The sequence below is a fragment of the Euphorbia lathyris genome, chromosome 8 (genome assembly GCF_963576675.1).
Source record: "Euphorbia lathyris chromosome 8, ddEupLath1.1, whole genome shotgun sequence".
Classification (NCBI taxonomy): Eukaryota; Viridiplantae; Streptophyta; class Magnoliopsida; order Malpighiales; family Euphorbiaceae; genus Euphorbia; species Euphorbia lathyris.
This window is the reverse complement of record NC_088917.1, coordinates 47,803,104-47,920,598: the sequence shown is the minus strand read 5'-3', so window position 1 is coordinate 47,920,598 and position 117,495 is coordinate 47,803,104. Positions and strand designations below refer to the sequence as shown.

At 36.6% G+C, this 117,495-nt stretch overlaps 1 protein-coding gene, 1 long non-coding RNA gene and 2 other non-coding genes across 8 annotated transcripts; 1 reads left to right on the top strand and 3 right to left on the bottom strand.

Annotated features, from left to right (window-relative positions):
• Positions 1–26,481: 26,481 nt before the first annotated feature.
• LOC136204951 (small nucleolar RNA R71) lies at positions 26,482–26,588 on the bottom strand. Its single transcript, XR_010675761.1, has one exon. It is a non-coding gene; the product is annotated as a small nucleolar RNA R71 (small nucleolar RNA).
• Positions 26,589–28,220: 1,632 nt separating this feature from the next.
• Positions 28,221–43,563, bottom strand: LOC136202683 (uncharacterized). 3 transcript variants are annotated; one of them, XR_010674532.1, is made up of 3 exons: positions 43,181–43,563; positions 29,220–32,186; positions 28,221–28,912 (listed from the first exon to the last, which is right to left on the bottom strand). It is a non-coding gene; the product is annotated as an uncharacterized lncRNA (long non-coding RNA). The 3 variants fall into 3 exon arrangements; XR_010674530.1 differs by having other exon boundaries at positions 29,265–32,186; XR_010674531.1 differs by having other exon boundaries at positions 28,221–28,899; positions 29,265–32,186.
• Positions 43,564–60,039: 16,476 nt separating this feature from the next.
• LOC136204404 (small nucleolar RNA R71) lies at positions 60,040–60,146 on the top strand. The gene has a single exon (XR_010675246.1). It is a non-coding gene; the product is annotated as a small nucleolar RNA R71 (small nucleolar RNA).
• A 20,210-nt stretch (positions 60,147–80,356) lies between these two features.
• Positions 80,357–92,407, bottom strand: LOC136202763 (uncharacterized). Of its 3 annotated transcripts, XM_065993617.1 has the most exons (14): positions 91,838–92,407; positions 91,688–91,731; positions 90,288–90,569; positions 90,040–90,113; positions 89,725–89,884; positions 89,590–89,614; positions 89,369–89,458; positions 81,943–82,114; positions 81,784–81,857; positions 81,633–81,702; positions 81,380–81,451; positions 81,169–81,302; positions 80,908–80,981; positions 80,357–80,822 (listed from the first exon to the last, which is right to left on the bottom strand). In XM_065993617.1, exons 3-14 carry the CDS (start codon positions 90,478–90,480, stop codon positions 80,761–80,763), a joined length of 1,200 nt encoding a protein of 399 aa, XP_065849689.1. In that variant the 5' UTR covers positions 90,481–90,569; positions 91,688–91,731; positions 91,838–92,407; the 3' UTR covers positions 80,357–80,760. The 3 variants fall into 3 exon arrangements, with proteins under 3 accessions (XP_065849689.1, XP_065849687.1, XP_065849688.1); XM_065993615.1 differs by lacking the exon at positions 91,688–91,731 and having other exon boundaries at positions 91,838–92,406; XM_065993616.1 differs by lacking the exons at positions 91,688–91,731; positions 91,838–92,407 and adding an exon at positions 90,664–91,044.
• Positions 92,408–117,495: the final 25,088 nt, after the last annotated feature.

The following is a 117,495-nucleotide window of genomic DNA, read 5'->3' as shown; positions in this document are numbered from 1 at the left end:
GGGGTTTTGATTATACCTTTATTGTCCCCCAACGTAGTTGACGTTCTCCACTCCATCTCCGGTGAAGGGGTTGCCGGCTTGGCAATCTTTACAATGGTGGTCACTGCCATAGTGCACACATAAGGGACGTGGTGTAGGCTGACTTAGCTTAGCCATCAGGACGTCCATCTTCTTGCTCAACTCCGCCACAACAGGAAAAGTATAAATTTTAGAACGAAGACAAATATACCTTTTACAACTTTAAAGTGGTTAGATCTGGGGTAGGCAATCCCCTTGGTCTTGCTGAAGAAGCATGTGTACCCTCCTCTCAGATAACACTCATCATCTCTGGATAATAAGCGTCAATGCATTTGGCGTTAGTTTGCTCTTTGGTGGTTAATGACCTTTGTTGAAACACAATTTCCACACTGATTTTGATTATGACAAAAGTATTATATGATAATTAATATTCCATAATAAGAAAAACATTATAAGTTAAATATTGTTTTTAATTGGACTAATTGTTTGTTAAGTGTACGTTTGATTAAAATAAAAGAAAGAAAGGTGAATAAATAAAGGCTTTGAAATTGGATCAAAGGCCCAAAGGCACATTTTAGCCCAAGTACTAGAAGGATCCAGAAGCAAGGCCCATGCCAAAACATGATTACTTACTACAGAAGATGAAGATCAAATCATAGCTGGCAATATCAACGTTGACTCTGGACCACTGACATTGAACCACTATATAAGGAAAGAAGTACAAGGAGCAGACAGCTTGTCCCCTAGTCAACTTGGAATCTTTACCTCATTTGTGCAAACCGTCAGACTACCTCTGTTGAGCACTCAAAAGCATGTTGTCTCCTGGACATAATGGAAAAGAGAAGATCAACGATTGGCTTTGTACACTGAATGCTGAAGATGAAAAGGACAGGAGGAGCCTTTCCCTCCAATGGTTATTTCGAACTTCGAAATGACCCAGCTTCAAGTGTCACTATAAAATCCCTATCATTTGCTCATTTTGGACTTGATCATCAACGTTGAAATCTAGAGAGAATCATCCTTGAAGTTCCAAAAGCAAAGCAAAAAGCTTATACACATTTACTGTTTTCATTCGTGTAATAGCTTGTAGTTTTTTCATTGTGTTCTGAGTAAGAACAAACTTATCAGTAGCTTAATCAGAAGCTCTTCTGTTCACTTTGGTCAAAAGTGAATTGCAAGAGAGGTAGATAGATAGCTGAGTGTGGAGAAAGGATGGTATTTTACAGAGCATCTATATCTATTGTAAGGGTTTGTGCTCTACCTGTTGAAAGGGTTCACTAGTGGATTAAAACCCAAAAAAGGGTATTCTAGGGACTGGATGTAGGCAAGAGGCTGAACTAGTATAAATCGCTGAGTGACTATTTCTCTAACCCTTTCCTTTGATATATATCTTGCTTGATTTTGTGTTCAAATCTATAACTTGTGCTTTTGACTATTGTGCTTAATAGTCTGTCTAATTAAGTCACACATAGGCTCTTCCAGTTAAGTGGCCTTATGTATAAAACGTTTAGAAGAAAAATCAAGCTTTGTTCCTACCTAAAGCAGCAAATAAAGTTTGCCTCTGATTCTGAGCTTGCCTTGTCTTGTGTTATTGAACTAAAGTTGTGAGAAATTTATTAAAGACTTAAATTTACCCAATAGTTCCATTCACCCCCCTTTGGAACTAGATTCTATCTCACAATGGACCAACAAGTGGTATCAGAGCTTAAGCTCTATTTATTAAGATAAAACTATCTTGAGCCAGATCCCTAATGGCAGCCAATATAGCACATGTTTCCTTCCGCAAAATGAGACAACTCAAATCCTCCTAGAAGGATTGTCAATAATCAGACCTCCTATGTTCTTTGGATCGAACTATACATTCTTGAAAAACAAAATGAAGAACTTCATCCAAGCACAAAACATGAGCGCCTGGTTGGCAATAGTGAAAGGCCCTTATGAACCATATGAAACAGTTAGCTCATCAAAATTGAAGATAAGTGGTCAGAGGATGACTTAAAGAAGCTCCAAAATAATGCCTCCGATATCAATATGCTTCATTATGCTCTAGATGCTGTAGAGTACAATAAGATTTCAGGATGCGAATCAGTACAAGAGATATGGAACAAGCTGGAAGTCATCTATGATGGAACCAGCAAGGTTAAAGAGTCAAAGATCAATCAGAATATGAGACTCTATGAACTCTTTGAGATGAAGGAAGGTGAAGGCATCTCTGACATGAATGCTAGATTCACCAACATCATAAATGAGTTCAAGAGACTTGGAAAAGTCTTCTCAGAGGAGGAGTAAGTAAAGAAGATTCTCAAAAGCCTTTCGAAAGGTTGGCAGGCAAAGAAGACATCTATTGAAGAAGCTCAAGACTTAACGAAGTATAAGTATGATGAGCTAATTGGATCCCATCTGTCTCACAAAGTATCAATGAAGAATTTCAAAGCTAAAGAAAAGTCAGAAGATAAGAAACATGAGTCAATAGTGCTAAAAGTTGATTGCTCAGAAGAAAACACTACTAATGACGAAGAGATGGCAATGTTTGTTTAAACACAATTTTCCAACAGTTTTTTTATTCTGACAAAAATAATTTAATCAGAACCCCAAAATAAATTAATCATGAAATCCAAAGTCTAAATTTGTGTTATTAACCACTAACATTTTCATTGAGTGATTTAATACAATTAAGTGCAATCAAAAGAAATGGGCTTGATAAAAAGAAAGACCCAAAAGCATTATCCAGAGGCCCTGCTATTTCCAGAAGCCCACAAACAAAACAAACGGATAGCTGTCACTATATTTATGGACTACATGTGTTCCCAAAGCCTGACAAGAAGTACAACGCTACAGAGGCCATGTCCCCTCAATGTACCTCTGTCACAACTCAAGATAGAAGAGCCTCTAGACCTGCAATAGAATTTTGCACTTAAATGACAAAAGACGTCAAAAGCTGGTGCGACAGGCTCCGTTTACTTAGAACGGCTAATTCAAATTGAAATGGATCTCTTGCCAGCCCCTCCTATAAATACCATGCCATAAGCTCCATTTGATGTTGACAAAATTCACAAGCTATCAAGAGAGATCAAAATCTTCAAACGAGCTAAAGCAAAATTCAAATACACAAGTCATTGTTTACATTTGTGTTCGTCCGAAAATATTGTTTAGATCTTTATTGTGTTCTTTAAAAGAACTTCTTTTGTTTATAATATTATTCTAGAAGCTCTGTTGTTCGGTCAATCATAAGCAAGCAATAGAAGTATAGATAGTTGAGAGTTGATAGAGGAAGGTACTTTACAAAGGCTCTATCTATTTGTATAAAGGTTTGTGCTCTACCTGTGAAAGAGTGCTTTAGTAGATTAAAGCTCAGAAGAAGGTATTCTGGGGACTAGACGTAGGCTAGAGGCCGAACCAGTATAAATCTGCTGAGTAACTATTTCCTAAACCCTGACCTATTGCTTCTGATTATTTATGCTCTATATCTAATCCCATATAATTGCATAATCTGTTGTAATACTGTTCATTAAGCATCACATATCTTAGAGAAGCTCGGTCTAACTGAACGACAAACTTAAAGACAATAATTAAGATCAGAATTGCTCTCTTAAACAACTCCCTTTGTTTAGTTGAACTAGCCTATGATATTAATTATTTTTCCTCTGTGCTTAAAAAAGTTATGCACACCAGGTGAGAAAATTAATAAAAATACTCAAATAGTTCCATTCACCCCCTTTGGAACTAATATTACCTCACAAAGGACCAACAAGTGGTATCAGAGCCTAACAAGCTCTATTGAAAAGATAACACTATCTTAAGCTTACGATCCCTAATGGCTGCAAACAGCATAAGAAACCTCCCTGGTAATGAGACTACTCAAATCCTTTCGAAGGGTCTATCCATTACCAGACCCCCTTTGTTCTTTGGATCAAATTATACATTCTAGAAGAACATAATGAAGAATTTCCTCTAAGCTTAGAGCATGAGTGCCTGGTTAGTACTAACCAAAGGCCCTTATGTTCCTACTGAAATAGTAGGTGGGACTCAAGTAATCATGAGTGATGATAAGTGGTCTAAAGATGACCTTAAAAAGCTAAAAACTAATGCCTCTCCCATAAACATGATTCACCGTGCTTTAGATGCTGCAGAATATAATAAAATCTCAGGTTGCGAGACTGCCAAAGAGATATAGGACAATCTGGAGGTGACCTATGAAGGAACCAGCAAGGTCAATGAGTCCAAAGTGAACCAAAACATACGACTCTATGAGCTGTTTGAAATGAAGGATGAAGAGGGCATTTCTCATATGAATGCTAGATTCACCAATATCATAAACGAGCTCAAATGATCGGGAAAAGTCTTCTCAGAAAGGAGCAAGTCAAAAAGATCATCAGAAGCCTTCCAAAAGGTTGGCAGACCAAGAAGATGGTTATTGAGAAAGCTCAAAATCTAAGCACATACAAATATCACGAGCTGATTGGGTCTCTTTTGACACATGAAATTTCGATAAAGAACTTTGAAACCAATGAGAAGTCAAAAGACAAGAAGCAGAAGTCAATAGAGCAGAAAGCTGGTTTGTTTGAGGAAAGCACTACTAATGATGAAGAAATGGCAATGTTCACCCGTAAAATGAAGCAGATGTTGAGAAAGAGTGATCAATACAAAAGGCCATTCAAGAGGTCTAATAGATCTAGAAGAGAGCAATGTGATAGCAAATTCAGAAAGGAATCCTCAAAGCCTATCGCATGCTTTGAATGCCATCAGATATGGCACATTAAATCCAACTGCCCAACACTCAAAAAGGAAAAGAAATATAACAAGAAGGCCATGGTTGCAACATGGAGTGATAGTGATGATTCTTCATCCTCCGAAAAAGAAGTTGTTGAAATAGCAAACATCTGTTTCATGGCTGATGAAACAGACGTCTGATCAGCTGTTGAAGAAGCTGAGGCCTCTAATGCCTCTAAAAATGAACATCAGAATACCGAGGCATCCGACATCTTCTACATGACAATACTAGGCAGGATGAAATTTTAAAAATCATGCATAAGTTTGTCATAGAGGTCCCGAAGGAATCCACAATCCTTTGAAAGGATGTCACATCAATTCCGAGCCATCTGTCTCTGAAGAATCATAACCATCACCATCAGTACTCTAGAGGTAACTCCTTCAGCAGGAAAGGATGGAATCCATGAAAAAGAGTCTAGTGTGACTTATGTGGAAAGTTTGGCCATACCACTAAGGATTGTTGGCACAAAATGGTTATTTTGAAGAAGAATATGTTAAACTTGTTAAAGCTAACCCCAGAGGACCCAAAAAGACTTGGGTACCTAAAAACTACTGATTATCTTACTAGTAGGCATGAGATGTGCTCAGAAGTAAAAAAAAAATGGCGTATATTAACAATGCATGCTCAAGGCATATGACAGGTGATGAAACTCAATTCATCATATTAGAACATGAAAGTGGTGGAACCGTAAGTTTCGGAGATGACATGAAAGGAAGAATAGTAGGCTCTGGATCCATCAGAAGCAACCCTACTATTGAAAAATTATCCCTAGTCAAAGGTCTAAAGTACAATCTACTGAGAGTGGCTCAGCTCCGCGACAAAGGCTGAAGGGTAACTTTCGACACCTCTGGATGTCAAATAATAGACAGTAAGACCAACTCTCTTATACTTACTGCTACTGGAGTAGAAAACATCTTCATGCTAAATCTTGAAAACAAGTTTTCAAAAGATATATGCTTAGAGACAAAGGAAGAAAATTCCTGGCTATGGCACAAAAGACTTAGTCATGTAAGCATGAACCTTCTGGCCAAATTAGCAAGAAAGCAACTTGTTGAAGGTTTGCCAACACTTAAATTTGAAAAAGATCATTTATGCAATGTTGTCAATCAGGAAAACAAACTAGAAAGTCTTTCAAAAGTAAAAATCCAATTTCAACCAAACATCCTCTTGAACTACTACATTTGGATCTCTTCGGACCAGTTCAACCTCTGAGCCTAGGAGGAAGAAGATTTTCATTAGTAGTAGTAGATGATTTTTCTTGATATGCTCAGGTCATCCTGCTCAGTAGCAAAGATGAAACCTTTGAGTTATTTTCAGGACTCTGTAAGAAAATCGAGAATGAAAAGGACATAAAGATTGCTCATATCAGAAGTGATAATGGTGGAGAATTATGAAATCAACAGTTGAGGAATTCTGTGAAACCAGAGACATTGATCATAAATTCTCTGCTCTTAGAACTCCCCAACAAAATGGGGTAGTTGAAAGGAAGAACATAACTATGGTTGAAATGGCCAGAACAATGCTGAGTGAAAATAAGCTTCCGAAGTACTTCTAGAGAGAAGTTGTTAACACATCATGTTATATTCTCAATAGGGCTCTATTCAGACATATTCTGAAGAAAACTCCCTATGAACTATGGAAAGGGCGAAAACCCAAGATAGGGTACTTCGGAGCTTTTGGTTGCAAAGGTTTCATACTAAACACTAAAGACAATCTTGCTAAATTTGATTCCAAGGCTGATGAAGCCATTTTTCTTGGCTACTCAACAAACAGCAAAGCATATAGAATTTTTAATAAAAGAAATGTATTAGAAGAATCTGTACATGTGGAATTCGAAGAAATTAACCCTGTAGAGAAGTCTAGCAACGATCCAGAAGAGGAATCAATCTCAGCACCTACTGAGAACCATCAGACCACCGAGTTAAATCAAGTTGGAACCTCTCAAGCTAAAACTGAACCTGAAATTATCTTTGTTGATGATCCTCTCCTTGTAGATATTGTTGAAACACATCAAACTAAGAACAATCCTCTTCCGAGAGAAGTGAGGATCCCCATAGGTCACTATGAAGGAAATATAATAGACTCTATCTAGAACACTATAAAGACCAGAAGCCAGCTAAGGTAGCTTCTGAGTAATGTTGCATTTGTCTCAATGCTCGAACCTAAAACGTTCCCTGAATTAGGAAAATGATGAGTATTGGATGATAGCTATGCAAGAAGAATTGGATCAGTTCAGAATGAATGATGTATGGGACTTGGTCTCTTATCCAAAAAAAGACAGTCGGAACCAGATGGATCTTCCGAAACAAACTAGATGAAGAAGGCAACGTAGTTAGAAACAAAGCAAGGCTTGTAGTCCAAGGGTACAGTCAACAAAAAGGTATTGACTATGGAGAAACATTTGCTCCAGTAGCAAGGTTAGAGGTTATACGTATTCTTTGTGCATATGCTAGTTATATGAACTTTATACTGTTTCAAATGGATGTAAAAAGTGCATTTCTAAATGGAATAAATAAACGAGGAGGTGTACGTAAATCAACCCCCTCTATTTGAAGACTCTGAGTTTCCAAATTATGTTTACAAATTAAAGAAGGCTCTGTATTGTTTAAAACAAGCACCACGTGCTTGGTATGAATGTCTTAACAAACTTCCTTCTCACAAGGAATTATGTTAGAGGCAAATCGGATACGACCTTATTCATTTAGAGAAAGGGCAAAAATATCCTCTTAGCTCAGGTATATGTTGATGATATTATTTTCGGTGCTACTGATCAATCCTTATGCATAGAATTTAGTAAACAGATGCATGATGAGTTCGAGATGTCTATGATGGGAGAACTCGGTTTCTTCCTTGGACTTCAAATTAAACAAGGTAAGAATGGAATATTGATCAGCTAAGCTAAATATGCTAAGGAGATATTGAAGAAATATGACATGGAACAACGTAAATCGATTTCCACTCCTATAAGACCTGATACAGTACTCTCAATAGATGAGACTGGTAAGCCAATAGACAACAAGCTATACAGAGGTATGATTGGCTCTCTACTCCATCTTACTACTAGCAGACTTGACATACAATTTTCAGTATGCTATTGTGCTAGATATCAGTCTAACTCTAAAGAATCTCATCACATAGTTGTGAAAATAATTCTTAGATACTTGCAAGGTTCCATGAATGCAGGGCTCTGGTATCCCAGTACCTCTGACTATAGATGACATAAGCTGGAATGAAAAAGTACCTCTAGTGGATGTCACTTTCTCGGAAGCAACCTTGTCTCAAGGTTCAGTAAGAAGCAATCCTCAGTAGCTCTGTCCACCACAAAAGCCGAATACATTGCTGTTGGAAGCTGCATTGTTAAAGTCCTCTGGATAAAGCAGCATCTAAAAGATTTTGGAGTTAGAACCAAGACTATTAATGTCATGTGTGACAAAAAAAAGTGCAATAGACCTCTCCAAAAATCCAATCTTGCATAGCAAGATGAAGCATGTCAATATAAGACACCATTTCATTAGAGATCACGTTCTTAAAGGAGAAATAAAGTTGATCTATGTATCTTCACCAAGCCTCTAGCAAGAGAGCAATTCTGTGTTCTAAGAGAATCCATAGGTATGTTCAATCCTCTTCGGTGGCTCTAAACTGTATAGATATTCTAAAATTTAATATGTTAGACCTCTGAAATACACAGGCATGCTTTACTCATCAGAACCTCTAAACTATACATGCTAGCATGTTTATATCAGACCCCTGAATACTATAATCACGTGCCAACCATGCTTGTGTGGCACGTACCTAAAGAAAGATCATGCGTATCCTCCTAGAGGGCAGATAAAACGACTAGGAACTCTGATCTAGGAACATCTATATAAGCTAGGTCATTATTACCCATTAGCGATAAATGCGTCGTTTGACACATCTACACAAGTTCCAACAATCATCATTACCCTGATAAACGCTTCAACTTCTAATCTTGCCTATAAATTGAGGCAATTATAGGCCATAATTCTTACGCTTAGATTATCTTCAAAAGCAAAAAGAAATCTCTCATTTCTCTCATTCTCTCACTATCTTCTCTCACTCAAAGTTTCATACTCCATATTAATGGTGAAAGAACAACAACAACAACAACAGTCGAGTGAGGAAGAAATTAGCCATGTGGCTGTATATGAGACTTCTATGATCAAGTCCTTCGAACCCTTACCATCCCACAAATCCAGATTCATTGATTATGGATATGTGAGCAAGACCAAACCCTTTTCTACCTGGATTAAGAAGAACAAATGGGAAAAATTCTTCAACATTCCAAGTGTAATCTACCCTAAGCTTGTTGTGGAGTTCTATCAGAACCTCCATGTCAATCCACAGAATCAAGACCAATTCGTAACTTCCGTTCATAAGTAAACTTCTACGTCTCTGCTCAAATGCTGGCTGATCTACTAGAGGTGGATCTTGATGGAGCAGAACTCCGAAGGTCTGGATATGAACAAAAAACTGCCTTCCCCACTAAATATTTAACTCCTCTAGACCTCTATGGAAAACTCATTGCCACATCTTTCCCACCCGCACCTCGATATGCCCACTATCTTCTGGTGAACTATATTCTGCCTAAGAAGGGCTCTACCAATTCCATCTCTAAGTTCGAACTCTGCCTAATGTGGCATATCTTGGAAGGAAATCCTCTGAACCTCCAAGTGCTTTTAATTGGAGCTATGAAGAAGTGCAACATCCAATTGACCTTCAGATCTCTCATAACACTCCTTCTGATTGAGAACAACGTCCACATTCCAGAAGATATGGAACTAACCTCTGGAACCATCATCAATGAGAAAATCATCAGTACTTTGGAGCACACCAAAGCGTACAAGTCTGCCGGTGCCGATGTTGCACCTAAGAAAAATGTCAAGAGAAAAGCCTCTGAAGTGCAGGCCAAGCCTCTGAAGATCAAGCTGAAGAAAGCTAAGACTATTCAAACCCAGCCTCCGACCTCTGATATCGCTCCAGCAACCGCTAAACTTGTTGCTCAAAGGAACTTTGGTGTTCCTGAGCTAACTGAGGCTGAAAAAGAATACAACAGAGTTGAGAACCTGCGACTGGTAGGATTCCCAAATGAGAAGAAGAAATTCTTGGCTGTCCAAAAGGGGAAAGGTAAGGCTTATAAAGCCAAAGAATTAGAGACAAAGGTCTCTGAACTAGAAGCTGATGATATCCAAAAGACATTAAACCTAAGCAAAGCTAGTCTTCAAGACAACTATCTCGGAAGTGGCTCCGGAAAGTCACCTACCAAGCAGCCTATGCCACCACCTCAATCCATTCCACCTTTTCCAAAGCCACAGAGCACTGAACCCAAAACAACAAGGTTCAAGAAGGTTCCTGGTCGGAAGCCTCTAAAAGAATTCATTGAGCAAGTTGAAACCAACTCTAGACTTGCCAATATTCCTAAGGTAAACAAGAAACTCGAACTTTACAAGCAACTCTACTTTGCTATCTTTCAAATGGAAGACATTTCAATGCCTTTATCCATTATTCCTCCCCAGGAAAATGAAGCCTTTGATCTTTCGGAGCAAGATCACGCCTCTCCTGTGTTCCACAATAAAGAACAGCCCTCGGCACACTCCCCAGAAAAAATTCAACATGAGGAAGAAACCTTGGATAAGGATGACCATCCAGCTGCTCAGACTTCTGTTAACCCAAATGAGTCGATCATTAAGGATGATCTCTCCTCCTCTGACTCTGAGCTAAATATTCCTCCAGCAACCAAACAGACCAAGTTTGTTGATCTTTCAACTCCCACTCACTCACCATCAAACATTCAATCTCCAAGAGCACAAACTCCAATCAGAGGTACTGAAGCCTATAAGTCTCCTGTTCAGTTTCATGCTCTTAACACTGAAACAAATGACACTGAGTCTGTCCTCTCTGATCCTCCAGCACAGACAGAAGGTGATGCTTAATGCGCCCCCGAGTTGCCACTCGAAAGCACACTAAGGGATAAGTGTACCCTGTTGTTATCAAGTAAGAAAATCTGGACAAGTCCAAGTATCGAATCCACAAGATTTATACCTCAAGTACCAAACTACTAGGCTTCTGATGTTATCTAAGTTATGGGGGGGTGGGGTGGGGTGGTTTAGATTGAGTTTTATCTAAGTTAAACCTACTCCTAAGTGATCTTAAACAAGGTAATTGAACCTGGAAGTGGATGGAATGATACGATAATACTATTTTCAACCTAATTTAACACTTAATTGCTAATCTAATCTTAGTTGCTTAGGCCTAAGGCGATTAAACGTACTTATCCTTCTAGGGTCCCTAGTCCGTTATTCCATTGTCATGTCGAAACTAGCTCTTTGGTTTAGCAATTTGGGTCTCCCCAACTATGAGGTTGTTAATCTCATAGGCTCTTCGATTAGAGTTGATCAAATTCGACTCACAATATGAACCTAGACGATATTTGGATTATTGAATGATTTAAACCAATTAGGTAAAGCATAAACAAAAGGAAAATAAGGATGAACAACCTTGACAAATCCCTGGAGCTCGGAGTTCTTCAGTGGCAGACGGAGCCTCCCCCATCAAGTGTAGATGTGCTAGCTGCTTTTAGCCCTAGAAGACCAATCAACCTAAGGTGTCTCTGATTCTCTTCAATCCGTTGCGCTATGGTACGCTTCTGCTTTAGATCTTAATGGGTTTACGTGAGTTTATGATCTTGTGGTTTGTGGATCTAATTCCAATAAGTAATTCCAATAATAGGTAGATTATTTTGCAAAAGCGAAAGATAAAATAAATACATGAGAAAATTTCTTATTTATAGATACAATTAACCCAAAAACCTAATTCAAAGTATTTCTAATGCAGGTAGGGAGTCCGAGAGAGAGAAGACACTTCGTGGGGCCAGAAATCAAGCTCGCAGAGTTGTGAGAGCCATCTCACCGAGCTGGCCGATAAAGGCCAACTCGGCGGGTTGGTTTTGCCCAGCTCGCCGAACTACTTCCGGGGCTCCCCAAGATGCAATTTTTTACCGTATTTGTCCTCGTTTAACCTGCACACACACAACAAACTCCAAAAATCATTAGCCCAAAGGCTAAATTGATCCACCAGTCTTCAGATTTGAGTAAAAACTCCTTTTAGTGTGACTTTTGGTCGATCAATTAGCCAAAATAAATAAAGTGAAGTTCAAGTGTGTGCTATTTTGGCGATATTTTGCCTAGAAACACTTAAAAATGTCTAATAACTACAAAAGGTAATAAAATAAGTGCAAAACTAAACAACAGATAGAAATGCATAAAAGTGCGAGAAACACTCGCTTATTTGCCAAAAACTAATTAAAACTACCTTAAAAACCGTACCTAAAGATAGGGGGTTTGGACCCCTATCAAACCTCCTCACACTTAAAACTTTACTTGTCCCCAAGTAAACTAAAAACTAAACCCGCAATCAACTGGCCAAGCTAGAAAACCTCATGGTGTGCCTAACACAATTTCAAACAGCTGTAATTACATGAATTCAGAAGAGCAAAATAGAGACACAATGTCCAAAAGCCATAGTTCAATTAGCATAGGTCATATTTTTTAGAAAAGGACACATGTTCAATTAAACGATCTTAAGGGATAGCTAAGTAAACACCTCACCATTGGTAGTTCACTCAATTCACATAGTATTTAGGTGGCTTAAGTGTTTACTCTCGGCTTGTATTCCTACTCAAAATTATGATGAGTTTGCACGTTCATTCGAGTACCTCTACTTTGCTACTTGACTCCAACAGTATCAAAAACAGCCTCAAAATTGGGTTGTAATGTGGTTAGAAAGGGTACATGTAAGTTAAAATGGTTAAGAAATTTAGCACTAGAAAAATAAGGTGTAAATGGCTTTTAGCAAACATAAAGGGAATGAGCTTCTTATTTATTTTTCTGTTTTGTTTTGTTTTCCTTTTTCTCTTTTATTTTTTTCGAGACTTTAATTCAAAACCAGAGGAATAATGTTTCCCCTTTCATTTGTCTCCTTTCCTTTCTTTCTTTCTTTTTTCTTTTTGGTGTGGACCGTTTGATTGGTCCTTTATTTAAGCAAATGTGCTCGTTCAGCTTTTAGCCTTTTAGCCTTTTGGCTTGCTTTTTTAAAATGCTATAAACTCTATTTCAATGGCAAAAACATGGGTGAAGAAACAAACTTAGTGACAGTTTACAAAAAATATAGGCTAGGAAAGAAGGAAAAACTATAAACTATAAAAATTAAGGCTCAAAGAGGCTTCCTAGAGTTGATGAAAAAGACAAAAAAAAGTAAGGTAAAGAGAAAGATTAATTCTATGGTGGCTTGTTTCATCATTTACTGTCTCATATCAGTGCGTGTAGACTTAACTCAGTATTTAGTGCAAAATCTGTAATTTCTCACAAGTCAAAGTATACACACAAAAATGTCAAGAAAAAGATCTTTTTGATGTTCGCTCTTATTCAAATACAGCTCATAATTCGTTGGGTTTGAATTTTGTGTTATAGTGCTCCCAAGCTCAAAGTTTAATATCACATGCCTTCAAATCTTAATTTAGCTACCTAAGTAACGATTTAAGCATTTCATTCAAAGTAGGGTCTAGATGTGATCTTAGCTCATGCTTTTACAGATACAATGATTGTGTCCTACACCTAAACTAGTTAGCATGCAATATTAGATTCAATTCTCAATTCCTAGGGACAAGTAACGAAGTTTAACTTCGAAGGAAGTGGGTTTTTAGGCCCTAAAAACCCACAAAAATAACTCAAAACACCATAAAACTAAACTAGACACGACACAAAAAAAATTGAAAAAAAAATATACAGATTTTTGTAAGTTTGTCTACCCCTCCTCACACTTAAAATTTGCAATAAGTTCCAACATTGCAATTTTGATCATGAAAGTGCAAAAATGTAAAGAGTTAGGGTGGAGAAGACAACTTATTGATTGGCCGGGGGCCAGGGCCATTCTAGTTTGTGGCGGTTGCTATAATCCTTTGCCACATGCTCGAGTCTTGCTATACGTTGGTCCAAGTGTTGGACCATGTTATAAGTTTGAAGATTAAGATCTCTCATCTCAAGCATCATAGTGTTCATTGATTGCAACTGGTCCTGGACCGTTGGCCCTTGTTCGCCCTCCTAGTACTCTTCCTCAGCTCTCTCAGGTTTTTCCTCCTCGACATCTTCAATTCTTTGTTGTGGTGGTTTTCTTGCCCTTTTTGTGGGTTGCTACTTTCTCCTACTTTTGAGTCCTAGAATTTCTTCAAAACTGTTTGGAAGGTGGACCTGCCAAGAAAGTTTTTGCCAATAATAGTAGGTGGGTGTGGGCCAATCTCCTCAAAGAATGTGTTTTTCCAACAATCTTTGACGAGGTTGGTCACTAAATACCCCAACCCAATATATGAACGCTTATGACTGACCATTTCATGAAAACAGGTAAAGATAGCTTCCACACTGTTAGTAGGTTTTTCATTAAACACACACCACAACATAAACACCTCAATGCTAGAGACTTACTTGCTCTCCTTTTTCCCAAGCAAGTTATGGGTAATGAACTGAAGGAAAATAAGCAAACGTTTGGCAGCGGAAATATAAAATTTTTAACCTATTTCCTTTAACCAAGATCCGTTAATCGTTATTTCATATAAAGAGGGATAGAAGGAAATACCTTTCGATGATCTATCTACTGTTGCAAGCGAAGTGCCCTCAACTCTTACTCCGAGTTAACGAGCACAAAACAAAATACAATTCAAACGAAGTTAGAATTCAACCGTATAATAGCAATCAAAGTAGATTGCCTCTAATTAATCAACACAAGGTCAGGGAATAAAAGAAAGAGATGAAAATCAATTGATCGGAAGCAAGCAGTGAAGAATTGATCCACTACGGTAGGGGTCGATTTTTCTCTCTCTCGGGGTTGCTTGTGTTAGCCGAAATTCTCAGCTAAGGGGGGTTTATATAGCCTCTTCCATCTAAACCCTAGTCAAATAGAATTAGGTTACTGAATAAGAATTTAATTCGGAATAAAACTCTTATTGTTATTATCTATAATTATATCTAAATATAAAGATAATAATAACTTATTAATAGGATAATAATTAGAAGCAATTTAATCTCATTAAACTTCCTGACTTATTTATCCTTTAATTAATTTAATCCATAATCATAATCTAATTATAATTGTTAAAATTAAATTAATTTCTTATGTGTCACAATACATAGAAATCGCCCCCCTTCTTACTGGGCCTTAGTGGACTCAGTTGGGCTTCCATCAATTAATTAACATTTGTTTCTCTTTTGGGTTCCAAGTCTTATGTGTGACCCATTAGGTTCTTATTGCTTCTAGCCGTATACAACTATTAAATTAATTTCTTAAAATTATATTCAATCTTTGTATAACGGAATGAGTACGTGAACTGTGATTGGCAGATCCGAAACATTCCCCCAGAGCTATAAGAAGACAGGTTGATTCTGTCGTTGACCTTTCCGTATTAGTTACAGTATAATTCGATCCTTCATCAACTACATCCTTGAATAGAATCTTATGACTATGGATAATGTCAAGTCATATATAGCGAGACATTCATTTTACTTGTACAGGCCGAGTTAACTCCAATTAGATAGGTTAAATGAAATCTGCATTTCAAAGCTATCACCTTGCAAGGATTTAGAGTTAAGTCTTCCACAAGCGATCATTGGACGTATCTCCCATTTATCAGGAGTGACAAATGCTCAATCCAATGTATAACTATCCTGCAATTACTTCATGTGATACCCAACATCTGCCGTACACACCCTAGATTCATCCCTGTTATGGATCGTGTTACAACAGGATCAAAGCATCACATTCCATAATCCAGAATCACTAATTAACATTCCTTTGAGTCTTAGGATTACTTATACCTATTAATACCAATGAGATGAACATGTGACAAGGATAAATCTACCCATCCTGTTATCTCAAGTTGGGTCCCCAATCCTAATGAACCCCTTTCATTGGATCCATGTAATTGTCCATATATCTGCATATCTGAAGCTTGTGAGATCAGCTCTCTGTCTCGACAGAAAACATTGTTACATGCAAGTCTCAACAGTGTTATGTCAATCCCTATTCAAAACATATCACTTGACTTGGGGTGGTTTTAAGTTTATTAGTTTATTATAATGTTTCGTCTCACTTTATGCTTGTATGAACACTTTATAATCACTTTAAATAAACTTAGGGATTTCCTTTTATTAGACTTATTTAGTTCTTTAAAAGAGGTTGCCTTTGTACAGTTATGAAACCATATCTTATTAAAACAAATAACATAAAGAACAATTCATTTACATTAGATTTATATCCTGAAATAATTGTCCATAGGACACTAAACCCCAACATGAACAACATACTCAGTTTGATTGTTAGTGCATTCAAAATCAAGGTTAAAAGACAAAGCAGTTTTAACATCTGCTCCTGCAGCTCTTTCTGTGTTGGATCCATCGAACTTGAGAGTCCAAGGGACTCTACTTACTCCATAGATTGGAGATATATTTCTTCCTCCTTCTCCATGCTTGAGGGATGTTCGGCTAGAAAATCTGCTAAGGCCAGTCCCTTCACGGCGTTTGAGGAATTTGTACCAGCATAAACTCCGCCAGGGCTAAAGCCCATTTTCCGATCCTTCCCATGATCAAAGGTTGGGATAGCATGAATTTTAGTAAGTTTGTAGGAGAGATCACAAACACTCTAGACTGGATCAAGTAGTGTTTTAGTTTGGAGCAGGCAAAGTACAGGGCCAAGCACTGTCTTTCTACGGCTGTATATCTTCTCTCAGTGTTCGTCAAACATCTACTTAAATAATAAATCGCTTGTCCGTGGCATGCTCGATTATTTCGGGCCAACAGATCTTTCTATTATGGATAGATACAGCTTTAATGGCACTTCCTTCAATGGTGGCACCAACACCAATGGGTGTGTCAAGTATTCCCTGATCTTGTCGAATGCCTCATGATGTTTTCTCTCCTATTTGAATTTGGTCTCCCCCTTCAAAGTTAATAAGTCAGAGAAAACGTGTGATTTACCTGCCAGATTGGTAATAAACCTCCTCAAATAATTGACCAACCCCAAGAACCTCTGTAACTCCCTTTTATTACTGGGTGGCCTTGCTGCAATAACTGCCTTTGCATTGTTCTTGTCCACTTCTACTCCTCTTCGGTGAACTAAGAATCCCAGGAAGTTCCCAACTCTAACTCCGAAGGCACATTTCAGCCGGTTCATTTTGAGCTTATGCTCCCTCATTCGTATAAACCCCTTCCTGAGATGCTCCACATGGTCGCCATCTCTTTTGGATTTCACCATGATGTCATCAATGTATGCTTCCATGAACTTTCCCAACATATCATCAAATTTAGCATTCATATCCATTTGATAGGTTGCTCCGGCATTTTTCAAGCCAAACGGCATGACCAACCATTCAAAGTCCCTAAAGCTCCTGGACATCTGAAGGTGGTCTTTGCTATATCTGCTATCACAATCAAGATCTGATTGTAGCCAGAAAAACCATCTAAGAAATATAAAATGTCATTCCTAGAAATAGCATAGATCAACATATCAGCAATAGGCATGACGTATACATCTTTGGGAGATGCATTGTTTAGATCTCTGAAATCAATGCACACCCTGAGCTTGCCATTCTCTTTTACCACATGTACTATGTTTGACAACCATTGAGCATATCTAGTGGGTCGGATGAATTCTGCACTCAACAATCTCCCGAGCTCCTCCTTAATCTTCAACTCTACTTCCCTCGACATCCTCCTAGGAGGCTGGCGGTGGGGCTCAAACTCAGGTTTAATTGGAATCCTGTGTTCTACTAAGCTCCTATTGGGCCACGCATGTCTTTATAGTTCCAAGCAAAGCAATCTTTAAACTCATGTAAGAGATCAATAATTTTCTTCTTTAGCTCTGATTCCAATAAACCACTGATGAACGTGAATTTAGGCTCTTCTTTTGCTCCCAAATTCACCTCATCCAAAGGATCTTCCACTTACCGAGGATTATCCTCCAATTTCTGTGATGCAGCCTTGAGCTCATGCAATTGGATCTCTTCCTCCCCTTCTTCGAGCTCTTTCTCCTCCTCCCAAATTACTTCAGTTCCGGCACATTCATGTTGTTCACTACGTAGCATTTTCTTTAATAGTTCATGTATACGAACTTTTATCTTAGCGGCTGCAGATACCGCCTTTTGTTCTTGGGAAGGCTTAATCATCATCGACTTCTTCGATGATTGGTGCATAATCTAGTGGCCTACTGGTACTTGGCCCAACTAGAGCTCTTCCTTGCCTGAAAACTCCCTTGTCCTTGGTTAGAACCATGGAAATTATCTTTGGCATCCCAACTTGCTCTGTGCAACAAACCTGACTGGACTGATCTCCCTTCCATAAAACTTAGCATCAATGGCATCTGACGCTGCTATGAATGGCTTGTCGTCTGCCCAAACCACCTCTACTTGATTCCCTTTCCAAAATAACAAGAACTGATGCAAAGAGGATGGTACACGCCAATTTGAATGTATCCAATTCCTTCCCAACAGGACTTGGTAATTGGCTGAGGAATTCACCACGAAAAAGGCAGACAGATCTGACTTGGTCCCTACTTTCACCTCTAAGGGCAAAATACCCAAGGATTTAGTGACTTCCCCATTAAATGCTGACACCATGACTTCAGTATTAGTAAGATTCGCCTTGCTTTTTTCCAATGCATGCACCATCTTCCATGGCATAATATTCACGACCAACCCATTGTCTATCAACACCCGGGAAGTAGGTCTTCCGTTGAGATGGGCTTTGATATACAAGGGTTTAATATGTTGACTCATCTAGACAGAAGGTTTTTCGAAAACAAGCTTCTTGGGACCACCATTTGATGGGGCTTGGGTTGTGATCCCACTGCTGAACTTAGCCACTTCCTTGGGGATCTCCCAAGCTTCAAACTTTGCTGTCACTTCTTGCACTTCTGGCTCCTGCACCGTGTACTCCCTTCTTCTACTTTCTCCTTGGAAATTTGCAGGTAAGGTGAGTGATATTGTATTGATTGGGATTACAATATCACCTATCCTTATCTCTATTGGTTCTAGAAATTTCACAACTTGCGCTTTAGGCTTCCACACCTTCACTTCTTTCTTTGCCTCATACTTCTCAGCTAGTTTCTTTCTCTGCAATATGCGCTTTTGAGTTCTAGCGACTGGGTTAGGGAACTTTCTATGCTTCACCACCTGCCACTCCTTGCTAACTTTTGCTGGAGAAGGAACCACAAACCTAGGCTGCTTCCTAATAAATTTAGGTTGTGGCTCTTTCCCTATAGAGCTTGCATTTTCCCTTCGGGTACTGCAATCTCTCATAAACGCTGACCCTTCTTCTTAGCATCCAGAGCTTACTTTGGGTTGTCTGGGGTCTGATTGGCCTTTGTGTTGCCCGACTTCCTTTGCTATTCAGAACGTATCTAAGATCAAAAGAAGCCATGTTAACTGAAGTCGCGGGTGGGAACGGATCTTCGTCTATGATCATGGGCTCTTTTTTCTCTGGGAATTTCGATATTCCTTTATCAATACGATCTTGTATGAGGTTTCAAAAAGTCCAACAAGCTCCCGTGGAATGAGTCCACAGATTATGATATTTGCAGTAGGTCTTTCCCTTCAGCTCATCTCTCCCTGGCATTTTGTAATTTGGTGGAAAGACAATAAACCTTTCTTTGACCAAATACTCGAAGATCTCTTCAGTTTTATCCACATCAAAAGTATATTAAATGACATTCTTCTTGGGGTCTACCTCCTTGATTGGTCGGAAATGATCTAGACACACCTTTGCCCCCTTGTTCAACAACTCCGCCACAGCTACTTCTGGCTTGTTGGCCTCCTGACAATAAGATCACATTGAGGTCTTCTTTCGATAGTCATCTTCCCTTAGTAAATCTTCATACTCCGACACCTTCTGAGCTAGTTCGTAGAAATCTCTAAACTCCATTCCTTGGAACTTTTTTCGGAGTTTATGTCTAACACCCTCTGAGCCATTTTGACAAACTCGTGTTTTGGTAGGAAGACACTACAATGACTTCTGGGGCGTTTGAATCGTGCAATATAATTGCCAGTCATTTCTCCACTCCTTTGGGACATCTTGGAAAGTTCTGCTACATACACATCTGGTTCTACATGATAGAACTGGATGTGGAACTGCCTTTCCATGTCCTGCCAGGTAAATATAGAATTCCGCAGGAGTGAGGAAAACCAAGTGCAAGCCAACCCAGTGAGGAATTGTGAAACAATCTTAACTTGAAGTAGTCAAAGTTAAAAAGGTTAGCTAATTCCCCACATTGGATAGGGGATCTAGCCACATGCTCCAGCATAGATTGCCCTTCCTCTGTAGAAAAATAGTAAAGTCAGGAATTCGATATCCTCGTGGATAAGGATTCTCTTGATCTATTGCCACGGGGTATGGCTTGTGAAATTCTGGCCTCCTTACTTGTCTGAGTCCAGGGCCATAAAGTTTTGGAACCATGTCTCTTACTATCTCCATGTTCATAGTAGTATAACCTCCTTCGTTCTGATGTGCACTGAATTGGGGACCGAAGGAAGCTCCACACGGGCTGCTTCCACCTCCTCAAAACCTACCCCCTGAGTCTTGAGGCATGTCGTCATCTTGGTTGTAAAACTGAGGCCCAGTTTGCGCATTGGTGTGTGCTTGGAAATGAACAACTGGTGTGACAGGTTGAGTAACTTTGGCTCCAACATGATCTTTTCCTCCACTAGTTGCACCTTTCTAGCCACAATCTTCCTTCAGTGGTGGTATTTGATAATTCTCCGGTTGCCCCCTTGCTTCCTCTAAGATGATCACATCTTCTTTTCCTTTGGCTGGTGAGGGAACATTGTTTGTCTCTGCTTGGATCTTCCTGGCACCTACTAGGGTTTCTGCCACATGTTTTTGTGCAAAACCCTCTGCCATCATTTTGATCATGAGGTCTATGGACTTCTGCAAAATTTTCAAAGCGCCCACAACAGTCAGGGAAGACTCCAGCTCAGGGATTTGCACAACGCTTTCCCTTGTTTTGATCAGGCAAACATACCCCATATCTTCCAATTCTGCGAATGTTGCCTCTGTCCCGTCAATAACCTCCGTAAGAAATTCTCCCTGCCATGTAGCTCCATATATCACATCTGCATCAACGGATGCAGCAGTATTCTCCTTTAAATTCTTTCTGGGTGCCATCTTAGTAGGGTCCCACCGAGCGTGCCAAATTGTTTGATGCCCCTCTTGGGTGGGTTGAATTGGATTGTGAGCGTGACACTAGCTTTATCTAAAACTACAAAAGAACTGTAAATTAGATCTAACTTCTAATCAAACGAAAGTGTAAAAGACTTAAAGGACATAACAGAGCTTAAAGTTTGTTGTGGAATCTAGAAGACTGATTATGACTACACCGAGATCATGCTTAAAAGAGAGAATTCAAAGGTAAAAGTTGATTGCATTGGAGTAAGATTGTTGACATAATTGGAAGACTAGAGCTAGAACTTAAAAGCTGAAAGTTAATCAAAATGAAACAAACTAAGGTTGTAGAATAGCTAGAGTCCATAATTTGAGAATTGTTTGAATTCCATTTGGATTTGAGTTTGATTTTGATTTCATTTGTTGAATTGGTTTGAGTTGGATCTTGTTCCCTTCTTTTTTTCCTTCTTTAAATACTTTGGCTGTTGGCGCTGATAACTGCCATGCCCCACGTCCTTACTCCCACAACCCACGTCTCTCAGTTAGTTATTTCGTGCGATGGGTTCCTTGTCTGTTTCTTCATTCTCTTTAACTGCCCACATTACCACTCGCCACTTTCCTGTATTCGTGCTTCTACATACCTGGTTCGTGGGGTGTTTTACCATTTCTCCCTTAAACTCTAGCCTTTCTGTCGTTTTGGTCAATCTGCTCCACTTCTCGTGATTAGTTCCCGCTAGGCCATGTTTTCAGGCTCTTTCTCTGCTTAGCACCTTTCTACATTTATCCTTCCCGAATTAGTTCTAGCGTAATTATGGGGGAAACAGTATCTTATGTGCTTATGCAAGTTATATTAATTTTAAGTTATTCCAAATGGATGTGAAAAGTACATTCCTCAATGGGATTATAAACGAAGAGGTTTATGTAAATCAACCTCCTGGTTTTGAAGACCCCAAGCTTCCGAACCACATTTATAAACTAAAAAAGGTTATGTATGGATTAAAACAAGCACCCCGTGCTTCGTACGAGCGCTTAATTAGCTTCCTTCTGACTAGAAACTATGTCAGAGGAAAATCCTATACAACCTTGTTTATCAAGAGGAAGGGTAAATATACCCTCTTAGCACAAGTATATGTTGATTAGATACTTTTTGGTGCTACTGATGAGTCACTTTGTAGAGAATTTAGCAACCGAATGCAAACAGAGTTTGAAATGTCCATGATGGGAGAACTTAGCTTCTTTCTTGGACTTCAAATTAAACAAGGCAAAAATGGAATCTTCATTAGCCAGACTAAATATGGCAAGGAAATACTAAAGAAATATGACATGGAGAATTGCAAGGCAATCTCAACACTTATGAGTACTGCCACCGTAGTTTCAGTAGATGAGTCAGGTAAGTCAGTAGACAACAAATTGTACTGAGGTATGATTGGTTCCTTACTCTATCTAACTGCAAGTAGACCAGATATACAATTTTCAGTATGCTATTGTGCTAGGTATCAGTCTAACCCTAAGGAATCTCACTACATATTAATGAAAATAATCCTTAGGTATTTGCAAGGTTCTGTGAATGCAGGTCTCTGTATCCCAATACCTCTGAGTTTACTCTTCTGGGATACACGGATGCTAACTATAGACGGGATAAGCTTGAATGAAAAAGTACCTTCGGAGGATGTCACTTTCTCAGAAGCAGCTTGGTATCCTGGTTCAGTAAGAAACAATCCTTAGTGGCCCTATCGACCACAGAAACAGAGTACATTGCTGCTGGAAGCTGCGTTGCTCAAGTCTTCTGAATCAAGCAACAACTAGAAGATTTTGTATTCAAGACAAAGACTATTGACGTCATGTGTGATAGCAAAAGTGCTATTGATATGTCCAAAAATCCAATCCAGTACATCATGATGAAACATGTTAGCATAAGGCATCATTTCATCACAGATCATGTCCTTAAAGGAGAAATCAAGTTGATCTATGTACCTTCAGAAGAACAACTTGCTGATATCTTCACCAAGCCTCTAGCACGAGTGCAATTTTGCGCTCTGAGAGAATCAATAGGTATCTTCAATCCCCTTTAGTAGTTCTCAGTGTTGTAAATGTATGCTTCTGAATGATATTTTACTCGATTGTTATGTGTCTCTTATGAGTGCATGCCACATCTTCTAGGGTTAGCACGCTTAGTAAACCTAGAAGCTAGATGACAACATATCCATCATTAACTATGACCTAATTCATGCACCATCACTGCATTAATGTCAGAAACTAGATCCTATTGGTTCTGCTTCTAACCTCTGGACTCTGACCTCTCACCTGCCCTCATTTTGCCTATAAAAAGAGGCCAAAAATACACTTCTTTTCTTTATGCCTAAATTTCTTTGCTCTTTCTCTCTCTGTCTTTCTGTAACATCTTTCTCTCTCTAAGAGTTCTTCAAAGCTTTCGTCCAAGCTTTAACAATGGGTTCTAAAAATGATGATAGAACTTCCTCTAGTGGCTCTGAGGAAGAGGAACTTCTCTCCTCAGAAGTCAATCCTTCCTCACCTAAGGAACAAAAGGTGGATTATGAGGACTCACCAGAATAACAAACTCAAGGAGAAACCCTAGCTGAGGAAACCCATAAGCAAACTCGTGAAGAAGAATCCACCACACAAAACCAAACGGAAAATGAAACTGAGGAAACTGGAGCAACCTCAGGAGAAAACCCAAGAACAACATGCTCCTAAAACCTATACATCTCTGGTAGTATACCTAGACTTACACCTCGTTGAAAAACCCCTAATCCATAAGTCTATGTATTTTTCCTCTGACTTTATCAAGTCTGCTGAACCCTTCTATACATGGATAAAGTAGCAAAAATGGGAAACATTCTTTGCTCTTCTGAGCATCATATACCCTGACTTGGTGGTTGAATTCTATGAGAATCTCCAAGTTGCTAAAGAGAACTACGTTCATTTGGAAACAACGGTCAAGGATAAGACCATTGTCATCACCCCATAGCTAATTGCTGACCTTCTGGACCTAAAGTCAGAAGGATCTAAACTGAGAAGGCCAGGAGATGAAAAGTATATGGATGCTTTTCCCACAAGGTATTGCATTCCAAAGGGTTACTAGAGAATAGATTGCAACATTCATGGCCCAAGTGCCTCGTCAATCCCACTACCTCATCGTCAATTATCTCTTCCCCAAGAAGAGCTTTGTTAACTGTGTCCAAGTTTGAACTCTGCATGATCTAGCATATGATGGAAAACAAAGCCTCTGAAATTGTCAGTCTTCCTGGAAAATTCCTTTCAGAGATGCTCTGTGTAACTCCTATTTGGCTCTCTCATCACTCTAATTCTCAAGAACTATGAGATCAACTATGAAAATGAGTACTACTCTGGGACAGAAATCACTGAGAAAACCCTAAATGGATTAGAACACGGCAAGCCTATCAAGGTTGTTGCTGCTGATACTGCTGCTTGATAAGCCCAAAATATACCTAAATTATCATGCATAATTATGTCAAATTCATATGAAAAATATGTTAATTATATTATTTTGGAAAGATTTTACGTTGGTATTTGTTGCTTTTGTGCAAGGTGATGGAGCAAAAATGAGTAAGAAATCAAGTTTTCAGTGAAAGATGCGTACGAGATTCAGAAGCCGCGTCAGAGATTCAGCAAACCAAAACTAAGGAAGAAATAGGAAGTCTTTGTCACAACCGAGATTCTGGAAATCTCGATCGCGACGCGCGTCTGCTAGCACAAGAAACGCGTGAGAGGAGATTTTCAGAATTCAATGTTAGATATTCTAGTTTATAATTTTGTAAAAAACATACTTGTTATACAAGTTGTGCAAATAGTTAGATACAAGATACAGATTTTATAGTTTACGTTAGAGTTTACTTCAAAGACGAGTTTATGATCTATAGTGACCGAATATGTGATATTTCAAGGATTCAGCGATAGGAACCAGTGTAGGAGGCGCCCCAGGGTCTAACGAACCTACGAAGTTTAGTAATGGATTGATAACCCGGAACTCAATTAGTTAAAATGATATCCAAGCTTCTTCTTCTCTGTTAACTTGTGAAGTTTCAATTCAAACTAATAAAATATCTTTTCAATATAATTCCATTTTTACTGTTGTTTATTTAAAGTTTGATCTAATCGATATTCTTTAAGTAATCTAATTGGTGTTTTCATGCAAAATCATTTAGAAACAAATTTAGTAATCTTCCATGCCAACTTTGTTGAACACTAAAGCAAATTTGGATTTATATTTGGTTATTGTGTTAATTCGAATAATCGAGTTTAGATTCCGAATTTGATTAAGGTTTTCAGTCTTAGGCCGAATAGGAAAGATTGATTATAGTTCAATTCCTTTCAATTGAATTAATTGATAATTTGTTACATCTTTCTAAACGAATCAAAGTTATAAGTTGTGTTTTCGCTTAGTATAAATAAGTCTTGGAAATTAACTTTAATCTAAATATAATTTCTATAAATTGTAATCTAAACTATAACCAAAATTAGAATCATAAATCACTTTTTTAAACCATTTAACGATTTTTCTATTAACCTCGAGAAAACGAATTTAATCTATAAGTTTTTATTATCAAACGTTCCATGTGGGATCGATATCTTTTTATTACTACAAGCGAAACCGTGCACTTGCGGAAATCACTCAGCAAGTTTTTAGCGCCGTTGCCGGGGAATGCCAATTTGATTTTAAAAGAAATTATTTTTGTATTTTATTCCGAATCTTGGTTTATAGATACTTAAATTTATATTATATATTATATTTACTTACAATTTTTTTTTCAATTTTTTTTGAGGTAGTTTCGTTCGTGCGCGTAATTTTTGTTCATGCGCAGTATTAGAAGTTCGGACATTCAACTGGAATCACTTGATCCTGAAATTGAGAAGACGCTAAAGAAAGATAAAAAGAATAAAAAGAATAAGAATAACGAGACACAAAATCAAGAGCCACAAGTAGTAGAAATGGCTGGAGAACGCCCTAGACTTATGGATTACGCTACACCAGGAGTTAATGGAGTTACCAATAGTGTAGTTAGACCCTAAATTAATGCACACCAATTTGAGATAAAACCAGCATAATTGAATATGCTACAAAACAATGTTACTTTTTATAACGAAAATCCAAACCCCCATTTGACTAACTTTCTTGAGATTTGTGACACCTTTAAAATTACAGACGTTTCTACCGAAGCAGTCAAACTTCGCCTTTTTCCTTTCACATTGAAATAAGTCTTGGAAATTAACTTTAATCTAATTGAAATAAGTCAAAAATTACGCGCACGAACGAAACTACCTCAAAAAAATTGAAAAATAAAATTGTAAGTAAATATAATATATAATATATAATATAAATTTAAGTATCTATAAACTAAGGTTTGGTTGAATTCTTTGTCGGTCGGAACAATTCAAACTCGGAACTAATTAGCCCAATCATTTCCATCCAAATATTTTCCCCTAGCCAAAACAGCAAAAATCATTAAAGAGAATGCATCATTTACACAAAATGAAAATGAAACCTTGTATGAAGCATGTGAATGCTTCAAAGAACTTCAATATTTATGCCCACACCATCATTTACTCGATGAACTTTTAATGCAAACCTTTTAAAATGGTATAAATCCTACCACAAGGGGTTCACTAGATGCCATGTCGGGAGGTTTATTTATGAAGAAGACATCTGCTGAAGCAAAAGAACTTTTAGAGGAAATGGCTATAAACAGTAGCATGTGGCCTGTAGAACATGCACAGACACCGGTTACTCCAAAACCATCGTCCTTAACTTCGTCATCTGTTAAAGGTATAATTAATCTTCACCCTATAGCGATGTTACAAGCACAATTTTCTGCACTTTCATATAAAATTGATAAGCTTATGACACCGTGTGATGTTAATGGAAACCCCATCCAAGATGAAATGGATTGTAGTGGTGCGGATGAGGTAGAACAAGTAAATTTTGTCCAAGGACAGAATCGAATCAATAACCCGTATTCAAACACCTATAATCCCGGATGGAGAAATAATCCAAATTTTAATTGGAAAGTGAATAATAATACTAGTGCCAATCAAGATAGAACTAATAATTATCAAAATCAATCAAGAGATTCTATTGGCACACTATCTTCGAAAATTGATAAATTTATTGATGCTATTGGTGGTAAGATGAACAATCATGACGAAAATTTTAAACGTATTGAAAATAAGTTTGATCACTTGTTTAAAAACCACTCATCCAGCATCCATAATTTGGAAATACGAATTGGACAAATTGCTAAGTCAATTCCATCCCGCAAGGAGGGCAGCCTTCCTAACCATACGAAAGAAAATCCTAAAGAGCAAGTTAAGGCTATAACTCTTAGATCGAGAAACCATTATTTAGGTCCGGAAATGCCCGGAGATGTTACTAACATTTTGCAAGAAAAAGATTTGACGACAAATCCAAAGAAGTGAATGAAAATTCAAAGAGTTCGCTTAACCAAGTAAGTGCAATTTATACAAAAAGAATGCCTAGACTAACAATAAAACGTTTTTGTCTAATATTGCAAGAAAATATAAATCTCCGGCAACGGCGCCAAAAACTTGATAGCGCGGCTTAGTAGAGCGGGACGCTAACTTACACTAGCACTAGCAGGATGATTACGGTTATGATCTCTTCGCACGCTCTTCCGACTTACTTAGGGACAAGTGTACCCCGTCGTATCAAGTAATAAATCTGGTTAAGTCCAGGTATCAACTCAACAGGATTTATACCTACAAGTATTAAACTACTCGGTTCTATTCGTTATCTAGGCGGTGAATACTTTAGATTTGGGTTTGGTGACAACTACAACTACTCCTAAGCTATGGTGAGACATATTTGCAGAGTCAAACTCTAATGAAGTGATACGGGTGACGATAAGTTACAACATATAATAAACAATATTTCAGAACATATACGAGTAACAATTTACTCTTGCAAAGACGACTACGTATAAACTGGCCAACCCCGTTTAGTGCTTAGATCGTGGCTCCCTCTTAAGGCGATTTTAATTCTAGGGACCAGAAACTAGGGCCCGTAAGTTTTGTGGCTTGTCAATTCCTACGGTTTTTGGGTTGTCAATTCCGGTAAGGCAGCACCTATATGAATCCTAATAGGTTTCGGAGTTCCTAATCAACCTACATAAATAGTCAATTAAAAGTATCAAAACAAGTAATAAATATCAACACATATAGAGAAATTGAAATTGCAATCATATATTATAAATGTGGAATGCATAGATGTGAATACAATCAGGCTTTGTACATAGGAAGAGTGCAAGCTAATTAACAAGTAGAAAGGGAAGAAGAATCGGCCCTTAGAACTAGCTAACCGGACACAAAGCTGTCTCATAGGACTTAGAGGTGGAACTCACGAGCTTGGGGAATGAGGATGGAACGAAACTTCGACGGAGTAACGGAATGAATATACAAGCTCTCAAGGTGGTCATACAAAATCTGAATGCCTAAATGAGTGTTAAGCACTCCTATTTATACAAATCAAGCTCGGGGGCATAATCATAATTACAAAGGTCTTTGGGATAGTTCACATTTTCTATTGATTTCCCAGGTCACGCTCCACGTAACATAGGTCTTCTTCATTCGCTGCAGATTTCACACCTTCGAAGACTGGATCTCCAAATGTAGACTAGTCCACGCTCTGCGTGAAGCTTGTCAAGCTCCACGTAGATGAGCTCTTGAAGTTTTTCAACGTTTTCTCACTGGTCCAAGCTCCGCCTAGAAAAGGTCACGCTCCGCGTGAATGAGGTCCTGGAGTTTATCAATTGTTTCTCACCGGTCCAAGCTCCATGTTGACTGAGTTGAATTTTGGTCATTTTTTCATTATACTTTGCGTCTCGTGCGTTTATCCCGAACCTGCAAAACATAACTACGAACACCGAGATTACTTGATTCTTTATTTCTCTAAAATTAATTGAAAGGGATTGAAAAATTATCAAAAGTACAAATTTTATTATTATTTTATTATTTATTCAAAACACATTTATTTTTGCAATTAAACTTAATTATTAGCTCAAAATAAATTGTAAATCACGCTAAAAAGATAGAGACAAAATGTCCGTGTCAGTAGGGTTTTGACAAACTTATAAACTTTATCCTTAATCCCAAACTCTTCTAGCAACACATTATCAAGAAAAAGCATGCTCTAAAAATCAACCCCTTTAAAATGAAGATACCTTTTACCTTCATCTGGAGAATAGATGGGGAATGGAGCACCATACCTCTCAGTCATGCTGGTTTTGGAGGAATTAACATGCATTCTATCTGCAGTCTTCTTGACTCTTGACATTCTTGTTGCTTAGTGGGATATAGAGTTTGGAGAAGAAAGTATTTGGAAAAGATGGCTTTTTGGTGTAATGAGGAGTTGTGGTGTGAAGGGTAAAAGGATGTGTTCCTTATATAGAAGAAAGAGGTAGTTAGTTTTAGGTAAAGATGTATTGAAGAGTCATGAATGAAGAGGTATGATTGGTTAAGTGAGAGGTTGTGATGTTTGGGAAGAGTAAAAGTTTTATTGCGAAGGTAAGAGGTTTATAAGGAAGGGTTATGATGGATTGAAGTTAACTAGGAATAGGAAAATGTGTAAGGGGAATATTAGTTTTAGATTTTGTAGGCATAAGGTCGAAATTAGTTGTTATGGTCGTGACATGTAGGTCATGTTTGTGATGGCTACAGCTCTATATTTTTTTCTTGCAAAATTTTCTGTCACGATCGCGACACTACATTTTCCTGATAGTCTTGCCCTAATCTCAATTTTAATTCCTCAAAATTCTCTGTCACGAACGTGACTACCTGGTCACGAACGTGACACTCCAATGGGTGCAAAGTCCACTCTTCTAAGACACACATCATGTCTTGGTTTACTCGTCTTCATTTATGATCTTAGTAAGTTTATAAGTAACCTGTATTATCTGAAAAAACTCAATAAAATGCAAACGTTAAATAACAAAGGGTTTGGTCCTAGTGACTTCCCTTATATATATAAAAAAACTATAAATAAATAAATATTGTGTAAATACATATAGAAAAAGATTAATTCAAGGATTAGACATATACTTGATAGTACTATCAAATGGTCTTTCATTGGTCTCATAATATACCTTACAACAGTGTCCATTTACTTTAAACAATCCGCCTTTAATATTTTTAAGTTCTAATGCTCCATTACTAAAAACATTATTCACCTCATATGGTCCTGCCCATCTGGATTTTAACTTTCCAAGAAATAATCTTAGGCGGAATTAAAAAAGTAAAACTCTATCACCTATATTAAACACTTTGGTTCTCAAACAGGAATCTTGCCACCCCTTAACTCGCTCTTTATATAAATTAGCATTTTCATACGATGGATAACACAATTCATCTAATTCATTTAACTGCTGACATCCCTTCTTTCCCGCACTCTGCAGATCATAATTCAAAGCTTTGATTGCCCAGTAAGCTTTATGCTCTAATTCTACAGGTAAATGACATGTCTTACCATAAACCAACCGATATGGCGTCATTCCTATAGGAGTTTTGAATGCAGTACGGTATGCCCATAATGCATCATCAAGCTTAATAGACCAATCTTTTCTGGAAGATGAGGCTGTTTTCTCTAGAATCCATTTTATTTCTCTATTAGAAATCTCAACTTGTCCATTTGTTTGTGGATGATAAGGGGTCGAGACTCGATGGTGTACCCCGTATTTTTTCATGAGAGATTCAAAGGATTTATTTATAAAATGTGTTCCTCCATTACTAATTATAGCTCTTGGAACTCCAAATCTGCTAAAAAGCTTTTTCAAGAATCTAACTACGACCTTTGCATCATTAATGGGTGCAGCTATTCCTTCTACCCATTTAGACAGATAGTCTACTACAGCTAATATGTAGGTATTGCCAAATGATGTAGGGAATGGACCATAAATCTATACCCCATACATCAAATAGTTCTACTTCTAAGATGGATCTTAATGGCATTTTATCTCGCTTTCCTAAATTACTAGTTCTTTGGCATTTATTACAATGAGTGACATGAGCACGAACGTCCCTAAACAAAGTTGGCCAAAAGAATCTAATGTAAAGTATCTTGGATGTGGTCTTAGTAGCCTCATTATGTCATCCATACGGGCTGTCATGACAATCATTTATTATAGCATTCATTTCATGTTCATTTACACACCTTCTAATTATACCATCCCCACATACTTTAAATAAGTAGGGATTATCCCATAGATATTTTTAACATCTAAGATTTTTTTTCCTTTTGATGATACGTTAAATCAGAAGGAATGACATTTGCTGCGTGATAGTTAGCAAAATCAGCATAGCATGGTACTATATAATAGTTAAGTTTTATAAGATTTTCATCAGCAAAATTATCATTAATACCAGACGACTCTCCTAATGGTCCATACTCATCTTCAAGTCTAGAGAGATGGTCCGCTACAACATTTTCAACCCCTTTTTTATCTCTTATTTCAATATCAAACTCTTGTAGTAAGAGAACCCATCGAATGAGACGAGGTTTTGCATCTTTCTCTGAGAATAAATATCTCAAAGCAACATGATCAGTATAAATTATCACTTTTGATCCTAAAAGATATAACCTGAATTTATCACATGCAAATACCACTGCTAACATTTCTTTGAATTTATCACATGCAAATACCACTGCTAACATTTCTTTATCAGTTGTTGTATAATTTAACTGAGCTCCTGATAATGTATGAATAGAATAATATATAACATGTAAGTTTTTATCCTTCCTTTGCCCTAATACACAGCCTACAACAAGATCACTTGCATCACACATAATCTCAAATGGTTGATCCTAATCTGGTTTAGTGATTACTGGTGCAGTGACTAAGGCTGCTTTAAGTATGTTAAAAGCCTTTAAACATTCCTCAATAAAATCAAATGGATGAACCTTAATTAATAGGTTGGTAAGAGGTTTAGCAATGATAAAAAAAAATTGTTAATGAATCTTCTGTAGAAACCAGCATGGCCTAGAAATGATCTAATACCTTTAATATTTGTGGGTGTTGGTAATTTCTCTATCAGTTCCATCTTGGCTCTATCTACCTCTATACATGATATCTCGTCGATTTTCCTTCAGCGAATTACGTCCCTGTGGGGTGCCGTTGGGATCGACCTGGAGCACTCTGATGTTGAAGTCAGTAACACTTTTAGAATAAAGCAATAATCACAAAGTAGGGTTAGAATAATATGTACCTCAATGCCTCGGGGCATGGTTTATTTGTACTAGGATTTAGTAACCATTGATTACTAACTAGAAAACCTCTTATTTAATGCTCCTTTAATGTAAAATTGTGACATTATTTATATCTAGCCATTAGCTTATTTATAGGGCTATTTCTAATCATTAATGATGTTTGTTTTCCTCTAAAAGTTGGCGCCAATATCCTTGAGCTGATCAAGGCTGAATGGCGGATCTTCTATCCTTTGGCGGATGCAGACCCTGTAAAGGCTTTTGGCCTTCACGAGGAGTATCTATATGTTTTGGTTCCCTCAGGACGTATGTCTTCCTTCATATGCCCTCTAGCTGGCAGACCTACGTTTAAATGCTCTTTGGTCCTTTTATTATGAGGATCTCCAGGGATTTGCCCCTAGAGAATATTCGGATGTTATCGAAAGCCCCCCCAAAAGTATCAATTAAGTCCTTTAGGGATTTTTAGCTTCCACACGTGTTTGGTGTATTAATTGCCACTTATCTAGGCCATAGGGACGATGACAGGTGTCAATTGGGCTCGTATTCCTATATAATGATGTTACGCGGCCTATAAAAGTTGCCTTTTTCTCTATCCTGGGTTTTACCCATTTGCTTCGAGCTCTCTCATCTGTACTTAGTATTCTTCAATAAATTTCCATGTCATTCAAGGTTTTCGATCCTCCCTTCCCATCTTTAATAAACTTTATGTAAGTCTCGTCCTTTGTTTTACCTCCTTGCATCTATGATTTTTTATTTAAATGAGTTCTAGCTCCAGTTCTAGTTCTAGCTCTCACCTTCTCGGCACTAGTTCTAGTACGTCTGATAGGACTATATCTTTAGAAGTAGAAGCTTGGCCAGAAGCTTCGACTATCCCAGAAATGACTCAATTGAAACCAATAGGTTTAAAAATCCAGGAATCAAAACCTGTAGTTTTAGAAGCCCATGTGCCTCCTATCGTGGCGACTCTGGTTGTTACGATGGTGGTACCTAACCCAGTTTCCAGTGAGGGGGAGGAAGTCAGTTCTTCATCCCCCAAAAGGAAAGGAAAAGGCCCTAAAATGGAAATCACTCCTTCCAGGGTGAACTTTAGCGAACTAGTTTCGCTTAGGTCTTTGCATCCCTGACTGGAGGCAGTTGAGTGTATGGTACCTGAGCCATCACATCGAGCCGCCATGGCTCCAAGTGGCTATTTTGTTGTGTACCAAAGCCATATATGGGCTTTACTTTTCTGGTCCCTAAGGTTATAGGGGACATTCTAGAGTTTTTCAATGTCCCCATTTGCCAGCTTTATCATAACGGATGGTTGGATCTTATTCTAGATTCGTATCTAGCGGTTACATTAGCCCCACGCATTTTCTGATCTCTTCATACGCTAACCAAGAGTGGGATTGAGGATTTTATCACTTTTTCCAAGTTGAGAGGCTTTTCTCCTTTTGATGGTAAAATGTCCAATGTCCATCAATGGCAGAGACAATTTTTCTTTAGGGATAAGTACAAAAAAATGTCTGTGGTATACGCGTTTTGCGAACTCGAACCTGTGGTATTTTTTTTTGCAAACAGAGGTACGTGTTACACGCCGTTAGCAAACAGAGGCAAAATTGACTAACAGTGTTAAAATTCAAAGAGAAAAGAGTTAATTTGGTCTGTATATTTATTTATTTTATAAATTAACCCCCCTAATTATCTAATTATCACAAATAAACCCCAAAATCAAAAATACCTTCTTCGTCTTCTTCTTCTTCCATTAATTTCTTCTTCTTCCATTAATAAGGAGAATAAAATATTTTTCTCTCTCTCTCTTCCTTCTCTCTCCTTCTTCCATGGTTCTTCTTCTTCTTCTTCCATTAATTTCTTCTTCTTTTCTTCTTCTTCCATTAATTTCTTCTTCTTCCATTAATAAGGAGAATAAAATATTTCTCTCTCTCTCTTGCTTCTCTCTCCTTCTTCCATGCTTCTTCTTCTTGTTCTTGTTCTTCTTGTTCTTCTTCTTCTTCTTCTCTATTCTCTTCTCCTTCCTCTCTTTCTTCTATTTTTTTAAGTTCCGAAATCTGGAAATTCCAGATTTTTGGAAATTTCTAGAAATCTGGAATTTCCAAATTTCCCATTTGGGAAATCTCAGATTTTTGATTTCGAAAATCTGGAAATTCCAGATTTCTGGAAATTTCCAGAAAGGAAATCTGGAAATTCCAGATTCCTCCAGATTTTCGATTTTGGAAATCTGGAATTTTCAGATTTTGGATTTCGGAAATCTGGAATCGAAAAAAAAAGAAAAAATAGAAGAAGAGAAGAGAGAGAGGAAGGAGAAGAAGAACCATGGAAGGAGAGAGAGAGAAAAAAAAAATTTTATTCTCCTTATTAATGGAAGAAGAAGAAGAAAAGAAGAAGAAATTAATGGAAGAAGAAGAAGAACCATGGAAGAAGGAGAGAGAAGGAAGAGAAAGAGAAAAATATTTTATTCTCCTTATTAATGGAAGAAGAAGAAATTAATGGAAGAAGAAGGTATTTTTGATTTTGGGATTTATTTGTGATAATTAGATAATTAGGGGGATTAATTTATAAAATAAATAAATATACAGACCAAATTAACTCTTTTCTCTTTGAATTTTAACACCGTTAGTCAATTTTGCCTCTGTTTGCTAACGGCGTGTAACACGTACCTCTGTTTGCAAAAAAAAAAAAATACCACAAGTTCGAGTTCGCAAAACGCGTATACCACATTCATTTTTTGTACTTATCCCTAAAGAAAAATTGTCTCTGCCATCGATGGACATTGGACATTTTATCATCAAAAGGAGAAAAGCCTCTCAACTTGGAAAAAGTTATAAAATCCTCAATCCCACGCTTGGTTAGCGTATGAAGAGATCAGAAAATGCGTGGGGCTAATGTAACCCCTAGATTCACCTCTAGATACGAATCTAGAATAAGATCCAACCATCCGTTATGATAAAGCTGGCAAATGGGGACATCGAAAAACTCTAGAATGTCCCCTATAACCTTAGGGACCAGAAAAGTAAAGCCCCTATATGGCTTTGGTACACAACAAAATAGCCACTTGGAGCCATGGCGGCTCGATGTGATGGCTCAGGTACCATACACTCAACTGCCTCCAGTCAGGGATGCAAAGACCTAAGCGAAACCAGTTCGCTAAAGTTCACCCTAGAAGAAGAAGAAGGTATTTTTTATTTTTATTTTTGATTTTGGGGTTTATTTGTGATAATTAGATAATTAGGGGGGTTAATTTATAAGATAAATAAATATAAGGATCAAATTAACTCTTTTCTCTTTGAATTTTAACATTGTTAGTCAATTTAGCCTCTGTTTGCTAACGGTTTGTAACACAGACCTCTGTTTGCAAAAAAAAATACCACAGGTTCGAGTTCGCAAAACGCGTATACCACAGGCATTTTTTTTGTACTTATCCCTTTTCTTTATTAAGTATGTTGAGGGCGAATCATTGGGATTCCCATCCTCTTGGAACTATAACCCCAAGGATTAGGAGAACATGGGTTTATTATTAACTCGGTTCAAGAGGAGGCCGTTAAGCTTTTGAGAGTCGTGAAGATAAACTTTTGGACATACGCCCAAGCTCTAGAATTTATGGCGGCCGGCATGCCATTAGTTGAGCTCCAGGGTGGGGAGACACTCCATACGTCTTATTCCGAATTTTGTGAAGGTACTTTATCTTTCTTTACATCTAATTGATTTCCTTTTTTATCCCTTTGGCAAGGGGAAGGCTAATGCTGTTGCGAATGTCCTTGCAGAGTGTAGGAGATGCCAATGCGAACTGGAGGAGAAGAGGGCGGCGGATGCCGCTACAAATAAGAAGGAGTGAAAACGCCCTCAAGAGGGAATCCTCCAAAGAAGGCTAACGTGGCCGAACCTGCTGGGGGGGGTGGGGTAAACTAGTCAATGCGGTCCCTGTTGGCGGATGTAGCGCTCTCCCAAAATCCAAACCAAAGGTGGATCTGATGCAGCCTTCCAATTACCAGCTGGTATATTGTTCTCCTTACTCTCTCTATCTTGTCCTTCCTTGTGTATTAACTTTTAGAAATTTACCTTTTCAAACTGAAAAGCCGGACCTTGGCGGGTATTGGTATACGAAATATGGTGGCTCTATCACTTTGGAGTCAGATGCCATTCTCAACGATATCGAGGAAGCCACTAGGCGAATCGATACTGTTCAGGAGATGAGGGCAAAATACTCGCCAACTAGTCATGTAAAATTTAGCAAACGCAAGATGATGGGGGTAAGTTTTTTTTACTTATGTTTCCCCCCTTTTTTTATTTCCTTATGTCTTACTTTGATTTTTTGGTTCCACGCGTACAACCATATATACGCGATTGAGGCGGACATTGCCCAGAATGCCGCCAATGTCGAGCATATAAAGACCCTTGATCTCTAAGGTGAAATCAAGCGCCATCGCAGCTGCTCAAGTGATCAAAAGCCATATCGATAAAATTGTTAAGCTGGAAGCTACCAATGCAAAAGGGAAAAACGATTTGGAGGCACTCCAAAAGGTGTTGGAGGCTGAGAGGAAGGGTCGTCAATAGGATTTCGACCGAATGGAGCTATCCTGTGGGCTTAGGGTGTATTACTACGGCGAACGCATCATGTTAGTCATCAAGAGGGACTATCTTGACCTGGGTTTTGAGGATCCAGAGCTACAGGTTCCATCTGATGAGGAGGCTGTCAGGTATGATCGAATCGAGGATGCCCGTGACTATATTTTTAAAGAAGCCGTGGCGGATTTGAAGAAGGATATGTCCAGCCCCCACCCCCCTAGAGCAGAAGCCGTTTATCGACCTAGAGGTGGACCTTGGTGACCCCAAAGCTCAGGATGCGCCCGAAGATGCTGATACCTCTCAAACTCCCCAAGTCGCAGGTGAAAAGACGGACGTCGAGTCTTTGCAAGTAAAGAACACTGGCGATGCCTGATAGCTTCCATTTGTAATATTTTTGTCATAGGAGAAACAATGTGTTTCCTTTAAGTACAATTTTTAATATATACTTTTCGTTTGGTTTATTGTTGTGATGTACTTGTGCGAATCCTTTTTCCTCCAAAATCCCTTTTTACTTAACATATATCTTTTTGCAAGTAGTCTTAGGATTATGTTACTTTGGGATTCTAATTTTTTTAGGATAGGTGGCCAGTCGTACCCTAAAAATCTAGTAATAAGCTTGTGGGTTTCCTTTTTCCTTGGGAAAAGAGAGAACCCACCCTTGATGGGACTTTACATTCTCCTATGAGGAGATATTTGAGCTTTTAGAGAAGCTTATGCGTTTCCTTTTTCCTTGGGAAAAGAGAAAACCCGCCCTTAATGGGACTTTGCCCTGTCTTTGAGGGGGTTGATCCGCCTGTGGGGTTTTGCACCTCCCTCACATTCTGTGGTGCTTTTGAAGGAAAATAGGCAAATGTTTGGCAGCGGAAATATAAAATTTTTAACATATTTCCTTTTTCCAAGATCCGTTAATCGTTATTTCATACAAGGATAGAAGATAATAACTTTCAGAAGAACTATCTACTGTTGCTAGCGAAGTGCCATCAACTCTAGATCCGAGTTCACGAGCACAAACCAAAACACAAGATCAAACAAGTTAGAATTCAACCGATGAATAGCAACCAAAATAGATTTCATCTAATTAATCAACACAAGATCAATGATAAAGAGAAAGATATGAAAATCAATTGAATGGAAGCAAGCGGTGGAAAATCGATCCTTACGGTAGGGTTTGAATTTATCTCTCCTCGGATGGACTAGGGTTGGCCGAAATTTGCATAAGGAGGGGATTTATATAACCTCTTGTATCTAAACCCTAGTTAGATAGAATTAGGTTATTAATTAAGAGTTGTATTCGGAATAAAACTCTTATTTATTATTATCTACAATTATATCCTAATATAAATTATAAGATAATATTAACTTATTTAATAGGATAATAATTAGAAGTAATTTAATCACAATAAACCTTCTAACTAAATTATCCTATAATTAATTTAATTCACAGTTATAATCTAATTAAAATTGTTAAAATCAAATTAATTCCTTATGTGTCTAGCACACATAAAATCGCCCCCCCCCCCCCCCCCCCCTCCTGTATGTGCGTCTTAGTGCACTCAGTTGGACTTCCATTAATTAATTAACATCCATTCCTATTTTTGTTTCCAAGTCTTATGTGTGACACATTAGGTTCTTATTACTACTAGCCGTATACAACCATTAAATTAATTTCCCAAAATTACATGTAATCTTTGTATAATGGAATGAGTGTGAGGAATGTGATAGGCAGAACTGTAAACATTCCCCTAGAGTTATAAGAAGACACGTTGATTTCGTCGTTGACATTTCCGTATTAGTTACAATATAATTCGATCCTTTATCAACAACATCCTTGAACAGAATCATATGACTATGGATTATGTCAAGTCACATATAGCAAGACGTTCGTTTTACTTGTATAGACCGAGTTAACTCCGAATAGATAGGTCAAGTGAAATCTCTATTTCAAGTCTTAATCTATCACCTTGCAAGGATTTAGAGTCAAGTCTTCCACAAGCGATCCTTGGACGTATCTCCCATTTATCAGGAGTGACAAATGCTCAATCCAATGTTAACTATCCTACAATTACTTCCTGTGATACCCAACGTCTGCCTGCACACACCCCCGAGTCGTCTTTGTTATGGATCGTGTTTGAACAGAGTCAAAGCATCACATTTCATAATCCAGAATCACTAATTAACATTCCTTTGAGTCTGAGGATTACTTATACCTATTAATACCAATGTGATGAACAGGTGACAAGGATAAATCCATCCATCCTGTTATCTCAAGTCGGGTCCCCTATCCTAATAAACTCCTTCACTGGATCCATGCAGCTGTCTAGATATCTGCATATCTTTAGCTTGTGAGATCAGCTCTCTGTCTCGACAGAAAACATTGTTACATGCAAGTCTCTACAGTATTATGCAATCCCTATTCAAAACATATTACTTGACTCGGGGTGGTTTTAAGTTTATTAGTTTATTATAATGTTTTGTCTCACTTCATGCTTGTATGAACAATTTATAATCACTTTAAATAAACTTGGGGATTTCCTTTTATTATACTTATTTAGTTCTTAAAAGTAATTGCCTTTATATAGTTTGAAAACCATATCTTATTAAAACAAATGACATAAAACCATATCTTATTAAAACAAATGACATAAAGAACAATTCATTTACAGATGGTTTATATCCTAGAACAATTGACTATAGGACACTAAACCCCAACATACTCCCACTTGGACTAAAGCCAATTGTTTCTACAACTTATCCCAGTAGAACTCAGATAACGATCATGCACTTTCTAGGTTAAGGGCTCTGTCAACGGATCTGATACGTTGTCCTTTGTAGGTACTTCATTTCTTAAAAGTGGTTCTGGAATCCTATCTTCTAATTCTGGTTCTATCTCTGGGTTAATTTCATCATTTTCCTCACTTACTAAATCATCGACACATTCGTCTATTAAATCAATTTTCATGTAAACATTATCTTCCACGGGATATCTCATTCCTTTGTTCATATCAAACTCAACCTTATCTTCTCATATTCTTAACGCTATTTTCCTTCTGATACGTCAACTAACGCCCTTCCTGTATTCATAAAATGTCTTCCTAAAATCAAAAGACAGTTTACGTCATATGCAAAATCTAATATAACAAAATCGGTAGGAAAAATGCATTTATCAACCTTAACTAATACATCCTCAATAATGCCATATGCTTTCTTAATAGTCCGGTCTGCTAGTTGTAAAACCATAGACGTTCGTTTTATATCTTCCTCAAACCTAGTTTCTTAAATATTGATAAAGGCATCAAGTTTATACTGGCACCTAAATCACATAAACAACTTGAAAATTCTACTTCTCCTAGTTTACAGGGTATGGTAAAACATACTGGGTCTTTTAACTTTATTGGTACCTAGCTGGAAATTATAGAACTACAATCTTCCGTTAGGACGATTGTAGATGCTCCTTCCCAACTAATTTTCTAAGAAATCAAATATTTAAGAAACTTGCTATAATTAGGAATCTGTGTTATAGCATCCACAAATGATAGATTAATATGAATATTTTTCAGTTTGTCAAGAAAGTTAATAAATTGTTTATCATAATCTTTATTTCGTGTACGTTGAGGGTAAGGTGGTTTAGGCTTATATGTATTAGCATTGGCTTCTTTTGCAGCTTTAACAAAATTATCACTATAACAATCTGGTATAGCAGATGCCTGCAGGATGGGAGTTTCCTTTTCATGCATAACTCTAGTGTCAATACTGGTGGCATCAGGATTAATATAATTTTTTCCTAATTTGAGAGTGATAGCTTTCATTTGCTCCTTAACGTTACTTTCTGAATTACTAGGAAGTCCTTCATGACCTCTAGATGGGATAGCATTTGCTAATTGCGCAATCTGTACTTATAAGTTGTGGATGGAAGATGAATGATGTTTGAAAAGTTGATCGAATTTATTTTCGATCCTTTTAAAATTCCCGTCTTAGTGGTTAATTTTACAACTTATTCCATCTATGAACTTGTCAATTTTAGAAGAGAGATTTCTCAATGAGTCACTAGTGTGATTAGTGTTTATCCTTTCTTAGTTGGAACTATTTCCTTCTTTCCAGCCAAACTTAGTTGGAACTATTTCCTTCTTTCCAGCCAAAATTAGGATGACTTCTCCATCCCTGATTGTAGGTATTCGAATATGGATTATTTTGGTTTGGAACGTAATTCACTTGTTCTTCCGAATCCGAATTACTACAATCGTTATTGGATTGATTTTGTACTTCATTGTGCAATTTAGTCTATTTTATGAGACAAAATAGAAAATTGTGCTTGTAGTAGTGTAATAGGGTCTAGATCATGTATATTGTTCACCATAGAGGATGAAGAACAGGTGGGAGTACTGGTAGCATTTGTTACATGTGATCTTTCTACTGGCCACATGCTGCTATTTGTTGTCGTTTCTTCTAATAATTTTCCTCTCTATTTCTAATTTTAGATTTTTTTCACCAAGAGGCACAAAAGACATCCTTTCATTTTTCATAAGTCATGATTTTGGTTTGAAACCAACAAATTATTAACTTGACATATTTTCAACATTACAATTTTTTTTTTATTCTTAAAATTTTTAGTTTTTAGGTTAGTGTATATCAAGTTTAAAATCAATAAAAATTTATTTAAGTCATGTTTTTAATCAATTTTCAAGAAATTAATGTGTATATATGAAATTTCACGAATCTCAGTTGAGATTTCAGGAATCTCAGTTGAGATTCTAAGGGTCAAATTATTCAAGGAAAGGGAAGCGATTTTTCTGACCTTACCGAGATTCGTGAATCTCGGCTGAGATCAACATTTTTGGGTTTCGACGCACATTTCCTAAGTGGGAAATGGCGTGTCGCGACCAAGATTCCCCAATCTCGGTCGTGACATGCGCTTTTTCAGACCTGTAGCCTTCTTTCTCCTTCAATTCATGCACCTATGCTGTAAATTTCGAAAACACAAGTTTTTTCATGTTCAAATGGCGTGAATTTGCACCTTTTTAATCACAATAGACACCTTGATTTGTCTTGGATGCATTATAAATAATTGAAAAAGATCAGATTTCTTTTACTTCCATTTCTTTTATCACACCCGACCCCAAACCGCATCGGGTATTAACTGAAACAGGATAACAAACTTCTAACAGTCTAAAAGCCGGACGTATTTTCTAATAGATAAAAATTTATTCGGACTACCTAACATTTATTTAATTATGTGGCTTGGACTTGATAATTATATCAAGCTTCCTACGTATCCCGAACGTCATTCAATCTTTAAATCGGGAATCAAAGCCACGTAGTTCTACTAAGCGTGTAATATTTACGGAACCTCAAATGTGATGCCCTAGGACTTATAACTGCTTACTCAAAACCTTTACTTTCAGATTAATCTATATCCCAAAACAGCATAAAATTGAAAAGCTTATTATTGATAGACCTATCAATATATAATTTGAATTACAGACCATTATACTTCCCAAACTATACTATAGCATGTTATACACATTTTGGACTCAAAATATTCATGAGCAATTGCTTCCCAAAAACAGTAGACTTCCCCTCGATGCCATCACAGGGTTCAATGTTCTTATTTTCTATCGCAACAACCAATACTGGTTTCCTGTCATGCTGTCTTTTGGGCTTGATAATTGGACCAATTTACACAAGTTCCTTTCACAAATATCATTCTGTTATGTTTTAACCAAACATTCAAGGTTTTGGAAAGGTACAAGAATATAAATATACTAGATTTTGAAATGCACTTTTGAGAATGACTCTAATTACTCTGACTTCTCTATCCTACCAGGAGAGGCACACCTTACCCTTGTTTGAATATTAAACTCATAGCCTATGATGGATAATTCCTTTCTAAAGGAGCATGTTTCACATTTCAAACTACTGAGAACTATTGCACCATTTATTATTTCCTAATTTACTGGTAAGTAACTATTATATAACAATACTTTAAAAGTGTCCTTAAGGAAATACAACAGATCATCCTTCCTACAGTTGCATTTGAAGCTCAATCAAATAATGGATTCTCTTACAAATTACAATTTGAACATAAAACCCCATAAAAAGAACAAATCGAATTTTTCCCAATAATATGCTTAGAACAAAATGTACCCAGGAACTGTCCAACAGAAACACATCCAAAATGCTATGGTAAAACATACGATTTAATGAAATCAGAAGGAATAGCCGAATGCTATAATAGCAGAGAAATTACTGGAATTCTCAAAGTCAGTGAAAATTCAGATTTTGCTTATAAAGACACAAAAAGAGAAGCAAGAATTGGGTTTTCTAATAACCAATAATATGAAGAAATTAGGACATGGGTATCTTTACCTGAACCCTTTACATGATCGATTCTCCCTCTTAGAAATGCTCACTGTCGATGCCAGGACCACCCGAGGAGAATTTCTGGTCTATTCCACCCATTCTGATTTCAATTTCGGAAACCCTCGTGTGAAATCCTATCAAACGTTTTAGAAGTAAAGGAAGCCAACAAAACCATTGAGGGAAAGGATAAATGAGAGATCCCTTTCTTTTCCATTTTAGTGTGTGAAAGAGATGCAGGGTGAGGACCTTTTTAATCAAAAGAGAAAAGGAAGTAATCTAGATGCTTCCTGTTCTTTCTCTAGGAAGATGGAAATTAGGTAGAAGGTTCATGAAGAAGAGTTGCCCCCTCACTTTCCTGAAATCCCTTTTTAATCCCTCCTAACATATCAATTAAAGTATATGTTTAATTGTAACCAAATTCCCTTACACAATTTCCTATATCAATTAAGTATAAGTTTAGGATTTATATTCACCTGGTCTATTTTCACTCTTTCAAATTCTAACCACAATTTCATCACTCATTAACATATCAATTAATTATATGTTTATTTGTTCATTACTGAAATTCCCATATCAATTATAAGTTTGGGATTTGCATGTATAACATGATTTCTTCTTTCTTCTTCTTTTTTTTCTTATAAATTTCAATTTAGACCCAATTCTTATAATTTATGTAATTAGGTCCCGTTTAACGTATTTTTACCCTATTTGTTCTCTATTATGTTCCTTTAATCTAATCATCTCCCTTTTCGTATTTATTTCTATTTTATAAGTAAACAGAAAATTAAGCGCTTAATGGTTCGGTATTAGTCGAGGAATTGAAAATTCATCAGTGATCTGAAATCAATCAGTTTTCAATTTGAACCTTTATTTATTATTTCGATCACACACAAACAAATCACTATATATAACTGATCTCAATTCTCATAAAAATATAAAAAAGACTAGTCCAAGAGATGCTTCTCGAATTTAATAGAATTAAATGGTGATTTCGAAATATTATTCCGAAAATTAAATTCAAATTAATATACCAATTTCCTTTGATTTTATTCATATACTTAAAATGCTCACTATCCAAATTCATATTTTATTTAGTGTATATACTCTACAAACTTTTAACGCCTAATTAGCTTATTAATACACGTAAAAATATTATATAACTTAATATCATATTATAAATAACATTTTTGGATACGGACGTGACATCTTTTCATCTCTATCAGACAAATTCTGATTTCTTCTCAATTATCAACCATTTCCAAATAGAATTACAGAGACTTTTTCTTCATTTACAAACATAGCAAGTTGATTAGGGATAATTCTATATTCTATTTTCATAAGTTTTTATCTTTCTCCTTGTTTGGAAGGATTGAGAGTTCTCAAGTTCAAGTTAGGGATTTGTTTGTGCTTGATTGTCTTTTTAAAGGTCTTCAAGTTGATAGCATTGGCATGCTATTCGACAATTTACACCGTGCCTCCGCATCCCACACTAAGCAAGTAGGGATTTGTTTGTGCTTGATTGTCTTTTTAAATGTCTTCAAGTTGATAGCATTGACATGCTATTCGACAATTTACAACGTGCCTCTGCATCCCACACTAAGCAAGTACCTTTGGGTAATTTTATTACCGGGATTGTTATGGGAGCACGTGTTGAATTGGCGGATTTTCAAAACCTCACTTACCATGGCCATTTACCTCTTTTGGATGTTTCATCTCTTTTTCGAGCCAATTTATTGCTTTAGGAAGGTCCCCCCCCCCATTTTTGTGTCATATGAGGAACGTGTTCAGCACCTAAATGTTCGCACAGAGCTTCTAGTTCTCACGGGTTAGGTACCGAAGAGGGTGAAGACGAAGAAGATGATGGTGAGGAGGAGGAGCATGTTGACGCCCAAACACAAACACAAGGGCATGTTGAAGAAGAGCACAATGTTGATGATCAAGTTAATTTGCACCAAATTTTGAACCAAATGAATGTACACAATCGGCAAATGAATTTGTGGTTAGATGATATTGATGAAAGCAATCAAGAAATGAGTAATTACCGTGGTGGGTGCAAATATACATACTTTGCGGAGAGAGCACACGTCAACCCGACGCCGGTTGTTATCATTTTTCCGTCGTCAAAGCGTCGTGACCACACCGTCTCCACCGGGTTCACCTTCACAAGAATAAGTTTTATCTTATCTTTTCTCAACTCATTTATATTGATTTGTTGTTTTTCATTAAAGTTTGGTACAATGCTTCTATTTCATATTATGTTTGGTACAATTTTGATTATCTTATGATGGATGATTTAATTTCATAATTTTTCTTTCTTAATTCGTATGATTTATTTTTGTACAAATTTTTCATGTTTTATCAATTTTTGCACCAATGAGGACATGGTCCAAATTAAGTGTGGGAGGAGATATTACATATATCGTTTTATTTTTAGTACGAATAAATGCAACGAATAAGAATGATTGACATTTATTTAAATATAAATGAATGTTAATAATTTTTAGTAATATACAATATGTAACAATTGTGTTATGCCAATGCAACACATATTGCAAAAAGTTTCAAAAATGACATATTTTTAATATAAACATTATTTTTCATAAACTTAACATTTTCATATGCTTAAAAAATATTTAACTTATGATTATTTTTAGGTTATCATTATCAATAGAAATAATATTTCTACACGGAAAATATTTTTCCAAATTTTTATAAATCTCCGATACAATATTAAGTAAAATTGTCTCGTGTGAATGTTTTAAGTAAAAAAATTCTTTATTTAAATCTCTATCTTATATCATGCAAAATTCATGATACAATAAATCTTATTTTTAATTTTCAATTAGGTTTATAGGCATTAAATTGAACTAACAATTTTTAGCTCGGTTTGATTTCGTCTTACATTAACACCAATTGAAGTTTTTAAGGAAACTTTAGCCACAATACATGTTGAATTTTAAGTCAATATAGGATGAATGTGCTATTTTCTTTTTCCCAAGTTACAAATTTTAATTTTATAATTCATGTTAATTAAATCAAGTAGTCGTATTCTTAACTTTTGGCCACGATTGAGACCAACCTTATCATAATTGATGTATGAAAGGGAAGAAACATTAAGTAGACGGTACTTTTGACCACGATTGCGACCACTCTTATCACAATTGAGGTATGGAAGGAACGTTTAAAGCAAAAATTAAGCGTGTTTAAAGTTTAAAGTAACGACTGCGTCCACCCATGGCATGGTCAGTACCTCTTAAGTGAACACAAATAAAATGCAAATAAAGTTACGATCGAGACCACCCATATCCCGGGCGTAACTAAGCAAATAAAATAATCTAAGTACTTATTCATTTAATATAATTCATATAATAGTTTAGGTTTGGGAAAGGAAATTTTGTGCTTTGAAAAGCCTTGAGATGAAAAACTCAATAACATGAATGCTTATATCGTCCTGAATACTTCAATTTAAAATTGAAAATACAAGACAGATGATATATCTATCGCCTTTATACTAGTTAGTTTGATATTTTGCGTATAAATTTGCCATGCGAAGGTTAATCTTTTCGGCTTAACTAATTCAAAAAGAAATACAAAGATATATGTTTTATTTTCATAATGAGATTAGTTAAAGGATAAATTCAGTGAAATTTTGTTCGGGACTAGCAAAATATTAAGTGTGGAGATTTGTTAAGCCCAAAATATACCTAAAATATCATTAATATTTACATCAATTTTGCTATGAAATCGTGTTGTTTATATCTATTTAGAGTACTTTTATGTCCGAATATGTTTCTTTCATGCAAAGTACCTATATATTTGGTAAAATCGAAATAGGAACGAAAAGAGGTCAAAAATGAAGGAAAAACCCTAAGTTACGAGCCAAAAAGATGAGGAATTCAGCGCACCAATACGAAGGACGAGAACGAAGGCGGATCCGGGAAATAAATCCCGTGTCTCGGTTGCGACATGCTAAATTCTGGTGCCTCTCTCCTTCATTTTGAAGACAAATCAACAGCTCTCTAATCTCGGTAGGATCAGCAGGTCTTTCAGCACCATTTTCACATGTTTAATTTCAAAGAAATGCGTCTGTTCGGGTGGATAGAAACGTCTCTTTGCAGCGGACACGACCCTTAGACACGACTCTTCAACATCTATAAATAGAGAGTTGATTTCAGAGTTGTAGAGGAGAGTTAGATAATTAAGAGAGTGCAGAATTTATGCAGAAACTCTGACTCAGAAATGAGTCAGAGATTAGATTTCATTTTTGTAAAAGCAATCTTGCCGTACAGAAGTTGTTCTTAAATTAATTACAAACACAGTAGCAGTTAGATTTAGATTAAGATCTGTTCAAACTAGTTTACATTTTGGTAGTAGAAGAATCATATCTATTCTGAAGATTCAGCGAGAAGATTAAGTAGCGGATTCGACCTCGGAGCCTGACAAACTCTAACGAGGTTTGAGGAAAGGATTGACGACCCGGAACTCCAATGTCATTTTGAATGCTTCCATGCTTTTTATTCTCTGTAAACTTGTATCAAATTCACACTTCATCTAATGAAGTTCATGCAATTCAATATAATTTTATGTAGCACTTCTGTAAAGGATCCGAAGTGAGTTCTGGTGTTTTCATTAAAACGTAGTTAAATTCAATATCTTTACAAGGAAACTTTGTTGAACACTTAAGCAAATTCATTCTTAAGGATGATATGATCGTTAAGTCGGCTTATCGTAAATAAGTATTAATTTGGTTAAGGTAGCAATCTAACCCGACCGTAGGAGGATTGTCTACGGTTCAAAGCCTTTTAATTGAAGGAGTTTACGTTATTACACTTTTATAATTTATACAAAGTTTAAAGTTGTTTTCTTTGCTTAATGCAAACGAATACAATTATTCTCTTATTTTAAACACTAAATGTTTCTGTTTTGTAATTCATATTCAAACAAAATTGATTTCTAACATTCTTCATATATTCTAAACTAATTCTTATTTAATCAATCTCAAAACCAATTTCAAATAACGATTATCTATTTTATAAACCTTAAGACGTATTTAAACTATAAAATAATAAGTTTTTGTTGAAAAACGTTCCCTATGGGATCGATATCTTTTTATTGCTACAAGCGAAACTGTGCATTTGCGGAAATCGCTCAACAGCAGTAAAAAATTGGTCAACCGATTTATACCACCCGATTAGTGAAAATTGGGATGGTGTTCTAAAAATCCCCGCTTAGGCGGCCGCCTTGGCCGATATTTAGAACACTGCCAAAAAGGCACGAAACAATTTTTGGCACACCCAGTGGGACACTGCTGAGATGGCACCTAGAAAGAATGTAAAGGAGAATACTGCCGCATCGATGGATGGAGACTTATATGGAGTTACAAGACAATGAGAAGGTCCTGTAGAGGTGACTGACGAAACTGAAGCAACATTCCCAAAATTTCAGGATATGGAACATGTAAGACCAAACAGGGCGAGGGAGCGCAACGAATAAAATAATAATCCAGAATCACTAATTAACATTCCTTTGAGTCTGAGGATTACTTATACCTATTAATACCAATGTGATGAACAGGTGACAAGGATAAATCCATCCATCTTGTTATCTCAAGTCGGGTCCCCTATCCTAATGAACTCCTTCACTGGATCCATGCAGCTGTCTAGATATCTGCATATCTTTAGCTTGTGAGATCAGCTCTCTGTCTCGACAGAAAACATTGTTACATGCAAGTCTCTATAGTATTGTGCAATCCCTATTCAAAACATATTACTTAACTTGGGGTGGTTTTAAGTTTATTAGTTTATTATAATGTTTTGTCTCACTTCATGCTTGTATGAACACTTTATAATCACTTTAAATAAACTTGGGGATTTCCTTTTATTATACTTATTTAGTTCTTAAAAGTAATTGCCTTTATATAGTTTGAAAACCATATCTTATTAAAACAAATGACATAAAGAACAATTCATTTACAGCTGGTTTATATCCTAGAACAATTGACTATAGGACACTAAACCCCAACATACTCCCACTTGGACTAAAGCCAATTGTTTCTACAACTTATCCCAGTAGAACTGAGATGACGATCATGCACTTTCTAGGTTAAGGGCTCTGTCAACGGATCTGCTACGTTGTCCTTTGTAGGTACTCTTTCTATTCCCACATCTCTTCTTGCAACAATCTCTCTTACAAGGTGGTATCACTTAAGGTAATGTTTGGATGTATTATGAGACCGTGGTTCCTTTGCTTGTGCAATGGCTCCATTATTATCACAGTACAAAGTAATGGGATCTACAATGTCAGACACCATACCAAGTTCAGTGAGGAACTTCTTAATCCAAACTGCTTCTTTTGCTGCCTCCGCAGCTGCGATGTACTCAGACTCGGTCGTAGAGAAAGCCACGCTTCCCTACTTGGAACTCTTCCAACCGTGCCCCGATTCAAGACAAACAGGTATCCTGATTGGGATCTAAAATCGTTCTCATGCGTGAGATGACTGGCATCTGAAAATCCCTCTATTTTCAGTTCCCCTTCTCCGTACACTAGGAACATGTCTTTAGTCCTTCTCAAGTATTTAAGAATGTTCTTGACATCATTCCAGTGCTCATCACCTAGATTTCCTTGATAGCGACTCGTTATACTTAACGTGAATGCTACATCAGGCCTAGTGCAAAGCATAGCATACATAATCGAACCAATCGCACTGGCGTACAGAACTACAGCCATGCGTTTCTTATCATCTTCCATTTTAGGACACTAATGATGATTTAACTTTATCCCATGTCGCATGGGTAAGTTACCTCTTTTCAATTCAAGCATGCTAAACCGCTTTAGCACCTTTTCAATGTATGTAGCTTGTGAAAGACCAAGCAGTCTTCTTGATCTATCTCTATAGATCTTTATCCCTAGTATATAAGCTGCTTCGCCTAGGTCTTTCATGAAGAAGTTACCTGATAACCACACTTTCACCGACTTTAGCAGAGCTATGTCATTTCCCATTAATAATATATCGCCCACATATAGTATGAGATATGCTACTGAGCTCCCACTAACTTTCTTATAAATACAAGCTTCTTCACAGTTTTGTTCGAAACCAAATTGTTTTATGGTTTCATCAAAACGCTTGTTCCAGCTCCTTGATGCTTGCTTGAGTCCATAAATGGATCTCTGAAGTTTTCAAACCTTGGTTGCATCCTTTGATATGCAACCTTCAGGTTGCATCATATATACATCCTCAAGCAGGTTTCCATTTAGGAAAGCTGCTTTCACATCCATTTGCCAAATCTCGTAATCGTAGTGAGCGGCAATAGCGAGCATAATTCTGTTTGATTTGGACATGGCTACTGGAGAGAAAGTTTCGTCATAATCAACTCCTTGCTTTTGACGATATCCTTTCGCTACTAACCTAGCTTTGTAAGTGCTAACCTTTCCATCCATGTCGGTCTTCTTCTTGAAGATCCACCTGCACCCAATGGGGTTTATCCCTTCGGGTGGATCAACCAAAGTCAACACTTGGTTGGTATACATGGAATCCATTTCACAATCCATGGCCTCAAGCCATGCTTTGGAATCTGGACTAGTGAGAGCCTCTTTGTAATTTTCGGGTTTGTCGTCTAACATAGGAACCTCATCATCATTTCCCACTAGAAAACCATATCTAACTGGGAATTCACGAACTCTTTGTGATCTACGAGTAGGTAGTGGCACTTGAGTCTCATCCAATGGGACTGTTTCGAGTTCCTCAATCGCCTCTCTTGTTTCAGCTGGTGTTTCTTCTTCTTGAACTTCATCAAGTACAATCATGCTTCCCGTTTGTGTTTCTTCAAGAAACTCTTTCTCTAGAAACACTGCATGGTTGGATACTATTACTTTCTGATCATCTGGATGATAGAAGTAATACCCCAAAGTTTCCTTAGGGTATCCTATAAAGAAACACTTATCAGATTTAGCATCCAGTTTATCTGATGCTACACGTTTGACAAATGCTGAACAACCCCATATTCTCATTAATGAGAAAATAGGTTTCCTACCTATGAACAATTCATATAGTGTGGAACTGGCGAATTTAGTTGGTACTCAATTTAGGGTAAACATGGCAGTTTCTAAGGCATAGCCCCATAAGGTCTTTGGAAGTAATGTTGTGCTCATCATGGATCGTACCATATCCAATAAGGTACGGTTTCTCCTTTCGGATACACCATTGTGTTGTGGTGTATAAGGAGGTGTCCATTGTGAGTGAATCCCACATACAGTTAGATAATTCAAAATATCATCTGAAAGATATACACCACCTCGATCTGATCGAAGTATCTTAATTTTCTTTGCTGTTTGATTTTCTACTTCATTCTTGAAGCATTTGAATTTCTCAAAAGCTTCTGACTTGTGCTTCATCAAATAAACATAACCATATCTAGAATGGTCATCTATGAAGCTTATGAAGTATATGAATCCTCCCCTTGCTTGGGCTGACATAGGACCACATACATCTGAATGTATTAATCCTAGAGTGTCTGATACACGCTCACCTTTATTGCTAAAGGGTGTCTTTGTCATTTTTCCTTTTAAACATGCTTCGCACGTTTCCATTGATTCACAATCAATTGAATCTATAAGTCCATCTTGATGTAGCTTAAGCATGCGTCTTTTGTTTATATGGCCTAAACAACAATGCCACAAGTAAGTTGAATTATCTAGCTTATGTCTTTTGGTATCAATTGTGAATACATAAATTTTATCATCTAACACGTAAATCCCATTTAATGATATTCCTGAAAAATAGAAAATCCCATTTCTATAAAAAAAATCACATGTTTTATTCTTTATTGAAATATTAAAGCTGTCATCAATAAGACAGCTAACAGAAATAATGTTTCTAGACATCTCTGGAACATACAAACGGTTCCTTAATTCTATTACGAGCCCAGAGGGCAAACTTAAAACATAATCTCCAATTGCGAGCGCTGCAACTCTTGCTCCATTCCCAACTCGCAAGTTTATGCTCCCTTTCTTTAATTCCTTAGTCCGTCTTAGTTCCTGCATATTTGTACAAATATGAGATCCACATCCAGTATCCAATACCCAAGATTCAGACTGTGAAATTGTATTTATTTCAATATAGAACATATCAGATGTAGAAGCACCGTCATTTCCCTTCTTAAGGGAGGCTAGGTACTCCCTGCAGTTCCTTCTCTAATGCTCATCTTTACCACAGAAGTGGCACTCTCCTTTGGGATTCTTCACTTGCTTCCCCTTAGCTTTAGTGGGCGTGGCCCTCTTGCCCTTCTTGGGATGTTTAGGATTGGGAGGGTTCCCTTTCCTCTTCCTTGATCCCTCAATGACAAGAGCCGGTATTGCCTTGTCTTTCTTTATATTGGGCTCAACCGTCTTGAGCATATTTACAAGCTCTTCAAGAGAGGTTTGCAAGTCATTCATTTGGTAGTTCATGATGAACTATTGGTTAGCACACATAAAATCGCCCCCCCCCCTCCTGTATGTGGGCCTTAGTGGACTCAATTGGGCTTCCATTAATTAATTAACATTTATTCCTCTCTTTTTTTTGCAAGTTTTATGTGTGACCCATTAAGTTCTTATTACTACTAGCCGTATACAACCATTAAATTAATTTCCCAAAATTACATTTAATCTTTGTATAACGGAATGAGTGTGAGGACTGTGATAGGCAGAACCATAAACATTCCCCCAGAGTTATAAGAAGATAGGTTGATTCCGTCGTTGACCTTTCCGTATTAGTTACAGTATAATTCGATCCTTTATCAACAACATCCTTGAACAGAATCTTATGACTATGGATTATGTCAAGTCACATATAGCGAGACGTTCATTTTACTTGTACAAACCGAGTTAACTCCGAATAGATAAGTTAAGTGAAATCTCTATTTCAAGTCTTAAGCTATCACCTTGCAAGGATTTAGAGTCAAGTCTTCCACAAACGATCCTTGGACGTATCTCCCATTTATCAGGAGTGACAAATGCTCAATCCAATGTTAACTATCCTGCAATTACTTCATGTGGTACCCAACGCCTGCCCGCACACACCCTAGAGTCATCTCTGTTATGGATCGTGTTTGAACAGAGTCAAAGCATCACATTTCATAATCCATAATCACTAATTAACATTCCTTTGAGTCTGAAGATTACTTATACCTATTAATACCAATGTGATGAACATGTGACAAGGATAAATCCATCCATCCTGTTATCTCAAGTTGGGTCCCCGATCCTAATGAACTCCTTCATTGGATCCATCCAACTGTCCAGATATCTGCATATCTGAAGCTTATGAGATCAGCTCTCTGTCTCGACAGAAAACATTGTTACATGCAAGTCTCTACAGTATTATGTCAATCCCTATTCAAAATATATTACTTGACTTGGGGTGGTTTTAAGTTTATTAGTTTATTATAATGTTTTGTCTCACTTCATGCTTGTATGAACACTTTATAATCACTTTAAATAAACTTGGGGATTTCCTTTTATTAGACTTATTTAGTTCTTAAAAGTAATTGCCTTTATATAAATTGAAAACCATATCTTATTAAAACAAATGACATAAAGAACAATTCATTTACAGCTGGTTTATATCCTAAAACAATTGACTATAGGACACTAAACCCCAATAGCTTTCATCTCCAAGACAGCTTTTACTTTATCTAGATTGGCTCCAACTCCTTTTTGGCTAATGACGTAGCCAAAAAAATTTCCTAAAGTTGCCCCAAACGTACATTTTTCAGGATTGAGTTTAATATTGTACATGCGTACCACTTCCAAGACTTCTCTAATGTCACATGCATGTTTTTCCATTGTGGTGCTCTTGATGATCATATCATCTGCATATATGGAGAAGTTATCACCATTTTTGTCCCCAAAGATTTTATTCATCATTCTTTGGCATGTAGGCCTGCATTCTTCAATCCAAAGGGCATCACTTTGAAGCAATAAGTAGCCTGATGTGTGACGAATGAGGTTTTGATCCTATCCTTTGTCTCCATTGGGATTTGATGGTAGTTGGAGTTTACATCTGTAAAGGAATAAACTTCGTATCCCGCGGTCCCATCTACTAAGATGTCAATGCATAGCAGTGGATAATTATCTTTAGGACACGCCTTGTTCAAATCAGTGAAATCATTACACATTCTATAAGATCCACCCGCCTTTTTAACAAGGACAACTTTCACTAGCCATTGGGTATATATTACTTCCTCGATAGCGTCAGCTTTTTTGAGTTTGGTAATTTCTTCCTCTATGGCTTTCTACCTTTTAGGCCCATGATTACGCCTCTTCTAAGCCATGGGTGTTGCATCATCCTCTATGTTTAGCTTATGAGTGATCATATCTGGGCTTACCCCTGTCAATATTTCTTTATCCCCAGCAAAGACACTCTCGCATTTCGTTAATGTTTTTGCAATATCTTCCTTTATCTCTGACCTGAGCCCTTTAGCAATCATTACCTTCTTTCTTTCCGTGATAAGATACATCTCAGTGTCGCCTAACATCGTAGTAATGGGCTCTTCATCCTCTCCTTCATCCTTATTCTATGGGCGAATAGATAAAGAGGCCTAATACGTCTCTTGTGTCGTCTTCTGACTTCTTTTGATCACCACTCCCCCCTTAGTTGTTGGGACATACATTGCTAAGTGGTAAATGGAGATTAGGGTTGTGGCTTCACCGAGAAATGGCCTTCCTAAAATAGCGTTGTATGCTAGCTGCCCATCCATGATGGAGAACTCTAGATCACCTTTCCAGGTTTGGTCATCATTTGTGATCTCACATTCCAATGTTACATGGCCTTTGGTTTGGACTGTGTGTCTAGTCACTCCCAAGATGTCCACAATAGTTGTTTCTACCTGCATGGAATCTACTTTCATTTTGGCAAACGCCCTTCTAGTGATCACGTTACACGAACTGCCCATGTCTATCATAACTCTCTTCATTTCTCAATGTTCATCGTGATTACTAAGGCATCAGCATGGGGGGCCATTTATAGGTCCTGCCTCTATGAAAGGACGGTTGAGAGCCATTTTGTCTAAGGCGGATGTTTTAGCCTTCTTTGTTGGTGGTTGATATCCGGGTCCACCTGCAATAATGTTGATAACTCCTTTCGACTTCTTCTTGGGTTCCGCCTTTTCTTTATCATCATTCTGATTCTTGTCATTCTAGACGAACTTATCAAGGTGGCCCTTTCAAATAGCTTTTCAATTTCCCTTGCAAGTGCAAAGCATGCTTCGATTTCATGGTCATTTCTTCTGTGGAAACGACAGTATGCTTTTGCGTTTCTTCAAACGGGTACATGCTCCCCTCCCTTTGATTCGGGATATGTAATATCCCGCTTGAATTTACTTTTCTCTAGCCATAAAAGGATTTCCTGTTTAGGTGTGTTCAAGGGTGTATACGTTGGGTCCCTCCGAGGTTTTATTGTTGTCGTCTATCTCCATGAACCGCTTGCATCTTTCCATCAGCTCTATGAGGCCCCGTGGCATATGCATAACCACCTTTTTTATAGCCTTTTGCATCTGGTATTTTTTATAATCGCTTCTACTGCTGTGTTGACATCAGCATCCGTAATTTTAATGCAGAGCTTATTGAATTTGTCTATATACGCCCTAAAGGATTTGCCTTCTCTATGCTTAAGCTCGTACAGCGATTGGCTAGACACTACAGGTAGGATGCTGCCTGCAAATTTTGCATAAAATTTTCGGCTCAATTGTTCCCAACTACCAATGGTTCCACTAACAAGTGACTGAAACCAATTGTATGCTGAGCCCTTCAAAGTTGTGGAGAACATTCTACATATGATCCCTTTATTAGCTCTGTATATGTCCATTAGCTCCCTGCACTACCTGAGGTGGGCCTCTAGATTATCCTCCCCTTGGTACTTGGGTAAATAGGGAGCTTTGAATCATCAATTAGTCTCATAGCGCAGGATCCGCACCGTGAAATGTGAATGCCTGTTAACCTTATGAGCGTATCTTTCAGCATTCTAATTCTACCACCACAACTCTTCTTAAACTCCTGCTTCTACGGTGGCATTGAACCGCCGCAATGAGATTGACCCTTCGTTCCTCCCTTTGTAGTTATTACGATAGGGGTTTGGTGAGTTCCTTGAACGAGAACGAGATCTATCTCGACGATGTTCGGGCGAACCTCCCATGCATTGTTGGGATCTTTGATTGCTAGGATTTGCAGTTTTAGTAGCATAACCAGCGCCATCTGCGACATGATCTGCTGCCATATCCTGCCTTCCCCTCGTGCCTCCTTGAACGAATGGGTTTTGAAATATTCTTTGGGCCCATTCGGCGGACTCATTTCCCTGCAATATTGTTCTCACTCGTTCAACAGATTCATTTCCCAATTCCCACCTAATGGATTCCACCATTTGTGCAAGAAAAGATTCTGGCGGCCACTTATGCGCTGGCTGGATTACGCCATCTTCCGGTAGTGAAACATCTTATGTATAGGCAATGTTATTCGCAGGTTGTGTCCAAATGAGATTCCCACTGTAGATGGTGTTATGGGGGTCCCTCGAGTGGTTGCTGGTATAAAAGTTCCTCTAATGGGAGGGTTGTGCCCCTCTGAAGACATTTTGTATTCATGGTATAAATTCTATTAATCTTAATACTCCACGATCACCACACCAATTGATATCTCGTCGATTTTCCTTCACTAAATTACATCCCTGTGGGGTGCCGTTGGGATCGGCCGGGAGCACTCCGATGCCGAAGTCAGTAACACTCTTTAGAATAAAGCAATAATCACAAAGTAGGATTATAATAATATGTACCTCAATGCCTCAAGGCATGGTTTATTTATACTAGGTTTTAGTAACCATCGATTAGTAACTAGAAAGCCTCTTATTTAATGCTCCTTTAATGCAAGATTGCTACATTATTATGTCTGGCCGTTAGCTGATTTATAGAGTTGTTTTTAGTCATTAATGATGTCTATTTTCCTCTAAAAGTCGGTGCCAATATCCTTAAGCTGATCAAGGCTGAATGGCGGATCTTCTATCCTTTGGAGGATACGGACCCCGTAAAGGCTTTTGGCCTTCACGAGGCATATCTATATATTGTGGTCCCCTCAGGGCGTATGTCTTCCTTCATACGCCCTCTAGCTGGCGAACCTCGACTGTTGGTTAGGTTTAAATGCTCTTTGGTCCTTTGATTATGAGGATCTTCAGGGATTTGCCCTAGATAATATTCGCATGTTATCAATACCTTTGCTTGATATTTTATGCCCTAAAACAATTCCTTCATCTACTATGAAGTGACATTTTTCCCAATTCAAAACTAGGTTTGTCTCTTCACACCTATATAAAACTTTATCCAAGTTCATTAATTATACATCAAAGGAATCACCATCTACAGAGAAATCATCCATGAATACTTCCATGATATCTTCAATGAAATCACTAAATATGGAAGTCATGCATCTCTAAAATGTAGCAGGAGCATTACATAAACCAAAAGGCATCCTCCTATAGGAAATGTACCATAAGGACATGTGAATGTTGTTTTATCTTGGTCATCAAGATAAATAAATATCTGGAGAAATCCAAAGTATCCATCTAAGAAACAGTAAAAAGCATAACATGTTATCCTTTTTTATCATTTGGTCTATAAAAGGTAAAGGGAAATGATCTTTCCGAGTGGCTGAATGAAGCTTCATATAGTTTATACAAACCCTCCAGCCGATGGTGGTTCGTGTTGGTATAAGTTCTCCTTTTCATTTCTCACCACAGTCATACCTCCTTTCTTAGGAACACAATGAATAGGGCTAACCCATTCACTATCTGATATAGGGTATATAATCCATGCATCTAATAATTTTGTGATCTCCGATCTTACTACTTCTTTCATATTCTGGTTTAACCTTCTTTGTCAATCTGCCTTAGGTAATTGTCCTTCCTCTAAATGTATTTTATGCATTACTATATTTGAACTAATTCCTTTAAGATCAGAAATCTGTCAACCTATACTTTTAATTCTTCTTTTGACTACCTATAGTAAACGACCCTCTTGGTCTTCATTTAACTTGTCTGAAATTATTATTGGTAAAGTATATCCTTCTCCTAAATATGCATACCTCAAATGCTTGGGTAATTCTTTTAACTCTAAAGTGGGTGGTTTTTCTACTGATGGAAGAATAGGTCCTTCATTTCTTAAAAGTGGTTCTGGAATCCTATCTTCTAATTCTGGTTCTATCTCTGGGTTAATTTCATCATTTTCCTCACTTACTAAATCATCAACACATTCGTCTATTAAATCAATTTTCATGCAAACATTATCTTCCACGGGATATCTCATTCCTTTGTTCATATCAAACTCAACCTTATCTTCTCATATTCTTAACGCTATTTTCCTTCTGATACGTCAACTAACGCCCTTCCTGTATTCATGAAATGTCTTCCTAAAATCAAAGGACAGTTTACGTCATATGCAAAATCTAATATAACAAAATCGGTAGGAAAAATGCATTTATCAACCTTAACTAATACATCCTCAATAATGCCATATGGTTTCTTAATAGTCCGGTCTGCTAGTTGTAAAACCATAGACGTTCGTTTTATATCTTCCTCAAACCTAGTTTCTTAAATATTGATAAAGACATCAAGTTTATACTGGCACCTAAATCACATAAACAACTTGGAAATTCTACTTCTCCTAGTTTACAGGGTATGGTAAAACATACTGGGTCTTTTAACTTTATTGGTACCTGGCTGGAAATTATAGAACTACAATCTTCCGTTAGGGCGATTGTAGATGCTCCTTCCCAACTAATTTTCTAAGAAATCAAATATTTAAGAAACTTGCTATAATTAGGAATCTGTGTTATAGCATCCACAAATGATAGATTAATATGAATATTTTTCAGTTTGTCAAGAAAGTTAATAAATTGTTTGTCATAATCTTTATTTCGTGTACGTTGAGGGTAAGGTGGTTTAGGCTTATATGTATTAGCATTGGCTTCTTTTGCAGCTTTAACAAAATTATCACTATAACAATCTGGTATAGCAGATGCCTGCAGGATGGGAGTTTCTTTTTCATGCATAACTCTAGTGTCAATACTGGTGGCATCAGGATTAATATAATTTTTTCCTAATTTGAGAGTGATAGCTTTCATTTGCTCCTTAGCGTTACTTTCTGAATTACTAGGAAGTCCTCCATGACCTCTAGATGGGATAGCATTTGCTAATTGCGCAATCTGTACTTATAAGTTGTGGATGAAAGATGAATGATGTTTGAAAAGTTGATCGAATTTATTTTCGATCCTTTTAAAATTCCCGTCTTAGTGGTTAATTTTACAACTTATTCCATCTATGAACTTGTCAATTTTAGAAGAGAGATTTCTCAATGAGTCACTAGTGTGATTAGTGTTTATCCTTTCTTAGTTGGAACTATTTCCTTCTTTCCAGCCAAAATTAGGATGACTTCTCCATCCCTGGTTGTAGGTATTCGAATATGGATTATTTTGGTTTTGAACATAATTCACTTGTTCTTCCGAATCCGAATTACTACAATCGTTATTGGATTGATTTTGTACTTCATTGTGCAATTTAGTCTATTTTATGAGACAAAATAGAAAATTGTGCTTGTAGTAGTGTAATAGGGTCTAAATCATGTATATTGTTCACCATAGAGGATGAAGAACAGGCGGGAGTACTGGTAGCATTTGTTACATGTGATCTTTCTACTGGCCACATGCTGCTATTTGTTGTCGTTTCTTCTAACAAGCCGATTGCTTCAGCGGAAGTCTTTTTCATAAATGATCCTCCAGCCATAGCATCAATTGTTCCTCGAATGGTTGGGTTAATACCATTATAAAAGGTTTGCATGAGTAATTCTTGGGGTAAGTTATGGTGTGGGCAGAACCTCTGAAGTTCTTTAAAGTGTTCCCACGCCTCGTAAATGGTTTCAATTTTGTGTTGGGTGAATGATGTGATCTTTTTGATAATTCTTGCTATTTTTTTCTAGGGGAAATAATTTGGATAGAAAACTCTTGGCTAGTTGGTCCCAAGTGGTGATTGTTCCTGGTGGAAGTGAGTTCAAACAGGCTTTTGCTTTGTGTTTTAATGTGAATGGGAAAAGATGAAGCTTAATATCATTTGTTGTCACCCTATTTATTTTAAAGGTGTCACAAATTTCTAGAAAACTTGCCAGATAAGTGTTTGGGTTTTCCTTTGGCAGTCCATAGTATTGGACACTATTTTGTAACATTTGAAGTAAAAATAGTTTGATCTCAAACTGTTCAGCAGTAATTGGTGGACGTACTACTCTATCGGGTTCTCCATTGAGTCCCGATGCGGCATAGTCCATTAATCTGGGTGGTATTGCCATCATTTCTTTGTTTTTGTTCTTATTTTTCCTTGTTCTTTTCTTTTTCTTTAAATTCTTTTCAATATCAGGTTGATAAGGCTCTGGTGTCTGCTTAGCACTTCGTGTCTGACGCATAAACTCTGAACTTAGTACCTATAGAAATAGAAAGAATATTATATGAGTCTATAAACCAAAATTCGGAATAATAAAATAACGATTTATATATAAGTCAATCTTTTGGCGTTCCCGGGAACGGCACCAAAAACTTGTTAGGCGAATTATGCAAGTGCATGGTTCCGCTTGTAGTAATAAAAAGATATCATTCTCACCAAGAACGATTATTCACTAGTTTAACTGATTATTAGATTATTGGCTTAATACACCATTTGCCTCCTAAACTTGTCCAAAATGGTTGATTGGCCCCGTAAACTTTCAAAGTGTCTCGATAGCCCCCTGAACTTGCATTAAATGTTCAGTTAGCCCCCTAAACTTGCATAAAATGTAATCAATTAATCATTTGGTTTAAAAAAGTAAGTCAAATGCAGAAGATATGTTACACGTGCCTTAAAATGTTATAATCACATACTCCGATCTTGGTCATTTTACTTTTTCAAGATGCGTGCAACATATCTTCCGCATTTAACTTATTTTTTTACAACCGAGTGATTAAATGATTACATTTTATGCAAGTTCAGGGGGCTATCGAGACACTTTGAAAGTTCAAGAGACCAATCAACCATTTTGGACAAGTTCGGGGAGAAAATGATGTATTAAGCCTAGATTATTAATTCATTTTCTCTTGATTATAGAAAATAAATAAATAGTTGTGAAATAGTTTTGATTTAAATAATATAAAACTTTAGTTAGATTTCTTTGGTTTTAATTCCGTACATAGCTTGGGATACATAGAAGATTTTAATAAATATAAACATGTTAATACCTTTCAATCTTCCTGCAATTGTATCAGATAAAGAGTATTTAATCCAATCTCTCGATCCAACATTAAATAACTTAGGGGTTTTTATATAGATAATTCTAATTCCTCGACCTATCATAATGAATTATAATTAAGAATTAAAAACGAAATAAGTAAGTGATGTGATACAATTACCCTTTTATGAACTGAATCTCTTCTAACTTCATAAAATGATAAGTATTCCTATGTCTTGCTTATATGGATTTCCCTATAATATTCATGAAGCAGTAATAGAATAAAATGATGAGCATAGAATAATTTGCATTAGATTGATTTGGGTTTTTTATAAACAAGCATTGACAGTGTTGATCATATGTCAAAATTAAAGAATACAGAGAATAAAGACTTAACAAATGAGAGTATAAGGGTTATGAATCCTTTTACTGTCTCTGTAAGGATGTCAAGCCTCTAGTTCGTCTTTTTCAATTGTATATTGTCTATTGTATCTCGAGGAAGTGTATCTCTCGATCTTGCTTCCTTCAGTGCTTGGAATTAAATCATTAGAAATTATTGTAACTTGATAACTTCAGTATATCTATGAATATCTTTTGTGAATTTCTATAATTATCAATCTGTCTATTCAATGGAGAGAATGATCCTTCTTATAGTAGATGAAGGATTGTGTCCTTTTGAAGTGATAACTCTTCATGTAGAAATATGGAAAGTCACAGCCAATGGTGATGAAGAATGATGATTTAGGTGGTAGGAGATGCCTTGGTAGTAAAGAATCATGTTTTTTTGCAGTAAAAATGTCGGTCACGAAAGAGGCAGGGGTGTCATGTTCGTGACAAGAGTTGCCATGCAAAGTTGATGAAATTGTCTGTCACGATCGTGACAGGGGTCACGATTGCGACAAATGATTCTTGCCAATGGTTGAATTTTCGAACATGTCACGATCGTGATAGGTGGGTCATGATCGTGACAGGGGGTCATGATCGTGACAGGTACTTTTGCCCTAATTCAAGCTTCTTTTCCTGTCTTTTGTTCATTTCTTACTGATATTTCTTCATATTAAGCTTTTATCTGTTTCAAACCTATCCCTATTCAAATCATAAACAAACAAGTAAAATCTTTCCAAAACATTAAATAAATTAAGCTAAATGCATAAATATAAACGTGAATATGCATGCGAAAATACGTAAACTTCGGACTTATCATTCATTATTCATAACGACTTACTTTATAAAAGGCATACGGATGGGGTGCGTCTGAGGTGTTTAGACGAGAGAGAAGCGCATGAAGCAATGGAGTTAGTGCATTCCGAGATTTGTGGTACTCACATAGGAGGAGTAGTATTGGCATAGAAAATCTTGAGGCAAGGTTTCTATTGGAATCATCTAACAGCCACGGAACTACATGTGTTGGCACCTATATGGCCTTTTGCAGCTTGAGGTATTGACATAATCGGGGAAGTGAGACCTAATGCGTCTAATGGACATAAATTCATCTTTGTGGCCATCGATTACTTCACCAAATGGGTTGAAGCAGAGTAATTTAGCAAGTTGGGGTCGAAATAGACGAGGAGATTTATTGAGAAACACATAATTACTAGATTTGGGATTCCCCATCACATGATAACTGATAATGGGGTCCAATTTGAAGGGGAAGTGAAGAATCTCTTTCAGAAGTATGGTATTGAACACAGGAAGTCCCTTTGTACCGTCCTCAGGCCAATCAGGCAATAGAAGCAGTGAATAAGAATCTCAAGAGAATTCTAGTAAAAACAGCTGAATCCCATCGGAATTGGCACGAACAGCTACTGTTTCCTCTATGGGCCTATCGCACGACATTCAGAACATCGACTGAGGCAATGCTGTTCTGCTTAGTATATGGGGCAGAAGTTTTTCTACCTATTGAAATAGAAAAACGTTCGCTAAGAATCGCATTGGAGGCAGAGATTCCCGAAATGGAATGGGTGAGGAAGAGATGTGATCAGTTAAAATTAGTTGATGAGAAGAGGATGGATGCCCTTTATCATATATAGTTATACCAAAGAAGGATAGCCTGAGCCTTTAACAAGAAAGGGAAGGCTAATCCTATCAAGGAGGGTGATATGGTGTTGAAGCAAATCCGAACGACGCACATAGACCCTAGGGGCAAGTTTCGACCAAACTGGGAAGGGCCATTTCTCGTGAAGAAGATGCTAAGCAAACGGGCGGTGAGACTAACCACGATGGATGACATCGAGTTCTATGAACCTACTAATCTGGATAGGCTCAAGAAATACTTCTCATGAGAAACAGAAAAATAGATAAATAAATAAAAATTCCTGATACGTCGAAAACCCGTAAAGGGTGATCTATGCAACAGCAAGGGATATCCCAATGAGCGAAAACCCTACGAGGCGCTCATTTGAAAATTCTGGGATAATAAAAGGAGAGATAGAGAAAAATCTGTGAGATATTAAAAGATGAATTGAAAACCCCTAAGGGTAGTTCATGCAAAAAGAAGAGATAGAGAATATCAGAGATATCCCGTTGAGTCGAAACCCCGAAAAGGGCGACTCAAGTAAAAATTAGGGAAAAAGATTAAGGCATCAACTCCTCTTAAAAAAGCGAGAACGCCTCGATACGAGCTCATGAAAACTGAAACCTTATCCTTAGATCTTCTGGTTTCAAACCTATCCTCGCCCTCATCATTTGCACCCCTCTGGGACGACCTAAACAATCATTCCTTGATCCCAAAATGCCAAGATCCCTCAAACCTATAAAAAAGAAATCTGTCAGATCATCTAATCCACACATGCATAGTTTGCATACACACCTGTCAATACATCTGCACAGAGTAAAGTACATATGTAACACTTACATATATTCAAACACATGTACATTCACACACTTATACGCACATAAGTGTTTAAACGCATCTGTAGATTAGACCACATCTACTCATTTATATGCATCACTACACTTCATCCTAAATAAAAATAAGTCTAATAGCCACCCTCACAAGGGGCATGATTTGTTCTCTCTACGCAGAAAAATCCGGTCTGTACGACGAACCAACATAGTCTATCCAGCGGTAACCCCGATCAAATCTATAGAAAACAGTCTATAAAACAATAACACTTGTTGAAATCGCAGACGACAGTCTACTAAAAATAGCTCAAAGACGGGTCTATAGACGATAGTCTACAGAATAATAAAACCAAATTCAATCTATAGATGGCAGTTTGCAGAATGATAAATACAAATTTAATCTACAGACGACAGTCTACAGAATGATAAATCTAAATTCGATCTACAGACTGCAGTCTATAAAATGATAAATCCAAATTCAATCTACAGACGACAGTCTACAGAGCAGAAAATTTAAATTCAATCTGTAGACGTCGATCTATAGAATAAAGGCACGGGCCGAAGCTACAAACACTGGTCTATAGCACAATCGACTGTGGTCAAACCCAGACGATCCTGGTATAAAGAGACGACTACAATCAAAACCTCCTAGATGAGGTCTCAAGTCCAAACTCTCGGACGCGGGGTGGGGGTTAAAATCCTATTATCAATAAATAGATCGGAGAATTCGGATCGTGGACCCATGATATGAATTCGAAAGGAAATGACTACGGTCAGAACCTCTAGGACAAGGTCTCAAGTCCAAACTCTCGGACAGGGTTAAAGTCCAATTATCATCAACGAATCAGCGAATTTGGACTGTTGACTCACAGTTTGAATTCGAAAAAGAAAGTGACTACGGTCAAAACCTCTAGGACAGGGTCTCAAGTCCAAACACTCGGATGAGGTTAAAGTCCAATTATCATCAACAAAACAACAAATTCGAACCGTGGACTCACGGTGCAAATTCGAAAAGTAACTGACTACGGTCAAAACCTCTAGGATGAGGTCTCAAGTCCAAACTATCGGACGAGGTTAAAGTCCAATTATCATCAACGCATCAGTGAATTCGGACCGTGGACTCATGGTCTGAATTCGAAAAGGAAGCGATTACGGTCAAAACCTCTAGGATGAGGTCTCAAGTCCAAACTCTCAGACGAGGTTAAAGTCCAATTATCATCAAAGAATCCACGAATTCGAACCGTGGACTCGTGGTTTGAATTCGAAAGGAAGCGACTGCGGTCAAAACCTCTAAGATAAGGTCTCAAGTCCAAACTCTCGGACGAGGTTAAAGTCCAATTATCATTGATGAATCAGCGAATTCGGACCGTGGACTCGCGGTTTGAATTCGAAAGGAAGCAACTGCGGTCAAAACCTCTAGGACGAGGTCTCAAGTCCAAACTCTCGAACGAGGTTAAAGTCCAATTATCATCGATGAATTAGCGAATTCGGACCGTGGACCCGCAGTTTGAATTCGAAAAGGAAACGACTACGGTCAAAACCTCTAGGACGAGGTCTCAAGTCCAAACTCTCGGATGAGGTTTAAGTCCAGTTATCAACAATTAATCGGCGAATCTGAGTCGTGGACCTGCGATTTGAATTCAAGTGACGGCGGTGAAAACCTCTAGGACGAGGTGTCAAATCTAAGCTCTCAGATGAGTGTTAAGGTCCAGCTATCAATCACTATGTTTACGAATTCGGTATGTGGACTCGCGGTCTAGATTCGGAATAAACACGATAATCCAAAAAAATGGTATGTTCAGGTTGTCATCCTCTAACTCCTTATGTGCTCTTTACTTTAACATATTTTACATCGCATGTATTGCTTTCACGAAAAAGGCTTTTGAAAACGCACATACGTCACTGTCAAAATAGTAAAATAGGGGCAACTGTAGACACTAAGGTTGGAAGATCTATGAAGAAAATATTTCGATAAGTGATCCAAGTCAGGCAATCCAAACAAACTAAAACTCGGTGAAAAAAAGAACAAAAAAAGGTTTAATTAAATTAACCAGGTCGTCACGTTAATCGTTCGAGCGATTAATTAATTCAAAATATTTATTGTGTTAAATCAAAACCCAAACGATTAATTGAATTAAAAGACGGAGAGACAATAATATAGAACTTCCACTTGAGTTTCTATTTTATTTCTACTTCCATTTCTTTTCTATTCTACTCCATTTCTAATTCTATTTAATTTCTATTCTAAAATCTAATTCTATTATAATTTAATTATATTTTCATTTTATTCCTAAATTCTATTCTAATTTCTATTACATTGCTATTTTATTCCTAAATTATATATAAACTCATTTTTATCCTAAATCTATTTCTACTTTTTTATTTCTTTTTTTTGTTATTTTATTTTCAAAAAATAAAAAATAAATAAATGCTTTAAGGGCCCGCCAAGGGGGTCACGGCCGGAATGGACCCGTGACAGGCTAGGCTTGGGCACAGGCTGCCCAAACTCGGCCTAGTCGAGCATTACACCCGGATCGGGCGTAAGGGGCTTGAGCTTCATTTTGAGTCCCGAACCTCTGCCGAATTTTTTTACACACGAAATCACACCGAAACACGACCAAAACCGACTGAAAACACATTCTAAGCGACTGATTTGGATCAACATACCTTTAACTGATATTAATATGAGGAACCAGATCCAATTAAATCCATTTTGTATTATTTTTACGCTTTTCAGATTTATTTAAATTATTTCTTAACGTTTTAAATTCAAAAACTTCGTTTTCTATCTCGTTACATGAACGATGACCCGATTAAGGGTAGTTTGGTGGTAAGCGATGACTTAGATTAAATTCAACTTTTTCTAATTTTTTGGGAATAAATGGGGGACTGTTTTGTATATTTTAACATTTGGGGATTTATTTGTGTTTATTAATATCATTATTGTTATACCTATAGTTATATTCTATACTTTATCAATTTCATTTAGTTTATCTATATATTTTTGTCGTATACTTTTATTATTTCACTTGAAAATATATGTGTATTATATGCTTTATTAATTTCATTTATGTTATATGTATAATAACATTACATACTTTTATTCATTTCTTTTATATTATATATAGTTTTATTAATTTCATTTATATATCTATAGGTTATATTATATACTATTTACATAGATCATATTACTTACTTTTATTGCTTTTTGTTGTTACATGGATATAGATTATATTATTTACTCTTTATTACTTTTTAATTTTATATATATATATATATATATAGTATTATCGTTTATATTAATGTTATATACACGTATATAGTAGTTATATTATATAGCATTATCATTCATATTTAGGTTATATATATATATATATATATATATACATTAGTTATATTATAGGGTATTATCCTTTATATTTATGTTATATATAGGTATATATATTAGTTACGTTATGTAGTATTATATTTATATTTACATTATACATATATATATGCCTATGTTTATTATGTATTTCTTACTTATTGTTGTTAGGCGTATATATAGGTGTATATAGTTGGATACTTTAGAATTTATCCCTCGGCTTGTAACATATCGTGTAGTATTTATTTCATTGTTGTTAATTAGGTAGAGGTGAGTGGCTTTAGAAAAGGGGATTTTTAAATCACCGAAAGGATTTCAAATTAATTTTTTAATTAAAAGGTGTTTGGAAAAGAGTTTTAATGTAAATAAAAGGTTTTTAACTTCATATTCTTTTAAAATGCCCTTTTTATAAATAAACTTAGTTGTATGCTTAACCGATTTTTTTAACAATTAAACTCGAACGGTTTCCAATCTCACGTTTTGATACACAAATCCGTTCCAACAGCGATTTTGTGTAAACATGTAAATAAATGGGGTTTTGGGGGAAGGGAATTAGATATTTATACTTTAGTATATAGCTTAGTATATGAAATATATATCCAAATGTTGTAATTTACTTTTCCGCGATTTAAATTCCCGATACGTATCGTTTCGTACATATTGATCGTTAAGTTAAAATGGGTGATTCTTCTAAACTAAATAGATTTAATTTAAATTCTTAAAACGGTTTTCAAAACGAGAAAGAAAAGGTTTTCAAACGAATTTGACACTTAAAGGAATATGCGATTAGACCGTAAGTGCTTAGCAGTGCTAAGTAGGAGGTCAATGGTTCAAACCGGGCAATTTTAAAGTGCCTAGCAGCCGTTCTCTAGAAGGAGCTAGCCTTCTCGAATCGTACCCAATTTCCCGAACCCAACCGGTCTCCCGCAAGGAATCCGGTGATCATTTCCCATTCGTGGGTGGCGACTCTTTCATCTCCGAGCTCTGGTCCCGCCGAGTAGCTTGATTCCCAAATTGGTTGCTTTCAGCTCCAATCACATCATTGTCGTCAACGGTATCATCCCCTCGGGTCTTCCAGGTGAGGCTTGATATCTACAAGTAGGCAGCAAGTTGTGCTAATGTGGATCCAACCATTATCATCCTCCATATGTATGAGTTCATGTGTGCATAAGGATCACCGGAACCATCAAACACGAATATAACAGCCATTTTGAACTCGTCTAATGGTAATTCCATATTTCTTTGGGGAATTAAAGGCATGGTAAGAGCTGCAGAATATCTCCTCTGATTCCTGAAATGAGACAACGCATGTTAGGAAAAGGTTAGTTAACAGCTGATGACACAAGAAGATGAAAGGTTGCACAAAACTTTTGACGACGACATGCTTTAAGTATCTATAGGAGTACGGGTAACATACATGGTATGAACCAAGTATCAATATGAGACATGAACAATGTGACAATGTATTTCTTAGAATACATTGTATTTATGAGACATGACGACATACTTAGTATGTCGAAGCAAGGTAAAAAGACAAACGCATTAGACGACACACGTTGTATGTGTCAAGGTTTACTTAGACTTGGTACATGAATTATGTAAAGACGAATTTCAAGGAAATATAACGTGCTTAGTACATCAAACCCGATTTGAGACACAAGACGAGACTCAAAGACAATGTACGTGGTACTTGTCAAATGGTACACTTCACTCGAAAAAAATGCACAACATAATGGTGTATTTCTTGGAATACACTGACATTATGAAGGACAACATATACTCCACATGTTATGGGACACGGACTAAAACCACATTAACGCATAGTTTGACATAAAGGTTATATCACCGGCCTTTGTAAAGACAACATATGACCCACAAGTGTTTTAGGTAAAGACATTTAGGAATACATCACGAAATAATTGGTATGCCTCTTGACAGGGAATGACTTCAAACAAAGCTAACTTAGTTCTCAATTAAATGTAAAACTATAAAGTACCTAAAATGGCTGCCAAAAAATTATTAGCATGGACACTCTAAATGGACAAGAATGAATTTGACACACTTTACAAATATGAAACGAGTGCAAACATAAAGTTGAAACAAAATCAACAAACGGGTTAGGAGTAACATAATAAACGCGTATAGTTGACACTCCCTTCCAACCTTATTTCTCCAAACCGAAAATGTCAATTCGTTATTCTTAGGAATTGGCTTTATTTATTCATCAACTAGGACAAATAAACTCATCTCTCAAAGTTACCAAATGCATGTTTTGGTGACCTAAAGGGAAATTATTAGGGCTGCTTACATGAGCTTGGGACCGACCTAGTTAAGGGTACTTTCAAAGGCTCCCATAGCACGATATACTTGCTTACTCATCCCCTTGTTTAGGAGTTCTAGCGATTTATAGGGGTACATTTATGAGTGTTTTGCAAACATGTACACCCAAGACTACCATGAACATACGGAATGTACACATCGACAAACCGGGGCTAAAAGGGTAGTTGTGCGAATTGTGCAAGTGTCGTAAAGTGATGCAACATACATATTTTAATAAAACACAATTCTTAGGCTCATTAATCGTCAGACCCTTGTGTTGTTCAAGTCATTTACTAATCCCCAGAAGAGTCACCATTGTGAGAAGCCGTGGAACTCAAAACTATCTTATTCGACAAATTAGGGGTTTCATTCTTACATGACACCGTCACTTAATATTTTTAAGGACGAAGCTTAGCGTGTCCCTTCCGGCGTATGCATTTTCATTTATCTATCAGCCCATTTATCATATTTTTGGGTTAACTTAATATTTCAGAGTCGCCACCCTGGTTTAATGTCCAGGAACATATAAAATTAGATGGCTCACAGGCTCACAACATGCCATCTCTTCATAGTCAGGTTCGTGACTTAAACAATTTAAAGGTCTGATTAATGAACATGTAGACTTGTCTCTTATTAAAATACCATTTATAATCTAAACAACTTCCAGTTTAATTATCGATTTATAACGGAAAGCGATAAATAAATGCAGAAAAAGTAAATTAAGTTACATCATAATCAAATGGCACAAATAGCCCTATTATATAAATTCTAGTCCTAAATAACTATTAAACCTGCAAAACCAATAAACGTTAGCCACGGGACATTGGGACTCATCTTTTGAATTTAACTATGGCGTCAGACTCGATCAAGTAGGACTCATCGAAGCCTATGAGATCTAACATTCAGCATGCAATTATGTCCACAACCTAGTTTGAAGTTCTAACTGGTTTAACATCCTAAAAGGACTAAAAATACCCCTCTTCACCTGAGATTGATTTTACTTCGTACAAACATAGATTAAAATATACAAATACACAATAAATATAAATTTACCGAAAATAACATATTCCTACACTACCTGAACCAAGAGAGAATTTTGTCTGCCTGACTCCACCACCGATCGGCCACTAGGTAGCCGATCGGTAACAGGACGTCACCAATCAGTGACTACATCATCGATCAGCGACCTGTCGCAGATAACAGAGTTTCGAAAATGGTAGAAACCCAAAACAACCACGAAATAAACCAAACAAGTTGCAAATTTAAAGGAAAAGGCTTTTAAAACCCTTTAGAAGTTACCTTTAGAGCATTTTCCTAGTTTGTTGTGTGGTAGACCCACGAACACGAAGACTCTAGGAACTTGAACATCAATCTGAACCCGAGCACAAACGAACAGAATGCCTTCATAATATAAAATAGATGATTCTAAATAACTTTAAAATCAAATTGAAGTTGAAATAAGATGATTTCAACCTGAAAATGTTGATTTCAGGAAGTTATAGTGACTTCATAAAGTGTAAATATCGAGATGAACTGTACTGAGTTCAATTCTTCAATATCAATCTTATGTTTTTTATTAAGAAACGTGTTTAGCACTCGAAAACAACGAATTGTAGGATCAGAGGTCCTTCTTCTTCCTTTTCTCTCTTTAAAAAAGTGTCTCTTTAATGCAAAAATGGCTATATAATGTCAAAAAATAACTCTCCCCCTCACTTTCACCTGGAAGTTTTCTGCCGAATTTATATTGAAAATGGTAGAAAACTGCCAAAGTTCAAATTAAAAACTGCTGGAAACCATCCATCGTCGCCGATCGGCAACGTCAGTAGCTGATCGGCTACTGACGTGGCAAAGATGACGCTTTGGTTTTAAAAACGACATATTTTGACTAAAATGAATTTTCAAACTAAAAGACGGGGTTCGGGTCCTGGCTCATGTTCCCGTAGAATGTGACGTCAAGTCCACCTACGTAAACCGTAAGCAGGTAACATAGTATAATCATTAGGGTCGGAAAAAAGTATGTGCTCATAGTTACGTAAGACAACGCATACTTCAAACATTACAAGACGCGACCGAATTGACAATACACAAAATTAGTGACATAAGGGTTACATCACCGACCTTTAGAAAAAATGATGCACAACTCACAAGTGTGGAGGTAAAGACACATGGAAAGTATCACGACATAATTGACATGCCTCCTAACTAAGAATAACTTGACTTCAAATAAAGCCCACTTTGTTCTCACTTTAATATATACAAATGGCCTAAATCTATTAACCATTAAAAATGGCTGCCAAAAAAAACCTTTAGCATGGACACCTTAAATGAACATGTAATTTGACTCACTTTACGATGTGAATATGTACAAAAGTAGAATACAAAAGAAAGTTGAAAGAAAAATCAACAAACGGGTTAGGAGCACTTACATAACACGTAATGACAACACTCCCTACTAACCTTATTCCTCCTACTCAAATTGGTCAATTAGTCTTTCCTAAGAATTGGCTTAATTTATTGATCAACTAGGATAAATAAACTCTTCTCTCGAAGTAACCAAATGCACGTTTTGTTAACCTAAAGGGAAATTACTAGGGTTGCTTATATGAGCTTGGAACTGACCTTGTTGGGGGTACTTTAAAGGCTCGCATAGCACAATATACTTACCTACGCCTCTCCTTGTTTAGGAGTTCTAGCGATTTGTAGGGATACAACCATGAGTGTTTTGCAAAACGTGTACACCCAAGGCTGCCAAGAACGTATGGAATGTACACATCAGCAAAATGGGGCTAAAAAGGGTATTTGTGCAAACTGTCGTGAAGTGATGCAATAGCCATATTTTAACAAAAAGACAATTTTAGAATCATTAATCGTTAGACCTTTATATTGTTTAATTCATTCACTTGATCCCCATCAGAGTCGCCACTGTGAGCGGCCGCAAAACCCGATTATCCTTTTCGGGATTCGGCAAATGGGATTCCGTTTTTATGTTACACCGTCACTTAATGTTTTTAAGGATGACGCTTGGAGTGTCCCTTCCGGTGTATGCTTTACTTATCCTTTTATCATATTCTTTGGCTAAGATATTTATGTTAGAGTCACCACCCGGGATTAATGTTCCCGGAACATATAAATTAGATGACATACGAGCTCACAACATGCCATCTCTACAGAGTTAGGTTCATGAATTAAACTGTTTAAGGGTCTGATTAATGAAGACGTGGACATGTCTTTCGTTAAAATACCATTTATAATCTAACTCAAATTCCATTTAATTATCGGTTTACAACAGAAACCGATAAATAAATACGGGAAAATAAAATAAATTACATCACAAACAAATGGCACAAATATCCCTAATGTATCAACTCTAGTCCTAAAATAATCTATTAAATCTGCAAAACCGATAAACCGATAAACATTAGTTGCGAGACATTTGGACCCGTCTTTCGGATTTAACTACGACGCTGGACTCGAACAAACAGGACTCAATTAAAGCCTAATTGATTTTATTCCATACAATTATATACTAAAACATATAAGTATGAAAATAACATAAATTTTCTGAAATTAAACCTAATCCAACTCTACCCAGACTAAAACAGTATTTTGTTGTTCTGTCACTATCACCAATCGGCAACGTAGGTTGTCGATCGGTAAAAGGAGGTCATTGATAGATGACGATGTCGATAGTCGGCTTCTTGTAGTAGAACATCAGACTATTTTTTTGAGGAAAACCAATAATGGCAGAAAATCATAAAAAGAAATTAAGAATATAAAGACGAAATAAGTTGCAAATAAAAATACACGCTTTTAAAACTGTTTAGAAATGACCTTCTGAGCCTTTATGCAGTTTGTTCGTATTATAGATTCCCAAACACAAAATTCCAAAAACCCGACCAGCATCCTGAACCCGTGTATAAATTATCAAAATGCTTCCAAAGAGCTAGAAAAATGATTCCAAATATGTTTAGAATCGAATTGCGATAAAAATGATTAAGTTTTAAACCCGAAATCTACATTTGAAGTTTACTGTAACTCCAAAAATTCAAAGACACTAATCAAAATGTGTTGAATTCAATGACATTGTTTCACTCAGTGTTTGTATTTGTTTTCTATAAGAAATCACTCAAAAATGACTTCCTCAAACCAAAACATCTCCTTCTTCCCCTCTCTTTCTCTGTAAAAATTACGATCCTCCTTTTCCTGTGGAAGTTTTTTGCTTTTTGTATCTTGAATTTTAGGCAGAAAATTGTCAATTTTGAAATGAAAACTGCTATGAATCGCAAGCATCGCTGATCCGCAACGATGGTCATCGATCGGCTATTGACGTAGCAAAATGGTAGTTCACAGTTTTTATTCATAAAACCAACAAAGATAAGAAAACTAAGATTTTATGAATTATGAAGCCGAGGGTCGGGTCCTGACAGGTGTTCCCCACAACGTGACGTGAATCCACCTATAACAATGGTGCGGAGGTAATATAGTCTCATCACTAGGGTCAGAAAAATTATGTGCTCACATTGTGAGCCCATATGTTATGTAATATATGTTGTCGAATTTTATCAATTTCAAAGCCCATTCAGCTATTCTTCCTGATGTTTCAGGCCTTTGCAAAATCTTCCTAAGAGGCATGTCAGTTCGGACAACAATAGAATGGCTTTGAAAATAGTGTCTTAACTTCTGTGTAGCCACAACTACACCAAAGGCTAACTTCTGAAGCTTTGGATACCGGACCTCTGCATCCCTTAAAACTCTACTAATATAACAGACAAGAATTGCTCCATTCCTTCCTCCCGAATTAAGACCATGCCTATTGAGTCTTTGGCCACACTTATGTACAAGTACAAAGTTTCACCAGGCAAAGGTCGACTTAACAATGGAGGTGAAGCCTTTTCAAAAAAAAAACAAACAAACAATGGAGGTGAAGCAAGAAAATTCTTCAGCTGCTTGAAGGACGTCTGGCATTTAGCCGTCTATTTGAAATATTTTACTCCCTTTAAGCTTTTGTAGAATGGCATATAATGTTTAGCCGAACTTGAAATGAAACGCCCTAAGGCATTAATCTTTCCATTAAGCTTTTGCACATCGTTGATTTTCTTTGGGGGTTCCATATTGATTATGGCTTGAATTTTATCAGGATTGGCTTCAATACCTCTCTAAGAAATCATGAACCCCAAAAACGTTCCCGAAGAAATGCCAAATGTGCATTTCTCTGAATCCAACTTTAGATTGTGCTATTGCAATGTAGCGAAAACTGTGGCCAAGTCTGCTGAATGGCCCGTTCAAAAACACGTATTCTCGAGATCCATTGGAATCTGATGGTATCCAACCGCTGCATCTAGAAGGGAATAAATGGTAAAGCCAGCTATTGAGTCAATAAGCATATCAATGTATTGAAGTGGATAAGAATCTTTGGGGTATGCCTTGTTGAGGTCCGTAAAGTCTACACACATACGCCACTTTCCATTGGCCTTTTACCAGGACTACTGATGGACGAAATGTGTATCGTGCAAAACTAAGGACAAGTGCACCCTATCGTTATCAAGTAATAAATAGTAAGTAGAGTATCGTTCCCACGAGGATTGTGTTTATAACTATTGATTTTTGTGAATTTCTATTATTTAAGTAATCAATTTTGGATTTGATGTTTACTAAACTAAAAACTAAAATAACTGCACTCAATTTATTAAAGAAAAGAAAAACAATATTTATAACTCTTATGATAAAGGTGCTAGCGCAAGGGTTCACCTAACCTAATATATAATCCTCTCAACAATCCTATTCAAGTTTTTAAGTTTTAATCTAGAGACGATGATTATTCCCTAACGTAATTAACCTAGCTTTGATCCAGTCAAGATTAATCCTATTTCACATACAATTATTCTAGCTTTGGTCCAGTCAAGAATAAAGGTATAATGAAAGCATTAAGTTTTCTGAAATAACCCCAAACTTAAGTCGTGAAACTAAACCCTGAAAAATCGCACCGCATAGACACATGTCTAAACCATGTAATTCCATTAATTATCTTAGTATCAGTCAACCAAAATAATTAATTGTAATTTAGCTAAATATTGACCAAATATCTAACTATGAAATTAAGCTCTATAGTTTAATTCTCTAATTAATAAATTATGAACCTGAAATCGGTTTGCAAGTAAATCATATACTTCGATTAGGATCCACCATAGCTCTAGCTATGGAGGAGTTAGTTCATGGTAGATGGAAGGAAAATAAAAAAAGTTAATAGAAAACATAATTAATTTTGTTAAACTAAATAGAAGAAAAGATGAATAAAGAATAAACTTTGAAACTAAAATAACAATTAGAACTTGTTTACAAAGATGGAAAACTGAGCTCCAATCCTTGAATAAGATGCTGAAACTAACTTGGAACTTACAAAAGATGAAAATAACTTCAAATTGAATTAAGAGTTTGAGAAAGAGAAAGGGAACTAAAAGAATGCTATATGTTCTAGGTCTCTTTCATGCTTCCCAATGTAGGTATTTATAGTTGCACATGCCCTTATGCATTCCTTGTAACTTCCAACTTTAATTCCATTAAAGAGAATATTAATGGAGGATTGGATTCTTTGTTCTAACTTCTTAACTTTAATGTAATTAACGAGAAGATTAATGGAGAGTTGAATTCTTCTTTGCAACTTCTTAATTTTAATGCAATTAAAGAGAGCATTAAGTAGCATAACTCCCCCTTGAGCATTCAAAGACTCTTCAAATAGTCATAACATTCCTTGGATGGTCATTGAGAAATTTATGACAATAAAGACTTATTTACAGAGTCATTGATTCTTCATTCTTGAACTGCTACGAGGTCACCGACTAGAGGGAGTTCTGACCGAAAAACTTTATTTACTTCAGAAATGATTCAATAATTGCTTTTTTGCCCTAAATAATACCTAAAAACACATGAAACAAGCATTAATTCTTAAAACACAAAACTAAACATAAAACAATTTTAAAATATTAAAACCATATTTAAAATGTATATGATTAATATAATTAAAATATATTAAAAACTATATGAAAATGCAAGATAACAACTACATTAGTAATCCATTTTGCTTAGATTACTTCTTAGATATGCTGACAATCCAACAAATTTTTAACTTTGGCTTTAATAATTTTTTGTTTCTCCAAACCATGATTTATGAGCTTCTGTTTAATATGAGAAGCATCCTTTTGAATGTTCAAAGAATGCATCATAAGATTTGGAGATATTCCCGTGATATCCATGGGGTCCAAGTGAAGGCCTCGATGTTTGACTTCAAAGTTGAAATAATATCTGCCTTTGGTTGTTTTGGAATCTCTGAACCAATTTGAATAGACTTTCCTTCGACCAACCATATGGGCTCTAACGCTCCAACTGGTTTAGCTCTCTTCCTTTCTTCCTCCACAGGATCCCGTGCTGGTTTCATGTTTAAAGAAGCCAAATAGGTTTTCTAAGCCACCACTTGATATCCCAGGGCAACCGCCATGCCAGCCTTTGTTGGAATTTGCCATGCAAAATGGTGAATTAATAAAGCACTGGATGATTCGTATAAGAGAGGACGTCTGATTATCACATTGTATGGCAGTATAGAATCAATCATAAGAAATTTGGCTTTCGTATACCACTTAACTGAACCATCCCCTATAGAGATAGCCATTTGTACATTGCTTAGCAGGGGCACCGAATGTCCCGATATTCCTACCAACGGTGATAAAGTTAGAACAAGTCTGTCATGATCAAGGACTAGTGCTTCATAGGCCTTACATGTGACGATGTTGACAGAACTTCACTTATCAATGAATACTCTTCTGACTTTGAACTCCTCCAACAGAATTTCAATAACTAATGCATCATTATGTGCATATCGCGTAAAATAGCCAAAAGAGAATTCATATTTTTATTCAGCAATTCTCTCTTAGTCCTTGTGAACTCTTCTTCTTTTTTTCCGAACAATCCTCCTTAGGTCCTCCATCAATCACATTAATGACTCCACGAGGAGCCCTTTCTTCATGTTACTTTCCTTTGGAATCTTTTAACTTAATGACATTCTTCAAAAACGTGTCTAACTTTCCAGCTTCTGCCATTTTATTCAACTCCACATCCAACTGTCTACAATCTACGGTATCATGACCTTCAGACTTGTGAAATTCACAATATTGGTCGTTATGTCTTCGGTCGAAAGGTTTCAACTTCGGGGCATATTGAATATGTTGTCTGTTTGACTCTACCTAGTAGAGGATTCTTTTTTAGGAGCATTCAGAGGGGCATAATTCCAATCTAAATGATTTTTAGATCACTTATTATCCTCATTGCCACTATCGCTTTTAGATTCCTTCGGTTGATGAACCGAACTCAACCTGCCTTTGAGCAAAGGATTTAACTTATGGCTATCCCACTTGACGAAGTCACAAGCTCACCGTATTAAATCTAGAAAATTCTTTGGTCTTCAGGTGCTAAGCTCATTGGATAAATCCTTGCTTCGGCAATTACTTGCCATGGCTTCTACCACCCCATCGACATTCAGATGTTTGATTTGGATGGCCATTCTTTGGAACCGTTTAACCCACTCCTTCAAAGACTCGCTAGGCTCTTGTACCAAATAATTAAGGTCTTGCATTGTTTTACTTTCAGGAATAAAGGTAATAAAATGGTCTGCAAATTCCTTAGACATTTGCTTGAAAGGCTTAATAGATCTTGGATGGAGTTGATAATGCCAGTAAGTGGTCGAATCCCTCAATGTCATTGAAAATAAACGACATATGAATGCATTGGTTGCTATTGTGGTTTGTAGAGCTCTCAAGAAATTCTTTACATGCAAGGTTGGATTGGTCATGTTGTTGTAATCTTTGAGCAGTAGGTACTTAAAATCTCTTGGCATCAGCTGACTCATTATTTCAGCACTTAAAGGTCCTTCATCACGTGCCGAAGCTCATACATGATGAAATTATAGACTTCCTCTTTTAAAAAACATTCACTTTCTTTTTGCTTCTATTATTTTCCATCGTCATACTCATGAGATCTAGAAACCTCCAACTTCTTCTTATGGGCCCTCATAATGACCAATCACAGATTCGGTGGAATCATGACGAGCGCCCCTATGCCATTTTGGGGATCTGAATTCTCCTTGCTTTGGAATATGTCTGTTAGGCAAAGGTGGATGATGACGCCTTCTATGCGAAGGGATTTTCGGTCTTTCTATGGATCTTCCTCTAAACACCTCAGCCTGAGATTCCTCGGAAAATCCTTGCTTTCGGGGCATGTTGGTGCAACATCATGTCCTATAGAACAAGCAGCTGACCCTCTTCCATCACCATACCTTCTAGCATCTCTTTCTTCCTTCAGCTCCAGACGCATAACTTCCATTTGCGTAGCATGCTCCGTCCGGAGAATGTTCATAGATTCCTAAATAGATCCCACGATGAAATGTTGAAGAAGTTCTAGGAATATCTTCAACCCGTTGATTGAGTTGAATAACTGGTTGAGTGATAGACTACATTGTAGGCTGAATGATAGGATTGATGACTGAACTTTGAACTTGAACCATATTTTGATGAAAACCGTTCCACACGTCAAGCGCACCAAATGATATCTTTCTTTCTATAATTTGTCTTCTGATTGCTTCCGATGACCCGAATCAATGAACAACCGTTAGAAAAGGGGTCGGAGGTCCGGCGAACCCTCTCTGATGCTAAAGTCAGTAGATATCTAAGGAAATACTAGACTAACTTTGAGCAATAACGTAAGGAGTCTAGTTAAGAAGTGATGATGTACCTATGACAGCTAAGTCTCGTGCTATTTATAGGCAAAATGTTGTATACCTAGACAAGTGGCTTTGTTTGATTCGTCTTCGAACCCTATATTTCTAATATTTAATAATCCTAAATATGTGTGAACTTAGGAAGCGTGTCTTTGGAATCCAACACTCTTATTGGTCCACGTGTCATCTTCAGGCAACTCCCGAAGAGATGTAATATAATCGAAGGTTAGTATTCGACCAAAGCTAGGTTCGCCCATGTGCTGACTTCGGTATGAAGCAAAAGTCTTTTAACTTACTCAATTAAACGATACCATATCAAGTTATAACAAAAGTGTAATTTTTTTAAAAGCAGCTTTTTCAGCTTTAGTAGCTTTTAAGGAAATAAGTGCTTTTAGCTAGGAAAGCAATGTCAGACGCGCTCTAAGATAAGGTCACATACATATTAATGTTGTTTGTATGATATCACATATCGGTTATACTTATATTATTTGTATGACATCACTATCAATATTCATTGAGATTTCACTAATTTTAATATTAATATAACGGATAAATGCTAGTCAAATAATAGGCCATAGAAGAAGAAAAAAACAACATTTTGAATATTGATAAATTCATAGATCCCTAGTATGTGGTTAAGAAAAAAACTAGCCATGCATTAATTCTGATCAGTAGACTACACAGGAGTAGTATAATATAACAGCATATTTACAGTTACAGGTATCCAATTGCAATTGCAAACCCAAGTCAATTGAATTGTATTACGTTCATCTCCCTTTAGCTTACTCGGAGAGGATTGGATTACAACATCAACCTTCATGCTTATGCATAAGATTGGATTGGAACATTAAAAGAATAAATCAGAAGAAGATTGATGAAAACATGCATCGCATCGCATGTTCCTCCGGTGTCTCCTCCACTACGTAAAGCAGACTGCGACATTTCTTATGCTGCAACACTGTTGTTGGTTATAGCATTTGAACAACAGATGAAAATCCATTGGAGATAGATTTCATTTGTGGATATAATATCTCTGTCAACTGGATTCTTCTGCATTTTGTCTGTACTTGAGGACTATAGGAGCCACTAGCATCCACACTGCAAATTAATGGCTTTTCTGCTCAGTATTTTTTCACTTCCAATCAACGACAATGGAGATTTGAATTATCTTTTAACTACTTACAGTACACACAAACTGCCAGCCATTCATTCACTACTCTCACCCACGTGCTGGTCCACCCCACATCTATTGTCCACCTGTACAATAATTGCAAGGAAGATTCACATACTGATCAGAGAAGGGTTTATGAGGATCAAGGATACTGAAAGCACAAAGCTCGTGTCGAACTTTATATCTACTTTATTCAGCAAAACCTTCATCACAAATTAATATATGATCAGTTTTTTAACAAGACCCAAAAAAATTAATGATAACATCACATACTTCTGGATGGTGTGATGAGTATTCCAGCCCACCAATAGCATAGCAAAGTACATTGCTCCTGTGGCAAAGACAAAGTGGAAGAAACCGTAACCATAAGGAACATCATCTTCACCGTCTTTTTCACCTTTCCTGAACTGCAGCCATTGTCAGAAAAGTCCATGTGTTTTTTAAAAAAATAATGACAACCAGCAGTTAGAAATTTAGAGCTAACCTGAAAACATTGTGAATCAATACCCGTAGAAAATGTTGCAATAACTATTGCAAGTAGTGCAACAACAAAGCTCTGTCAATAGATGAGAGATTTGTCATTGTGATGAAAAGGGACTATAGGTTTTACATGATTAAGCAGGTATACTTGTTTCAAAATTAATTGAACATTTGAGCTTCTTTAAATTAGATTCAAACATGTACTAATGCTCTGCTTCAGCCAGAGTAGTATAATATAATGTGAAGGAATTCATTACTATTATTGTAAGCCAGTCTGTTCTCTTGGAAGCTTCAGCTTTCCTATTGCAACTTTCACCTGCTGGTTCACTGAAAATGGCAAAAACAGACCAAATTCAGAACAATCATGCTTCTTGTGTATCGAAAGGGAAAGGGGATGAGGAAACTTACCTTCTAATAGCACACCAGCAAAGGAAGACCACATATAGGCCCATGAGCCCTGGAGTCAAGTAGCCAGCACTAACCTGTGTCAGCAAAAGAATTAATGATTATTTATTTATTTATTTATCAAATAGTGTTAATGGAAAGAATTAACAGTTAAAAACTTACTTTAGGGTGAAGGGAGACGCTGGTCATGACTTGTAGGAGTACAAGTGTCCAAGTGATGAAGAAAATGTTGAGGAGGCAAGATGTCTCTGGCGTATACCAAATGTACATCAAAATGATTCCCACTATGCAAATAACATATGCACTTGTCGCTATGACCATCACATGGATATGGCTGAAACGATGCTACAATTATTAGTCTACAAAGCATGCCACCAACTGACCAACACAAGCAACTGTCTCAAATCGAGTTTGACAAATGAAGATAAAAGACAAAGGTTCCACTAATAGTACTAATAGTCTACCCTTACACTTTAAAAACGGCATATTTAAGTTGTTGAATAAATTAATTCAAATTAACTATTATTACCTAATTTTCAACTTCTTAATTCATAAACATAGATTTAAGCCATATGCCAATAAGGGTTGGTCCGAGTGGTAAGGCGTTGAACCTCTGCTTGACATTTGAGGTTCGGTTCCTCACTCCGTCAAAATTTAGCCCTTATCGAGGTCTGTGGTTTGCCCTGACCTTGGGAGTGGATAGACATACCCTTACCTACACTTTTTGTTCTTTACACTTTACGTTTGAGGAGGCCAGAGCAATATATGCTAAATGACTGTACTAAGGATTGAGTATTATTGGGAATTGGGACATTTCCCCATCCCTCGTTAGAAAGGGAATCTCCACCACCTTCGTTCAGGGAATGAGTAAAAAATTCTCTATCCCTACTCTATTTCCCAAATTCTAGTAATATTTTAAAGGATAAATAATTATAAGGTTCATGAGTTTTTACTTAATATACTAGTCATTTTTTCTGTTTTTAGAAATAATTATATAATCCTTCAGTTTTTGTGTTCATCAACTCCTTAATCCTTATGTTTAATAGTCAAATTATACCAAATAAATTTCAAAATACCAAAATTACCCTTTACTTTATTTTTTAATAATAAAACATCTATTTTTCCTATTTTATGTTTTTTTCTCCTTTTTTTCCTATATAATCTCTACAATACTGAGTATATATAATTATAGAAGTGTAACTTAGTAGCCTAAAATTTATTAACTAAAAAAATGAATGAAAAATATTTCAAAAATTATCAAAATAAAAGGAAAACTATATAACTTTTGTAAAAAGTAATCTTTATTTATCTCTAATAAATTTTATAAATGGAGAAAAAAAAATATGATTTTAAAAAAAAAATCATTAATGTTAGTTTAAAAACATTATATTAAAAAATAAATATTTAAGAGAATAAAAATACATTTTTAATGATTAGTATATACAATTATATAAATTTTGGTATATATACTTCATAAGATGTCGGTGGCGGAGATGCGTATGTTGAGATGGATGTGTGGTCATACGAGAAAGGACCGGGTGCGTAATGAAATAATTAGGACAAAAGTAGGGGTCACATCTATTGAGAATAAAATGAGAGAAAACCGACTAAGGTGGTTTGGCCATGTGAGACGTAGAGCGCTTGATGCGCCGGTTAGGAGAACCGAAGAGTGGCAAAGGGATGTAGTGGTGAGGGGTAGGGGAAGACCTAAGCAAACTTGGAGGAGGGTGATCGAGAGTGATATGAGTTTACTGGGAATTGAGGAAAATATGGTAGTGGATAGGACAGAGTGGAGGGAGCGAATCTGTGTCGCTGACACGATTTGATTTTCACGGTTTTATATGATGGTTCATGTTAGCCGACCCCGAATCATTTCGGGACTAAGGCTTTGTTGTTGTTGTTGTTGTTGTTGGATACTTCATAAACTTTATTAAAACTATTTAGATTAAATTTTGGCATTAAAAGATAAGTTTTTTATACAAATAATTAGGGACAATTTGGACTTTCATCTACAAAAACAGATGGAATGACTAAAAAGTTGATTAAAATAAAACTTAAGGACCTTATAATAATATGATGGACCTACTAATATGTTAAGCAAAAACATAAGGACTTTATAATTATTTACCCTATTTTAAAAACATTTTAGCTTTAGAAATTGTATACTACACATGCAAACATAATATACAAAATATTAAACTTCATTAAAAAAAATATCAATCATAATCAATAATTAATCCACTAAAGATAAAAATTAACCTCATGAAATTCATAATAAACTACAAATTATCTATGTAGAAATTTATTGAATATTCATTAACAAAATTAAATATTATAAGAAAAATATTAGGTTTTGATTGTTAGAGAATATTATTACTCCCGTCATTCCCTTATATAGGTCATTCTAGCAAATTAGTTTTTTCCCTAAATATAAATCTACAAGAAATTTTAGTTTAGTTTTTTAGTCCAAATATTAAATTTTTTTGTATTGGTACATGTGTTTTTTAATATTTCAATGCTTATTCTCCAATAGTGATATGAGAGAATTTTTTTTTTAGTTAACCAATATATTTCTTAATTAGTGTGAAACACCCTAGAATGACTTATATAAGGGAATGGAAGGTGAGAAACATTTTTCTCAATCTTCATCCCTAGGAAAAATAAATAGATTTTCCGTCCTCGTTAGCCCGAATCCCAATCTCGGGTGGGAGTTTGTAATGGAAGGATTGAGCGTGGCACAAAAGACAAAATCTCTTTTTAATATTAAGATTAGTTTCTATTAATTAGTAATAATATAAACAATTGACTTTTAATTATTTAATTCACATATCATCTCTTTTTTTTTTTTTAGTAAGAATTCACATATCATCTCTAATAATATTCTTTATAGTTACTTCTTATTTACTCCATTTGTTCCATAGTATTTGTCTCTTAACGTTGAAGCACAAGAATCAAGAAGTTTAATTAATTTTAATTAAAAAAACTTTGGTCACAGGTAAGCTCTCAACCAACAGGATAAGAGCTTCACCACAATTAAAAAAACTTTGTTACCCTTATATTAATTGCACCTATTAATTAATTTTTATCTATTTCCAAAATAAAAAAGCAACTTAAATATGGATATATTTAATAAAAGTCAATTAATATGTATGGATTGAATCAAAACGTCATATATTACGGAACAAACAAATTCTCTAAAAAGACAAATATTATGAAACGGATGGAGTATTTTTTATCATTAAAATTAGGAATAAAAATCAAATTCAGTTCTAATGTATTAAAGGACGTGCAGATTTAGGCTTACGTATGAAATACTGTAAATTTAACCCTAACATTTCCAAGCAAGATAAAATTTAGCACTCTGCTATCGAAAATTAGAAAAACTGTTTCGACTGGTATTTAACTATCGCTTCAAACCTTCCAAATATCAATTATGTCCAAGGTATTTAGTGTAAGGAAAAGTACGAAAAAAAAAATGAATGTGGTTTGCCCAATTTGCAAACAGAGGACTGTGGTTTAAAAGTTTACAAATAAAAGTCTGTGGTATGTTTTATTTACAAAAAAAAAAATTTATTCTTACATATCAACAAAACACAACCTTCGAAAAAAACTCCTACGTCGAAACAATAAATAATATGGTGGAATTATACGTTTTTTTACTAATCTAACAGTTTATGAACTAAATTGATATTTAAGTTCATTTCACACGTTGCAATTTGATTTTGGGATATGTATTTTATCAATATAAATGTAATTGAAAAAAATTAAAAAATACAATTGATTGTAATCAATTACTTAAAAGTTTGATTTTAAGTAATTTGTTTTATAAAAAAAAAAAAAAAACATACCACGTAACTCTATTTACAAACTTTTAAACCATAGACCTCTATTTGCAAATAAAGCAAACCACGAGCATTTTTTTCGTACTTTACCCTTTAATATATTATAAAGGAAATTTCAAAAAATTATGTTAACATGCCAAAAACTAAGTGTCACAATTTTTTTTTTAATTCAACAACAGGTAACCTGCTACATATAATCACAAAGTTTTTTAGTCAAATTGTCTAAAATAATCACAAATTTTTTTTATCAAATTGTCTAAAATATTTACTACGGTATTAATATAGTTACAAAAAAACCAACAAAAATATACGAAACCGCTTCAATTTATTGACAAACTTATTAGGAAAGTCCGAGATTATAGTTAAATAATAATCAATCCAGTCTTTTCAAATTTTCAATAGCTCATAGGTAAAATTGATCTTGCTTAGAAACCTTAGGGTTAAATTTACATCATTTTATATGTCAGAGTTAAATCTGCACTTCTCTTAAAACGTTAAGGTTAGATTTGGCCCTTAAACAATAAAATTAGGCCTAATACTCCTCCAGCCCCCTTAACTTGTCCAAATTGGTCATTTTACCCCCTCAACTAATCGAATGTCCTATTTACCCTCCTTAACTTCATAAAAGTGGTATTTCTCACCCCCTCAACTTGTCCATTTATCCCCCCAACTCATAGAATATCCTATTTACCCCCTTAACTCCATAAAAGTGGTATTTCTCACCCCTTCAACTTGTCCATTTACCCCCTCCCCAACTCACAGAATGTCCTATTTACCCTCATAACTCTGTAAATGTGGTATTTCTCACCTCTTACAATCCGTCATCGAGGCCTAAATTAATACATTTTGTAAGCGTTAAATCTATATTGGTGCTATTTTGTACGTGGAACCTAAATTGATACTTTCCCAAAACCATAGGTCTATTTTGGTACATTTTCCCTACATATAATGCCTTTAATTTGTTTATATTAATGTTCTTGTTTTTTTATCAAAAAAAAATGTTCTTATTATTTGTATCTTTTATTCATTCTTTTTCTTTTCAACTGTTTTACTAGTTAAATTTTGATTATCTAATTATTGTAATATAAATATTATTATAATAAACACATGAAGGATCGATATAATTATCAAATTAAAACAAAATAAAAAGTTGATATTAAAAATATATATTTTCAAACTCATTTGAATAAGTGCTATTAATTTTGCACTATAAAAGGATAAGAAATACCACTTTTATGGAGTTAAGGTGGTAAATAGGACATTCGATGAGTTGAGGATGGATAAAATGACTAATTTGGACAAGTTAATGAAGTGGGAAATACCATTTCTATAGAGTTAAGGAGGTAAATATGACATTCAATGAGTTGGAGGGGTAAAATGACCAATTTGAACAAGTTAAGGGAGCTGGAAGAGCATTAGACCATAAAATTATTATGTATTGTTATATTTTTCAATAGTAAGACGACTCCAATGAAATAGAATAGGTAATACTAAGAAATATAATACGTATTCCTTAAAAATAACTATTCTTATATTTAGTTGATTAAATAAGATAAGATGAAATAATAGCTAGTTTTGTAATTCAAAAGAAAAAAAAGTATAATTTTTTATTTATTTTAAAATTTTAATTATTACCATCAATTTTTTAAATATTTAGAGAATGTTTTGTTTCAGCTTTTCGCAGCAGCGCTTATCTTGTTGCGTTTAACGTTTCACTTCAAACCGTAGAAAATATTGCAATTTTTATTTTTGTAATATATTTATATGTTTTTTAACCATTGTCTATTAAACGCTCTCTCTCTTAACAGCCAAGTCGGGAGCGTGTAAAAATAATGACCAATTTAAAACATATCTATATTACACATTTTATATACTAACAGCCATAAATAATCATAATTTCACCAAAGAATAATAATTAATCATCTACTAACAACTAATAGCTAACTCGGAACATAATGGTTGTACCAAACAGACCTTTAAGATATATTATTTAAGTAAAAATAAGAAAAATTAAAAAAAAAAGAACATGAAAAGCGAATAGAACACCAAAAATGAAAAATAAAAGGGTAATTAATTTATTAGTCCCTATATTTTGATAAAACACACTGTTTAGTTCCTGTATTTTCAAAAACACACGGTAAAATCCCTAACTTTTTTCTCGATGAACTGTTTAGTCCCTAACGTTTTTCTCGGTGAACTATTTAGTCCCTGACATTAGACTCTCATGAAGATTATGTTAATCAATTTGGATTTGCGTTCTTTTCCTTTATCTTCCTTTCCTTTAAACTCTACTGTATCTGAAACAACTTTGAGTGTTCTTCTTAATTTTCTTCTTAATCGTTCAAATTCATAAGCATTGGATCGGTTCTTTTTCTCGTTCTCCATACAAAAACTTCTTCTTCTAAATTGGATTTCCTCTTCTGGAATTTGAAGGTAAATAGTAAAGGTAATTTAGTCATTTCTGAATTCATAAACGGTAAAAAATCTAATAGTTCACTGAGAAAAATGTTAGGGACCTTAACATGTGTTTTTGAAAATACAGGGACTAAACAGTGTGTTTTGTCAAAATACAGGGAGTAATAAATTAATTACCCAAAATAAAACTTCAAAAAAAATTAAAAACGATAAAAAAAGCGAAAAAAACGAGTATTAACATGACCCCTCTAATTAAAATTTTCTTAATTTATGATTATTTGTTAAGAGTTAAAAATAAGTCCAACCTAATTACATCCTCGAACAATCTTTTAGGTTGTAATATTGTGTTTTTCAAATTTATCTACTTTTACTCTTTCTTTTTTTAATAAAAAACAGATCACAACTGATGAATTTGAAATTCATCGACAAATCTGGACAAAATTACTTGAAAGAAAAATCTAAAAATTGAATTAGTATATAAATCGATTTCATAGACAAAAACCTAAAAATATAACTGAATGTTGTCGAATAGCATAAGGGCAAAATTCTAACCTTATTTAAATTAATTAGTTTTTCTGTTTTTCATGTTATCGGATTTTTTCCTGTGTTTTTACTGTTTACACATTTTTACTATTTTTTTAGGGTTTTCAAGTTTTTTTTTCATATTTTTGCTATTTTCCATGTTTTTACCTTTTTCACAATTTTTAACATTTTTTTGTGTTTCACGTTTTTACCAATTTTTCATTTTTTGTATTTTTACCGTTTTTCACGTTTTCCCATTTTTACCGTTTTCCACATTTTTCCCGATAGGAATTCCTTAATTTAACATAAGAATAGCTATTACATAATTATTTATTTCAAAATCACCACTGATATCCATGAAAAAAAATGAACTAAATGGTAGAATAATAAGGATTTTCTAGGATCAGCTAATCTATTCTTGATCTATCCTATGAACCAAAGGACACTAAGTGATTTAAAGAGAAACTAAAAGGTTAAAAAGTTCTTAGAATTGGATTTTACTACAAACTCTTCAAAATTTATAGCCTAACAAATGAATTGTAGATACTCTAATCCCATTATATAACCATCTAAATAACTTCCATTAATTCTATTTCCCTCTGCTTTAAGGATGGTGGCCATCTTAATTTATTAATTTACTAGTAATTTACAGGCACTACTTATTGATCCAATGCATAATAAGACGACTACAATAATGCACATTGCACCCCACACAGAAAATTATTTCTGTAAAGGCAGAGGTTTTTTATTTTTAAAACAATAATGCGTAATATCGGTACTGAGTATATATTTGATGAGTGGACTATTACCATCTTTCTGCATTTTCGTCAGAGAGGCAACAATCATTCAGCCACGTGATGAAACTGATTATACTTATTAATTGAATAAGGAGGAAGACCCTGAAAAGAATTTGAAGCAAAAATTAATATATTGGAAAAATCTAGTGAATGCAATTAATATACCAAACGATCTTAACATAATTTTTTTTTTTTTTTATGAAAGATCTTAACATAAATAAATCACATGTTACCCGGCACCGAAATGTGCAATCTCTCCTGCAATGTGAAATTAAGGACAAAACAAAATAAAATAAAATTATTAGTCGACAGAAAAGAAAAGTCTATTATTTGCTTCCATGGTTAACAAAATCAGAAACTGAACGAACCATAAATTCGAATAAATTCAGAAGGAACCAGGAAGGTCAGGATTGTCGATGCAATCCACAAAACAATCTTGGCAGACCACCATCCTGAATGCCATAAATCTCTGGGATCATGCAACTTGGAGGTACCAACAGTTGAAAGAAACATTATTATAAAAAATATCTGTTTTAGCTTTGGTTAAGGAGGTAACAATATCCGCAGTAAGTAATGCAAAAATCACGGAATTATAGTTCAAGTAACACAAATCCAAGAAAAGGAGGATGAAATGATGGTATTTGAAATTATAGTTCAAATAATGCTTATAACTGAAAGGATACAGAGCATCCCAGGCTGACACGTAGGACTGCTTCAGCACCGGAACAATCAGATTTACCAGCACACAACCTCAGTTCTGCATCCAGAGTTTCACATTTGTTATCATTATATCCAGCTGGGGTCTAATTAGTTAACAAAACCATAAAAATGGAGAAAAGGGGTTTTATAAATCAGGCATTAGTATAGCTCAATCCAAGTAAAACATAATAAATTAAGAAGAAAGTGATGCTAAATCAATACGCAGTCTTACTTTCTAATTCTGATAATGCACCATGGCCATAATCTCGAGCAGCCCAAGCAAGGAGATTGGAGAAGAGAAAGATCAAGGCATAAACATATCTAGCCATCCACGGATTACGGCCATTTCTGAATTGGGCAAACCATGAAGAGTCCTTGCGTATAACTGCATGCCTATTGTTTCTACTGCTTGTACCACTCTCCATTTCTGCTTCAGACCAGCCTCACAGTCTACACTACTCTTCATAGCATCAAGGTAACACATAAGGAATGGGATTCCATTTCAAATTCTGGCCTGGAATATACAGCTAGTACAGTCAGAACTTGCAAAGAAAAAACAAAACAAAAAAGGACTCAATGAATACTATTGCCTAAACGTCAAAACTCACAACTTGGTTCACATTGATAGTCAGCACCCAAACAAGAAAAACAAAATGCTACTCCTCTTCCTATAGATGGGCTGGTCTAGTTTGAAAAAGAGGCCTATATGAACTATTTGGGCCTCATATGTCACTTAGAAAAGCACTAGTCCCACGAGTAATTGGATTTCAATTTCTTAAGAATGTATTCCTTGGCGGGGCAGGCTTAATGGAAGATAACAAGATTGGCGTGCACGAGTTAACGTGTAGCAGAGTGAATAAAACTGATTTTAAGTTTTCCAGATAATAGCTTTAGCTTTTGTAAGTCACGCTTTGACACACAGGATATCAAACAGTAAAGAATCGTCTCGTTCTCTCTATCTCTCTCGCATCTTACCTTTTCTGACTCAAATTTTCAACAAAATACTCCTCCTGAGTCGTGCAAGCAAATGATGAGTGAAGGAATCTTTTCACTTCTTCCCTTGCAAGTCTACCAACAAATCTGCTTTTGACGATTTTACTCATCCATGCTATACTTGCGGATCAGAATTCATGGGCTAGTTTAGTCATTTCATTCACGTTGCTTATTTTTGTTCACTTCCCCCTTCTCTCTCTCTCTCTCTCTTTCGGTTCTTGAAAGCGGAGAAAGGCAGAGACGGATAAAAACAAAAACCCCAGAAAAAAGCATATATTCTCCGTTAATAAAACTCTCTCTTTCTATCTTTCTCTCTCTCTCTCTCTTCTCTTCTCCCACATCCCTCCTTCAACGGACTTCATCATTATTAGTTTCCCGAGAAAATGAAAGAAATTGAGATGGAAATTTACAGAAACTATCTAAATATCTCTCTGTTTCAAAACAACAGAGTACGACTCGGAGTTTCACTTGCTTCTTATCTCAGCAAGCTCAAAATCATATTTGTTTCTTAAGAAAATACCGGATCAATCGAGAAACAAAGTCTTTCCGATCACAGTTTATCGTTTTTCCATCGTCAACCAATATCAAAACATCTCGGAACATATTTCACTCGAGTTCAAAAGTTAAAATGCCAATTACCCGACGAACATTCCACTGGCTTCATTACGCAATTTTCATCTAGGCTGCTGAATATGACTTCCGTTCTCAATCAAATTACATTCGAAAGCAAACCATTACAAGCACGATCATATATCAAGTAAAGCAAAAAAAAAAAAAAAACGAATGTACCTTGCAAGAACAAGCGGGGTAGATCTAGAACAGAAACGATTGTTCAAATTGATCTTCTCTCCCGGTCTATGAAAACGCAGGGAGAGGAAGAAAAACTGCTGATTTGTTGAACAGAAGAACACATCGTGAGAGTGAGAAAGAAGATAAATGGTTGGTTTATCGGGATATGTAATCGGCTAAATTTGTCTTATTAACCCTTTGTTATTCGGTGGGTTAAAGAAAAGGAGAAATAGGCATAGATACAAGTTGCTTTTTGAAGCTTCCTTTTTCTTTGTTTTTTTGCCTTATTTCCCTTTCTTCCTTTTTCCCGCCGTAAGCTTCCTCTTTCTGCTACACTACACATCGTATCTGCCATCTGGACTGTCAACATATAAACCCCATCCTTTAAGCAGTTAAAGGTCCTATAATATTAATTAGCACACATCTTTTTCTTTTTCTTTTTCTTTTCATAATTAGCACACATCTTTATTTTGAAGTAACGATGTGTTACCAAAATGAGCTCCAAGTTGACCGCCGTCCCATCCCCGATTGAACCCAAAGGAAAACTGGATCCATGACGGCGAGAAAACTAGAGAGAAGAATGAGGGGATTGCTGAAAAATACCCTCTATGAAAAGTAACATTTTATAGTAGCAAAAAAATTCCTATTTTTTTAGAAAAGCATTTGTTTTTTTCTAATAGCAAAGCAAAAAGTAGATAAAACAATGTTTTCCAAAACTAAATTAGTTTAGTAAATAAATTCCTTAAAAATTATCTTCCATTTTCATACTTCAAAATACATGCACATACCCTTAACGAATTGGAAAAACAATTCTCACTTCACTTATACAAACAAATTTGTGCGTTTATACTATTTAGTGTCCAAAATTTATTTGGAAAAAGGTACAAATTTATATTTATTGCTTTTTAAGGAAGTCCGGTAATATTTTACTTGTCATATTTTCAATCAAATTCAATCCTATATAATAGAAAATTTAAACATTTATTTGACTTTCATGTTAAATCTTTCAAATAAGTATATCAATAAATTTATTGGAAAAAATATGTAATATAATATTTTTGTAGTGTTATTTTTTATCAACTTGAAACTTAAATATACAATCGATAAATGACATTTAGAATAACTTGAAATACGTCAATGTATTCTATATCATTGGAGTTTTTCAACGGCATATTATAAGCTCAAAGTGAACCACTTGAAATTAATTGCATTCAAATTCTAAAACAGTTGTAACGGTTGGGCTTAATTGCATTCAATTGAAACGGTTGTAATGTTTGGGCTTAATAGCATTCAATTGAAACAGTTGTAATGGCTAAGTTTAACTGCATTCAATTGACAGATTAATTACACGAAGTAATGTTTGGCCTCAATTTTGGCCGGATCGACCTCAATCCCTTTCTTTGACACCTTGTGTCCTAACATTATGTAGCTCCAGACCATAAACTGGCACTTTTCTCAATTAAGCACAAGGTTTGTGTCTTCACAACGTTATAAGAAACGGTCCAAATTCCTAAGACATTAGTCGAATGATGGTCCCACGACATTAAAATCGTCCATGAAAATTTCAATGAACTCCTCAACCATGTCAGAAAACATTGCCATCATACAACATTGGAACGTGGCAGGGGCATTGCAAAGTCCGAAGGGCATCCGTCTATATGCAAAAGTTCTGTAGGGACAAGTGAATGTGGTTTTCTCTTGGTCTAAAAGGTTTACGGGAATTCGCATATAACCGGACAACCCATCAAGAGTGCAAAAAAATTCATGTGTTTCCAACTGTTCCAACATTTGATCAATAAACGGTAAAGGGAAATGGTCCTTACAAGTGGCTTCATTTAATTTCCTATAATCTATGCATACACGCCAACCCGTGACCTTCCTAGTTGAGATTAACTCCCATTTTTCATTTTCCATTACCGTTGTCCCTCCTTTCTTAGGCACACATTGTACCGGACTTATCCACTAACTATCAGAAATTGGAAAGATAATACCTGAGTCGAGGAGTTTTATAACCTCGGTTTTTACTACCTCCTTCATGTTAGGGTTGAGCCGGCATTGAGGTTGAGTAGATGGCCTGATTTCATCCTCGAGGAAAATCCTATATTTGCATATCGTGAGGTTGATGCCTTTAATGACATGAATTAACCACCAAAAATCCCCCTTATGCTTTTGTAGCACCTCTATCAGCTTTGCTTCTTATTCTCCTGTCAACAAAGAAGAAATTATGACAGGTAAGTCCGTGGGGGGCTGCAAAAAGACACATTTCAGATTAATGGGTAAAGGTTTAAGCTCCAACCTTTGCAGGTGGTATGGGGTGGTTATTTTGTGAGTTACCCCGTATTCGGTCAACAAATTTCCAAAGTTTTTATTACAAAAATGGGTGCCACCATCACTAATAATCGCTTGAGGAGTTTCGAAACATGTAAATACGTTATTTTTAAGAAATTGGTAACTACTCGAGCGTCATTAGTGGGTGATGCAATGGCCTCAACTCATTTTGATATATAGTCGATCGCGACTAGGATGAATTGATTTCCAAAGGAACCAAGAAATAGATCTTTGAAATCGATCCCCCATACATCGAAAAGTTCACAAACAAGAATGTTATTTCGTGGCATTTCATTTCATCGAGAAATATTTCCCGTTTTCTGACATGGTTCATAAGTTTTTACATAAGCATTAGCATCTTTAAAAATAATAAGCCAATAAAATCCACATTGGAGGATTTTAGTAGCCATTCTATTTGGACTATAATGGCCTCCTGATTCTTGTGTATGGCATAGATGCAAGATAGGACCACAAAACTTAAATAGGTAAGGTTCTTCCCACAAATAGTGCTTAGCATTGGAAAATAACTTACGTTTTTGCTGATATGTTAAGCCGTGAAGAATGATGGTATTTGCATGAAAGTTGGCAAAATCTGCATGTCATGGTAAGGTGCAAATCGACATGAGGTACTTGTGAGCATGAACTTTTTCCGAACCTAATGATGAGATTATATTACCTGTGTACGGTTTATGTAGATGGACTCTATGTCACATTGTACGGGAACTCGAGTTAGGAGATGAACCTTATCTTTTATTTTATGAAATCAATTTGGTTTAACTTTACTGGGTTTTAAAAGATAAAACATTGTTTCTACCACGTTAGTAGCCGATCGGCTACTGCCGTCGCTGATCGTGCCTCCGTTGCCGATCGGCTACGTGTGACAGTTTCCAGCAGTTGTAAATTTGAATTATAACAGTTTTTTGCCCAAATTTCGAACAAATTGGGCAGAAACTACTAGATGAAAAGGGAAACAATTTTTTGAGATAAAAAAGAGAGGAAAAAAGAAGGTTTTTGTGAGAAATTATTGAATTCTGAGTGTTAAACACCTAATCCAAACACAAAACACGAGTTAATACGGAAGAATCGGGTTCAGTATAGTCCATTCTCTGTATCTCAGGTTTCTAAAGTCATTATAAACTTCCAGAAACTGTATTTTTTTAAATCCTATTATTTATGCTACAATTCGGTTATAAACTCATTTGGAATCACTTTTCTGATATTTTAGGATCTTTCTGATCATCAATACACCAGGTTTGGGTTACTGCTTGGGTCTCTAGATTTCTTCTTCGCGGGTCTACCTTATACAAAACAGGATTACAGCTCTAAAGGTATATTCTGAAGGGTTTTAAAAGCCTTCCTTTTTAGTTTGCAATTTGTTTATTTCGTTTAATTCGTGTTTTAGGTTTTTCTGCCATTATTGTCTTCACTAAAGCAGATTCTGCTGTTTTCGATAGGAAACCGATCGACAACGTCATTGCGGATCGACTACCCTTGTTGCTAATCGACTACGTACGTAGAAGATCAGCGATAGAGTAAGATAGGCAGAATCATGTTTTAGTCCCGGTAGAGTAGGAATTTCCTGTTTTCGATAAATTTACATTTATTTCGTATTTATATATTTTTAATGTAATTTATGGAATTAAAATCAACTTCGGGTTATAAGGGGTATTTTAGTCTTTTCCAAAATATTAAACTGGTTAGAATTATAAATTAGGTTGTGGATAGCATTGCATGCTGATGTGTTAGATTGACTAGGCTTTGAATGAGTCCTATTTGATCGAGTCTGGCATTGTAGTTTAATCCAAAAGACGTGTCTCAATGTCCCACGGCTAATGTTTATCGATTTTGTAGGTTTAATAGTTTATTTAGGACTAGAAATGATGTATTAGGGCTATTTGTGCCATTCAATGGTGATGTAATCTATTTTTATCTTTTCCATATTTATTTATCGCTTTCGTTCGTAAAATGATAATTTAAATGGAATTTAACTTAGATTATATATGGTATTTTAATAAAAAGACATATATATGGGTTCATTAATTAAACCCTTAAATCATTTAAGGCACGAACCTAACTTTGAAGAGATGACATATTATGAGCTCGTGTGTCATCTAATTTATATTTCTCTAGACATTAATCATGGGTGGTGACTCTAACATACGCTTATTAGCCTAAAAACATGATAAAAGGCTAATAAGTAAAATAGTGCATTCACCAGAAGGGACACGCTAAGCGTCATCCTTAAAATAGTAAGTGACGGTGAAATATAAAAACTGAATCCCATTTGCCATAAGTCCTAAAAACGCGAAAGGGTAATCGGGTTCCGCGACGCTCATAGTGGCGACTCCGAAGCTCATCTGAGCAGCTTTAGTAATCTCCCCTTAGGATACCAAAACGTGCATTTGATTACTTTGAAAGACGAGTTTATTTGTTCTAGTTGAAGAATAAATTAAGCCAATTCCAAGGAAAGATGATTTGACCATTTCGATTTGGAGGAATAAGCTTGGAAGGGAGTGTCATATATACGCGCAATTATTTAACTCCTAACCTGTTTGTTGGTTTTGTTCCAATTTTTCGTTGTAATTTGTTGTACCATTTCAGTTGTAACTCGTTTGTACATTTTTACACTGTAAAGCGAGTCAAAAATATTTGTCCATTTAGAGTGTCCATGCTAACAGTTTTGGCAGCTATTATAATGACTAAGAAGTCTAGGTCATTCATTTTAAGTGAGAACAAAATCGACCCTTATTTGGAGATTAATATAATTCAAGTCAGGAGGCATACCAATTATGTCGTGACGTATTCTGAAACGTCTTTTCCTAAAACACTTGTGGGTCATGCGTCATTTTTTACAAAGGCTATTGATATAACCCTTATGTCATAACTTTGTGTAATTGTTGGTTTAGTCATGTCTGTTGAAACACCTTTCCACAAGATTTTGATTTGACAAAATCATTTAAGTTTAATCCATGATTAAGAGGCAATTAAATTTAAGTGCTTTGATTTAATTGTACTAATTCGTTTGTTCAATATTGAGTACAAATGCAAAAAAGAAATAAAGATTAAGACAGGACAAAGTCAGCATGAGAACACAACATAAGCTGAGTTAAGAGCAACTCAGCATAAGAGAAGATAAGTCATCTTTAGAACAACAGCTTCAGAATAAAGCTGATCAAAGAAGCTGAGTTAAACGAAGCTCAACACAGAAGAAGTCTGCTCCAAGAAATAGATTCTACAGAACGAAGCTGACCATGGAAGCTGAGTGGAAAAAGAACTCAGTATGAGTATTGATGAAAATCAAAGACAATGACTATCGAAGTAAAGCTGAGTGATCTTCAGGACAGCTTGAAGGATCCGTTAACTAAAAGACAACTTCGACAACTGTCTGCACCAATCATAGAAGCCTTGAATTACGCAAAAGCCAAATTCCAAGATGCATGGGTCAACTGTCTGATGCTATAAGACAAACTGCCGCAAGAAGACAAAGTCTGTAGGAAGAAGACAAATCTGACGTCTGAAGGATTCAGAAGACAGGATTGGCCTGCACATCTAAAGCTGGCCAGAGGTTTGTCCCCCCAAAAGAGCCGTTTTGGACTCAACGGACAAATCAATTTCAAATGATTTATTCCTCTCATTTCAACTATAAAAGGGACAAAGATATCATTTGAAAGATTGCCGTTTTACAGAAAATTACAAGTGAGAAAGATACAAATTCAAAGCACTCAAAACAAAAGAGAAAGCTTACACCAATCTTCTATTCTTTGTGTAAATGCTAGATTGATTGTTTGTAATCATCTAAAGTGTTCTTTATCTTAAAAGGAACAAGTGTGTGATCAATTGTAATATTGAGAGTGCGCGTGCTGAGTACTTGGTATTTAGTACTTAGTGGTAGAGAAATCTAAGTGCTGGTTGTAGCATTTAGTAGGAGTTGAGTAGACGAATAGAGGAAGGTACTCTTGCATATTCAACTGTCTGTAATCGGTTTGTGCTCTACCCTTAAAGAGCTCAGTATTGGATTTGAAAGCCCGGAGGATTCTGGGGACTAGACGTAGGCGGAGAGGCCGAACCAGGATAAGTGATACTGAGTAATTTCCAACTCTCTCAAATATATATATGTGTGTGTGTGTGTGTGTGTGTGTGTGTGTGTGTGTGTGTGCGCTTGTGTTGCTTGTAATATTTACTCAGCATATAAACTGTTAGAAGCTGACACTAAGTAAATTGGAGTGCTGAGTTGGAAGCTGACCACACAAGTGTCAATTCCCAACTCTCAAGTAAAACAGTCTTAGTCAGCATCTGACGAAAGTCATATTAGTTCCTAACCCCCCCTGGAACTAATCACACGGGACCAACAAGTGGTATCAGAGCCTAAGCTCACTACTCAAAGATATAACTATCTTGAGCGGATCCCAATAAATGGCTGAGAACAGCACTCATTTCCTTCCCGAGAACCAAACAACACAGATACTCCCTGAGGGATTATCTATTAGTCGGCCTCACCTATTCTTTGGATCTAACTATACATTTTGGAAGAATAGGATGAAGAACTTTATCCAAGCCACAAACATGAGTGCATGGCTTGCAATAGTTCAAGGCCCATACGTGCCATATAAAACTGTTAACAATGAGAAAGTTGTTAATAGTGAAACTGAGTGGTCAGAAGATGACCTTAGAAAACTTCAAAATAATGCTTCGGCTATCAATATGCTTCACTGTGCTTTAGATGCTGCAGAATACAATAAAATATCAGGTTGTGAGTCAGCACAGGAGATATGGAAAAAGCTCGAGGTGACCTATGAAGGCACAAGCAAAGTCAAAGAGTCAAAGGTGAACCAACACATGAGATTGTATGAGCTGTTCGAAATGAATGACAACGAGGACATCTCCGGAATGAATGCTAGATTCACTAATATTATAAATGAGCTAAAAGACTCAGCAAGAACTTCACTGAAGAAGAGCAAGTGAAGAAAAGCTTGAGAAGCTTACCCAAGAGCTGGCAAGCTAAGAAAACTGCAGTAGAAGAAGCTCAGGACCTGACTACATACAAGTATGACGAGCTAATTGGATCTCTGCTAACTCATGAGATCTCAATGCAAAACTTTGAAGCTAAAGAGAAAGAAAAGTCAGAAGACAAGAAACAAAAATCACTTGTCATAAAAGCTGACTCGACCGAAGCTGACCAATCAGACGATGAGGAGATGGCCATATTTACACGAAAAATGAAGAAGCTGTTTAGGAAGAATGAAAAGAACAGCAGAAGGCCATTCAGAAAAAATGACAGGTACAAAGCTGAGTCCAGTGACAAATACAAGAAGGACAGCTCCAAGTCTGTCACGTGCTTTGAGTGCCACCAAACTAGGCACATCAAGTCAAGCTGCCCAAACCTCAAGAGAGACAAGAAGGGAAACAAGAAAGCAATGGTAACAACATGGAGTGACAGTGATGAGTCAACATCATCCGAAGCTGATGCAAATGAAACGGCAAACATATGCTTCGTGGCCGATGATGCTGACCACTCTCAATCTGAGCAAGCTGACCTCTTTGATGAAACTGACCAGGAGGTACACAACAATGAGGTAACATCCTTACTTTTGCTTAGAAATGAGATGGTAAACGCTCTGAGTGATTTATATGCACTAACTAAAAAGTGCAATAAGAAAGTAAAGGCACTCAGCAAGCGTGTGATGAGATTGAAGAGGTCAAGCTGAGTGACCTCCGATATCTTCTCCAATACAACTCAACTTTGCATAGCAACATGGAAATTATGCAAAAGTTTGTCTCGGAGGTCCAATCAGATTCAAAGAAACTGAAAAAGGATGTCACTACCTTACAAAGTCAAATAAGAGGCTCAAATAAAAATAAACCCCATGCTGAGTACTCAAGTACTAGTCAGCATAAATAGTTCACACAGTGTGACTGTTGCGGGAAAAAGGGACACACAAGAGAAGTGTGTTGGTACAATAAGCGGACTGTCCAATGTGACTTCTGCGGAAAGAAAGGACATACCACAAAAGTATGTTGGCATGCTCAACACAATAATGCTGACCACCCTCAAAGGGTAATTCATTGTGACTTCTGTGGCAAAAGTGGCCACACTATCAAAGTATGCCGTCACAAATTGAAATACGACTTTGCACCTGTTTATGCTAACAAACGAGGACCCAAAAAGAATTGGGTACCTAAAGATGAATAGTCTAAAATGCAGGTGAGCCTGAGATGCGTGGAGAAATCAAAATTGTGGTATATAGACAGCGCATGCTCGAGGCACATGACTGGTGATGAAACTCAGTTCATCACACTAGAGCTTAAACGAGGTGGAAGTGTAAGCTTTGGAGACAATAAGAAGGGTAAGATAGTCGGCTCAGGTACTATCGGAGGTAACCCAACTATTGAGTCAGTCTCCTTAGTAAAAGGTCTCAAATACAATCTGCTGAGTGTAGCTCAGCTTTGTAAGAGCGACAGAAAGGTTGTATTTGATGATACTAAGTGTCAAATACTCGAGGGAAAAACAAACGAATTGATTTTAACTGCCCCTCGTGTAGACAATGTATACATGCTGAGTTTAGAAAAATAGTTTTCTAAAAATATATGCTTAGTGTCTAAAGAGGATAACTCCTGGCTATAGCATAGAAGACTTGGTCATGTAAGCACGGACCTTCTTGCCAAATTAGCTAGAAAGCAACTAGTTGAGGGATTGCCCAAACTTAAATTTGAAAAAGATCAATTGTGTAATGCTTGTCAGCAAGGCAAACAAACTAAAAAGTCATTTCAAAGTAAAAACATTGTCTCAACCAAGAGGCCATTGGAATTACTACACTTGGATCTTTTCGGACCTGTCCAGCCACTCAGCTTGGGAGGTAAGAAATTTTCCTTAGTCATTGTAGATGATTTCTCTCAGTACACTTGGATCATCTTGCTGGGTAGCAAGGATGAAACATTTGAGATGTTTACAACATTGATCAAGAAACTTGAAAATGACAAAGACCTAAGAGTAGCTCATATTAGAAGTGACAATGGTGGGGAATTCAAAAACCAAAAGTTTGATAAATTCTGTGAAACCAGTGGTATTGACCACAATTTCTCTGCTCCTAGAACACCTCAACAAAATGGGGTTGTTGAAAGGAAGAACAGAACAATTGTCGAAATAGCTAGGACAATGCTGAGTGAAAATAGGCTTCCAAAGTATTTCTGGGGTGAAGCTGTTTACACAGCATGCTACATTCTAAATAGGGCTTTAGTTAGACCTATTCTTAAGAAAACCCCATATGAACTTTGGAAAGGACGAAAGCCCAACATTGGCTACTTTCGCGCCTTTGGGTGTAAATGTTTTATACTCAACATAAAAGATAATTTTGTAAAATTTGATGCCAAAGCTGACGAAGCGATCTTTTTAGGGTACTCAACTAACAACAAAGCATATAGGGTATATAATAAACGAACACAGGTTGTAGAAAGTCTGTCCATGTTGAGTTCGATGAAGCTGACCCTGCAGGAAAGTCAACTCAGCTCACTGAAGATGAACCAAGCTCAGCTTTCGCTGATCAAAATGGAGCCTCCGAGTCATCAATACAAGGGCTGACCAAAAGTAAGCAAGAGAGTGAAATAACCTTTGCTGACCAATCTATTCCTACAGAGATTGTAGAAACACTTGTTCCAAACAACTCAACATTACCCAAAGAAATAAAAATTCCAAGAGGACATTCGGAGAAGTCCATTCTTGATGCTGTTGACAACAAGTTGATGACAAGAGATCAGCTTAGGAAGTATCTCAGCAATGTTGCCTTCGTCTCAGTGCATGAGCCAAAGAATTTTGCTGATGCTGAGCACGATGAATACTGGATCAACGCTATGCAAGAAGAGCTTGATCAATTCACAAGAAATGAGGTATGGGATCTAGTACCTAAACCTAGAAATCAAAAGACCATAGGAACTAAGTGGGTCTTCAGAAATAAACTAGATGAGCAAGGCAATGTAGTCAGAAATAAAGCCCGACTTGTAGCCCAAGGCTATAGTCAGCAAGAGGGCATTGACTACGGTGAAACCTTTGCACCCGTTGCTAGGTTAGAAGCTATACGAATACTGTGTGCCTATGCTAGTTTTATGAACTTTAAATTATATCAAATGGATGTTAAAAGTGCATTTCTTAATGGCTTTATAAACGAATAGGTATATGTTAGTCAGCCCCGAGGGTTTGAAGATCCAAAATTTCCAAACCACGTTTATAAACTCAAAAAGGCCCTATACAACCTAAAGCAAGCTCCAAAAGCTTGGTATGAGAGGTTGACCAACTTCCTGCTGACCAGGAATTATGTCAGAGGCAAAGCCGACACAACCTTGTTCATTAAGAAAAAGGGTAAAAATACTCTACTTGCATAAATTTACGTAGATGACATAATTTTTGGTGCTACTGACGATTCTATGTGCAAAGAGTTTAGCAAACAGATGCAAACTGAGTTCGAAATGTCTATGATGGGCGAACTCAACTTCTTCCTTGGACTTCAAATCAAGCAAGGTAAGAATGGCATCTTCATAAGTCAGTCTAAGCATGCCAAAGAAATTTTAAAGAAGTTTGATATGGAAGAATGTAAACCCATATCAACCCCAATGGGTACTAACACGGTCCTTTGTGCTGACGAAAAGGGTAAGTCTATAGACAGCAGGTTATATCGAGGTATGATAGGCTCTCTACTTTATCTTACTGCCAGTAGACATGATATTCAGTACTCAGTATGTTATTGCACAAGATATCAAGCTGACCCCAGGGAATCTCACTTAATAGCTGTAAAAAGAATTTTCAGATATTTGCAGAGCTCGGTTAATGCAGGTTTATGGTATCCAAATACAAGTGACTTCACACTGATTGGATATACTGATGCTGATTATGGACGAGATAAGCTAGAACGAAAAAGCAATTCAGGAGGATGCCAATTCCTAGGAAGCTGTCTGGTTTCATGGTTTAGTAAAAAGCAGTCATCAGTGGCCTTGTCTACAACTGAAGCTGAGTACGTTGCTGCTGGAAGCTGTGTGGCCCAAGTCCTATGGATTAAGCAACAGCTCGAGGATTATGGCGTAAAAACAGAAACAATAGAAGTCAAATGTGACAACAAGAGTGCCATTGACTTATCTAAGAATCCAATCCAACACAGCAGGATGAAGCATGTCAGCATAAGACACCACTTCATCAGAGATCATGTACTCAAGGGTGAGATCAAGCTAACCTACGTATCAACAAATGAACAGCTTGCGGATATCTTTACGAAACCCTTGGCTCGTGAGCAATTTAACATACTAAGGGAAGCTATCAGTATGTCTAATCCTCTTCAATAATTCTATGTGCTAAATTGAATATTGAGTGATTACCATGCTGAGTAATTTGTGATAATTTAGTAACTGTTGCATGTTGAGTTAAGAATGACATGAAATCACCCTAAGCTGGGTAGACATACATGCTGAGTGATTTTCCTAAGATGAGTTACTAAGTCCACAAACAACAATCCTACGTAAAACTGACTACTCAGAATCACAAACGTTTGATCTTCTTAATGCTGAGTAAAACCCATTTAAAACATTAAATGCTAGCACGCGCATTAATAAGCCACCTAGGATAACATAAGCAATAATGAGAAAACCCATGCGCCGAACATGTCATAAATGACATAATCTCTGTCGGTTGATAATGTCGAGGTTAAACGGCTAGTTCAACGAATAGGATTAATTTAGTACCGCTATAAATAGTGAAAGTATCCCCACTTATCACTCTTTACGCTCGAAATCCTTGGCATTCTAAATCCCTCTTTCTAAAATCCTCTCAAAGAATTCATGGTAATGGCGAAATCCCAAAATCCTTCCGGTGGTGGTAACAACGACGACCACACCGATGAAAACCCTAAATCTCCTCCTCACCAAGGTCAGCATGACCTAACTCCAAACAGAAACCCCAAAACTGACCTAGCAACCTCTTCAAAGAAGAAGAAGAAGGATAAGCAGCCGAATGAGAAGTTCTTCGTCAAGGTGTACCCAAATGTCAAAAATCATGAGGTTCTCAGATGTAGATGGTTCTCCCCAAGCTTCATAACACATGAGCAACCTTTCTGTGAGTGGATTGCGAAAAACGAATGGGCATGACTCTTTTCGCTTGCTGGAAGAACCTATCCTAGGTTAGTACGTGAATTCTACTCCAACCTCTGTGTTGATGGAAGTGATGCTGACCATCTAGTCACTCACGTTAAAGGCAAGAAGCTCACCATTACCCCTGCCTACCTCGCAACCTTGCTAAACCTTCCAAACACCGGAAAGGAATTCAGGACCACTAAGGAAAAGCTTGACCACACAACCACTTTTTGTAAACATACGGGACACAAAGGGGAAATACCCAGCACGTGCATGGGGCAAAACCAAAAGATGGCGCACTATATACTAACCAACTTCATCTTCCTAAAATTCAACGCAGCATCATCCGCGTCAAACTTCGAGTAGTGCTTCATTTGGCACATGCTGACCTACAGTCCCCTCAACATGCCCGTATTTCTGGTAGGCGCACTCCAAAGGAGTACTATCAAGCTCAGGCTGGGCTCTCTTATTACCCGAATTCTTGAAGATCACCAAATCGACTTGGTAAATGAAATAGAAACGGTGGGAATAGAAATTACAGCTGCTTTGTTATTTGGGTTAGTATACAACCAACCTATCAAGCCCAAGAAGGGAAAAGGGGTCGTCGAGGCAGCTCAGGGGGAAGCTGAGGGGGTAGCTGAGGGGGAAGCTGAGGAGGAAGCTCAGGAGGAAGATGATGCTGAGCTACCTCAGGTAGAAAATATTGCTATAACCGAAGCTGCTGTCCAAACCAAGCGAGAAAAGAAACGCAAGGCAATCCAAACCAGCTCAAAGGATGTTGATGTTGTCCCCAAGAAAATTCGGGTTGTCTCTAAAGGGAAGAAAATTGATGCTGACCAAGGTAAGTCAACAGAGAAAAGAAATAGGCAAGATGAGCCTGAGGAGCTAGAAAGTGAGGGAACTCCTTTGAAGAAGAAGAAGAAGAAAACTGCTGAGCTGAGTCCAATTGAAGCTGTTCCTCTTGGATTTGCTATTCCTGATGATTCTCATTTCATCAAAAGCCAAGAGATTGACCTTGAGCAAATTCCTGCTGATCAAGAAGCAGAAGAACTGAGCAGTGATGAAGATCATCATGATACTGATGAGGATATTGAGCAATATCAAGAAGCTCATACTGAGCAAGAACAAACTGGCAATATTGAACAAGTTGAAAGTCCAACCGTATAGGATGAGACAGGTGATGCTGAGCTCCCAGAGCAAGAAATAGTCAGGGAAGGGCTCAACACTGATCTAGGAATAGAATCTTCTCTTGATTCCATTCCTGCTGACTCACCTCCTCCAAAGGCAAGAAAGTTAAGAAGGCTTAAGAAGAAGGCCTACAAATCTCCAGCTATTGACCTCTTGGATGATTCGCCTCCAATGGATGAAATCACGGACCTTACCACTACTCACTTTAAGTTCTTCTCATCTCATCATGAGCCTTCCATACAAGAAAACCAAGCCTCTGTTACTCATACCGAGCAACACGCCAAGACTCCAGAAAATCCAAACAAGCCGAGCAAGAACTTGAAGTCCTAGCTGCTCAAGGAGACAAGCAAGCTAAGGAAAATCCTGTTCAACCTGAGGTGCCTCCTCCTGCACCAACTCAAGTTCATGTTGAGCAGGTAACTATCTCTGCCGATCCACCAACTTCCCATCCTATTTTGCAGAACATTGAGCAGTCAGCTCCTGCTGCTCATCCACATCAAAGTCCAGCTGCTGACCATACTAGCACTTCTACTCAAGGACAGCACCTACTAGAATTCCGACCACTGAGGTAAATCCTGAGGCACAATTTGCCTATCTTAATGCAACTGAGTCCGGCCGTCGCATCATCGACTCGGCTCAACATCTTCTCCAGGATCTACATAATTCTCATGCCGCTGCTGCTGGGTCCGCAAATGCTGAATCACAAGAGTTTTCGTCTGTCACTCAGCTTCTCAATGAGATCAAGAATCTCAAAGATTTAGTAAGTGTCATGACCTCAGTCCAAGCCCAGCAACCTAAGCAAGAATCCTTTGTCAAGCTGACTGAGCTGATATTGATGATGGTGAATCACATGAATTCACTTCAATGACAGATCAATGCCTTACCTACCATCAACACGGGCTATACTACCTCTGGTGAGTTAGATCATTGCTTTACCAAGCTGTCTTCTGAGCTGACTGGTACTCGTGATCTTCTCTCTTCTTCTTCCCAATGTACGATGGATGAAAGAAGTGAAGCTGTCCGCCTTTTGAATCTGAGCAAAGAGGAGATGGAAACTGATGTGGTCAAAACCAACACTATCCTCCAAACCACTCAAAGCCTATTTCACCATGTGCGTCACACAAATGCCAAGCGAGACATTTACGATAAGGCTGTGCTTAAAATGTACCATCAATCGTATGCCCAGCTCGCAGAAGCAATATCTTGGCTAACTAAGTCACAGGAATACATGCTCAGCATGATCAGCTCAACTATCCGCGTCCCTGGTGCTGTTCTGGATGATGGAGTTCCTGTTCTTGATGGATTATTTAAAAGCACAAAGCGCCTCAAAGCTTATTCCGTCAAGCTGACTCGTGCTGCTCTCAATGATACCTTCATCCCTCCTCCGCCTGATGGTGGCAAAACGGGGGAGAAAAGACAGATGGAACTCAGCAAGACACAGGTGAAGCTTCAGCTAGTAAGCAGAGGAAGGAAAAAGGCAAAGGAAAATTGTATTAAGCTACTCATCAAGCACAAGTTAATAGGAAGCAATAGCTTAGTCAACTAAGGACCTAGCTTACTTTGTATTTATGCTTGATGACTTGAATATATGTTTAAGTGTCATTTTCATTCAAATTGACTTAACTATATGCGATGCTTATTAATTTATGATATATGTTGACCTGACTGAAAATTGAACAAACAAACAACTTCAAATTAATATACTCAGTACACACTAACTCTGATACTAAACTTATTCATTGTATCAAACTGAGTAAACATTGAACTCTTCTGAAAATTAACCTAAGTTCATCTAAAAGAAGATCTTAGAAAGTCTAGGATCGAACTAAGTCAGTATAAACATGTCTTCTCTGAAGCTTAGATTTGAGTTAAGACAATATATGCAACCCTTACGGGGGAGTAATTTCAGAAGAATAAAATGAAGGGATAAGTACAAAAAAAAAATGTTTGTGGTATACCGGATTTGCGAACTCGGCCCTGTGGTAATTTGTTTTTGCAAACAGATGTCTGTGTTACAAACCGTTAGCAAACAGAGGCTAAATTTACTAACGGTGTTAAAATTCAAAGAGAAAAGAGTTAATTTGATCCTTATATTTATTTATTTTATAAATTAACCCTCCTAATTATCTAATTATCATAAATAAACTCCAAAACCAAAAATAAAAATAAAAAATACCTTCTTCTTCTTCTTCTTCTTCTTCTTCTTCCATTAATTTCTTCTTCTTCTTCTTCTTCTTCCATTAATTTTTTCTTCTTCTTCTTCCTCTCTCTCTTCTATTCTTCTATTTTTTTCTTTTTTTTTCGATTCCAAATTTCCGAAATCGAAAATCTGAAAATTCCAAATTTCCAAAATCGAAAATCTAGAAATTTTCAGATTCCTGGAAATTTCCAGGAATCTAGAATTTCCAGATTTCCGAAATCGGAAATATGAGATTTCCCAAATCGGAAATCTGGAAATTTCCAGATTTTGGAACATAAAAAAATAGAAGAAAGAGAGGAAGAAGAAGAAATTAATGGAAGAAGAAGAAGAAGAAGAAATTAATGGAAGAAGAAGAAGAAATTAATGGAAGAAGAAGAAGAAGAAGAAGAAGAAGAAGGTATTTTTGATTTTTATTTTTGATTTTGGGGTTTATTTTTGATAATTAGATAATTAGGGGGGTTATTTTATAAAATAAATAAATATAAGGACCAAATTAACTCTTTTCTCTTTGAATTTTAACACCGTTAGTCAATTTAGCCTCTGTTTGCTAACGACGTTCAGCACAGACCTCCGTTTGCAAAAAAAAAACCACAGGGCCGAGTTCGCAAATCCGGTATACCACATGCATTTTTTTTGTACTTATCCCTAAAATGAAATTCAATCATGGGGAATCTCAATACTGAGTTCCATAAATTAAATATTTTGCCAACATCAAAATGGGGGAGTTTGTTGAAACACATTTCCACAAGATTTTGATTTGACAAAATCATTTAAGTTTAATCCATGATTAAGAGACAATTAAATTTAAGTTCTTTGATTTAATTGTACTAATCCGTTTGTTCAATATTGAGTACAAATGAAAAAAAGAAATAAAGATTAAGACAGGACAAAGTCAGCATGAGAACACAACACAAGCTGAGTTAAGAGCAACTCAGCATAAGAGAAGATAAGTCATCTTCAGAACAACATCTTCAGAATAAAGCTGATCAAAGAAGATGAGTTAAACGAAGCTCAGTACAGAAGAAGTCTGCTCCAAGAAATAGATTCTACAGAATGAAGCTGACCATGGAAGCTCAGTGGAAAAAGAACTCAGTATGAGTATTGATGAAAATCAAAGACAATGACTATCGAAGTAAAGCTGAGTGATCTTCAGGACAACTTGAAGGACCCGTTAACTAAAAGACAACTTCGACAACTGTCTGCACCAATCATAGAAGCCTTGAATTACGCAAAAGCCAAATTCCAAGATGCATGGGTCAACTGTCCGATGCTATAAGACAAACTGCCGCAAGAAGACAAAGTCTGTAGGAAGAAGACAAATCTGACGTCTGAAGGATTCAAAAGACAGGATTGGCCTGCACGTCTGAAGCTGACCAGAGGTTTGTCCCCCCAAAAGAGCCATTTTGGACTCAACGGACAAATCAATTTCAAATGATTTGTTCCTCTCATTGCAACTATAAAAGGGACAAAGATATCATTTGGAAGATTGCCGTTTTACAGAAAATTACAAGTGAGAAAGATACAAATTCAAAACACTCAAAACAAAAGAGAAAGCTTACACCAATCTTCTATTCTTTGTGTAAATGCTAGATTGATTGTTTGTAATCATCTAAAGTGTTCTTTATCTTAAAAGGAACAAGTGTGTGATCAATTGTAATATTGATAGTGTGCATGCTGAGTACTTGGTATTTAGTACTTAGTGGTATCTAAGTGCTGGGTTGTAGCATTTAGTAGGAGTTGAGTAGATGAATAGAGGAAGGTACTCTTGCATATTCAACTGCCTGTAATCGGTTTGTGCTCTACCCTTAAAGAGCTCAGTATTGGATTTTGAAAGCCCGGAGGATTCTAGGGACTGGACGTAGGCGAAGAGGCTGAACCAGGATAAGTGATACTGAGTAATTTCTAACTCTCTCAAATATATATATATATATATATATATCTATATATATATATATATATATATATGTGTGTGTGTGTGTGTGCTTGTGTTGCTTGTAATATTTACTTAGCATATAAACTGTTAGAAGCTGACACTGAGTAAATTGGAGTGCTGAGTTGGAAGCTGACCACACAAGTGTCAATTCCCAACTCTCAAGTAAAACAGTCTTAGTCAGCATCTGACTAAAGCTGTCTTACATTAAGTTCGGCCAAGCTGACCAAAGCTGAGTCAATAAACTCACTAAAATTATTAAGTCAGCAAGATTAATTAGCGAAAAAGTCATATTAGTTCCTAACCCCCCCCCCTTGGAACTAATCACACGGGACCAACAATGTCCCATAACGTGTGGAGTATATGTCGTTCTTCATAACATCAGTGTATTCCAAGAGATACATCATTATGTTGTCTGTTTTTTCAAGTCAAGTGTACCATTTGACAAGTACCACGTATATTGTCTTTGAGTCTCACCTTGCATCTCGAGTTGGGTTTGATGTACCAATTATGTCATATTTCCTTGAAAAACATCTTTATGCAATTTATGTACCAATTCTAAGTTAACCATAATACGTAACATGTATGTTGTCCAATGCGTTTAGCTTTTACCTTATTTTGATGTACCAAGTATGTCGCCATGTCTCGTAAATACGATGTATTTCAGAAATACGCGTTTACTCCATTCGTGTCTCGTTGGTATTCCAAAATTTTGATACATGCCCTATATGCTATCACTGTTTCAGAAGTTGTCTTAAATCTCATTCTCATGTTAATAGCTTGTTGTGTCGTTGGTCTTTTCGTCTAACATATGTGACACTATTTTAGGGAATTGTGCATCTCTTTATCATGACTGCTCCACACCAAATCATTGATGCTATGTTAAATGAAAGGATGGAAGAAATCTACTTAGCGATTTCCAAATGCCCAAACTTCCTATCTTTTATGGCATCGAAAATCCTACTGCACATTTGTGGGGCTATGTACGAAGAATGGCTAAGGCTAATGCTACACAATCTCATATTGCTACCATATTTCTCGCCTCTCTTGCGGGTGCGACCCTTCAATAGTATTTAAGTTTGGCTGGGAGTTTATATCCAGAGAATTTGCCATTGCATTTGTCAGGAGGTTCGAACACAATGCTCCTCCGATGACTTTAGCAGACTTGGAGGTTAAGCAAAGGCCCAATGAACTATTCGCCAATTATTTTGGAAGATGGAGATGAAGACTCTTTTTAGTCCATGATAAGCCTCTAGTGCGTGTTCTTATTATCATTTTACTCTATAGAGCTTTGCCGAAGTCTTATGGAATGTTACAATGTAGTACTTTCGCTACATTCCAAGAAGTGTTTTAGGTAGTAAGAAGGATTGAGAGGACTGAGGCAGCTAGTGATACAGTTTAGCCTACAACTAGCGATGCACTGACAGCTTGAAGAATCCTTTCTTTTAGGTTTAGTTGTGTTTTTTCTTTTTATGTATTTCCTTTCTTGTAAATACGTACATTTGCTTCCATATTTTACATTTAGTGAAAAGCTTCTGTTGGTTCAGTTCCTTCGAGTTTTCTCACAAGTGTTAATTTGTGTCAATCAGAATGTGTCAATCATTGTATCAATCATCATAAACATCAACCATCATGCATAACATGCATATCATACATTGAGGTTTTAGGCATCACCCGACGTGCGTTGCCTATCTTAAGAGTGTCTAACAACATAGTTTGGTCCCATAAAGGCAAGGGCCGTTTAAGCAGAAAATCATACTCATAACTGGAGATTCATGATTTTCGAAAAGGGTTAGTAGCCAGTGACTCAGACGAAAGTCCAAATTCTGTTCAGGGGGATTCAATATCTCAAGAAGAATTTCTTGCAATGACTGCAATAGAGGATGTCAGACAAATGATGGAGGATATGCTCTATGGTGATGCACTTAAGAATGTGGTAACCGAGGCAGTTAAGGCTTTTCAGTCCAAACCTGATTCTGGTGGGGATATTCCTGGCAGTACTATTCTTGAATCTTCAAACCCTAAGAAGAAAAGGAAAAAGAAGCAAAAGTTTTTGCAGACGGTAATGAGATTATCTCCTCAAACGAGGAAGAAATCGAGAGAGATCGCAAGTATAATCAGCAGATGGTTGAAATGAAAAGCTTCAAGAGAAGCTTGAGAAAAATATTATGAATCCAACCAAGCTGGTGTGTGTCGATATTGATACGCAGCATGAGAAATGAGTTGAAACCTTTCCAGTTGGATTTCAAATGCCAAAGCTACCAACTTACAGTGGTAAGGGAGAGCCCTCTACTCACATCAACTGTTATTCCCATGTCATGATGGGAATAGGAGCTGCGAAGAGCCAACTGATTAATATATTTTCTACCACCTTAGTCGATGGTGCTTTGCTTTGGTACAAAAATATTTCAGAGGAGGTTCAAAATGGCTGGAAACGTTTATCTGAAGCTTTCCTTGACCATTACAGGTATCACACCCAGATGAAAGTCAAAATGAGTGATTTGGAGATGATCAAACAGAAGAATAATGAGCCTTTTGAAGACTGCTTCAATAGGTGGATGGACAATGAGTTGATTCTCAAGAATACTTGATAAGGAAGATATGATTATTAAACTGTTAGATGGTGCACTTCCTGCTTACTGAGACGTGATGAAATATCTTGATTTTGAGTTTATAACGAAGCTTACTGAATGGATCTTCGAGTATAGAAGTTTGAAGGATCTCACACTACAAGATCAATTGGTTATCAAGGTCGAACTTATAATCAAGTTAATCCACCTACGAATTTTACCAATCCGAGTAGGGCTATTGTTCCTCAAACCAAAGTCTCTGCTCCGGTTAAGGTATTAGATGTGGAAGTTGTCATTGAGAAGAAGAAAGAATCAGTGAACAACTAGAGCATCAGTAAATGGGGAGTTCCTCTTAGTACTTTATTCTCCAAGCTGAAGAAGGTGAATCTACTCGAATCACTCAAACCTTATGCAAATCTACCTTAGGACACGGATTTGGGGAATTTCTACTTCTATCACCAAGTTATGGGTCATCACACCAACAACTGTAAGATATTTGAGCGTGACATTCAACAGTTAATTGATGATGGAAATCTAGTTGATCCATCTAAGCCGAGTACCACCGGTAATCAACTACATGATTTTGGGAAAGGAGTTCATATGGTGTTGATAAGTCTGAAATTTACCTATTTTTTGCATGCATTTTCACATTCATATTCATGCATTTAGTTTACTTTATTTAATGTTTTGGAAAAATTTCACCTGTTTGTTTATGATTTGAGCAGAAACATATTAAATACGGATGAAAGATCACAATTGAGGAAATTTGGCATAAAACGAGCACAAATAGCAAGGAAATGAAGAAGACGATTTACGAAAAACCCCTGTCATGACCGCGACACATCAGCCACGGACGTGACAGATGAATTTTCCACCTAGAGATAAAAAGTCCCTATCACGAATGCGACACATAAGTCATGGACGTGACAGGCAAAATTTCTTGCCATAAGACAAAAGCTTATGTCATGACCGCAACTCATTAGTCACGGACGTGACAAACCATAATTCAGCAACTGTCACATTTCTTCACCCAGAAAGCATGTCTCTTCACCCAAATCAACATTTCTCTTCACCATTAGCCACATCTAATCATCACATCTTTATGGAGGGATGTCTTCCAAGGGACATAGGGTCGGCCGAGGGCATAGGCCGGGGGTGCGCTGGCCTAGGGCCCAGGGCTGGAGGGGGCCCAAAAAAAAATTTATAGCTTTATATGTATATATGAAATTTAATTTTTTTTAGTATAAATAGTGATAAAATTATATAGTAGGGCCTATTTCTTTTTGAAACCCCATTGATAAAAAAAATTAAAAGGTTTATTTTATTATGTATAAATTTTTTATTATTAAAAGGGGCTTTATTACTTATTTTGCCTAGGGCCCCTAAATTGTCAAAACCGGCCCTGAAGGGACACGGCTATTCCACATCTTTATGAAGGAAGTTCTACATCAATCTACATACACAGAGATACATAAATATTTCAGAATAAAAAATTACAACACTGAGTTTGAGATATTAAAGTAACTAACTTAGAGATTTTGCTCCAAGCATTGAAGGAAATGAGATCGAGAGATAAACTTCCTCGAGATACAAGAAGAAGATACATTAGAGAAGATGATCTCGAGGCTTGACAAACCTTATAGAGACAGTAAAAGGATTCACAACCCCTATACTCTCATTTGTTATAGTTTTTTTTCTTGTATTCTTTACTTTTAGCTAAATGTTCAACATTGTCAGTACATTATCTATAAAAAAAATTAATCAATCAAATGCAAATTATTCTATGTTCATTATAATCTTCTTTATTGCTTTATGTCTATTCTAGGGAAATTCATAAAAGCAAAGCATAGTAATAGTTATTGATTTATAATCTAGAAGAGATTCAGTTTATAAAAAGATAATTGTGTTACATCTATAACTTATTTCGTTTTTAATTCATGATCCTAATTCACTACGATATGTCGAGGAATTAGAGTTGTTTATCTAAAAACACATTAAGTCACTTAATCCTAGATCGAGAGATTGGATTAAGAATTTTTATCCGATACAATTGTATGAGATTGAAGGTATTAACAATTGCATATACTTAGTAAAAAACCACTAAAGTATCCCGAGCTATGCATGGAAATAAATCATAGTATTAGTTTAGATTAGATAGTATAAGTTAAATCAAAACAATTACCAAATTAATGATTTTCTATAAAGCAAGAGAAAATGAATAAGTAAACAATATACATTGACAGTCAAATTGCATTCCATGTGGATCGATATGTTTTATTACCACAAGCGAAAACATGCACTTGCGGAATTCGCCTAACAGGTGTCCTCGGGGGTGAGTGAGAACTTTGTCTTTGAACAAATCATGGAAGCAAATCCGAGCATCCAAACAGTATCACTTGGGAAAGTCCAGTCAGTGGGCCCAGTTGACTTGAGCTACGTCTCTTCAAATTCTGAAGGCGAGAGTGAACCAAAGAGGGTTAATCATATGACTCGAAGTGGTCAGACCTACAATGTTGTCCCTCCTCATGGAGGAAGACCTATTGATTTGAATGCCCCATATGCTTCTATCACTACGTTAGTGACAACGGAGAAGGATAAGGAAGATGTACTTATTTTTCAGCTTAAGAACACTCCATCATAAACCAGCATTTGGCATCTGTTGATGAAATCTCCAGAGCATGGAGGTGCTTTAGTGAAGGCTTTAACCGAAATGGAGCTCCTCCAGTTGTCACAGCCTAAGTGTTGAGCTGCATGTTGACTCAGATGTGCACCAAACTTGCGGAAATATCATTTTGTGATAAGGATTTACCCACTGAAGGAAGAAATCATAACAAGCCTCTTTATGTGAGAGTAGAAATGTTAGATAGGGTCATTCCTTGTGTTATGGTTGATGACGGATCAACATTTAATGTCTGTCCTATAAGGATGCTAAGTTCTTTGGGTTTTCCATAAGAGAGCTTGAAGGAGTCACACACTGTGATTCGCCTACGAGGATTCTAAATGAAGGGTCATAGGTACCTTTAAGGCAGATGTGAAGACATGATCCATCAAAAAACAAGGTGGAGTTCACTATTCTGGACATTCCTGTGACTTTTTCACTATTATTGGGATGTGCATGGTTCCACGAACTCGTAGGTGTTCCATCCACACTTTATCAAAAGGTTAAATTCCTATTAGCTGGAATGATTGAGGTTATAGAGGCCGACGAAATGCCTATTATAGCCATTATCGAAGGAGGCTTCCCATCTTATGACAGTTTCCAAGTAACTGACATATACGATGAGCAAATGCCCAATGGTGTAGCTAACGTTGTGTTAAGGATGAATTTTGTTCCAAGATTAGGTCTTGGCAAAGATCAATAAGGAGTATCTTCCTTCAACATTGAAGTTGGTCAGCATAATAGTCATGGATTACGTTTTAAAGCCGGGAATGAGAATAAGCCTTTAAAGGATAAAATGGCAATAGGTTATTCCGACCTTTTGTAAAAGGAAAAGGTTATGCCTACATGGGGGAAGCTGAACCTATGGAAGTTGATGGACAAAAGATTCCACGATTTGAGATCTTCAATGATACTGTGGATTTCTCAAAGAGCGAAGACGTTCATTTTCTACTACTAATAGAAGAATCAGTCCTTATAGATGAAGATGATATAGATCCTGAAATCCAGGAGAAAGTTTCTCTGGCTATGAAAAGGATGAAGATAATCCTTAGGGAAGACTTTGACAAGGGTATTTCTTACCGTCATGTAGAGGTGGGTGATGCATCCGGATCAACTATCTATAAAGAGCAAAAATCTAGTGAAGGCCAAAGTGATGATATGATTATCAAGGCCAAAGTGACGATATGATTACCCCAGGGATGCAGAGATTGAGAGCCTGATAGGCTTCACCCTAAGAGCTCCCGTATTCAGGCCAAGACTGTCATTACCTACTGACAGGGACATCAAGGGCCTTTGGATACTATGGATGTGGAGAGGTATGCCAGGTGCTTCATCTTGACCCTTCTGTCTACCACACTATTTAGCACTGGCAGCTTAGGTCTGGTATTGTCTATCTTACCTATACTGGTGGACCTGGATGCTGTGTCATTATTTGATTAGGGCAGAGCTGCCTTAGCTCATTTGCATCACAGGCTGGATCTCTGTGCTCGAGACAGATTGGTGGAGCTCAAGGGCTTAAGTGTCCTTATTCAGGTAAAGAATCTTCACTGGTTGATTCCAATTATTTGATTTTACTTTTTGACTTGTGTAATCTTTATGCAGATCTGGGCTTATGAGTACGGGTTGGTCCCGTCTCCCATATTGAGTAGGCGTGCTACCGCTCCTCCTGTCTTAGGGGGATATCTCAGGTCGAACTGGACTTGGATAGTGAACTTCTCAATATATGGTATTAAGAACCATCTTGCAGCCTTGACATAGGATCAAGTACATAAAGAAAACATTTGTTAGTCTAAAAAATAAATTCACTAGCTGGAAGGTTTACCCCTTTTTTTGTATTTGTCAGGTGCGGGTGTCTCCTTAGGGAGATGAGGCTACATGGGGAACTGCTATGAGGAAAGTGTCCCGATTGAGCATTCGGAGATTTGTTGCTGAGTGCCCGTTGACTTGGATATACTACTTAGGAGATAGCATACGCCGCTAGAAGGAGAGTCATGCCAGACGTTATATTCCTTTGCCTTAGCGTAAGGAGACGCTCTATATTGTCTGCTATACTGAGGTTGATGCCTTTCCTGAGCTGATTGTGAGGATACGTGTTACTAAGTACGTTGAGGGCAACTACCGTGCCTTCATCGATACTCACCTGAGGTGGACCCCGATACGCCCTGGAGATGCTGGTTATGTCCCTGAGGCACCTCCACAAGTAATTATGGTTCTCATTTGTTTATTGAGTTAAATGTTTTCAATAGATCGTTGACGCTTGTGTATTGCAGTCTCGTCATAGGACCAGGGTAGAGCAGTATGCCCAGAGTGCTGATGCTGAGTCTTCTTCTGCTCCATCTAGTTCAGGTGCTCGTGCCCACGGAGGTGGCATCGTGATTGGTGAGTTGACCGATCACTTCCACACTGGCATGATGTTCTCACGACCTGATGGCACTTTTGGCATGGTGGAGTATACTATAGAGGCGTCCTTCCAACCAGTGTTTGATCTGTTGATGACTACCCATGTGAGTTATCCTCTTATGCTTTGGCTTTCAATCTATGATTAGACCGCCTGAGAATATAGATTCTTAGCTTATCTTGACTTTTGTATAGATCCCCCGAGCTACTGGCGTCAGGATGACTCATTTCATCCGCGGGATAGAGCCACCAGCTTCATAGTGACAATGCTTTATCTGT

Coding starts and splice junctions, on each gene's coding strand:
- LOC136202763 (XM_065993617.1), bottom strand. CDS start 90,480: ATGGAGAGTGGTACAAGCAGTAGAAACAATAGGCATGCAGTTATACGC. Junction 89,615..89,724: donor TGAATTTATTCGAATTTATG/GTTCGTTCAGTT, acceptor TTCACATTGCAG/GAGAGATTGCACATTTCGGT. Junction 80,823..80,907: donor GCTGGCAGTTTGTGTGTACT/GTAAGTAGTTAA, acceptor ATTAATTTGCAG/TGTGGATGCTAGTGGCTCCT.